Here is a 144,179-nt window from a genome sequence, read left to right as displayed (position 1 = left end):
TAATTAGTAACCCACTCTCGGGAACTGGTGAGAACCTGCTGGATCCCACCTCTGCTTTTACTTTTGCTCAAAGACCTTCTGTAATATTTCTGAGTCCACAGAAAGACTAATGGAATGATGAAATGGCTTTAAAAAACTTTTTAAATATAAACAGCGGCTAAAATACTTTCTACAACAGTCTAAGTATTTTTTTTCCTGGAACTAAGGTCATGTACTATTAGGGCAAGTCTAAACAGCATCAGTTCCCTAGCATGTCAAATATGAGGGAATGTCTCTAAATTGCATCACTGTACCTTCTGGATAAGTCTTTAATTCTGCCCAGAAGGCCAGGGGCAGCATCAGCTTCACATCTGGAGGGATGTCCACAGTCTGGGGAGCGGCATAAGTCCCAGTCAACTGAACCGTGTTGATTTTTAAGGTACTAAAAGAAGAAGAAGTTTGGATTTATATGCACCCTTTCTCTCCTGTAAGGAGACTCAAAGGGGCTTTCTATCTCCTTTTGCTTCCCCCCCCCCCCACAACAAACATCCTGTGAGGTGGGTGGGGCTGAGAGAGCTCCGAAGAACTGCAGCTGGCCCAAAGTCACCCAGCTGGCATGTGTTGGAGTGCCCAAGCTAATCTGGTTCACCAGATAAGCCTCCACAGCTCAAGTGGCAGAGCAGGAATCAAAACCCAGTTCTCCAGATTAGAGTGCACCTGCTCTTAACCACTACACCACACTGGCTCTCAAAAGGCTCACATTTTGTCTACCATGAAGGACTAATATGGCTATCCAAAGTTTGACCAACACTGAGTCATATAGGAAGGCACCATGCATGAACCTCAAAATCTAGAAAGAGTGATGTATGATTGGAGCAGTCCTTTAAATATTATGGACTTCAGCCATTGGAGGTTAACTTACAGCTAACCTATACATAAGCCAGTCATTCCAATTAGGTAGTCTGGCAACGTTTTAGGATGTGGTAAGTATTTTTATTAAATTAGTACCACAATTTTAAAGAAATGCTGCAGGCGTTGATTTTATTGTGCTCTTTAAATAAAAGAGGAAAAGAACTGAAACATTAAGACAAAATTCTGTTGGTGAAGTTTCCTCACATTTTAATTGCCACTTGTGAAGCATTTTGTGAATAGAAAAAGAATAGACGTTTTCTAAGGGTAAATGTGTTGATCTGCAGTAGAACAGCTATCAGATCAAATCCAGTACCCACCCTGAGACTATTGTAAAGGGCAGGAAATAAATCAAAAGAATAACATTTTAGAGAGCAACAAAATCATTAGGGTATACGTAGGCTTGCCAGGTTACCCCTGGCTATTGGTAGAGGATGCAAGGGGTGGGGGGTAGGGTTTCCATCTTCAAGTTGGGAAACTCCTACAGATTTGGGGAAGGATCCTAGGGAGGCCAGAGAACTCAATGGGGTACAATACCATAGAGTCCACCCTCCAAAGCATCCATTTGCTCCAGGGGAACTAATTTCTGTAGTCAGGAGATGATCTGCAATTCCATGAGATCCCCAGGCCCCACCTGGAGGCTAGCATCTCTAAATATAAGCTTTGACTCTCAAAAAGCTTATACTCTGAAAGTCTTGTTGGTCTCGAAGAAGAAGAAGAAGAAGAAGAAGAAGAAGAAGAAGAAGAAGAAGAAGAAGAAGAAGAAGAAGAAGAAGAAGAAGAAGAAGAAGAAGAAGAAGAAGAAGAAGAAGAAGAAGAGGAGGAAGAGGAGTTTGGATTTATATCCCCCCTTTCTCTCCTGCAAGAGACTCAAAGGGGTTTACAATCTCCTTGCCCTTCCCCCCTCACAACAAACACCCTGTGAGGTGGGTGGGGCTGAGAGAGCTCCGAAGAACTGTGACTAGCCCAAGGTCACCCAGCTGGCATGTGTGGGAGTGCACAGGCTAATCTGAATTCCCCAGATAAGCCTCCACAGGTCAAGAGGCAGAGCAGGGAATCAAACCCAGTTCCTCCAGATTAGATACACGAGCTCTTAACCTCCTATGCCACTGCGGCTCACTAAGGGGCTACTAAACTCAAATCTAGCTGTAGATATTTCCTGATTCCCTTCTATGGGTTGAGAAGTCCTCAGAATGCTTCCTTGACTCCCTGTTCTCCATTCCCAAAGCAAAGGAAAACACGTTCCTTAATTTTTAAATATGTTCCTTCACTCTTTCCTGCATATATGTAAATCATTTTTTTCCCTCCAAGCTTTAAACCAGCCCAAATGATTCAGACTGATGTCATCATTGTAAATCACACACCATATTAGGACTTGCAAGAAAGAATGACTTATGGTTTTGTGGTTGGCAGTGGGAAACTGTGAGTGACCCGGGCTGTTTAGCAGCATGTATTCTGCTTTCACGCAGCATCTCGGCTCTTGAATTATTAAGTGTTCTATCAGCGAAAGTGATACTGAGGCAAGAGACTGAAGTACCGGCCTTCTATTTCATAACAGATAAAGGGGAAAGTTCAACTTGCCTTCAAAATAGTCAAGTGTCTTTTTCCCCGCTTTATTTACTTGCTAGATAGTATGTAGACACAATGATTAAAATATTCCCTGAAGTTTTATACGTTGTCTTCCTGTGAAAAGCTCACAAGACTATATAAAATAGGAGCACAGGCTGAATACAGGACTCACATTTACCTGTACCTATGATTGATACACAAGTGACCATGAAGTCACAACATGCTCCCCAAAGTTTAAACATGGCAGTGGCGTAGGAGGTTAAGAGCTCATGTATCTAATCTGGAGGAACCGGGTTTGATTCCCAGCTCTGCCGCCTGAGCTGTGGAGGCTTATCTGGGGAATTCAGATTAGCCTGTACACTCCCACATACGCCAGCTGGGTGACCTTGGGCTAGTCACAGCTTCTCGGAGCTCTCTCAGTCCCACCTACCTCACAGGGTGTTTGTTGTGAGGGGAGAAGGGCAAGGAGATTGTAAGCCCCTTTGAGTCTCCTGCAGGAGAGAAAGGGGGGATATAAATCTAAACTTCTTCTTCTTCTTCTTCTTCTTCTTCTTCTTCTTCTTCTTCTTCTGGCCTCTTATTTCCCACAGTTGACACACAATGCCTGAAAATCCCCCTTTTGACTATCACACAGAAAGCCCTTCATGTTCTTAGTCCCTTGTATTTGCAGCACTGCCTGTCCGTCTGTGTTTGGCTATGACAGCTTTGCTCATCAGAGCAGGGTCTTCTGCAGGTGCCTCCTCGCAAAATGCCTGTACATGGCATGCTCTGTTGTGGCCCCTGCCTTATGAAATGGCCTGCCTGAGGAGGTCAAGAGGGCTCCCATTCTCCTAGCTTTCTAGAAACCATTCAACGCTGCATTATTCAGGAGGGCATTTTTGAACAAAGGTAATCAGGCCTGTGCTATAACAAAATGTTTCAGAAAGATACTTTGGTAAAAGGATAGGCACACTGATACTTCAGCAGTCCCTCCCATATTGTGGGGGTTAGGGGCATGGTGTCCCTCGGTGATGTGCAAAACTGCGTAAAACTTCTGCCGCTGCCATGCCACAGTCTTTTCCGGGAGCCTCGGGGCCACCTATGTCTTCCAGCTCTGGGCGGGCCCTGTCTTTGCCAACCGATCCCCAACCTGTCCATCCTCTCCTCTCCATTCTCCTCTGCTTTGAGTTGGGGGACTGCTCACAATCCCTCGCTGGGGCTGGTGCGGGACAGGTGACAACTTTCTACCCGCGATCGGAAAAACCACAATGTGGAAAGTCATGATGTGGGAGGAACGACTGTACAGCGTGTAGCAAGTACCAAGTGTTCTGCAAACCCTATTGCTTTGTTTATTAGATGTTCCTCCCTTTTGGTTGTAATTGCCTTAGATAATGTAATCCGCCATGAGTCTCAATGAGAAAGGTGGACTGTAAATAGCGTAAATAAAAATATTTCCCACAGCTCATACAAGGTCTGCCCTAAGGGCAAATACTTCTAGGCAGCTCCGACTTCAGTTTGAAACGAATGTGTGAGAAGTCTGCATGTACTCAGCGGCATTCTAGGGCCAGATATGGAATCTAAGATGACTGAAGGAATGCTAGTTGAAAGGGAATGAATGGAAGATAGGCTCTGACTATCTAATTTGATAAATTTGATGAGTGGGCTAAGAAATGGCAAATGCAGTTCAATGTAGCTAAATGTAAAGTGATGCACATAGGGGCAAAAAATCCAAACTTCACATACACGCTACAGGGGTCAGTGCTAACAGTCACAGACCAGGAAAGGGATTTGGGCGTCTTAGTTGATAGTTCCATGGGAATGTCAACTCAATGCATGGCAGCTGTGAAAAAGGCAAACTCTATGCTGGGGATCATTAGGAAAGGAGTTGTCGGCTTCACGGCCGGATCATTTGCGGCCTGAAGGCGGTTGCAGATTTCGATGCCGCTCGCATCTGTGGCTGGCATCTTCAGAGCACCTTCCTTATGATCCTGAAGATGCCAGCCACAGATGCAGGCGAAACGTCAGGAGAGAATGTTGCTAGAACACGGCCATACAGCCCGAAACCACAGCACCCAAGGAAAGGGAGTTGATAATAAAACTGTAAAAGCGATTGTCATGCCCTTATATAAAGCAGTGGTGCTAATCGCTATAATCTGAGTACTGTATTCGAAGTTCTGGTCACTACATCTCCTCAAAAGGATATCGAAGAGATAGAAAAAGTGCAGAGAAGGGCAACGAGGATGATTGAAGGATTGGAGCACCTTCCTTATGAGAGGAGAGGCTGCAGCGTTTGGGACTCCTTTTAGTTTGAGAGAGGAGATCGCTTGAGGGGGGGGCTATGATTGAAGTCTATAAAATTATGCATGGGTAGAAAATGTTGACAGAGAGAAATTTTTCTCTCTTTCTCACAATACTAGAACCAGGGGGCATTCATTGAAAATGCTGGGGGGAAGAATTAGGACTAATAAAAGGAAACACTTCTTCACGCAACGTGTGATTGGTGTTTAGAATATGCTGCCACAGGAGGTGGTGATGGCTACTAACCTGGATAGCTTTAAAAGGGGCTTGGACAGATTTATGGAGGAGAAGTCGATCTATGGCTACCAATCTTGATCCTCCTTGATCTCAGATTGCAAATGCCTTAGCAGACCAGGTGCTCAGGAGCAGCAGCAGCAGAAGGCCATTGCTTTCACATCCTGCATGTGAGCTCCCAAAGGCACCTGGTGGGCCACTGCGTGTAGCAGAGAGCTGGACTAGATGGACTCTGATCTGATCCAGCAGGCTAGTTCTTATGTTCTTATGACTAGGATCAGCTGAGAAGAAATGTTTGATAGAAGCTCCCGAGGAATATGATCTTCCACAGATCTCTCAGATTTATACTCTGAATTTTAAACGGACTAAAGTTTCACAATCTGGCTTCCAGCATAATCCAGGAATAACAAGTAAAATATCAGAACAATTCAGTAAACAAATCTAATGGACTACGCATTAAAATCAGAGTAAACCTGTCATAAAAATTCAATTGAAACAGCAGGTAACGACAAAGATTAAAAATCCTACCAACATTATTGTTAATCATAACAATTACTTCTAATGATATTGCTGTTTATTCATGCTGTAGTTATGTCAAAAGTTAACCAACGGTCTGGGCAAAAAGGAACATCCTTACCTGTACAGGCTATGTACTAGCAGATCCTGCTGGGGACTGAATAAATGGTGAACCATAACCTATCATTTTCTCTCCCTAGAGATCTCCCGCCATAACTCAGAACATTTATTTCAGAGAGAAGAGCTGTCCTGAAGTTTCTAACTCAGGCAAGCAAGGCATGTTGGTTCAGGCTCTTGCTAAGGCCCCTTCCGCACACACAAAATAATGCGTTTTCAAACCACTTTCACAATTGTTTGCAAGTGGATTTTGCCATTCCGCACAGCTTCAAAGAGCACTGAAAGCAGTTTGAAAGTACATTATTCTGCATGTGCGGAATGAGTCTCCTGAAATGTGGATTATAGGCTTCAATATCCCCAGGAACTGCTTCTCAGCCAAAGTTTTCATTCTGTTCTGTTCTTTTCTTCCTCCTGTTTCTCAGTATTATTTTCAGGAATGAGCACCTTCTCATGAAATGCTGAAAAAGAACAGTAGTTTTGAGGAATTTTTTAAACCAAAAAAATAATAAGGCAGGGCTCAAATTCCACAAGAGTTTTTAATCCCTGTGCATAGGGCTGATTCCACATGGGCCAAAAACAGTGGTGTGAAAATGGTGTGAAAACGGTATAAACCCTTTTACACCGTTTTAAACCCTTTTACACCATTTTCACACTGCTGTTTTTGACCCATGCGGAATCAGCCAAGGTGTCAAACTCGCGACCCTCCAGATGTTATGGACTACAGTTCCCATCATCCCTGCCAGCATGATGGGAACTGTAGTCCATAACATCTGGAGGGCCGTGAGTTTGACACCTAATAAAGTGTAGAATATTTTACTTCCTGGCCAAATACATCTTGAGCATATGAAACTGCCTTATGCTGTCTCAGACACTTGGTTGGTCAAGGTCAGAACTGTCTACTGGCAGCAGCCCTCCAGCGTCTTGGGTCTTTCCCATCATTGGCTACCTGATCCTTTTAGCTGGAGATATCTGGGGTGGAACTTGGGACTTTCTGCATGCAAAGCAGATGTTCCACCTTTGAGTCACCCTATGCCATCAAGGGAAGTGAACACATGAAACTGCCTTATGCTGAATCAGATCACTGGTTCACCAGGATCAGGATTGTTGACTAATACTGGCTGTCCAGGGTCTAAGGCAGAGCAAGGTCTTTCCCTGAGATCGTCTTCACCTGGAGATGTCAGTTATTGAACCTGGGGGGCCTTCTGCGCTCTCAACTGCTGAATCACAGCTTGCGTAGCACGAGCTAACCTCTAGCATGTACAACACATTTGATTATGGGCTTATGCAGCAGTAGGGTTGCCAACCTCCAGGTGGTACCTGGAGATCCCCACTATTACAGCTGATCTTCAGATGACCAAGGTCAGTCCCCTGGAGATTGTGGCTTCTTTAGAGGGTGGGCTCTGTGGCATCATATTCTGATGAGGTCTTGATTCCATGCAGCACATAACAGAACATTACAGTTGTCAAAACAAAATCACTATATGGGAGCAACACCAAGCTAATCTACATCTAGAAGTAAGTTCCATTTCATTCAAGGGGGTTTATTCCCTATACGCCAAGACGGCGGGCGAACGGCTAAGTCGGCGCTGGTCAATCGACGCTTGGACCGGGTCTCGCCACACGGGATCGCCCGGAAGAGGCGGCAGCCGGGCGCTCGCTGAAGGCTGGCGTCAAGATTTGTTTCGTTAGTTTTGAATAGGCAGGTCGCTGAGGTCGGGGACGCTCTCTGTTCTGCGCGTACTACCAAGGGCGCAGGGTATGGTTCAGGCCTCGCCATTACCGAGGCCCAGGAACAAGGTGAAAGTCGGAGTCGGGTACAGAGTCGCCACGTTGCACGGCAGCTGGCTTCACGGCGCGTAGATTCCAAAAAAGAACGCCAGAAAGCGTTTCGAATGCTGCGGCCAGCCCGGCGGGTTAAGGGGCGCTGGCATATGCTGCAGCTGCGCAGCCGTCTGGCGGCGAATGGCAGCCTGGAGACGGCGTTTTTACCGTCTCCAGGCCGTCATTTTCCGCCCGTGCGGAAACAGCCCAAGAAAGAGTTCTTGGAATTTCAGTCTAAGGCTCATTCCGCACATGCAGAATAATGCACTTTCAAACTGCGTTCAGTGCTCTTTGAAGCTGTGCGGAATAGCAAAATCCACTTGCAAACAGTTGTGAAAGTGGTTTGAAAACACATTATTTTGCCTGTGCGGAAGGGGCCTAAGTCTCAATGGAGGTAAGTCTTCTTCAGCAAAGTTATACTTCTCCATGCAATACTGTTGAGAACCCTCCAGGCAATACTAGTGAGAAGCCTCAGTAGGGCTCCTATGCAGAGGAAGGCAATGGCAAACCATCTCCATTATTCTCTTGCCTTGAAAACGCTACTGGCTCACCAGAAGTTTGCTGCAACTTGACAAGCACTTCACACTCACACTTGCATGAGACAGCATGGCATCCTAATTATATTTTAAGCATTGAAAATCAGGTCTGAAAAAAAACGGAGGGAAAACACAGCAGACACTGAAATGTAACAAGTTGCTATCTGTGTCCTGGATTGTCTGGTGTACAACTGAGTGAACAACTAATGGTAATTCCAGACTAGGTGGTTTGTTTGGGACCACCACTGTCTTCCCGCAAAGGCCAGGATTGTGTGATGTTTTAAATGGCTTTTAATGCTTTGAGTTCTTTTACCATTTTTGTTTCATTAATGCATGGCTCAGCCTTGTAATGTGCCAAATGTTGTAACAGTACATTGTAACATTCTTTACCTACCACCATTCAGCCTCTGGCAAACATTATTCCTTCAGTTCAGGAAATTTCTATATCACCTTGCAATGTTAGTTGTTCAATACTGCTGTTCAATACTCTTCTCCATCTCTAGTAGTTTCATAAAGTATATACAGATCATAGCATTCTTTGAATTGTTGCCATACTGAAATCCAAAACTTTGGTTGCTTGCCATCAACCCCTGAAGAAATTATTTGAACTATAAATTAATAGGCTCCGGTTCTCAATCCCTCACTACCTCTCAGTCCTAAAGAATAATTTTGCTGACATGTAGAATGCTGTTAGACAGCTAAAGCTTATTCCACAGCCTGTACTAGTTTGTTTGGACACGAGCTTTTCATTTTTCACATCGTTAAGAATATAAAACCAACATCAACAATAAAGTACATTTGATTCAGAGATGGACCTGTTTTGTTTTCCTTTCCCCATTCTACACAACTAAATAAAAATTTCCGTTTGCTTTCATGTCTTAACAAACTACAGTTAGTTTCTGTCCCAGAAACTAAACCATGGTTTGTGTGGGTCCGGGTCGTCAAATCACAGCTGACTTGTGACAACCCTGTAGGGTTTTCAAGGCAAGAGACATTTGGAGGTGGTTTGCCATTGCCTTCCTCCACACAGGCTGAGAGAGTTCTGAGAGAACTGTGACTGACCCAAGGCCACCCATCCGGCTTCATGTGATAGAGTGGAGAATTCTCCAGATTCTACAGATGTTAACCACTAAGCCATGCTGACTCTCAAAACCATGGTTTAATGCTGATGAATACTGAGCTGAAGTTAAAACAAGAATCGGGCTCAGTTGCACACAAAGGGTGTTTTAGATTCTGACACCTGGAACAATTCACCTTTAATTTCTTCTGTATATCCCCCCAACCAGTCCCTGGGATCAGAAGCTAGTTCTTCAAAATAAACTCCATGGAATACTGCAAAGTAGTCTAGTGGATCACCCTTCTTTTTAATGTTTTTTCCCCCTCACAGATTTTCTCACTAATGCAGGTGGAAGACTTCTCTGTCTGAGCTTGGAAAAAAAAAACACCCCAGTTTGGGTGTGATCTAGATAGAAGAGATTACAGAAAATCTAATCTGCATATAAATTTCCCTTACATTAAACTTCTTGGGAAGCTGCTGAACAGGTTTCATCAGCCTTGTTTATGTCCTTCTGTGACAGAAAGGATAAGAGACTGTTTTTACGTTTTATTAGAACTCCTCACCTGCTTCAAGAATACCAAAGGAGGTATGAACATTTATGTGGACAACAGTGATAGTAAAAAGTGAACTGGGGTGGTATGGAGTTGATCTAGTATGGGACTATGATTCTGAGCAAAGACTGATGCGTTTTTTTCTTCCTTCCAGTAGGAGATTAGCTTTACCCCAACCTTTCTTCAAACACTTGAAATCATACCTGTGCTTGTAGCAAATGCAAAGATTATTTCCTCTTCGCCTTTCCCTCTTCCTTCAGGTGGGCTGACCATCTTTTTAAAAAAATTGAATGCACCTTGGATGTCTGCTCATCAGATATTCATTCATAGTTTTTTCAATTATTTAATTGAAAAGTCCAGTCTGGGTCTTTTTAAATCTTGAAAAACAGTTCCACTGAGGGGCCTGTTGAAGCAGCGGTTTTACTCGGAGTAGACCACCTTGCAGGATGCAAAGTAGACAAGAACTGACAGACACACAGTCACTAGTGCAGTTCTATTTATTGCTATCTACTGACAAAGTGCTTCGCCAGACCACAGGTGTTTTCAGGCACACCTCACTCCGTTGTCTGTGCTATGTACATACAAATGTGGTACCAATCAGGTGCCCTTACCTTATCAGGTTTTGCACACGGTACATGTTGTGCACTCAGTCCTAATTATGCACACGACACCTGCTAGAAGGAGGATCCAGCTGTCATTTAGATTTTGCTCATCTAAACACATGTTCTGACATCCCCTTCCAAATTCTGTTCTGACACCCCTTCATGATTGCTATGAGTCTCACAAATAGAATAAATGTAAGTATTTGCAGTGCTTCTTATCCACTTGACCTGAACCTGGTGGAGGTTTCAAGAGAGGGTCTTCTCTGTGGTGGCACCTTGTAGAAGTAATACAAGGTGCCTCTCCCCAATAATTGTGGGCTCTTTGGTGGTCAGTGAATACATAACTATTTTGGAGAGATTTTGGGAAAGTAGGGTTAAGGTGGGTTAGTTCAGTGTCTTTCTGTGGTGTCTACTATTTGTTAATTGCTTGTGGTGTTTGTTATAGTTGTGTATGGATTGTTAGAGAGTTGGGGGTCTGTTTTGGCAGGAAAGGCAGCTAAATAAAAGGTGAATCTTCCTGAAATGAACTGAGTGACTGCTAAAATTATGTGTGGGGAAAAAAAGAATTCTTCTTCAAAATGAGAGGATATACAAGATGGGTCTGGTTTGATCCAGCAGGGCATCTCAAAAGCAGATTCCGCATGGGCCAAAAACAGCAATGTGAAAATGGTGTAAAATGGTGCAAAGGGGTTTACACCATTTTCACACCACTGTTTCTGGCCCATGCGGAATCCGCCTTCTGTTCTTATAGCAGGTACAGATGATTGATAGACCAGAGTGCCGGCATATTTCTATACTTTCCTAACCAGAGCTGGTTTTGTATTTTTCATTGCATTGCATCCCTCGGATCTGTTCTGATCATGGTAGTGCAGTGAACTTTTAGGGAAGGATCCTTGAACTGGTGAAAAATGGAACTTCTACCAAAAAAGATCCCTTGAGATCTAACTCATTTATCAATATTTATCAACTTGACCCGATATGTGGATACTTAAATCCAAAGATGGGAGCCATGAACAGTCAAGATCAGTCTTTCTATTCTTTCTCACCACTGGGGATCCAAAGTACCTTACATGGTTCTCCTCTCTTTCAGTGGATTCTGACGACTACCCTGGCTGAGAGTTTGTGACTGATCCAAGGTCACACTGTGAGGTTCCCTGACAAAGCAGGGATTTGATCAGGAGTTTCCCAGATCCTAGTCTAACTCTAACCATTATGCTGCACCATCTCTCAAGAGGGATATACATTTTAATTGATATGCCTTATCTGAACACACACACATACATCATATCTACATATGGGAGGGAGGAATTATGGGTTGTGTTTTATGTACTTGGTGCAAGCCCCTGTCAGCCTAAACCTGTGTTGTGTAGCACTCCAGTTCATCTGGTTTTCTCTTTAACATCACTGAGGCAAATCAGATTCAGCATAATGCAAATCCAACTTGTGAAATAAGGAAAAGTACAACTACATGTGTGTTTTCTCAAGAACAGGTTTTACCACAGGAATCAGTTACCCATTTTCTTCTTGAAGGAAGTTAATCGGCTATGTCCATAGCGGTGACAGAACCAGCTCCAATGATGTACCAAGTGTTGAACACAATGTGACATATTGTTTTGGCCTTTCCTAGAACCCTTCTGAGGGGAGAAGACTATAGGGTCAAACTTGTGTGTGTGTGTGTGGGGGGGGTATTGATCTCCTTTGTGGCCTACAAGCATGGTCAAGGTGCCACTGGTTACCGCTGCAACCAAGCCTTGCCTTTATGGATAGGAAAAGAAAGCACAGCCTTGAACATTCACTACCCTTGAGCTCAGCTTATTTCACAAGGCTATTGTGGTGATAAAATGTGGCGAGAAACATACACTGTCCCAGTAGTTTGGAAGAACTGGGGATATAATTGTAAGGACTGGAATAGTGGGGGAAATGTGTGATATACCTGTATAGAACCAAGACTTAGCCTATTCATGATGGAGGTTAAGTGATTTGGTTTCATTTGATGTTTCAGGTGGGTCCAGGTAATGGGGGTGGTTTAGAAGGAATCTTTTGGGGCATCTGGTAGAGTTGCCAACCTCCAGGTCGTTCTGGAGTTTTCGTGGAATTGCACCTGTCTAGAGAGATCAGTTCCCTTGGAGGAAAAGGCGGCATTGGAGGCGTAATTCTGGTGGCATCACATCTCTGCTGAGGTCCCTAGCCTCCTCTGGCACCATTCCCAAATCTCTGGGCATTTCAAAAGCTGGAATTGGCAACCCTAGTTTCGTGTCTCTTGAAAGCCCCGTGTAAGCTTTATTGCAGGAAGCTGTGCTTCGTAATCAGGAAGTGCTTTTAAAAAATGGGACGTAAACCCTTCATTGACCTTTTGTTTTCTTTTGCAGGTATAGATGGACACAGGTACCCATCTGGGATTATCAGCATAATAGGGTGGTATGGTGGAGGAGAGGGTGACTGCTGGCACGTGCCCCTGCCCTTTGCTCCTTGAAAATCTATCTGGCCACTCACAAATAATCCAGGCATAAGAGAAATGAGGAAAGACTGTGGTATTTTCAGCAAAAAATTAACTAAAACGTTTCTAAAACGTTTTCAATCACCCCCTTTACAACAATGTACGTTCGCACTCCCTGCGATTCTCTACTCCTCGTATACTTGGTGGTTTGAAGATCGGCTACCCAAAAATAAACAAACAAACAGAAATGCTGCAGATAAACAGGCAAGGGGGAACGGAGTGAGCTCAGAAAATAGTGCCAAGGAGGAAGTTCAGGGAAGCCAAGAAGCATGCGAAATATAAATAGATCGCACAACAACTGAAGATGTTTTCAAAACGTTTCAACTGGTGAATCGTTTTAAAAGGGGATTTATTTAAAAAGTTTTGAAGCTCCAAACGCAGCGTTTGGAGGTGTAAACAGTGTTTTGGAGAAAATGTTTTATTTGCTGTTTTTATTTCCTGTCTCAAAATGTTTTAAAAGGTTTGTGCAGAAAGGGCCTATTACTCTACAGTAACATTGTGAGAACTCGCCATTGTGTGAACTCTAGTTGCTTACAAGTATTTCACCACCGGTGCCTACAAAGCAACTTGAAGAATTTTTTTCCCCTCAGTGCCAAAATATTATTTATTTTATCTAAAACATTTTATATTGCCTTTCCATCCAATCAGGGTCCACAAAGTGGTGAACATAAAAAAAAAACACGTTGTAATTTTATGAATTTACTTAGTTAATATTCCACATATCTTTCCAATGTTAAGTGGCTTACCACATTCTCTATTTCATCTTCACACAACAACCCTGTGACGTGGGTTAGGCTGATAGTGTGTGATTAGCACAAAGTCATCCAGCAGGCTTCCATGGCAGAGGGGGTATTGATATCCCAGATCATAACCCAGTGCTTCAACCCCTACACGATACTGGCTCTATTCTAGTATCAACTTTCATAGACTAGAATACACCGTCAGATGATAATATAGCCTCTAGTCCAGTGGTTCTCAACCTGTGGGTCACGACCCCTTTGGGGGTCAAACGACCCTTTCACAGGGGTCGCCTAAGACCATCAGAAAATGGTCTTTTTATATTTTATATATACCAATTTTATGGTTAAGGGTCACCACATAATGAGATACTGTATTAAAGGGTCGCAGCATTAGGAAGGTTGAGAACCACTGGCATAATATGCTGGCATAAACTTATTAGCTTCTAAGTTCCACCGGGTTTCTGATTTTTTCCCCTAAAGTATGAACTGTGACTTTCCTGTGAAAAAATGACCAGTGTAGTTTCGAATTTCCGATGATTGATGCTTTTCACATAATTACACTTATCCCCATGGTGTGGATGAATGCCCTTCCGAGGCTACCTAATGATAAAATCCCTAAGGGTGTTAATTAAGCAGGACAATAACGATTTACCAGTGATTTATAGTTATAGAGTACCAGCCCACAGTGGTTGGTCTGATAGGCATTTATTGCCTACTTAACCATTTAATTTTTTTTCCTTACAAAAATATCATTGCTGTACAAAAGTTGATGAATGTTTCTGCTACAGCAGTCCATTAAGATGATTCATTAGCATTACAAAAAGGTCTGAAGCCTTCATCAGTGCCGGTAAAAGTCTGGGAAAGTGTGAGAAGCATTACTATAGGAAATTCTCCATGGCAAACATGCACTGATACAATCTAAAGCATTGCTTTCCACAGATAATATCCTCCCTTTTCCGACATGTTACCTAACCAGGTTGACATGGGACACTTTGTATAGTTTCGTGCCTTTGGCATAAGAAAGCTCTTATCGTCCCAACACCAGAGATATTGGAGGAGAGCAATAATAAAATCCAAGTGCTAAAACTTCGCATTTGTCTTTGAAGCGGCTAGGCAGGAATGTGGAAACACTGGTTGCGCCAGCTGAAAATGAGAGAGAGCGAGAGGGAGAGAGAGAGAGAGCAATGTAATGAGTTATAGAGAAGAAGGTCCACAGAGGTATTAAATGTAAGGGTTTTTTTTTAAATAAAAAGATGAAGCATATGTGGTCATTTTAAGTCATCTGCTTAAGTTGAGGGGGAGAGAATCACATTGTCAAACTAGATTTAAAGGAGCAACATTCAAATTCATTGAGCTCTCTAGTACGTGTTTGGCATGGAAAATTACAAGTGTTGCCCAACAGAAGGCAAGAGCCGACAATGTAATGTAAAGATGGCTCCTGGCATGGAGTTTTAGTAGCAGAGCTCTGGCAAAATTAGATTTTTTAGGCCTTGTTTAAAAACACACTGCTTCATCTGGCAGCAGATATATTGGGGATTTGGATCCAAACTCTATGATAATCAGCAGTGGCGTAGCGCCAAGGGGATGGGGGGACGTGACGCATTGGGCATGGGCCGGTGCGGGGGCATGGCAGGGGCGTTCGGGGGGGTGTGGCAGGGGCACAGGACACACACGTGCTCTGGGCACAGTTTCCGCTCGCTACGGCTCTGATAATCAGCGTAGTGGTGTGAATAGTGTATTGGATTTAGGGTTGCCATATCTGTCTTGAGATTCCTGGAGATTTGGGGACAGAATCGGTGGAGGGCAGAGTTTGGGGAGGGAGGTCAGAAGAGGATGTGAAGTTGTAGGATTTGTTTCCTCCATGGAAAATGATTGATTTAGTCTACAGATTGGCTTTAATTCCAGGAGAACCCCAGGCCTGATTAGAGGTAGGGTTTCAAACTCAGTTGCCCTGAGATCAAACCCTTTCTCAACACAAAATTCACCAGGTAGGCCTTGAGAAAGAAATGGCTGGATTCTTCCTATCAGTTGCTCCTCATAGAACCTTCATCTTCCCAGTCTTGGGATTTTGCAGTGATTGAACCAATTTTTGTGCAATAGCCTGGCAGAGGAGACCAGGAATATGTACAAGACTGCAATATTGCAAAAGGCTATTTGACATTCAGTATTTTGGGGGATTAGTCTAGAAATGTGAGGATATTTTCAATTGAGCTTTTTAATGATATGACTGATTCCACACCCCATCCACAGACACTGATTTTAATATAATTTGCCTGTTGGCCACTTTGGGTCTGTAGAGATAGTTCAGATACATTTTTTTTAAATTAGTGCAAAAACACAATAGTCTCTGAGCTTCTTTTACCTCAGAACGTGGTTGTGAACATGAAAACAGGATCCTCAGGTATGCTGTTGTGAGCCTCTGAGGAAGGGTGTGTATTCATCTTCCTCCTCATTGCTTGTTGAGTCCTCATAACGTTTTGGTGTTGAGTGGGGATTAATTGGACCCCCCACTATTTTAAGAGGAACCTTAAAGTTCTCTGTCTTTGATAGAGACTCTTAGCTTATTCCCACATGCTGAGAAATGTGGAAATAGATAGGTGATAACTGATATGTGTTAAATATAGAAGATGACATATTTGAACAAAGGTCTCTGTTTTGTAATACCTGACAGGCGAAGTGCCTTAATAGTCTCTCCTTATTTGTGCAGCTCACACATAAAAAGAAAAAAAAATTAAGGCAGACACAAAAAGAAGAGGAAACGATGACAGTCCAAAGGTTTACAAAATGTATTTGCTCATTTTTGTTCTGGATAAATTAAAAATTCCTGTGAGCTGCTCGGGGTGGGTCTCAGGGAATGTGAGGTGTTTTTTAGCAATTTATCTGTCTGGAATTTCCAAACCATGAAGTCTTTGAAGCCGCAGCCAGCCGATTGCAGTCAGTTGTAGTCAAGCGTTTATCAGAATGCTTCACAAGTAAATAGCTCCCTTTGGAGATTTTTTTAAAGTAACAGAGAGAGAACATGTGGCATAATTTAATGGTGCGAATCCAGATTACATGACATTCATTGGTACATTTTATCCAGAAAACAAGGCCCCAAATGCCTTATTAATAGATACATGCAAGCGTGCGTTCGCCTTCTAAACCTTTTAAAAGAGACATTAAGAGACAATCATAGAGCAAGAACTAACTGCAGTCTGGCCCACAAGAAGCTCACTTCCCCATTATTGTTCTTGTTCTCAAGAAGTCCCCCCCCCCCCATTCCATTCACTTTCTTTCAAGATAAGATGTAAGGAGAAGAGTTTTTCCCTCCTGTAAAGTCTGAAAGTTTCCTGTAGTCTCAAAGCAGCTTACAAACTCCTTCCCCCTCCCCACAACAAACACCTTGTGAGGTAGGTGGGGCTGAGAGAGTTCTGAGAGAACTGTGACTAGCCCAAGGTTACCCAGCAGGCTTCATGTGGAGAAGCGGGAAAACAAATCCAGCTCGCCAGATTAGAGTCTGCCACTCATGTGGAGGAGTGGGAAACCAAACGCGGTTCTTCAGATTAGAGTTTACCACTCTTAACTACTATACCAGTGGTGGTGGAGCTAACGGCACTCCAAGTGTTGCTTGGACACAGAATTTCTATACCAGTGGTGGTGGACTCTTGGCACTCAGATACAGTGGACTACAAGACAATTTCCAGCCCCTGCCAGCATGGCCAATTGGCCAAGCTGGCAGGGGCTGATGGGAATTGTAGTCCATAACATCTGGAGTGCCAAAGGTTCGCCACCACTGTACTATACTATGCTCGCTGCTTTCACACATTTGATTTGGGTGCATCAGTCAAACATATAATGGGAGTGTATTCTATTCTCACAATATGCTGATGACCTATTGATGCTCTATATACAGATCTCCTGGCAATGCGGTGGATGTCGAGCCACACTTGCCTGCTGTGGTTAAATGGCTAAGAGTGAACAAACAAACTGAATCCTGGAAAGATGGAGATAATAATGACTGGGAAGGCCAAGTTCTTTTCTTTTTTAAGACAAAAAGAACTTTATTATGTTCAGTAGTTACAACATCCGTAATTCAATGAAAATTGCTTAAAATGCATATCTATGTTATTACACACAAAGAGAGAAAAGAACAAAGAAAGAACAAAGCAATTAAAAGAAATATAATAGGAAAAAGAAAAGAAAAAGAAAGAAAACAAAATGGGAAGGCCAAGTTCTTGAAGGACACTGCACTTCCCATTTTCAGTGAGGTTCAGCTGACCCTTGCTGGCTCAATTAAGAGGCTGGGGGCTATACTAGATATAGCATTACTACTAGAGAAGAAAAAGAGTTGGTTTTTATACCCCACTGTTCTCTCCTGTAAAGAGTCTCAAAGCAGCACAAACTCCTTCCCTTCCTCTCCCCACAACAGACAGCGTGTGAAGTAGGTGGGGCTGAGAGAATTCTAAGAGAACTGAGACTGGCCCAAGGTCACCCAGCAGGCTTCATGTGGAGGAGAGGGGGAACAAACCTGCTTCAGCAGATTAGAATACACCGCTCATGTGGAGAAGTGGGGAATCAAACCTGACTCTCCAGATAGACTCTTAACCATTACACCACACTTTGCAGCCAGAACAAATAATATCTTCCAGCTTCGTTTAGCTTCGAAGGTAGCCTGCCACCTTGATTCAGCTAATCAAGTCACCCATCTAATTCCATTCCTTTTATACATAACCAATGTATAACAACCAACAAAAATATATCTTTTATGTTTACTAACTTTTCTCAACTTTTGTGTCTCCAGAAGTACCTGACAGTTCTCATCCGGTTGTTTTTCAGGAGGTCTTTTAAACCAATGGCCCTTTAGGTTAATTTGTGTGGGTGAAGTGCCATGAAGTTGCAGCCAACTTATGGGACCCAGTAGGCCAGGGGTCTGCAACCTGTGGCTCTCCAGATGTTCATGGACTACATGCTGGCAGTGGCTGATGGGAATTGTAGTCCATAAACATCTGGAGGCCACAGGTTGCAGATCTCTGCAGTAGGCTATTCAAGACGAGAAGAACAGATGCTTTGCCATCCTGTCTCTGATTAGTGACCCTGGACTTCCTTATTGGTCTCCTGTCCAAATGCTAACTGGAATCTACCTTGCTTAGCTTCTGAGATGAGGCTGGTGTGGGCCATACAGGTCAGGGCTTTCTTATTTTACAAGGTGTGTTTTTCTACCTACCTGAGGACTCCCCAGAACATGTAGAAACTTAATCCACTGGCTTAGAATGGCTCGGTTTTAGTGTTTTAATGACTGCATAACAAAACTGGAAGATGAGATAGGAGGGCGATCTGGTGTTTAACTACCATTTAACCACCAAAATGGCTTTCCATAGCTTGGGAAAGAGCTCATTCTCACCCCCTTCTCTTCCTCACACATCATTTACTCATACACATGCAAATGTACACATTTCCACAAAATTGCTCTGGTCCCCACCTACAGGATCTTATTTGAAACCTAAATGAGGTCCCAGAGCAAGATTCAGACATGGCTTGGTATTTCCAGGAAGGGAATTCAGACTTCCCTCTGATTTTGTTGCCTCATTTTCTCTGCTGTCTCTCCTTTGCCATCAGACCACCCAGCTGGGAGCGGAGAGCGAGGGTGATTTTCGGCTTCACGTTCTGCTCTGCTTGGCCTTTTGAAAGGAGTCTCAATGCAGGGCCTTGTTGCTACCTCTGCTGGTGCCACTGTTGATACAGGGGATCATTAGGAACAGTTTAGACTGAACAAAAGGCATTTTGTTCCCATTGTCCTGACAATTGGATGCCTTAACAGGGCAGGGTGGGGGAGGGAAATCATGTTAATTGTCTTGAAAATAAATAGAGGTTCCAGTTGGCTGCAGGAAAGGGGGATAATTTATAGCAGAGATCCTACAGTTTATCTCCTGCAAAAAAAACCCTGTCCAAGACAACAGGCAGTCTAGCTGTGCCTTTAGATGTTGGTGACACTCATGACTCGGCCAGCCCATAAAAATGTCCTAAATAAAAGTATGGTAGGGTAGAGCACAACATTCTCTTTCTGCCAGGTGAGCTAGCTTTCCACCTGAAGAGACAATTATTGGTGGAGGCTGGGAAAGGGATAAATATTCAACAGCCTTGTGCTCCAGGATACAGTCTGAAAGGCTAGTGAAACCTCTTGGGTAGCACAGATTTCAGCCAATGAACGTGCTTTGATGTTTTATTTTTAAAGAAAAGAATGTAGTGAAGAGATTGGAATCTCTCCCACCAATTTCTAATCAACGCTGGCCTTCTATCTATGCGTTTAGTTTCTTTACACCATTTTTTTTAAAAAAATATTACAATATGTATAATCTGCCATTCCTATAGCTCCAAATGTCTTGATAAAAGTCTTCGAATTTCTCCCCTCCCCCCCAAAAATTCTTCCCACAATCGGCAGGTATTCTTTCTTCTTAAAATTCTTGCATAACTAGTTTATTAGTGGGTGGTATGTAGAACCCGGCCTTGGATTCAAATCTACTTAATTCCACAAAGGTGACTAAACAGAATGAGGTAAAAGAGTTTTGATGGGAGAGAACAGCCTGCTGTTGAGAGATCACATTTTTAACATGCTTCTTGGTGAACAAATCTCCCTAAAAGCTGGTATACGAAGAACTGGGTTGGGATAAAACTTTACTCATTTGCTAGTTCCCCGCAGGAGAGAATGCAAAATGGTGATCTCTCACCCGCAGTCCAAAATGGTTCTGACTGCTCTTCAACCTCTGTATACAGGTAACCAATCAGCAGTATGTTGTGGTACAATAGAATGGCTTGCGTAAAGGCTTGAGTGGACTTAAAAAATTGTGCCTTCCTCTGTCTCCTCTTTCACTTTTTGAAGTAAAATCATAATTTTGCAATTCTAGAGTGTCCCATTTCGATTCCATCCCATGTGCGAACTGTAAAAGGTTTTTTTAAAATCTCACCATTCCAAACAAATTGGAAAAGGTAGTAACAAGCAGCGCTGGGTCCCGGGCATGCAAGGAACAGGCAGTAAACAATTTCCCTTGCTGTCACTCAAAACCCCAACCTACACCCCCCGCCCCCTGCCCTGAATACCAGAGCTGCATTTCAGATAGATGTGTCGATTGGCTTACTCTGGCTATGGCAGAATTCTGAACCACCTCAGATTGCAGGTGGAGTGGACCTATCTTTAAAAAGATGCTTCCCCCCCAATAAAAATCTTTGTGTGCCTTGCATTTAGTAAATTTGTACATCTAGGAGCTGGATGTCTCAGCCTCTTCCTCCTGGTGTGCTAGGCTGGCTGTTTTATATAAGGGAATTTTCAAAAACATGCTCTGAGGTATCGCAATCCAGAAAACGGTTTCTTTCTGTGAAAGCTACCTGAGGCGGATTCCGCATGGGCCAAAACCAGCGGTGTGAAAACAGTGTAAACCCTTTTACACCGTTTTAAACCATTTTACACAGTTTTATCACCACTGTTTTGGGCCCGTGCGGAATCTGCCTAAGTCTCAACCTTATCCACACATCTTCGAACAAGATGCCGCAGCTTCGGTTACCCAGTAGTGTGTTTACTTGTGATGGTGGCTGGGATATCCATCAGGGTGTGTGGGATGTTCCTCAGTGTCTTTCATGCTACTAAAGGAGTATGTTCCCATGCTTTCTATTGCACTGAGGTTTATCTTAGGACAAGCCTTATCTACAAAACCAAATAATGCCAGAGAGATGTAGTTTCACCGGTTGCCAATTACTACTTCTACCTTTCTTGTGGCCTCGCTCTTATACTTAGAATCAGCCTGACAGACATTTAGCTGTTGAAACTCTCCCCCTCGCCCACTTGTTAACTCCGTGCCAAGAAAAACTTCAAAAGTGTCTCAGGTTGCTATTTTAAAGGCACAGGAAATGTGCCAGTGGTTTTTCCCCCTCTTTTAAATGGCAATCCTATCTCTTGCCTTCCTAAGCAGTGTGACTCTTTAATAATGGTGGAGAGATAATTTTTTATCTCTGTACAATGGAAAACTCCACCTGCTGATTTCTGTCAAACAAGCTGTTGCAAAAAGCACAAGAGCGGATCCAGGTTGTTATTTTGGGTCCTTTGGTAACCTTTCCTCCTGTACTTTTCTTCTTCAGTAGTGCCTTCTTTGCTAATTAATGGGCTTGCTGTAGCCCTGTGAAAATAATTGCATGGCTACTAATGAGTCTTTTAGATTAAAAAATGGTAAATTCATATGATGGATGAGTCTCCAAAGCTACAGAAGTTTCCCACAGGGCAATATTTGGGGTTAGGACAAAATCATCAGATAACAGTAATCATCCCAAGGAGAAAAAATAGAGCTTTTCAGTTTTATTTGGAGAAGGGTTGTGTGTGAAACAGAATCACTGAGAGACTCTGAGAGATAGATGGGTACAGAGTCCTTAAAGATGTTCAGAAGAGCCCATAAAACTAGGCAGTCCACCTGCCTCGATTTGCTCTCTCCGGGCATAGCTTCAGCAACACCTACAAGCCCTCTAGGAATTCATAACAGCTTATTTTAACCCTTAATTCTGGATATCTAGAGTGGCCTCCCCACTGTCATCTGTTCCCTTATGGATTCCTCTGTTCCCTCTTTTATCCCCTCACACTGTCTGTCATGTATGGCCTATGTCAGTGGTTCTCAACCTTCCTAATGCCGTGACCCTTTAATACAGTTCCTTATGTTGTGGAGACCCCCAACCCTTACATTTATCCATTTTACAGATGGAGAACACTGATGCAGAGAGTCTTAGGCAACCCCCGTGAAAAAGTCGTCCGACCCCCAGGTTGAGAACCACTGGCCTATGTCATGGCAGGAGGTCGTCCAGAGGTTAGTTACATTTTTCAGTAGCCATGGGTGTTAATTCTGCTTGCCAGTGTTGTTTTCCCAGTGAAAAAGAGACTCTCTGAACTGCATTAAGCCTCAGTAGGGAAACAAGATTCATACCCATATATTTTGTTAGTCTTTTTTATCCTACTGAGGAGAGTATTCCAGGTGGAGAATTAGAACAGCAAGTGGGGTTGCCAGCTCTGGGTTCGGCAGTTCCTGGAGATTTGTTTATTTATATTCTGCCTTTCTCCCCAAAGTGGCTTATAGTGGCTCTTCCATTTTATCCTTAAAACCACCCAGTGAAGTAGGGTAGGCTGAGAGTATATGACTATCCCAAGGTCACCCAGTGGGTTTCCATGGCAGAGTAGGAATTTGAACCTGCATTTCCCAGTTCCAAATCCAAAATCATAACTGGTACACTTGGGGAGAGCAAAATTTGCAAAAGAGAGAGACTACAGTTGACAACCGCCAGGTAGGGCCTGGGGATCTCCCAGAATTGCATGTATCTTCATCTTACAGAGATCAGATCCCTTGGAGAAAATGTCTGCTTTGTGGGGTGACTACATGACAAAGGTGTCCAACTCTGGTGCTTCAGATGTTCATGGACTACAATTCCCATCAGCCCCTGCTGGCATGGCCAATTGGCCCAAGGGGCAGATGGGAATTGTAGTCCATGAACATCTGAAACACCAGAGTTGGACACCCCCTGCTATATGGCATTGTAGCCCACCAAGGTCCCTCCTCTCTCCAAACCTTGTTCTCCCCAGGCTCCACCCCAATCCTCCAGGAATTTCCCAACCCACGCAATCCTAGGACAACCCCCACAGGAGTATAATGCCATAGATGCCACCTTCCCAAGCAGCCACATTCTCTGGAGGAATTGATCCACATAGTTTGCAGACCAATTGCAATTATGGGAGCTCTTCAGGCCCTATCTGGAGGTTGGCAACCCTAACAACAACCCTAACAACCTCTTTCCTAGCACTCCACTGAAATTACCCTGTTGCTGCCTTTTAGGGTCAAATTGCAGGCTTGGAATTTCAGTCACAAACACAGCATCTCAAGCAGTTGTGGCCTGTAGTAATTCTCTCAAGACTAGGACCAGGGCAGTAGCCTTGGAGGTGATGAAATCCCACAATTCCCCTCTGCCTGCTTCCCAGTGATGTCCTCTGGGACTTCAGTAGGAATTTCTATTCAGCAGAGATTTCCGTTGTGGGAAGGCAAGGTTGAAAAGGCCTGTTCTTAGATACATTTGAGATTAAATTGCAAAATAATGTTGTGGTTTGAATTCCAGAGGAGTTGTCCTGTTAACTCTGCAACAGCCAGCATAATAATAAAAAAAGTCTTGCGGAACAAACTTTAATGAGTCAGAGCTCACTCAGTGTGGTAGTTTAAGACCATTCACTGTCATTACCTTTTAGTAGTTTCCGAGAGTAGCCCTGTCAGTCTGCAGTAGAAGAGTTAGAATTGAGTCCAAGACATGAGCCAGAATTTCAGGGTATAAGGTTTTGAGAGTTCCTTTCCTCAGATATGCCTGATGAAGGGAACTTTGACTGCATTCACTGAGAGCCAGGGTGGTACAATGGTTAGAGCAGAGGACTAGGCTGTGGGTGAACCAGGGTCAGATCCGTACACTGCCACGGAAATTCACTGAATGACTTTTGGTCAGTCATTTTCTCTCAGCCTAACTTACTTCACAGTGTGGTGATTGTGAGAATAAAATGGAAGAAAGCTATGTATATTGCCCAGAGCTCCCTGGAGATAGGATGGGATAAAATATACAATTAGAGGGCGGGGGGGAAATCAGATGTCCCTTCCCTGCCAATATTCAACTATGACCCCGCCTATGATCGGTTTTGGCACACTCAGCTTTCCTTAAAACAGATTTCTTATGTGGGAGTCAAAGAGCGTCCCTGAGGCAAATACTCCCCCTCATCCCCACAAGCTCTTTAAAACTCATCCCATTTGTGACCTCCTTTGAAACTCTGGCCTCATCCCATTTGCCTAATCCCTGAAGAACCCATTTGCTGCCTAGGGAGTTAATTTTGCATGCAGGTGACTCTAATGAGCCACTGGCATGTGCTTACTCAATTTGCATGGGAGATTACAGCAGCCACCGCATGCATGCATGCATGTAGGGCAAGTCACCACAGGGAGAGCATTACTTTGACAATATCAGCCTTTCCTTTTCTAAGAGATCTGCCTTCACTCACTCACAACTGCAGATGGGATGACTGGAAAGTGGATTTAAAAACATTGGAAGAGACCACAGAACGACATGTTCTTGAGCTGATCACGTGGCCAGGAGCAGAACTCCAGAGGAAAAAGGCATTGCTCTGCCCTGGTTGTTTGTAATCTCTCGAAAGGATCTCTAAAAACACCTGCCAGCAGGTAAGATATTGCTTCATCCTGGAGGAGACCAGGAGAGGGCCAAAAGGAAGGCAGGAAAAGGAGAAAAACTGGTTTCCTCTCTAGCTCCCTGGGATGAGATCATGGATCAGTGCTATTCCCAGCAAACTAGCTTTGTTACATGGCTGCTTGAGAACAGAGAAGCATTTCTCACGGTAGTGTTACCAAGGCAGGTATTCTCCCACAAACTGGAAAACACTGGAAAGAAGAATGAACACAGACATACACACTCTTTTATTTATGTAATTATGTTGTTTACTATCCTGACCTAGCTGTAGGGCTGCAAACAAATGTAGGCCTGGAGATCTCCCGGGATTACCACTGATCTCCAGACTAAAGAGATAAATTTTTCTGGAGAAAATGGCTGGCTTGGAGGGTGCAATTTAAGGCATTATGCCGTTTTGAGGTTCTTTCCCGCCCCAAACCCCACCCTTTCCAAGCTCCAGCTCAAACATCTCCAGGGAAGTAGGGTCAGATGGGATTGCTACACCAAGGCAGATGATAGCAAAACCATCTCTGTCCATCTGTTCCTTAAAAACCCTGCAGTGTTGACATCAATTGGCTGCAATCAGATAACAGTTTCCACCACCAGTTATGTACTTTAGAATCATAGAATTAGAAGAGACCACAACGGCCATTGTGTCCAACCCCCTGCCATGCAGGAACACACAATCAAAGCACTCCTGACCATCCAGCCTCTGCTTAAAAATCTCCAAAGGAGACTTCACCACACTCCGAGGCAGTTTACTCCACTGTGTAACAGCACTTACCATCAGGATGTTCTTCCTAATGTTTAGGTGGAATCTCTTTTCCTTCACCTTGAAGCCATTACTCCTGGTCCGAGTCTCTGGAGCAGCAGAAAACAAGGTTGCTCCCTCTTCGACATGGCATCCCTTCAACTCCATCTTTGAGTTGAGGCAGGTTTACACAGTATAAAACAACACAGTAGAAACAATAATCGTACACACATGCCTTTTTAGGACAAAAATCTGAAAACCATTTATAGATTACTGTTATCCCATACGCTATCAAGGTTATTGTACAGCTGCCACAAATGCTAGAAACTCATCAGCAAAAAAATCAGCATTCCAAAAATTATAACAAACTAGCGGGGCCCGGCCACGCATTGCTGTGGCTTATTGTGGTGAAATGAGAAAGGAACAGTAGCAGCAAATCAATTGCAAGGCCAGCAGTACATGCTCATGGAAACGCGCAAGCTGATACTGTGTGATGTCATTGATGTGTGTGACCGCATCCTCCTTCACTTCTGTTCCCTTGCATGACACCCCTCCCCCTACCTCCCTCCCCTTTCCCTTTGCTAGAATGGGTGGGTCATATCCAGATGCTGTGCCCCCTCCCCTCCCTTGCATGCCACCCCTCACTCTCTCCCCTCCCTAACTTCTGTTCCCTTGCATGCCTCCCCCTCCGCCCCTTCCCTCTCCCACCCTCTCTTCCCTTTCATGCCACCCCTCCCTCCCTCTCCCTCCCTTCCGTCTCCCTCTGCTAGGGTGGGTGGGGCATATCCAGATGCTGGGCCCGCTCCCTCCCCTCCCTTGCATGCCATCCCTTGCTCTCTTCCCTCCCTAACTTCTGTTCTCTTGCGTTCCTCCCCCTCCGTCCCTTCCCTCTCCCACCCTCTCTTCCCTTGCATGCCACCACTCCCCCTCCCCCAGCTAGGGTGGGTGAGTCATAGATGCTGGGCCCGTTCCCTCCCCTCCCTTGCATACCACCCCTCACTCTCTGTCCCCTCCCTCACTTCTCTTCCCTTGCATGCCTCCCCCTCCGTCCCTTCCCTCTCCCTTTGCTGAATTTGTATGAGAGTAGATGTGTTGTGTAGTAGTAGTGGGTGAGGCACAGAGAGTGAAAGGTACCTGCGAGTGAGGGGGGGGGGGAACCCCACCTGACGTCTCACGTGGCAATGTGTGTATGTGTTTCACTTCCACTCGAGTTATTGCCTATGTACTGTTTTCACTGTTCATATCTGGCCATCTGAGCGAACATTCTAAGGGTGACATGTACACACAGGCAGCTTCATGGCCTGGTGTGCCAGGAAAAAGATGTTTTACCTGGCTCAGGTGTGTTGTTTGACAGTGGGAAGTATGTAAGAACACAGTTGGGGGAATGAGTAAATTTCTGTGAAATTTTCAGAGCGTTTGGGCCAGCAGGTGCGGGGTTATTCTCGAAGCAACAAACGCATGGTTCCATTTTTATATATATAGATGCCTGGCCACATTGGTAACCTCCGGCAAATTATTAGGCCTTTTCCTTTGCATGCTGCCATGTCAGATTTGTTTTCTTGGCCATTGTTTGGCTGGCCAACATTCAATAAGGAATTTAGCCAAGCAAGTTAGGAATGAATTAGCAGCAACAGGTTGTCTTGTGACAAAAGTTTATTGGCCAGCTTTCCATTCTAGGTTTTATCCAAATGCTTGGCCAACACTCCTGCAACCTGGACTGCTGTGGATGGACTGGGGCCACGGGGGAGGTTAAAAATGGGCAGTATTATCGAACAGGAGATTTAGGTCCACCTGTGCTTCAAATAATCCACTTTCATAACATGGTTATTATGCTTATAAACTATTGGGCTTTTACAGCCAGTGACCTGATTCTGAGCCTTCAAATGTTGCATGAAGAAGCACTGAAAGGCAACCACACAAAAAAAGAAGAGGCAAAGTATACATTTTCTGGAGACAACATATCTCCAGCAATTCAGATGAGAAGCAGTAGAGACACATTCAAACATTTGGACTATGCCAAGAAAAATCCCCTTTTTATAATAAGCAGTAATCTTATTGCAACTGATCTTAGCCAAAAGGCCAAGAAATGATAAAGCTGTATCTTACTGTATGCATAGGCACAGTTGGAAACTCTAGGTAAAACTGGGCCTGTACCATTTTAGACATTAGTCTGAAGACAACACAATAAAGAGGAATCCTCTCCAGATATCAGCCTCTGAAGTAGAGATCACATACTGTAGGTTTTCATACACAGCCTTCAAGGATCGGTCTGGTTCTCTTAAGAGAAGGAGGCTTTTATTTCAGGTAGCTTGGTCCTCAATGGATTGTGATTCCTCAACAACAACAAGACCAATTTCTTCATGGGATGTGATATTTCATAGGCTAGCTCTATATGCCCCAACCTACAGGGAGAACATTCCCTTTTTAATGCAATAAAGTATGCAAAGAGGTGTAGTGAAAGATTTGGGTAGGAAAAGTTGATCTTTGATGCCGTGTCCCTTAGAATTGTTCAAGAAATAGATGTTGGTGTAATTCACAAAAACCACCAACTCATGGTTTGTGGCTATGAAAACAAAACCAGAGAATTCTCCAATTTATTATGCCCTTGAGTGTGGGTAGGAAAGTAAACAATTCTGCAACAATCTGGAATTGATCATTTTCTTTGAACTGCAAACTAAGGTTTCTCCTGTGCTCCCTGAATCAGGCATCTAAACTGTGGTTCAATCCTGATTCAGAAGGCAGAGGACACACTACAGCTTGCAATTTGTATGCAACAGCAAACTATGGTTCGCTCTGGAAGTCGGAGCATTTAATTTCCTACTTGTGTTTAAGGAGAGGAGTACTTAAACCCCAGAATTTCCCCAGGCTCCTTCCTGTCCCAACAAACTGTGGTTTGTCATTACATGTGACTCATACCAGGCTAAGGGCAGCACACTGGTATCCACCCTCAAATGGATAATTAACCATTTCTTCATGCAGCTAGTAGAATTACTGTGGAAGGGTTTGTGATCTATTGTCTGAACTGGATCTTCTCTGTGTGAGTCAAAGTTAAAGGGTGAATAGATCCTCAGGGTTTTCTCTATTCAAGGCAAGATGTAACAAACTTTGTGGGTGGGAAGGGTGGAAGCAAAAACCGATAAGATTATGCCATGACCTAAGCTAACAACGATGCTATCAAGGTGAATTTTTGGGGTTTGTAATTTTGTTGGAGATTGTCAGTCATGACAACAGTGAACTCATACGACAAATTTGCAATTCAATGAATCCTAGTATCTTGTACCCTAAAAATAACTGATGACATGTTCCGCTTCAGAAGCGACTGAACTTTCTGGAATAATTCAAAACACAAAGTTAGTTCTGTTTAAATTGTTTTCACATCACCTTTCTTTCATTTCCATGCAGTGATCTTTGTCTTGCTATTTACATCCAAAATGGAATCCTTGTTAAACTTATGTTTTTATACTTGCTTGTTAAGATCCGGTCTGAGATTGCAGCATCGTGCATAAGAGCAAGCATTCACAACTAGACTGTCCTACGCAGGTGAGATAATTCAAAAGGAGGCTGACTGCTACAGTGAAGCAGTGACATAAAAGCCAAAAACGGGTAGATCAGGGGTCTCCAATGGGGTGCCAACACCATACTGGTGCCTGACAAGTATTTTTAGAAAGTGGGTGGAGCCACTTCAGATTGCCTACTGGAGATCTGATTGGCTGTGCAGATTAAACATACTCAACAATTGAATTTGAGGTTTGCATGTGGAAGGCCCCAGGTTCTAATCCTTGATTTCTCTAGTGGTTGAAGGCCAGGTAAGTCCTGAACGGTTGTTGAACTATGACTGGTCTTTGTACTCAGAACAGTGTTTGACTCAGAACAAGGCAGTGTCCTGAGTTGATCTGAATTCTGAACACACTTCAGGATGCACTGAGCCATGATGACATGTTTGAGCCTGACACAAGATCACAGCTCATGCTTGTTTATGTGCCTCTGCCTGGTTGCCCCTCCCCTTTACTGGGGTCAAGTAGTTTCCCTACATGGACCAAAGAGCACATAGAAGAAGAAGAGTTTGCATTTATATCTCCTTTATCTCCTATAAGGAGACTCAAGGCAGCTTACAAACTCCCTTCCTCTCCCCACAACAGCTACCTTGTGAGATGGATGGGGCTGAGAGAGTCCTGAGCGAACCGTGACTGGCCCAAGGTCACCCAGAAGGAATGTGGAGGAGCAGGGAAACAAATCCAGTTCACCAGATATGACTCTGCCACTCATGGGGAGGAGTGGGGAATCAAACTCAGCACATTAGAGAATCAATGGGGAATCAAACTCAGTCTTCCTGCTCTTAACCACCACACCATGCTGGTCCATGTAAGGGAGCACATTCAATCTCTATTGAAAGGGCAGAAAAAAGATCTCTGGAGGAGGAGGTCTCCGAGAACCACTATTGAAGAAAATTGTCCAACATAGAATAAATTGAGGGGACGAAGGCTCAGGGGTAGAGCATCTGCTTGGAATGCAGAAGGTCCCAGTTTCCATTCCCAGCATCTCCAGTTAAAAGGATAATGTAGCAGGTGATGAGAAAGACCTCTGTTTGAGACCCTGGTGAGCCACTGAGTAGATAACACTGACTTGCATGGACCAACAGTCGCACACAGAATAAGGCAGCTTTCTGTGTTTAGTGCTAGCTCGTTATAGAATCATAGAGTTGGAAGAGACCACAAAGGTTATCGAGTCCAACCCCCTGCCATGCAGGAAGGCACAAAGCACTCCTGAGAGATGGTCATTCAGACTCTGTTTAAGAACCTCCCAACAAGGGGACTCCACCACAATCTGTGGCAGCGCATTCCACTGTCAAACAGCCTTTACCGTCAGGAAGTTCCCCCTAATGTTTAAGTGGACTCTCTTTTCCATTACTCCCGGTCCTGGTCTCTAGAGCAGCAAAAAACAAGCTTGCTCCCTCTCCAACATGACGTCCCTTCAAATATTTAAACATGGCTGTCATGTTACCCTTTAACCTTCCTCCAGACTCAACATACCCAGCTTCCTAGGCTGCTCCTCACAGGGTATGGAATCCAGACCTTTTACCATGTTAGCTTGATCAATAAAAATGCATCTCCTGCTTTAACATCTCAAGACTATACACAAGCTAAACGTATCGATTTAACAGGTAAAGAACCTTTATCCCACTCTCTGCCGCATTTTCACTCTTGTCCTACAAGGAACTGATCTGGGTCTGGTATTCACAGGTACATCATAATACCTGATAAAAGAAGTCTGGATTGTACCACTTCAAGCCAGCGGGTGGGACAAGAACATAAGATGTTCCATGTTGGGAGTGCTCCATTTAAAAAAAAAATCCTTGTGGGTGAAGAGGAGGCCGTCCCCAATCTAGTTTTCTATGTGCACATATTCCACCTGCAGTTTTACGTGTAGTTCACTTCTGTGCTACACTCCAGCTCCCCCGCCCCTCGTTTCTAGGCCTAGTTTAGGACTTTACCTGTCCCTCTCCGCACCTACCTCTTTTGCACAAGGCTGGAAGAGGAGGTATTTCACCAGCTGCGCTTGGAACTACTATAACTTATGAAGTTTCAAGGTTTTTTTAAAAACGGGCTTCTGTTTTGGCTGTTCTTAAGGAAAAGTTACTCCGTGTTTACATTCGTTGGGATTACCGCCGGAGAGTTGCAAAGCGCTTTGGCGAGGCGACGCGGCCGGCACTCTTGAGCCAAAAGCGGCCTCTCCTTCCTGCGGACGCGTGCAGAAATCGTGCAGCGCCGGGCGCACCACCACTCCCCGGGGGGGAAGCCCGAATAGGGACGGCGCGCGACTCCCGACTGAACGGGAACGGGCCGGGGAAAGCGGCAGAGCTCCCGCTCCCGCCGCGGCTTCCGAGGGGGAGGCAACCGGCCTGCTCGTCCGGGCGAGGAAGATACCAGCCAGCCGGGGGGCAGAGGTAGCCCGGGCTGCGCGGCGGGGTTTTGGGGAGAGAGGGCGGGCAGGGGCGGGCAGGCCGGAGCCGAGCTCCTCCCCCTGGGCTGTGCAGCCTCCCGCGGCTGGCTGCTGCTGGCGCCCGTGTTGCAAAGCCGCCGTTCAGAAAGCCCGGACGCGTGGAGAGGAGCGCACAGGTTGGAGCGGCCAGGCGAGGCGAGGCCGGGGGGTCGGGCTGCTGCTGCTGCTGCTTCTCCCGCTCCTCATGGCGAGCTTTGCAAGCTGAGCCGGCCGCTGCCCTCCCGCCCTCCTGCCAGCGCCCGGGCGAGCATGTGTGCGCCGCGCTCCTGGGCTCCCCAGCGCAGCTCGCCGGCGGCCGAGTGATCCCTGCGGGATCTCCGTTCATGGTCATCTGGCGCGCCCTCCTGTCGCCGCGGGATCCCGGGAGCGGCTGCTGCCCCCCGTGACGGAGATCATGCAGGCGGGCTGGGCGCCGCGGCTGGCGGCCGCCCTGGGCGTCCTGCTGTGGGCCGTGGAGGTGCTGCGCGGCGCCCGGGCGGATTTCACCCTGGAGAACGAGGTGCGCTCCAGCTTCATCCACAAGCGGCTGCGCAGCCAGGAGCGCCGGGAGATGCAGCGGGAGATCCTGTCCATCCTGGGCTTGCCCCACCGGCCGCGGCCCCACCTCACCGGCAAGCACAACTCGGCGCCCATGTTCATGCTGGACCTCTACAACGCCATGACCGGCGAGGAGGAGGGCGCCGCGGACGCCGCCGCCGGCGAGGGCTACTCCTACCCCTACAAGCCCCTCTTCAGCACCCAAGGGCCCCCCCTGGCCAGCCTGCAGGACAGCAACTTCCTCACCGAGGCCGACATGGTCATGAGCTTCGTCAACCTGGGTGAGTCTCTCTCCGGCGCGCCGCGACGACCCAACCCGACGGCACTGCCGGGGCCCGCGGGCTCTTTCCCGCCGGACCTGCCAGTGCCCGCGGGTGGGTGGGGCGGGTCATCGGGGATGATGGTGGAATCCGTAGGTGGCGAGCCCGGGGTCAGGGCACCGACAGGTGGCATCCCTGCCTAAAAAATTGCCCCCTGGGCACACGTGGGGGAGTGTGTGGGAGAGCAGTGGCGAGAAAGGAAGGGGTTAACGCGGCGTTTCTAGTACGCCTTAAGACACCCCCCCCCCCCTTTTGATGCTGTCGGACCTCCGGATAGTAGTTTTGGCTCTTGCTGGTGTGCAATCACCTGTGGATGAGGGCTTCTGTCTGCCTTTTTATCTCCCCCCCCCCCATCTCGAGGAGTTCTTGGTGCTCCCCCCCCCTCCTGCTTCCCCAACCCACTAAAATAGACCCCGACTCTTCTGACCTTTTTCTTGAAAGGGTGCTGGGGGAAATGCTAATAGGTCCTTCAGCCATTCTTTCCAAATCCTCTTAGAAGGATGGAGCAATGAGGGGAGGGGGGAGGTGAAGGAAGGAAAGCTACTGGGTATACTTCCCCCCCCCCCCTCAAAAGGGTATATCCTCACCATAGTTAAAACACCACTGTTTGCAATGGATAACCAATCTGTGTTCAACTTCAGCCTCCTTTGAGTATGCACCTTTCTTCAGAAGCAGGTGTTTCTAGGATAGACACCTGAGATGTGTTTCAAGATCCAAGCGCTTTTTAGCTCTGTTCACAAATTACAGTGAATGCATGTACAATCCATGTACAGCAGTGGTGGCGAAGTCCCCCCCCCCCATTCCATTCACTTTCTTTCAAGATAAGATGTAAGGAGAAGAGTTTTTCCCTCCTGTAAAGTCTGAAAGTTTCCTGTAGTCTCAAAGCAGCTTACAAACTCCTTCCCCCTCCCCACAACAAACACTTTGTGAGGTAGGTGGGGCTGAGAGAGTTCTGAGAGAACTGTGACTAGCCCAAGGTTACCCAGCAGGCTTCATGTGGAGAAGTGGGAAAACAAATCCAGCTCACCAGATTAGAGTCTGGCCAATTGGCCATGCTGGCAGGGGCTGATGGGAATTTTAGTCCATAACATCTGGAGTGCCAAAGGTTCGCCACCACTGATGTACAGTGTACACTTTGTTATCCTTTGTGTGCAGAGTAATTCTCCTGTGAAGTAGAGTGCGTGTATAGCTGAACATATGATACAAACCTTCCTTTTGTAGAGGCACTGTTCTCTGATTTCATTCATAAACAGAACTCAGGTTGGCTTGTTTCTTACAAACATATGCATATACAGGCGGGGTGTCTGGGCGGAAGAGCTTTTGTTCTCAATTTCTAAACTATCTATAGAACTCTGGAGAAAGATCTTTATGCAGATGAATCAAGTTTGCATTCCTGTGCACAAATGCTTAAGTTAGTTCCTAGGCACACTTGAGTTCACTTAGGACTTGCTTCTGAGGGTCAGGATACTTGACAAACTGTGGCCCATTCAAAACATTGAATGCTCAGTTAATTACTTGGCAATAACTAAGATCTGTTGGACTCCATGCTTTCTGTAGTGAACATGGGCTGCGCTCTTCATTTCTCTCATGGTTGTGTATTAAAAAAACCCAGGAGAATTCCATTCCTGCTGTGCTTATTGTATGCACAACTGGGGTTAGAGCTAAATAAATCTCCCGTGGGCCCCTTGAATTGCTCCATAAAGTATTTGAAGTGGGAATTTGTTCCCCAGTGTAAAGTTGAGGTAGGTAATGGTGAGATATATTTTTTAAAAAATTCTTCAAAGATTAAGGGAGACCACAGAATCTGTGTCACAGAAGGTTTTCCTAGATTGAATGAAACTCCAGTATGAAGACTCTGGTGACTAATGGAAGATTGTGACAATTCTCCCACTTGCATATGTGGAAAGTATGGAGAAATGCTGCGTATTGCTGCTTTGATGGGTGCAAAGTAAAAGATGGTCCAGGTGTACTGTCTGGTTTGTCTGGAGAATAAGCCGTAAAAAGGGAGATAGTTCTCTTCTGTAATTGCAATGGGCGACTTTGAGATGCTGTTTATGGGAAATTAATTTAGGCTTAATTAGTGTTTAAATGGCTCTTGGGAACTTGCTCGGATGTTTGTATTTGAAGGAGGTGTTTTAAATTACAAGGAGTTGCTTCCTGTGCTGGTCCGTCTCTCCGATGCTGCCACCTGGTCATGAATACTTCATGTGCATCTTTAGAACTTTTGTGTTTCTGTTTATTTTGATCTTTGCGCTTTGCTTTTCTTTCCAATGGAGGTCCAAAGTGGCGTGCCACGTAGTTCTTCACTCTTGTCGTTTTGTCTCTCCAACATCAACCCTGTGAGGCAGGTGAACAGAAAGAGACTGAGACTCAAGGTCAGCCAGCTAGATTGAACGTGGGCTTCCCAAATCATCATTCGACACACCAGCCATCACACCACACTATACAGTTGTGTTTTGTGCTGTGAAAAGAGCCAGTGTTGTATAGTGGTTAGAGCATCAGTCAAGGTAGGATCTTGAAGATCCTGGGTTTGAATCTCCATTCTGCCATGGAAGACTTCTGAGTGACCTTGGGCCAGTCACACATTCTCAGCCTAGCCTACCTCGCAAGGTTGTTGTGAGAAAAATGTAGAAATAGAGAACGTTGGAAGTGTTTGGGTTCCCATTTGGGGGAAAGTGAGGTATAAATGAAGTTAAACAAATAAAAATGAAGCTAGTTCATGCCTGGGTCTGAGTGTTGCAATAGGTCACACTATATCAGGGGTAGGGAACCTGCGGCTCTCCAGATGTTCAGGAACTACAATTCCCATCAGCCCCTGCCAGCATGGCCAATTGGCCATGCTGACAGGGGCTGCTGGGAATTGTAGTTCCTGAACATCTGGAGAGCCGCAGGTTCCCTACCCCTGCACTATATTATTGAACAAATAAAGGGGATTGGAAGGCCTGTGAAGAATTATAGTTTTGCCCCAGCTGCATGCAAAAGAACAGATCCCAGTAGAAAAGGGAAGATTATGGCAGGTAGATATTTCCTTTAAGCCTTGCTGATGGGTTTCTTGTTTGTCTGAAGCCAAAGTTTCCATTCCATTTACTCCAGAAGAGTCCTATTCCGATCACTTTTGAAGTCCTCCACATCTGCGGGCGAAACATTAAGAGCAAAAAGTACCAGACCACGGCCACGTAGTTTGGAAAAAGCACAACTGCTGTTTGATTCCGGCCATGCAAGCCTTCGACAATACACGTAGGGTTTTTAGCCAATCCTTATTTGTTCAGTCTAATGAACTGAGGCTAGGCTTGCTAGTCTGTGTTCCCTTGGTAATCCAATCGTGTGTGGATGAGTTTATGCAAATTAAAAAGAAAGTTGTCACTTCCTCCCTTGCGGTTGGCTGAGCCTTTTTAATGGGACACCCATCATCCAATGGCGGGTCCTTCTTTGTTTTTTGCTTGCGACGGATTTGAGTATAGCATTGTCCGAGGCAGGCATTCTATTTAAAATGTGTAATTATAGGTACCAGTTTTTCTGTGTCTGTTTTTAGCCTGCCTCACGTGGCGCCTAGGAAACAACCGCATGTACAGATTGGATGTCTGTGGATCCACCCCAAATCTGAACATGAGTTTAAAACAGAGGGATTCAAATTGTCACAATCCCATCGGCAAGCAGCTTTGTCTAAACAAGGCCGAAGCTTGGACAGGCAAGTCACTTTGAATATGAAGTGGTGCAAAACAATAGCCAGGGCTGGGGTTTGTTGTGGAATGGACCGTATCTCCTTAGGACGCCACAGTTGCCAAAATGTCCTGTTAAAATGGTAATCTGGAAGAGTTTCAGAGCAGGTAGGAAACACAGGTTGTGGGGGACATAATCGTAAAAAGAAGTCAGGTGTTGTTGAGTTGGACCAAGGCAGACTTTCATTCTGGGACCTGTTAATACAAACTTTGGTTCTCTCTAAACCCAGAATCCCAGAGTCAGCCCTGAGTCAGAACCAAGACTATTTCACCCATGTGACGCTGGGCTCCACCACTTTGGTCAAGAAGAATTTCCCATAGCATTTCATTGCACAGGTGACATAGTTTATTTCATATTTATTTATTTATTTGACCAACTTGTGCCCTGCCGTTCTCCCCAATGGGGACCTAAGGTGGCGTACGTCGTTCTCCTCTCCTCCATTTTATCCTCACAACAACTCTTGTCAGGTAGGGAAGGCAGAGAGAGTGTGGCTGGCCCAAGGTCACCTCAGCTAGCTTCCATGGCACGAGTGTGAACTCAAACCTGATTCTCTCAGATATTAGTCTGACACAACCACTGTAACCACACTGGATCTCCAGTGTGTACCTCTGTATACAAACCATTTGTCAATGCTTTGAAGTGGAAAGATCTCGGTAACTGGTTACAGGAATGTGGAAAGACCTGCAAAGTAAGCTAGATACCATGGTGTGGCCAGCAGTAATGGTTTTGGGGAATATGGGGTATCGTGGTTAAGAGCGGTGGACTCTAATCTGGAGAACTGGGTTTCATTTCCCTCTTCTCTGCATGGGCAGGGGACTCTCAGCTGGGAAGCTGGATTTGTTTCCCCACTCCTCCACATGCTGGGTGACCTTGGGCCAGTTCCAGTTCTCTCAGAACTCTCAGCTCCACCTACCTCACAAGTTATCTGTTATGGGCAGGGAAGAGAAGCCCTTTTGTAAGCTGCTTTGAGACTCCTTATGACAGAAAAAAGTGAAGTATAAATCCAAACGCTTCTATTTTTCTGCCTCTAGGATCCCAGAAAGTTTTTACTAATTAGGCGCAAACAATTAGGGACTTTTAATGAGTTGGGTCTGGGAAATTGTGTTTTTGCCAGGAGTAGAAGCCCCTCCTCCCGTGCAGTGGTCCTAGCAGAATCAGTTCCTCAAAGTTCCCACAGGGAATGTGGGTCAGGTCTATGTAACTCGAACCCAATTTGTTAGAAGTTTTAACATCTTCTTTGAGCTTTAGAGTTGACCATACTGTGCTAGACAACCCACTGTCTGATTTGTTGTAAGACAGTTCATCAGATGAATGTTTTCTGCTGGTGGAGGGAGACATCTGCAAAGGTATGGGGGGAGGCAGCAGGGAGAAAAGGTGGCGTGGGGCAAGGGAAGAGAAGGCCAGGCATCTCAGGGTGTTGCGCAGCACAGATGAAAACTAACAGGCGTCAGGAGGTGAGGTGAGCCATTCCGTACTAGTGGTAAATTGTCAAAATGGGGTGAATGTCTCTAGACAGAACTTTTGTATGAAGTGAAATGTGGTGCTTCTCTATTGGAGATACCCTGATGCACTGAGTGGTGAATAACCTCACAATGTCGCCTGTTTGATTGGTAAAATAGTTATTTAGGTATTTATGCTGTTTTTCTTCCTCAAGCGCAGTGGTTCTCAACCTTCCTAATGCCGTGACCCTTTAATACAGTTCCTCATGTTGTGGTGACCCCCAACCCTAACATTTATCCATTTTACAGATGGAGAACACTGATTCAGACAGTTTTAGGCGACCCCTGTGAAAGGGTCTTTCAAACCCCAAAGGGGTCCTGACCCCCAGGTTGAGAACCACTGCTCAAGCGGCTTTGTTCTCCCTTTTAGTCTTGCAAAAACAACCTTTTGAGGTAGGCTGTTTTGAGAGAGAGCGACTGAAGGTCCCCCAGTGATCTTCCATGGTAGAACCAGTGTGGTGTAGTGGTTAAAGTGTCAGACTAGGATCTTGGAAATTTGAGGTTTGAATTCCCTCACATGCCCTGGAATCTTGCTGGGTGATCTTGGATCTGTCTCAGCCTAACTCACCTCACAGGGTTGTTGTGAGGATATAGTAGAAAAGAGGAGACTGTTGTAAGCTGCTTTTGAGGTGCCTGGTGGGATGAAAGGCATGATATAAATTAAATAATCAATTAATTAATAGAGATATAGGGTAATTTGAACTTTACTCTCCCAGATCTTGCTGCAGAACTGTAACCACTATGTCATGCTGGTGCAAGTGGTTTTTGTTAAACATAAATTCGATTAGAACCCCAAAAAGAAAAAGAAAAAAACCTAAGAAATTTGAATGATCAATCGGTTGGATGCTTGCACTAATTACAGAACCAATTAGTACTCTGTTGTTGTGAAATAATGGAATTAACTTAGATAATTGTAACTAGTCATTGCAGCAGGGACCAGTAGAATTCGTTTTGCTGTTTCTAGGGTTGTCCCAAATTGCTGGCTAGCGAGCGGAAACACAGCTATCCATCCTAGCCTGGCTAATACATGAATTCATAATCATGTTTAAAAGGTAAGTTGCTACCCATTCTTTGGCATCATGGAATATTTGTAAGTAGACTACAACGGCTGTTGCACTCTGGCTCTGACTAATCTCTCAGATGCATATTTATATACATGAACTTATATCATTGTTCACCTTATATATTTCATTAATTATAATCACAATCACAGATTTTCAAATAACATCCAAGAGGTAAGTCCAGAATCATCACAGGTAAATCCAGGATCATCAATGTTGAACCAGGTAAGTATTTAGTTCATACTCTTCCATAAATTTATTGATGGATATATATGACTTCGCATTGATTGGACACTTACCTGTATGGAAGTTTGAATTTTTGGAAGAGTATGAACTAAATACTTACCTTGTTCAACATTGATGATCCTGGATTTACCTGTGATGATTCTGGACTTACCTCTTGGATGTTATTTGAAAATCTGTGATTGTGATTATAATTAATGAAATATATAAGGTGAACAATGATATAAGTTCGTGTGTGTGTGTGTGTGTGTATATGGAGCTGGATATATATAATCTCTCAGATGCATATAACTGGATATATATAATCTCTCAGATGCATATATATGTGTGTGTGTGTGTGTGTGTGTGTGTGTGTGTGTGTGTGCGTGCATCTGAGAGATTAGTCACAGCCAGAGTGCAACAGCCGTTGTAGTCTACTTACAAACATTTACTGCTGCACCCCTTTTGTTTGTAGATCATGGAATATTTGCCATCAGATAAACTGGTGGCCGGTTGATGGGTGTACGCAGAAGGGTGGCTGTATTAGTCTGTGTTAGTAAGGTGAAAATAAGCATCCAGGAGCACCTTAAAGACTAACTGCATTTATTTCAATATGATCTTTTGTGACTGTGGTTAACTGGTGTGCTGGCTGTACAATAGCACTTTCTGTTAACGTTTCATGACTTTGCCTTCTGTATCTCAAGTGCTCCAAATACTTTTGACTAAAAAGATAAATAGCAGAGGAAGCAATAATTGGAATTCTTATGCAGCGCCTGTTCTTTTTCTTTTTTAGAAAGAAAGTTCAAGAAATGTTTACAACGCTGTGTTTTCCCAGTGTGTGTAAATACAATCCATTGGCTTGAACTTGTCTGAGTTGTCATGCCACAAGTTAATTATCTTAGGTGGACTAAAATGTGGGTTCATGAGGCAGGGACAAATTCCTGAACTGATTTGGGCTTGTCCATGGTCCATTTGCTACCTTTTGCTAGCATTATTTAAATTCTGCATGAGTTTGCATTTATTTATGTCTCACTTTTCTCCCCCATTGAGAACCCACTCACTTTTTTTAACAATGATCCAGGCTGTGACGCAGGCCATGCTGAGGTTTGTGATCGGCCCGAGGTTGCTTGGTTCCATGGTAGAAGTGAGGATTCAAACCCAGGTCTTCCAGGATCCTAGTCTACCATCCTATCCAATATACCTCTCTGGCTCTTTTGGCTGACATTATTTAAATTTTTTATTTTATATTTTCTGGAAAATTTTCTGTTTCAGTTTCCCCCCAGAAAACACACATCACATAACTTTATTTGGCGGCCTTTCTTGGGGCCGCTGGCTGGGTTCATTGCTGCAGGAACTTGGATCGGACTCATTTAGCAGAGGTTGCTATCCAGGAGGCGATCGGTCCACCTCCACCAATGGCAAGAAGAGAGCCAACTCCGTGTGGTGTGTCGGCGCCCACCCCATTGTGAAAAGCCTTGCAGGTTCACTCTTGCATGTAATCTTTCTTTGTTAAAAAGCTAGCTGGGTTTCCATAAAATGTCTCAGATTCCACACCTGTGAGCTTGGTTATTTAACCAAAAGGGAGAAGTGTTCCTTGGTAAAACGTTGAGATGTCAAATTATAAACCATCTGTTACCTTAGTTGCTGTTTGTCCGCATGAGTAATATCTCCTAGTTCAAGGGATGACATGAAGTATTATAGATGAAATTCTTTAGTAGGTATTTTTATAGGATTTAAAGGGAAACAGTGTATGTTTCTAAAGTATGTCGGTTGAAGAGTTAAGATCATTATTTACCCCCCCCCCCTCCAGCTGGTTTGTACAGTGAATTGAATCATAAGGAAAAGCTTTTCCTGCGCTAAACTACTCCAGGGTGCAGAAATCGGGTTACTGATATGCTCCCCCTTGGAAATAAAATGATCATGACCATAGAAGATTAGCGTGTTTGGGCAAGCACTAGGCTGAATTTTTTCCCTGATGTACTACTTTTTGAGAAGCAGATACCTTTGGCTTGGATCCCCAATATATCTCTGCTAGTTAAAGAGATTTCTACAGTAAAACGGGACTTTCTCACCACCTGCAGTGGCCCCAAATGATCTCTGAAAGGCATCTGCTGGTGGATTGGGATTCTCCAGGAACAGCATTGAGGGTTGGCAGGAACTGATTAAAAACAATTGCTCCTGTTTCTGTTATCAGAAATGCCCCGCAGGATCCAACCCTTTGTTTCATGGGTGAGCATTGTCTCTGCCTCTTTCCACTATCCACGGGAAAAAACCTTTTCCCACGACATGGCTGGTCAAACAAACCGGGCCGACACTACACTGCAGGGTGGGAAAAGGAGGCCTCCTCACGAGATCATGGTCCTGTATTTGGTTTTGTCGCATTCACCTGCTGTCAGTGTAGGCAGTTGTTCGTAAGCGGATAGGCAAGATCTAGTCGTTTTAACGTAGACAGGCGGGGCTATCGGCAACAAGACACTTCTGAAGGGTTTGTCTGTATGGTTTTGTTCCCCTGTCAACAGTGCATGCCAGGACAAGTTTAAGGAAGGACATAGATCCGTAACGGCTTTGTTCATCCCTGTGCACACCTTTCATCCCATTATGGTTGCCCGCCTTTCATCTCCACGAGACAAAGGCCGGTTTGTTTAGAGACTCCTTAGTGAATTGGATTCCTTGCAGACCGGAGGATATAGCTCAGGCCAGCACCTGCGTTCGGACATACATTTCTATTGACAGTGGAAAATTAGAAGATCTATTGTTCCCCCCCTCCCCTCCCCTCCTCTCCCTTTTTAAACTGGAGGCTTTCTATGGCATTCTTTTTACAACGCAGCCCATACGAAAACGTTTGTGCCTTGGTTTTGTAAGAGATACCTTTGTGAGCATTGTGTTTCCCCAGCAAGGGTTTTGTTACATGCCCAGAGCAAATGCAGTAAAGGAAGTGTCATAAAGAGTATTACAGCTTTAAAAAAAAGGCATGCCAACAAAGCGCAGAAAATCAGAAATAAATGTGCCCTTCATGTGTCACATCGCATCGCTATTAATTAATTGTCTTTTAAGGAGTTTTCTAGAAGGTGTATTCCCTCTCCCCCATTTTAGGAGCAAAAAAATTAGTTATTAGTTTTTTTTGTTGATTTTTTCCCCCTAGAGGGATGTTTGGTAGGTGAGTTTTCCAACGATGGGGCGGTGGGGGGAGAGATTGAAAAGGATTTGCACTTGGAACAACTAATCCTTTTATTAAAAGACAGAGGGGCTTTGTAGCTTGCAAGGAAGAATGAGTGTGTGGTGCTCCAAACTATGGAAGAGATGTGCGAGGTCCCCCCCTTTGTATGTTTCTTCAGTGTAGCACGAAGAGGAAGCTCAATAGGTACGGACTTCAGTTTGAAGCAGGATGGTAGACCCCAGGTGAGTATCAATGAGGAAGGCTTTCCAAAGGGTAGGTGGTACCACTGAAAAAGGCTATTGTTGGCAGAGTCATAAACAGCAAGGGTTGAGGAGTTGGCTGTGGGATTGAAAGAGAGAGACCTTAGGGCTGAGGCGTAGCGCCAGTGGGGTGGGGTGGGGTGGGACGTGACGCCCCAGGCAGAGTCACAGCAGAGGTGTGGCCAGGCCATGGAGGGGGAGCGCGTGTGCCCTGGGCAGAGTTTCCCCTCGCTCCACCTCTGGCTTAGGATGACTGGTAGTGAAGGAGTCCGAGAGGGAACAAAATGAGGTCAGATTTTGCAGGGAGGAGATCTGGATGGGATATGATTTTTAGCAGGAATTGGATTGGATTTGAAACTGGGGGGACTAAGTTGGAAGGTAAATGATTAGTGGACATCAGAATGCACTTTGAGGTGTATCACAGATTGGTATTTGCGAAAACAGATGCTGAAAACAAGCAGTTTTTATATATTAAGTGAATGCATAAGCTTGTTTAACTTTGATTTGATTCTGCCTCCTTGGGGTAACGGTTTTGGTTTTGGCTGGTTTCTGGAGTTTTGTCTATATCTGTTGGTTACTCCCTTCATAGAATCATGGAATTGGAAGAGACCCCAAGGGCCATCAAGTCCAACCTCCTGTAGTGCAGGAAAAGAAGACACCATCAAAGCACTCCTGTAAGATGATGGCCATCCAGCTTCTAATTAAAAACCTCCAAAGAAGGAGAGTCCACCACACTCCGAGGTAGTGCATTCCACTGTCAAACAGCCCTTACTGTCAAGAAGTTTTTCCTGATGTTTAGGTGGAATCTCTTTTCCTTCACCTTGAATCCATTACTCCTAGTCTCTGGAGCAACAGAAAACAAGCTTGCTCCTTCACCAACATGATATCCCTTCAAACATCTAAACATGGCTATCATGTCACCTCTTAACCTGCTTTCACTAAACTTCTTTTCTTGTACGTTCAGAACAGTCTCCATGTGGTGAATTAGGGAATGCCATGGGATCCAGAAGATAGAAAAGATGGAACTGGATTGTGAAGCCTTGAATACAAGTCAGATCTGTACTAAGGATTTATGGCAAACAGTGTAAATAAGACTTAGGGAACACCTGAGCTTGGACTGTAAAATAGCTGATGACTGATAGAGTGAAGATGGAAATCGTGCTTCATTCAGTGTAGGACTGAACTGTAAAATTTACTGCCTGTGGATGTAGTGATGGTCATTAATGTAGGCTTGGGGTTCATGGAGGACAGGTCCATTAGTGTCTACTAGTCATGATGACTAATGTGAACCTTCTGCATCCAGATACAGTAAAGCTCTCTGTTCTAGTTTCAGGGCACAACATCAGGGGAAGGCCTTGGCTTCTATGCTTTTTTTGTTAGCTCTCCAAGGCACTGGTTGGCTGCTTTGTGAACCAGGATGCTAGATTAGTCGATGGACCTGCAAGGCTTATATTTCTTGGGATAAACAATACTTGTGCGTGGCAACTCCATAGGGTTTTCAAGGTAAGAGACAGTTGCAGGTGGGTTTATCATTGTCTGCCTCCAAGTCATGACTCTGGTGTTTTTTGGAGGTCGCCCATCCAAATATTAACCAGGGCTGACCCCTGCTTAACTTCTGAGGCTATTCAAGTAAGGCTATTCAAGTAAGCAAACTATTACTTGTCTATTCAAGTAAGCAAACAGTACTGAACCTGTGACAAAGCAATGTCTAACTCACGCTCTTGGGAGCTCTAGGATAGCCCATTAACCCTTGTGATCTGAGAGTACACTCAAGATCATGTCCTGGTTGGAGAGGAATAGCAGTGGGGGGAGGGTCAGGGAGATTTTCTGAGATGTTTCTTGCTAAAAATCTTTCAAGGAACCTTTGATAATTCTGAAATACAGTTTAGAAAGCCGGCTCTTTGTATCTTCATAACAACTGTAACATTCAGTAATAATAAGAAATGTATTTTTGCTCAAATATGACAATTCCTCAAGGCAGTCTTTAAAAAAATAAGATGAAATCAAAATGTTTACCAGCCTGAAGATCCTGCCTCTTCAAACAACTTCCTTTCATCATCTTCATCAAAGCACTTCTCATGATGTTGTTTCATTCAGGCCACTAGGCCTTGCATTTCTTTGGTGCCGTGCTTGCATTTATTTATTTTATTTTATTTATTGTTCAGATTTGTAGACAGCTCCACCCCCATTTGGCCCACATGCCTGCTTTACCCATAGCTAAATGAACATTTCAAAAATCTTCCCATACTGGGTCTCTTTTATGGCTGACTACCATAGGTTTTCTCCTCCAAGGAGAGAATAACATGATGAACCTCCAGCTATACACACAAAGATCCCAGAGGTGTGGAGTATTCTGCTCAAAAGATTTCACTTTCATTTTTGCTGCTTGTCCCTCCTTCCACACACATACCGTTTCTCTGAAAATAAGACATCCCCTGAGAATAAGACGTAGTAGAGGTTTTGCTGAAGTGCTAAATATAAAACATCCCCTGAAAGTAAGACGTAGCAAAGTTTTTGTTTGGAAGCATGCCCGTCGAACAGAACACCAGAGCATGCAGCTGTGGAGCGGAAAAATAAGACATCCCCTGAAAATAAGACATAGCGCATCTTTGTGAGCAAAAATTAATATAAGACACTGTTTTATTTTCGGAGAAACACGATAGCTCCTTGTGCAGATCTATAAACGTAGCACTTAAAGAGTTAAAGGGTTGATTCTGTGTACATAGATTTGCAAAGGAACAAGGTCTTTCCCCCCAACTCTGTATGTCTATTTTATAACGTTTTTGCTGTGAAGACGCATGTTATCTCTGCAGTCGCAAATTCACAGTTTTGAGAAATGCCAAACCAAACATTTGTGATAATATCTTCTAGATGGACAAATAGCCCTAAAACAATCTTACAGAAACCTCTAGAAGAATATGGCATTGTGAATGGATTAATGGGATTCATTTACCAAAAGTTTAAGCATTGCATGGATATACAGTCTCATGCTACATAATTTTAAAAACAATCCTTATTTCACGATGAATAACTACAGTGTATCTTAAATAAAACTATATGGAGATAGATTTTTCCTCAAAAAGTCAGATTTAAATTTTAAAAATCCAATTTTTAAAATATTTCTTTTGATCCACCTTGTGGTATAGCATGAGAATCTGGACACTCTCTCTTTCATTCTGAGTATTGCTGTAATACTTGTGTTTTGCACATGCATTTTGTATGGACAGCAACAGGGTTAAAATGGATACTTTCTCCCCCCCACCCCAAAGTAGCTCTGTAATCTACATGGATTTAAATTTAACCAAGTTTCCACAAGCAGCAGGGTCAGGAGACCCTCCCACCTGCTTGGAGATCTCTCTGCAATCATGTTCTGGGAAGACTCGGGCTGGTTTTTGCAGTTTCCCTCTCAGGTCCAGTCGGAGTGAAAAATGCTGTCAAGCCCAGTTGCCTCATTGACAGCTATAAAATTGTGGTTAAATGCTTCACAAACAATGAAGGGGAGGGGGGAAAATAGTAAAATTACTCATTCTTGGAAAGAGCACAGGAGTGGCTTTTGGTTCACGTAAACGAAAACATCGAGGAGCTCTTTGAGTTTCCAGTTTACTTCATACCATCTGGTTTCGCCTCCCCTCCCTCACAAACCTCCCCCCACCCCCTTATTTTTGACAAGTGTTTGGCATCAAAACCCGCCATCTCTTTGCCCTTTTTAATAACCGACTCTCAGCACCATGGGGTATTAGACTCTTCTTTCTTATAACAGTTTAAAAGCAGGGGGAGCCTCTCCTGTGGGGATTACTTTGTAAAGTGAAGGCAGGGGGCCGGCATTTGCAGCTGTAACCTGGCTTGTGTTAAAATTTGGAAGGGTCTGCATCGCATTCCATTTCGCTACAGGCCTTCCTTGGTGCACAGCCAAAGGTTAATATAGATGTCGCAAAGTTTTTCTCAGCGCCCCCCCCTCATTTTGGAGGGCTTCAGATATAAAGAGTATGTGTACAGCTGTGTTTGCAGTAACCCTTTCATAATCACTCTTCTAAAACTTCATTTTCCTGCTTGTATAAATCCAAATAATTTTTCAAGGAGATCTGACCTGGGTTTGAACTTATTTGATCTTTGCGTATTTCCCGCTTGAAACAAAGCAGATTAAATCTTGGCTCTGAGGAGGCCTGTCCAAGATCACGTGATGGGGGTCTATACATCAGGATAAACACATTTTCCCCCTCCTTCTCCCTTCCCCTTTTTAAGCTCCTTGGGTTGTTTTCAATAGCGTGTAAATCGAGTTGTTACATATCAAGATTTATAAGCAAGCCACCCAAAGACTTGAGGCAAAAGAAGATTGGTGTAAACATTCCTACCACATTAATGCATCTATAAAAAATATGCTGTTATATAGATAATGCCTTCCACATATCCATTACAAAACGTTTGCTCTTATAAAAAAAAGATAATAGGTTGCAATTGAGAAATGTTTGCTTTAACACTTCTACCGGTAGGAGGGAATGTCAGAGTTGAGTACCAGTCATTAGGATAGCCTTCCCTCCCTTCCCCGGTCAAATCCCTGTGGTTTGTGGCCCGAATATATAACTAACCCTGTGAAGAAATTTTGCTTCGGGCAGAGGGGCAGATCGGGTGGGAGGAGGGTTCAGTTTGTATGAATTATTTTTCAGCCTGTGCTGTCAGAACTAAGAAGGAACTCACACAGTAAAACTGTGCTTTATCAAATTTGACGCCAAGCAAACAGCTGGAGGGAGTGCCAAAGATAAGGGAGCCACAACTGAGAAGTTCCCGCCTTGTATTCTATCACTATCATTATTTCAGAAAGCAGGGATGCACATGCAAGATCTTAACAGCTGGGCAGCTTTATATCTTGGTCCCAGGTCGCTGAGGGCTTTAAGCTGTGCTTGGAAACGAATTGTTTTTTAAAGGCTAGACATAAGCATTCCTTACAATGTGTACCCACCGGTCCTCTTGCTTTTGGCACCAAGTCTGAATAGTCTTTGAAGGCAGCTGGACGTAGCAGGCTGCAGTAGCTGGATGTGATCAGTCCATGGATGGAATGGGTCTCACCTTTCAAGGGAAAGTCGCAGCTGGTGGCATCAAGCGAAAGCGGCTCAAAACTACAGGTGATATTTGAGCATCCACCTGCAGGCCCGGATCTTATATGGCCTCTAAGTTGTGAAACTGCTATTTCCTGGGGAGGATAAGCCCATTTAGAACACCTGATTCCTCACTCCCAGATTAGTTTCATTATCACCAATCATGCCTGGATCAAGCTTCCATTTATTGACCATTGTCCAGCCTGTTGCCAGCCCCAGTACCTTGTTCAGAATATCCACTGTCTCTCTACTGAGCATATCATGATATAGGCCACCGGTGGTGAACCTATGGCATGGGTGGCAGAGATGGCACTCAGAGCCCTTTTTGTGGGCACATATGCACAGAGTTCATCGTGTGGGGTGGGCAGAAAATCACTCCCCACACACACATCTACGCTAGCCTGGGCACGATCCTTTACCTGGGAGCAAGCTCTGTTGCTGGCAATGGGGCTTGCTTCTGAGTAAACCCTCCTAGGGTCATGATTCACCCATTTGAAGCATTGCACGGTTGCTTCACCAAGCTTACTCCCGAGTAACGTGCGCCTTGGAGCCAACGGTTTTTTTCTAAACTAAAACCTCAGTATTCAGGTTAAATTGCTGTGTTGGCACTTGACGATAAATAAGTGGGTTTTGGGTTGCAATTTGGGCACTCGGTCTCGAAAAGGTTTGCCATCACTGATACAGGCATTAGCTGCAGAGTTGCAAAGATTGTCTGAAAATGCAAAACCTAGGATCCAGATCTGCATGCCTATTGGAGCTCCTGATCATGCTGGAATCCATTTTTCCTCGCTCTTTAGCAGTTTGATATGGGGGTTAGAGCGTCAGTTCTCCCAAGACTGTTGTGAGGATAAAATGGGCAGTGTTGTGAACACCTTGGAGGCTTTTATAAACTTACCCACTTAAAAAGGCTGTTCAAGATGTGTCTATGTTAGGAAACGGTGTGTTCAGAAAGAAGGTAGAAAACTTCACATTGCTATGTATGTACCTTGGTGCTAGAGCAGGGGGTTATAATGTTCAGACTACAGTATGGATGTCTGAACTTTAAATGATTCTCATTGGATTTCTGCTTTGATTTCTTGTCTATCTTTAATATTGGCCACGAGTGGATGTCACGTCTGGGTAGTTCCAACAGGGAAGATGCAGGATCTATTCTCTATTCAGGGTAGGTTTGGGTATGCATTCTTGTTTTGGGGATTGGTTTTAGCCTGATTGGGGTGGGGAAGTTTAATAACCAGCAACAGCTTTCAGAATGAAGATTACAATAATCATTGGAGACTACAATTAGAGCATTCCATTGTTCCAAGAAGAATTCTGAGCGTTAGCATTTCACGAACTTTTGGTAAACTCCTTATCATTTAGAAATATTTGACATTCTAAACAGCATGCTGCTATTTGAAGATGTTTAGAAGTTAAAAGTTTTAGGAGATGTGCCTCCTGCAATCTTTCTAGTTCCCTCATAATCATTGGCTGAACTGCTGTGATGTCACAGAATGTAGCAGCTAAAGGGAGCAGCATTCCATATCTTAGCATTAGCCACATTATGGGTTCTGGCTTACATTCCCTTTTCTGTGTTCAGGGACCCATGTGAGTGAGCGCTGAAATATGCAGCATCATGGTTTTACATTTCTTTCCCCCTGAATTTCCCCTTCTCAGGTTAACAGTGCTAGTTACAGGGAAGAACTAATTCATTTCTTTTCTTGTTCTCTGGCTTGCATTTCTCAGTTAGGAAATGCTGATCCAGTGGTGGCAGACATTCCTAACTCCATTGTGTTTAAAAGCTTCTGTACTCCTTGAAGTCTTGTGAAAATTTGCTTTTATTCCTGAAATCTCATAGCAAAGATTTTTTTTAAAAAATCAGAATATATACACACATGCCCCCTTGAACCTAAAAATGCCCGTTGGTGTTGGCAGCCGGTTATAGAAGGAAGATCATCTTGTGGAGGGTGATGGAAGGGTCATAGTTAGAGTTGCCACTTTCCAGTTTTGGGTTGGGAAATTCCTAAAGATTTGGGTGATGGAGCCTGGGGGGGAGGGTGGGATTTGGGGAGGGGAGAGAACTCAGCAGGGTAAAATTACATGGGCCCCTTCCGCACACGCAAAATAATGCGTTTTCAAACCACTTTCACAACTGTTTGCAAGTGGATTTTGCTATTCCGCACAGCTTCAAAGAGCACTGAAAGCAGTTTGAAAGTGCATTATTCTGCATGTGCGGAATGAGCCATAGAGTTCACCTGCCAAAGCAGCTGTTTTCTGCAGGGGTATTGAGCTCTAGCATCTAGAGATCAGCAGTAATTCCTGGCTGTACCTGGAGGGAGGGTAGCAACTTTAGCTGTTGTCTTTCTGCTGAAATTTGTTAGGTGAGGCAGAAGCTTTATCACTTTGGTTGCTGTGAGATTTTTTTGCACTAGTTTTAAGTATAGAAGAGAGAAGAGTTTGAATTTATGTCCCCCTTTCTCTCCTCAAAGGGGCTGACAAACTCCTTTCCCTCCCCCCTCCACAACAAACACCCTGTGAGGTGGGTGGGGCTGAGAGAGCTCAGAAGAACTGTGACTAGCCCGAAGTCACCCAGCAGGCGTGTGTTGGAGTGCACAGGCTTATCTGAACCCCCAGATAAGCCTCCATAGCTCAAGCTGCAGAGCGGGGAATCAAACCCAGTTCCTCCAGATTAGAGTACACCTGCTGTTAACTACTACGCCACTGCTGTATAGTAATGGAGTATGCTGAGATCTGAACCCAGATCCTAGTCTGACACTATATATATACACTACAGTGCTTCTCTTTTTGGCTACTGATGACTTGCTTTTTTCACTAATCAGCCTATCAATTTAGTCCTTTCTTGTTTTGTTCTGCTCCACTTTGGGGGTTAAAATAGCACAAATGTTTGGATAGGCACTTCCTAAAATAATAAGAAGTCCTTTAAAAACACAAAGCAGAAAGCTGCCAATTTCCTCCAAGCCCACGGGACAAACCTTCCTCCCAAGTTATCTCCTCCTCTTTTTTATTTAACTAGACTTGGTCATTCTTTAGTTATTGCAGATTGTTCTTGATGCTGAGCAAAGGTTTGATTCTTATAGTTGGGTTAAGGGATGTGAAAGTAAGCAAGGGCTACTTGATTGGATTAGTTTATAGGATACCCAGGATGAAGGTGACAAGAGAGTCTGACTGAACATAATCTGTTCATTGGGCCATAATCTATTCATTAGGCCAGTGTTTTCTAACCTTTTCAACGTCACGGTACCCTTGACCTCACTCTTCATATCTCACGGTACCCCTGCCATCCTCCCACACCTTCCCCTTCCAGTTCCCCTGCTTGCCACCCCCCCACCTTCCCCTCCCAGGGTGAAAGGAAGTGGGGGGGGGGTAGGTGGGAAGTGGCTGCTGACCTTGTGGCAGGCCCTGCCCCCTGGGCCAGCTCCGTATCCTTGCTGATGCTGGCGGGAGACACCACAAAAGTGGGGGGGGGGGGGGCTGGTAGCATTGCCACGGTACCCCGAGACATGCTCACGGCACCCCAGGGTACCATGGAGCCCTGGTTGGGAATCGCTCCATTAGGCTTTTCACAGAGAGCCACATTCACAGAGAGCCACATTTTAGATGACAGTCATCTAAAACCCTCACATTTACTTCTATCTCTGACACAACCTCTGTATCTCAGGGAGGCATCTAAAAACCTCACATTTACTTCTATCTCTGACACAACCTCTGTAGCTCAGGGAGGCACACAGCTGACCAGTTTGTCTGGCAGCTGTTTCAGAGTGAGAGTCATCTGCCAGCCACAGGCCCCACCAGTCAGGGATCCTGCCCGCTTTTCAGAAATATGGTGCCACATTGGGGCATGGTACATAGAAGAACCACAGATGGTAAGCCAAAGAGGGAGGGGTCGTGGCTCCGAGGTAGAACATCTGCTTGGCATGCAGAAAGTCCCAAGTTCAATCCCCGGCATCTCCGGTAAAAAGAACCAGGCTGTAGGTGATGTGGAAAAAACTTGGCCCAAGACCCTGGGGAGCTGCTGCCAATCTGAGTAGCTGATACTTCCCTTAATGGACCGTGTGAAGCAGAGGCGTAGCTGGGCCAAACTGCACCCGATGCACAGTGTGTTTTTTCTGCCCCCCCGGTCCCCGCAGCACCCCCGCTCCCCATGGTCCCCCGTGGCGCCCCTCCGCGGCACCCCCCTTCCCCCTTCCCACACTTACCTTCATTCCTTTACTTTTTCAGGCTGAAAAAAGTGGCCTCTTCATAGTTCAGGCTAAAAACTGCCTGAGGAACTGTACTTCCCAGGAGACCTCGTGAGCCCCAAGGTCTCCTGGGAACTGTAGTTCCTCAGACCGTTTTTGAGCCTGAACTGTAAATAGGCCACTTTTTTCAGCCTGAAAAAGTACTAGAAAAAGAAAAGGAACTAAGGTAAATGTGGGAAGGGGGCACAGGGGTCGCAAAAAGGGGGAGGGCCCGGGGGGCGATTTTCCACCCCCAGGTGTGCACCCGGTGTGCGACGCACCTTCCCATCCCCTTGCTGCTCCGCCACTGGTGTGAGGCAGCTTCATGTGTTCATTTACTTGCACTGAAGTGGTGTTAACTTTGATTGGGGCTGTGGCTCAGTGGTTGAGCATATGCTTGGCACACAGGTTCAATCCTGAACATCTCGAGGTGATGTGAAAGACCTTTGAGACGCTGGAGAGCAGCTGCCTGTATGAGTAGATAATACTGACCTCAGTAGACCAAGGGTCTGATGCAGTATAATGCAGCTTCATGTGTTCATGTGTCCAACCACATGTGGCTCCTAAGCCACTGAGAGAATTAGGCTGTTTGTGAAGGTGAGATATGTACAGAAGTGCAATCAAGTCACCTTTCTCCCCTGTAAGGAGTTTCAAAGTGGCTGACAAACTCCTTTCCCTTCCTCTTCCTGCAATAGACACCTTGTGAAGTAGGTGTGGCTGAGAAAGTTCAGAGAGAAGTGTGACTAGCCCGAGATCACACCGCAGGCTTCATTTGGAGGAGCGGGGAAACAACTCTGGTTCACCAGATAACAGTCCACCACTTATGTGGAGGAGTGGGGAATTGAACTCGGTTCTTCAGATTAGAGTCCACCACTCCTAACCACTACACCACACTGGTTCAGCAAGGGACCTTCAAGACAAGTAAGAAGCAAAGGTGATTTTTGCCATTGCCTTTGGTGCAGAGTCTTCCTTGGGGGAAGTACTAGCTCTTCTTAGTTGCTGAGATCTGATGAGATTGGACCGTACCGTACCGTACCGTACCATACCATACCACACCACCTTCCTTCCTCCCTCAAGGGTGAGGTATAAGGGGCATAAAAAATTACCTGCAGTGAGCAGCGTTCTTTATATTGAGTGGTTCATCCTCACTGTTGTGGCACAATTTGTTTGCTCATCTAACCCAGCCCAAATGCACTTGGATTAGCTGTTATGCTAAGCACACTTCAGAGTAGGAGCTCGGTTAAAGAGATGTGCTCTGCCATGAGCCGCTTGCGTTTTATCTTAAGAGCTGTCAAGTCGCTTGACGATCCTGTGAATCAACATCCTCCAAAATTTCCTATCATCAACAGCCTTGCTCAGATCCTGCAAATTGAGGGCCGTAGCTTCCTTTATAGAGTCAATCCATTTCATGTCGCATTGTGATAATGAATAGGATGTCCTCTGTAGGACATTCTACAGAAAATTCCAAGTGCAGGTTGCAACTGCTGAGTTGGAAGGAGACCGTTGGCTAGAAGTGAGGCATAATCAGATAATTAAGTGCAGTGGAAACCTACATGGTGGATTCTATGAGGGTTTCAAGGCAAGAAACAAGTGGAGGAGGTTTGCTATTACCTTTCTCTGCATAACAACTCCAAGCCTTCCTTGGTGGTCACCCATTCAAGTACTAACCTTGGCCTAGTGCAGTGGTGGCGAACCTTTGGCACGCCAGATGTTATGGACTACAATTCCCATCAGCCCCTGCCAGCATGGCCAATTGGCCATGCTGGCAGGGGCTGATGGGAATTGTAGTCCATAACATCTGGTGTGCCAAAGGTTCGCCACCATGGGCCTAGTGGAAACTAAGCCGAGATGTTAAGACTGATACATTGCTTGCTTTAGAAAAGAGCAAGAGCCTAGTACAGTGGTGGCGAACCTATGGCACGGGTGCCAGAGGTGGCACTCAGAGCCCTCTCTGTGGGCACGTGCAAACAGAGTCCCCACCACCACCACTCCACATCTAGGCTGGCCTGGGCTGCTGGGCTCGATTATTAGCATTAAACTTAAGACGTACTTTTGGGGAAGCAGTGTAGGTAACTCTGTTAAGCGCTGTTAAACCCCACTGGTTTTTATGCAAAGAACTAAAACGCAATCCTCCACCTGGGAGTAAGCTCGCTTGCTGGCAATGGGGCTTGCTTCTGAGTAAACCCTCCTTGGGTCGTGATTTACCCGTTGGAAGAGATGCACGGTTTCTTCAAAGGAAAGCCACCGACTTACAAAGTAAGTCAAACAAAGCAAACCCACCAAACTTACTCCCAAGTAATGCATGCATCGGAGCCAACTGTTTTTTCTGAAACTAAAACCTCAGTATTCAGGTTAAATTGCTGTGTTGGCACTTTGTGATAAATAAGTGGGTTTTGGGTTGCAATTTGGGCACTCGGTCTCAACAAGGTTCGCCACCACTGGCCTAGTAGCACCTTAAAAATTAACAAAACGTTTGGCAGGGCATGAGCTTTTGTGAGTCACAGCTCACTTCTTCAGATACAGCTGGAATGTGAATCCATCTTCCTTAAGTAGAGAAGTGCATTACATGCAATATCAGATAAATGTCAATAGAGATAACGGACAGTGGCAGATGTGATTGGATGAGATGTGATATGCAGAGGATGTGGAGGTGTGGAGAAATCAGCACTAGTAATGAGACAGGAACCCCAGGTCTCCATTCAGTCCAGGATAATGGATTGTCTTAAGCTTCATTATTAGTTGTAATTCAGCAGTCTCTCTTTGCTTGCATGCTCGCCAGGGGTTTTGAGGGACTTTGAACAACAGACATCTTATTTGGGGGTGGGGGGAGGTTTGGGATTTGTTACTTTATTTTAGTTTTAACTGGAAATGATTTGCAATTATTGTCATAAACGGCTTTGAACCACGAGATAAGGCAGGATATAAATTTTTTAATAAATGACTGGCTACTATGGATTTTCCAGGTTGTGTGGCCATGGTTTGCTAGTTTTTGCTCCTGGAGATTTGCCTGCATCTATGGCTGGCATCTTCAGATGAACTCCACCCTGACACCTGCAAATGCGCGTCAACCTCCCCCCCCCCCCCATAAGGTGGATAAAACATATTTGTCCACAATCGCTTATTGCACAACCACTACCACACATTTACTTTCCACTGGGCCATGGAGAGAAACATCGTCCATTTCTTGTTGAACAACCGTATTGCTGAGATTACTGCTGTGGTGACCACGTTTCCTGCAGAAATAGCTAAAGTCAGAAAGTTTTTGACAGGAAACCTCTGTGAATTTTATTTAATGTATCAGAGGTGTACCGGCAGAAAATGGTGCACAGGTCCATTTTCCATGCCCCCCCCCCCACTTGGCCCCACTTAGAGCCCCCCTGCCCGGCCCCACTTATGACAGCCTGGCTCCCTACGGCTCCCACCGGCCTCCTCCAAACATTCCCTGTACAGTATTGGTCAACCAGCAGCGCTAGAGGCAGGATGAGGTGGGCACAGAGGCCACTAGTCCGGTCCTGGGAGCAGGGGAAGTTCTGCCCGGCCAGAGCAGGAAGCTGGTGGGTGTCAAGTGCCGTTTCCTGCCCAGGTCGGACTCTTGGGCCCCCGGCGGCATGTAGGGAGCTGGGGACTGGGGAGGCATCGGCGGAGTGGTGTGGGGGCAATTTTGCATCCCCCACTTGATCACATGAGTGGCACCTGGGGACATGTGACTATACATGTCCCTCTAGCAGATCTGCCACTGTAATGTATATAATACAATTCCCAATAAAAGATAGCCAACACTTTGCCATCAGTATGGCAGGTCTTTGAGTACTTTGAGTTTGTGTCGTGCCAGGGTTCCTGAATTTTATCTCATGTCTTTCTATGCTGTAGCTTTTGTACTTGGTTGAGCAATTCCATAATTAGTCCTCTCTTCCATAAAATATCACGGTTATCCAGATGAGTTGCTGGTTTAAAATCTTTCATTTGACTGGAATTTCTGTTTCACCCATCAAGTTGGCAGGTATCTTCTATGAGGATTTATGGATTGCTTGTGAATGATCATGAATAATTTTATCTTTATTCTGTTTATGATAATGTATTAGCATGCTTTCTGACGTATATAGTAATATTAACTGACTGTAGTATTTTATAATGTCTGTACCAAATGCCCAAGAAAGGTTCTGGAACTGGAGACAAACACATCTTACTGTGACATGCCACGGAGAGAAACACCTTGCCATGGTAGCCATAGATGTGCGCGAAATGTTAGGAGCAAAAACTACCAGACCACGACCACACAGCCTGGAAAACCCACAATAGCCAGTTGATTCCAGCCTGAAAGCCTTTGACAGTTCAAATAAGTATTTGTTTCACTATCTGTGGTTGGAGCATTCTATTCAGTTCAAACTGTGCTTCATGTAATCTTCATGGCTAGGTATATATATCACCCAGCATGGATATTAGATGAAGCTCGGTTTGAATTGTCTGTGTGGAATGCTCTTAAAGTAGAGCTGGTAAAGAACCCATGTAGCGAAGGAGAATTGAAGTACATGATTATTCATCCCTGATTAGGAAAACCTAGGAGGTTTTCAACTATGCTGTTTGGAGACTATTTTTAAACCCCTTTCTGTAGCCTCTCCATCCAAAGTCTTGGAGGAAAAGTTAAGGCTTTTGACATGTTAATGAGGTGTTAATAGCTATGGGAGAGGTGTGAATGGTTGTTGCAGTGGTCTTAATGGCAGCTGCGCAGAGGTTATATTGCAGAGGGGGAAGGAGAAGACCGAGGAAACAGTTCTTCTAACAAATGGGAGCATCCTAACATGTAGAGCTTCAGAAAGGAATCTGTCACAGCGTAAAGTTGGCCTTTTTGTTGTTTGATGGCATTCTTTTTGACTAGGGGTCCATCCTATTTGTCTATAGAAGGAGGATATTTTGTCCAAGAATGTACCAAGTAGTTTGGAATTTTTTTTTTTGCTTGTTCTAACAGTGTAGTGGAGATTCTCATGATATGGAATTGGGAGAACTTTCCTTTGAGCGTTCTGTTAGGTGGAGGATAATCCCTTATTCCTTACAAAATCCCACTACTTAGGATGGCCTGCACGGCATCGTCCCGTGCATGTGCCTTTTCCAGAATGACTCTGGGTCTGTGGATTGGGCTCCCCAAAGAGGTGAGGGGGCCCTCAGAGATCTTTATGAGCTGCTGCGAGACCTCCTTGGAGATCTTTATGAGGCGCTGGAAGACTTGCTTGTTTACCAGCATTTTCGAGGGAGTTTGAATGGCAGTTTTTAAGGAGGTGAGAGATTTGGGATCTGCATTTTTTGGTTTTTAGGTTGGGGATGTTTTTAATGATTATTGCAAGACATCTTGAACCACAACAGAAGATGAGATATAAATATTTTAATTAAAATAGGTAAAGTGGGAAAGGAATAGTCTAATAAAGATGGTATTGTATTGTCAAAGGCTTTCATGGCCGGATCCAACTGGTTGTTGTGGGGTTTCTGGGCTGTGTGGCCATTTAGTGGGTAAACATTCCTTTCTCACTGGACACAGCGTGTAACACATTTTTCTCCGTGATACACCTCTGAAGATGCCGGCCACAGATGCAGGCGAAATGTTAGGAACAAAATCTACCAGACCACGGCCACACAGCCTGGAAAACCCACCACAAAGATGGTATTAATTCTCAAATATACTGCTTTATATAGAGTGGGATATTGTGGTCCAAGATTGTTGGTCATCAGCTAAGACAGTGAGTTAAACGAGCAAATTGAATCTTGCCTCTTCCATGAACTCTCGAAGTGGCCTTAGGCATGCCGCACCTTCAGGATCAGCCCCATCCCCACCCTACACAACGTCCTGTACCTTGTAGTGATTCATCTACAAGAAAAAAAAATCTAGCTTACTTAAAAATGCTATGCAGATGTAAGCATTAAGGGACAAAGTCATAAGATTATTTATTTTTGTAGTCAATTGACTTTCGTTGGAGTGCAGGCGTGACGTTGTGAATGCCACTCTGTGTCACTTAAGTTTTTTGTTATTTGGAGAGAACCTGGTTGTGTCCAAAGAAAAAAAAATGAGTTCATTCTTAAGCTTCCTAGTGGACTTGATCTTGTAAGATAGCCAGGCAATCTGGAGTAGATATTCATCAGGACTTTTTAGAAGATGGGAATAAAAGTCTGTTTGGCTATATAAGCCTATTGGAAGCAGTCTCCTTAGGACTGGGTGGTGAACCTATGGCGCTCCAGATGTTCATGGGCTACAATTCCCATCAACCCCTGCCAGCATGACCACTTGGCCATGCTGGCAGGGGTTGATGGGAATTGTAGTCCATGAACATCTGGAGTGCCATAGGTTTGCCACCACGGCCCTAGGAGGAGAAGCTGCTACAGAGATGCTCATCAAGACGTGTGACTGAAAAAGCCCAAAAGAAAGACCTGTGAGGAGGAGGAGGAAGAAGAAGAAGAAGAAGAATTTGGATTTATATCCCCCCTTTCTCTCCTGTAGGAGACTCAAAGGGGCTTACAATCTCCTTGCCCTTCCCCACTCATAACAAACACCCTGTGAGGTAGGTGGGGCTGAGAGAGCTCCGAAGAACTGTGACTAGCCCAAGGTCACCCAGCAGGCGTGTGTGGGAGTGCCCAGGCTAATCTGAATTCCCCAGATAAGCCTCCACAGCTCAGGCAGCAGAGCTGGGAATCAAACCCAGTTCCTCCAGATTAGATACACGAGCTCTTAACCTCCTACGCCACTGCTAAGGAAGAAAAAGATTGCCCTGAAATCCATATCTTGGTCTTCTGGGCTGCCATCATGTTTATTTATATACAGTGGCCATTTTGAGAGCACAGGATAGTCATTCAACACAGTGGGCAGCGGGAAGAGATTGCCCAGGCAAATGGTGGGGAGCAGTTAACAGCACCAGTCAGGTTGCCTCATATCGATTTTGGGGACAGGTTTGACACTTGTGGATTCTTCACAGCCTACTATGGGCTTGCTTTGAGTCACACACATGCTCGCTGTTTGTTCAGCTGTTGCTAAAAGTCCTCTCCCCCAGTTTTTTTGCACCTTGCTTTGATTAATAAAACGCTTCATCCTCTTTGAGATATGTACAGGGGAGGCTGAGGCAGAAAGTGGCTGCAAAGATTGAAAAAAAAACATTGAAGGGAAAAAAAGAGATTCTAACTATTAAAGCCTAGTCAGGGCTGTTGACAGATTTCTTTTTAAACGAGGCACTGTTATGCTTTAGTTTAATACATTCTGGCAGTGTCACAGGGGTTAAGGCTAATGCAAAGATGTGTGGATCCTGTCATGTTATTGTCAGGAGGAATGCGAGGATTAGGTTTAAAACGGGCAGTGGGTGACCGGTGCAGCTGTGTACACTTATTATAAAAATGGCCTTCAAGTCCCACTGCTAGAATCAATATATTAAATTGCACGGAGCCCTTTGTTTTTAATTAGTCGGGATAGAAATATGCCGTTAAGAGCTGTGATGGTTTCTCCCCTCGAACCGCAGCAAGGAAATGTGAATATTTATCCAGAAACTGTTAATTTGTGGTTAAAACGATAACTTGTTTAGTTTTTTTTTGCACCGCTCAGCGGTTCTGACGTGACGAATGCCTGGGAATGGCGGAGATGATGGATTGAAATCTGCTGAAATAAGTGTTTTTCCCCCTTAACAGTGACCAGGTAGACTATTTTGTCCAGAATGTACAACGATAACGATATCCGTCAGATGGACTCCCGGCCTTCCTGTCACACAGTTGACTTCTTTCAATAATGTTCATTTTAGATTGATTTAATTGCATGCACTTCCCCCCCTTATAAGACACCGTTGAACTGCTTCGGAGGATGGATGAACCGCTTGATAGGGCTCCTTGTGTGTAGCCCTGCAAGGCTGGATCAGGTCACGAGGGCAAATTCTTGAATGGATCTTTGGCTTCTGCAGATGTGCAAAAAACTTGTGTTTGAGAGTAGGCCTCCCACCGTTTTTGCACCGGGGGTGGGGGGATGGAAATGTGACCTTGGATTTAGTTGCACAAGCATAAATACTACAGTAAGCCTGAAGAACTAGCATCCCATATAAACCCTTCACCATTAGAGTTAGGATCCTAGAAGGATTGATATACTAACTTGCTATGCAGTTGCATTGAGAATTTCCCCCCTCTCCTTAATGTTGTTAGAGGAAATGAAATTACCAGCTTATGCATGGACACCTGCAGAGACCACATCATTAAACTACAGTAGAGTAGAATCCACAGGTTGTTGTCTACTACTATACTATCATAGTTACTTGCAGGAGAATGTTGGAAACGAAAACATTATTACAGTCACCCATTCTCTAGTGAAGTTTCTTGCTGTGAGTCCTGATCAGGGACGAGAAGAAGAAGAAGAAGAAGAGTTTGGATTTATATCCCCCCTTTCTCTCCTGCAGGAGACTCAAAGGGGCTTACAATCTCCTTGCCCTTCCCCCCTCACAACAAACACCCTGTGAGGTAGGTGGGGCTGAGAAAGCTCAGAAGAACTGTGACTAGCCCAAGGTCACCCAGCTGGCGTGTGTGGGAGCGCACAGGCTAATCTGAATTCCCCAGATAAGCCTCCACAGCTCAGGCAGCAGAGCTGGGAATCAAACCCGGTTCCTCCAGATTAGATACACGAGCTCTTAACCTCCTATACCACTGCTGCTCCACGAGGTGGAGTTTACATATTAGACTTGTTCTGCAGTTGTTACTTTGCTTACCAATTAGTTTCCAGGTTCAGTTCATGGCCTCGGACTCACCAATCCAAAGGAAGGCCTTTCCCAGTATGCTCTATTAGGACAGATGGACTCTGAGCTAAGGCTGTTGGAGGTGCCACTGTGGAAATGGGTAAGATCGGCAGCTGCCTGTACCTGAGCATTCGCTGGAAAATGGGGAGAGGCCGTGGCTCAGTGGGCAGAGCATCTGCTTGGCATGTGGAAGATCATAGGTTCGATCCCTGGCATAGGATTCGTAAGTAGGTGATGTGAAAGAAAGCCTGAGACCCCGGAGAGCTATCGCTAGTCTAAGTGGACAGTACTGACCACGATCTGATTCTGTATAAGCCAGCTTCTTGTGTTCGTGTGGGTTCTGTTGTCGCTCCTACTTTATGCAGTGGCCTATTGGCAGAGTATGGCATAGTGGTTAAGAGCAGTGGACTCTAATCTGGAGAACTGAGTTTGATTACCCACTCCTCCACATAAGAAGCAGACTCTTATCTGGAGAACCAGGTTTGTTTCCCTGCTCGTCCTCATGAAGCCTGCTGGGTGATCTTGGGCAGGTCATAGTTCTCTCAGAGCTCTCTCAGGCCCACCTACCTCACAAGGTGCCTGTTGTGGGGAGGGGAAGGAAAAAAGTTTGTCAGGTGCTTTGAGACGCCTTACTGTTGAGCGAAACAGGGTATAAATCCAAGTTCTTCTTCTCATCTTCTTCAGCGGTCAGGAAAGATCCCATGCTTCTGCCCTTGCTTAGAATGTATTAAACAGAATTGTTCAGGAGATTTATATAAAGGGGATATGACTGTAGCAAAATGGGGTCACTCAGGGAGACATTTTACCAAACAGGCGCAGGCTGCAGATTATGGCTCTGTTCATTGTATGCATTAATGGGCACTTTCGCACTGGCAGAATAATGCACTTTCAATCCACTTCCAATGCACTTTGCAGCTGGATTTTACTGTGCGAAATAGCAGAATCCACTTGCAAACAAATGTGAAAGCGGATTGAAAGTGCATTATTCTGCATGTGCGAAAGTGTCCAATGTGTTCTTTAAAGCATTGTTTTCTAATTTCTGTAATCCAATTTTTGCATTTCTTATACAGTGGAACCTCGGATTTCGTTGGTAATCCGTCCAAAAAGAATCGATGAAAACCGAGGCAAACTTTTCCATAGGAATCAATGCAAATCCAATTAATCCGTTCTAGGCACTCCAAAAAACATACCAAAAATACATTTTTGTGTGTGAATAAACATATTGTATAATGCTGAAAACAGGAACAAACAATAACACTAGGACCAGCTTCAGAGCCAGTGGACCAATGCCGCACCAGAAAGCTGTCCAAAGAGGTCTGTTTCTAACGCCTCTTTAAGATTTGTCTGAAATGGGGCAAGACATTGTCATTCAACAAGTTGCAGACACGGCCTGCAACAGCTTTGTCCGGGTGATTTTTGTCCACAAACCCCTGCACCTTACTGCAAATTGATGAAAACCAAGGCAAATCGATGAAAACCAAGATAAATTTTCACTGAAAAAATTGCTGAAATTTTCACTGAAAAAATTGCCGATGAAAACTGAAGACAATGAAAACCGAGGTTCCACTGTATGTCGTGTTTTATACTTCTTTTATTGCACTGTTTTCTAACTTTGCAATCCGCTCTTGTAATCTGCCTTGCCTCTTGATGAAATCGTTGGGCCCTAATTAAAAAATGCTTTAAAATAGCACATGCAGAAAGCTGCAGAAGAACGTAAGCAAAGCCATGTTGCATCAGACCATTAAGTCTAGCAGTTTGGCCAACTAGTAAAAGTGTATATTGCAAATTGACTCTAACACATTTAACCCTTTAGGTAGGCGTGCATGGTATTTTTCCGTTTGTTTTTAAAACGTGGAACGACGGAACACTCCAGCCTGTGATTTTCTCCACACACTGCTTCGCACAGCGCTTTTAATGCACGATTCTTCTGAAAACGAGGCCCGGTTCTTGAGCGCCCTGAACACTGAAACTCGCAGCTTCAAGTGTAATTGCTGTATTGTTTTGGAACCAAGATGTTTCTAATCTAGTTCCTGTGCAAACATGTTGGATGTGTGTTAATGCGTTTCCCCTACCAGACCCGCTCGGCAAAGCCTCCTGCTTTTCATTAATTGGCATCAGTAGCACATGGTACAGTGTTTCAAAGGGGCCGGCCAAATCTGAACAGTGTTTCTAATTTCCTTACTTTCCTGTGTTTGGCATGCCAATGTTAATTTGTTCCCATGGAAGGGCGAGCGCCGGAGCCATCGCTTTGTGCAAATGGCTTTAACCTTGCGTAGCTGCCAGGCCCAAAGGAAACTAAAGAGCTGGTTTTCATACCCTGCTTTTCTCTGCCTTTTAGGAGTTTCAAAGAGGCTTACAATCCCTTCCCCACACCTTGTGAGGTAGAGAGAGAGAGTTCTGAGGGAATTGTGACTGGCCCAAGGTCACTTAGCGGGCTTCACGTGGAAGAGTGGGGAATCAAACCTGGCTCTCCAGATTGGAGTCTGCCACTCTTAACCAGGAGCAGCAGTGGCGTAGGAGGTTAAGAGCTCATGTATCTAATCTGGAGGAACCGGGTTTGATTCCCAGCTTTGCCGCCTGAGCTGTGGAGGTGTATCTGGGGAAGTCAGATTAGCCTGGGCACTCCCACACTCGCCAGCTGGGTGACCTTGGGCTAGTCACAGTTCTTCGGAGCTCTCTCAGCCCCACCTACCTCACAGGGTGTTTGTTGTGAGGGGGGAAGGGCAAGGAGATTGTAAGCCCCTTTGAGTCTCCTGCAGGAGAGAAAGGGGGGATATAAATCCAAACTCCTCCTCCTCCTCCTCCTTCTTCTTCTACATTAGTTGGGCTCTCAAACTGAATCCATGATATTTTTCCTCATGCTAAATTTCCCCCGCTATAATAATAATAATAATAATAATAATAATAATAATAATAATAATAATAATAATAATAATAATAATAATAATAATAATAATAATAATAATACTTCTTCTTCCTCTTCTTCCTCTTCTTCTTCTTCTTCTTCTTCTTCCTCTTCTTCCTCTTCTTCTTCTTCTTCTTCTTCTTCTTCTTCTTCTTCTTCTTCTTCTTCTTCATCATTAGTCGGGCTCTCAAACTGAACCCATGATATTTTCCCTCATGCTAAATTTCCCCCGCTATAATTAACACATTTCGGTTTTCTGTCAACTGAATAAAAATGGCATTTTACAAGACGCTCGAACAAATTGGGAACAGCAGCAATGAAAATGGGCAGGATGGAAGCTAACAAACAAATGGAAAAACGGGGAGGGGTTCCTTGGCCCTGACTCTCCAGATTTTGTACCTAATTTTGTGAGTGCAAAGGGCCAGGAGAGAAGATATTTATTGTAAGATATTGGTATGGTGCCATCAAATGGGAAAATGTCTACTTGTCAATAAATTATGCCACCCCGTCTCAATTTGTAATTATGTTTATGAATGAGCTCATACCGCAAAGTTATGACTGGAACTAGGTGCGTTCGAATACACCCTTTTTCCATTTGTTTGTTTGTTAGCTTTCGTCCTGCCCATTTTCAGTGCTGCTGTTCCCAATTTGTTTGAGTGTTCTTTAAAACACCATTTTTATGCAGTTGACAGAAAAACAAAATGTGCTAATTATAATGGGGGAAATTTGGCGTGAGGAAACAGGCTTCTTGGTTCAATTTGACACAAGGGAGAAGGGAATTCAAATGTGCTTTTCCCCCCCTAGCTGGATCAACAGGAATGAGAAATCAAATATAATCTCTGTATGATAGACATTTTGCCAGTGTGGCAAAGCAAGAGAGCCAACGTGGTGTAGTGGTTAAGAGCAGGTGGATTCTAATCTGGAGAATTGGGTTTGATTCCCCACTCCTCCACCTGAGTGGATGTGTTTCCACGCTCCTACATTCCTGCTGGATGGCCTTGGGCTAGTCACAGTTCTTGGGAACCCTCTCAGCCCCACCTAACTCACAAGGTGTCTTTTGTGGAAGGGAAAGGAGCTTGTAAGCCACCTTGAGTCTCCTTACAGGAGAGAAAGATGGGGTATAAATCCAAACTCTTCTTCTAAATCCTTAACTGTGTTTATATTTTGCATAGAGGAAATTGGGACCCTTACCTTCCCCCCTCTAGTTTCTGTCTGTCTTTTGTTATTTGTCTGTTTGACTTTTTAAAAGTTTTAATAAAAATTGTAGCTAGAGAGAAAATGGAGAGATAATAAGATGTACTCAATGTGAGATTAGAAAGTCGCGCTTCCAGCCTTGCGTGAACTGAAGAGCTGTCCTTGCTGGAAATTATACACTGTGTGTTATTATCGAGAATTTGTTTCTATTTTATTTTATTTGTTTCATTTATAACCTCCCTTTTGCCAGAACAGTATACATTTTTTCCTCTCCTCTGCTTTAGGATAGGATAATGAGTGATTGGCTTGAGATCATCCAGCAAGCTTCCATGGCGGACTAGGGATTCGAACTTGAGTCTCCCAGATCCCTTATTCTAATCAGTACATTACACTGGCTCTCGATTTATTGAGTGCCACTGCAGTCAGAAGGAAGTCCAAAATCTCCTGGTTCCATTTCGAAGCCAGTGTGGTGTAGTAGTTAAGAGCAGGTGCACTCTAATCTGGAGAACTGGATTTGATTCCCTGCTCGGCCACTTGAGCTGTGGCAGAGCGGGGGTGAGCCAGATTATCTGGTGAACCAGATTAGCTTGTGCACTCCGGCACATGCCAGCTGGGTGATTTTGGGCTAGTCACAGCTCTTCAGAGCTCTCTCAGCCCCACCCACTTCACAGGGTGTTTGTTGTGGGGGGGGGGAAGGAAAAGGAGATTGTAAGCTCCTTTGAGTCTCCTTAAAGGAGAGAAAGGGGAGATATAAGTCCAAACTCCTCCTCCTCCTCCACTACTTCTACTACTACTACTACTACTGATGCCAATCACCCCTGTATCAGTCTCATCCCACACCTATTTTGAGTGATTCCACACACTCTTTGCACCTCTACCTGACCAACCTTTGAAAGTCCCTTCTGTCTTTCAGATATGAACCGCAACAGGGAGGAGCAGGTTTTATTGGAGAGCGCTCCCGCTTTCTGTCACCTGCTCTTTTGTTGAGATGAGGAGAACTTCTTGCCCCTTTCAGAGGGGTTGTAAAAACATTTTCCTTTTTAAAAGCAAGCTTTTGATCTGTAGGGAGTGGCCATGGTGTTTTCAGGAATTGCTTTGAAACCTGGCTATACTGGTTCTTATGGAGAACTTGATAGGGATTGTTCAGTAGGTTTTTATTGATAGTTTCTAGCAGGTAGTATTTGCTCTGTTCTTTGATGTAGCGTATGGATTTGCAGGATACCAGCCTTAATAAATACTCATGTGAAAGGTCTTTGCAGAGAGTTCTGTATTCATGTAGCAGTGGAGCATTTGCAGACTAGGGGGTTTAACAACAAAGTTGCTTGGTTTCAAGATGAAGGCTGGCTTTGCAAAACCTACGCTGCTATATCGAAAAGTATTTATTTACTTTTAATGTCTTCTGAGCTCTCTCGGCCTCACCTACCTCACAAGGTGTCTGTTGTGGGGAGAGGAAGGGAAAGGAGATCGTAAGCCCCTTTGAGTCTCCTTACAGGAGAGAAAGGTAGGGTATAAATCCAAACTCTTCTTCTTCATCATCAATGCAGGGATGTATCTACAGGAAGTAGCATCTATGGAAATCCTGCACACGGAACTGTTGCACCTAACCTTGACTGCAGTGAAGGGCTTGGAGCAGCAGCAGCGGTAGCCCTCCATCCTCAGTGTCTGATTATAAATCCCCGGTACTTGCTTGGAAGGAAGAGAAGGGGGGGGGATTGCACAAAGCGGGCACTGACGGCTGGCGATTCTCAGAGGAAGGAAACTACTCCACCAAGCCAGCCACAGCTGTGAGCCTTGCCTTGCCTTCCCCCATGTTATTTGCCACCTGTGGCTCTGAAACATGGCAATGCCTGTGCAGCATGGGAAAGTCTCTCCCTGACCCCTTCTTCCCCAGCTGGACCCTAAAGCTCAGCCCCATAAATACGCTGGCAGGCATGGAAAGGGAGCGGAAACACTGGCAAGGCTGCAAGTAGATAAGGAGGGAGTGAAGGGTAGAGTGGTGGAAGGGCTGGCCCTTCTTCCTCCTCTCAGCTAACCTTTTCCAAGCCACCAGCCGGGCATCTACTGGGACCAGTTCAGTCAGTCGCTCGCTGTCTGGGCTCTAGCAAGCCAACTCTCCAGAGGTCTTTGGTTTGGTTTGGAGAGAAGAAGGGGGTGGCAATGGCGAAGCCACCAGGGGATGGGGGGCACGCAACGCACCAGGTGCACCGATTCTGCTCACGTGGGGGGTGGAAAAAACCCCTCCCCCCCTTCCACGGCACCCCCCTTCCCCCCACAGCATCCCCCCACGGCGCACCCCCCGCTTACTTTTAGGAATGGAACATCCCAGAGAAGAAGCCTGCCTGCGTTGCCTGGACCTGGTGGGAACTACATTTCCAAGGGGCTCCTGGGAAATGTAGTTCCCACCAGGCCCAGGCAACACAGGCAGGCTTTTTCGGCCTGCTCCTTTCCTAAAAATAAGTGGGGGGGGGGTATCGTGGGGTGTGTGTGTGTGTGCCGTGGGGTGCTGCGGGGCCCCCCCGAAAAAGCCAGAGTGTGCACCGGGCGCACTCTGGCCTAACTATGCCTCTGGGGGGTGGGGTTCCAGCCTTCCTATTCTGCAAGTGGGGAAGGGAAGAAAAGATCCTAATGCTTGAAATAAAGCACCATTGAATCATAGAGTTGGAAGAGACCACAAGGGCCATTACATCCAACCCCCTGCCATGCAGAAGCACACAATCAAAGCACTCCCGACATGTTCATATGTTCATCCAGCCGCTCTTTAAAAACCTCCAAGGAAGGAGGCTACCACTGTCCAAGGCAGTGAATTCCACTGTCGAACAGTCCTAACAGTCAGAAAATTCTTCCTAATGTTTAGATGGAATCTATTTTCCTGCACCTGAAATCCATTACTCCTTGTCCTAGTCCAGTGGTGGTGAACCTATGGCACGGGTGCCAGAGGTGGCACTCAGAGCCCTCTCTGTGGGCACGCGCAAACAGAGTCGCCCCCCCCCCCCACATATCTAGGCTGGCCTGGGCCCCTGGGCTCGATTATTAGCATTAAACCTAAGACCTAGTTTTGGGGAGGCAGCGTAGGTAACCTTGTTAAGCGCTATTAAACCCCACTGATTTTCATGGGAAGAACTAAAGCGCGATCCTTTACCTGGCAGTAAGCTCGGTTGCTGGCAATGGGGCTTGCTTCTGAGCAAACCCTCCTGGGGTTGTGATTCACCTGTTGGAAGAGTTGCACGGTTGCTTGAAAGCAAAGCCACCGGCTACCACCAAGCTTACTCCCGAGTAACGCACGCCTCAGAGCCAACCATTTTTTCTAAACCAGGGGTAGGGAACCTGCGGCTCTCCAGATGTTCAGGAACTACAATTCCCATCAGCCCCTACTAGCATGGCCAATTGGCCATGCTGACAGAGGCTGATGGGAATTGTAGTTCCTGAACATCTGGAGAGCCGCAGGTTCCCTACCCCTGTTCTAAACTAAAACCTCAGTACTCAGGTTAAATTGCCATGTTGGCACTTTGTGATAAATAAGTGGGTTTTGGGTTGCAATTTGGGCACTCGGTCTCGAAAAGGTTCACCATCACTGTCCTAGTCCAGGGGTAGGGAACCTTCGGCTCTCCAGATGTTCAGGAACTACAATTCCCATCAGCCTCTGTCAGCATGGCCAATTGGCAGACCTGTTTAAATTCACTGGAGGCAGGTTGGGATAAAAATGCACAGAAATGCCGCAGGTTCCCTACCCCTGTCCTAGTCTATGGAGCAGCAGAAAACAAGCTTGCTCCCTCTTCGACATGGCATCCCTTCAAATAATTAAACATAGCTATCATGTCCCCCCTTAACCTTCGCTTCTCCAGACTAAACATTCCCAGCTCCCCAAGTCTCTCTTTGTAGGGCACAGATGCCAGACCTTTTATCATTTTGGTTGCCCTCCTCTGGACCTGTTCCAGCTTGTCAATATCCTTGTGGTGCCCAGAACCCAGCACACATCAGTCCACCCTGTATCAAGGAGAGAAACACATCTTACTGTGACATGCTTCTGAAAATGCCAGCCATAGATGTGGGTGAAACGTTAGGAGCAAAAGCTACCAGATCATGACCACACAGCCCAGAAAACCCATAACAGCCAGTTGATTCCAGTTGTTAAAACCTTTGACAATGCAGCAATAAATATTGTCCTGCACTTTTTCCGATGTAGATACGACTTAGCTGAAAACAAACCTGGTTCTCAAGATTAGAGTTCTCCGCTCTTAACCACCGCACACTCTTAATGAGTACACCCAGGGGCATACCATTATCAAATGCCCCCCCCCAAGAGCCCCCTTATGCCCTCCCTAGGTACGCCACTGAGTACACCAAGGAGATCTATTAGTTTTCTAAACTACAATACTCAGGATTCTTTGGGAGGATTGGTGTCAAACTGCTATAAATTTGTAATACAGATCTACCATAAGAGAATGTTTTTTTTCCATCTGTGCTCTTAAATAAGCACCTCCAAGTGTAGTTTTGTAGTCTTTAAATGAGGTTGGCCTCTGACCCATCTTCAAACCCCCAGCCTCATTCTCAGCCTAACTTACCTCACAGAATTATTGCGAGGATTAAACAGGGGAGAAAACTGTAAACCAGATTTGGGTTCCCACTGGGGAGAAGAGTGGGGTATAAATGAAATAGAGTGTTAATGGGTTCACAGATGTTTACTTGTGCATCAGTCTGAGTGGAGTGGATTGAGATGCTGTGTGGCACAGTGGCTAGCTCAGGGGTAGGGAACCTGCGGCTCTCCAGATGTTCAGGAACTACAATTCCCATCAGCCCCTACCAGCATGGCCAATTGGCCATACTGACAGAGGCTGATGGGAATTGTAGTTCCTGAACATCTGGAGAGCCGCAGGTTCCCTACCCCTGGGCTAGCTAGAGGATTGGAGTAGTGCCTAGGAAGCTCAGACTCAACAATTCCCTAAGCCTGTCTGGATTAATTTAAGGGAGTTGCTCTCTTACACAGTCTAACCTACCTCACAAAGTTGGTGTGAAGGAGGTGAGAGCAAGAAAACCACGCACACCTGTTTAAATTCACTGGAGGCAGGTTGGGATAAAAATGCACAGAAAAGAACGCTTCTAATTCTTTAAGTGATGTTTGAAGCTGCTGCGCTACTCTGGTGGTGGTGGTGGTGGTGGTGGTGGTGTTTACTTTGCAACAAATCTTTGGGGACTCTAGAGCCGTGGTGGCGAACCTTTGGCACTCCAGATGTTATGGACTACAATTCTCATCAGCCCCTTCCAGCATGGCCAATTGGCTCTTGAGGCTTTTCAAGGCAAGAAACATTCAGAGGTAGTTTGCCATTGCCTGGCTCCATATCCTTGATGGTCCCCCATCCAGCTACTAACCAGGGCTGAGTCTGCTTAGCTTCCAATAACATCAGGGTAGTCTGGGTCATCCAGGTCAGGGTGCGCCAGTCTAGAGGGGATCAAATAACGAGGTTTCTTCTGTGCTCCTTGAGCGAATCACTGCCTTGAATTCTACTGCTCTGCTCAGACAAATTTTGAAGTCTTCCTCCACCTCTCCTCCAGGAGAATTCCTTTTGAAAAAGAGCCTCTTCCTCAGGAGAGGTCTTCAAAAATTTGGATAAGCAAAATCACAGATTCAAAACACTCCGTCATGAAATATGAAAAAAAACGCTTTCAGTTCCAAGGAGAGAAAATCACTAACATATTTCCAAGAAGAAACACAGGTTTACACGTAGTTTTAATGGTGTGATGTGTGATGTCTCTTTGTGAGACTGAACGCAAAGCGGTTTTCATTTATTCCATCTCTTTGTTGGAAGCACAACCAAAATGAGGGCTTTCTTTATCACATGTCCACCCCCCGCCCCCCACACAACTTCCTCCTCCCCCCGCCCCATGAAGGTATTCAAGTAAGGCTGCCTTCAGCTTCGTGCCGTGAAGTACACCCAGATGGTTTTGAATCACCCATTTTATTGGAACAGGTGTAAGCATCTGCTCTCTATGCCAATGAGTTCCTTTGCTGGCAAACAAAGGTGCCGTTTTGGTTCAGTGGCTTTAAACATCTCTGGAGAGGAACGCAACGAAAGAATGCAGAAAGCGTCTGGTGGAGAAGGAAAGGCACTTTACGTAATGAGGTTTGTCACTTAAGGCTTTTCCGGAATTGCTCTCAAATATTTCCTTACTATTTTGACAAAGAGATAAACAAAACACCACCATGGAAACACTGCCTCGAAAAGTATTTTTCAGCAACATCTTTATCTCCGCACAGTAGACTCCAAACAAAATGCAATAAATTTGATGCTGAAGAAAAAATCTTTTTGTTTTTGTTCCAAGTACTATCTCTAGTGGATTTCGCACATTGAACAAATCTTAAGATCCCCTGCTTCTCCACATGACCTTGTACTAGGCACAGTACTCTCAGAACTGTCAGCCCACACAAAAGTAGATACCAGCAAACCAGTTCCAAACATCTTTTGCTTAAAAACCCTTACAGGCAGTGGTGGGATCCAAAAATTTTAGTAACAGGTTCCCATGGTGGTGGGATTCAAACTGTGGCGTAGCGCCAATGGGGTTGGGCGGGGCATGACGGGGGCGTGGCCGGGCATGACGGGGGCGGGGCATTCCTGGGTGGGGCTGTGGCAAGGACGCAGCCGCTTCTCCGGTCCTTGGGTGGGAAACGAATGCACGCAGGCGCAGGCTGCCACGCACGCCGGTGCACCTCCTGCTAGACTGCTTCAAGTTCTGCGCGCTACTGCTGAGAGGAGGGGCGTAACTAAGGCAAAAATCAAGTGGTAAAATCACCAATTAGTAACCCCCTCTTGGCACACACAAATAATTAGTAACCTACTCTCGGGAACCCGTGAGAACCTGCTGGATCCCACCTCTTCTTACAGGGTCCCCATAAGTCAATTGAGACTTGCCAGCACTTTTCACCACTATACATGTCTGCCCAGATATTCACTTATACCACCCACTTCCATGATTTTGCTTGTTGTGATGATTTTTTATTCTACACTGCAACCTCCCTTTTTCTTCTGACCCCAGAAGCAGCTGCCGTAATGTTCAGTGAGCTCCGACTTCCCATGTTACACTGCTTTGCATGCGTAGATCTCCAGCGTGGACAAGTATTTACAAGGGTTAGCTGGCTTCAGTAAAATCTATCCCAGCTCTCCAGAGCCCTCTGGCACCTCACAGAATTACAGTTCCCAAGGTGCCCTGGACACGGAGGAGCACTCTTTAACCAAGTTCCCTACAGTGTGGATATAGCCTCCATCTTAGACCTACCCGCCCACACCAGAAGTTTGCACTGCTCTCTACTTAGGTTGCCAGCATTTCAGGTGGTAGCTGCTGATCTCCCGGAATTACAACTGATCTCCAGGTTACAGGGATTTGCTTGCTTGAAGAAAATACACCACACTGAGATCCCTTTCCTCTCCAAACCGTGCCTTCCCCAGACTCCACCCCACAAATATTTAATAATTTCCCAACCCAGAGCTGGCAGCCCTACTTACAGGATTGTTGTGAGTATAAAATGGGATAGTAGCCACAGATGCAGTCCTAAGGATTCTTTCCTAGGAGTAAGCCCTAGTGCATGACATGGAGCTTGTTTGTGTTGTAGAATTGGAAAGGGTGTTTATGGGACTGATGGCCCCCCGAGTGAGGTAATGGAGTTTCATGTTTCATGTCATGGCTTGGCATTACATCTGAACTGGATCTCTTCCCCCCCCCCCCCCCAATTTGTTGACATGAGAGACAAATGCCAGGGCCTTCATGAACATTTTAATCATTGCGCCTCAGGAATTGAGCTCAGACACACAAAAGCCCATGCCAGAATCAGTGTTTTCAGTCAATGTTTATTAAGTGCCACTGGACTCCTGTTTTGCTAGAATAGCTTAACATGGCTGAACCACTGGTGTTAGGATTGCAAGGCATGATGGGAAAAAAGAAGTCCTGCGTACACTACGGATTTGGCAAGCCCATATGGAGTTCTGATGAACACTGCCTCCGCCCTGTTTACTACTGACTGACCAGTGCCATTCCACCAAAACTTTGTTGCCACAAAGTCCTTAATGGGGATGTGGTTGCATTTTACACTTGTTGGGTTGTGCCCATAGTGCAGTGATGGCGAACCTTTTCGAGACCGAGTGCCCAAATTGCAACCCAAAACCCACTTATTTATTGCAAAGTGCCAACACGGCAATTTAACCTGAATAACCCCCTCGAGCAGGGGCCAGCCTGCTGTAGCCCCCAGCAAGTCCCACATCTGCCACTCTGTGCCTCTCTAGCATCTCTGCCGCCTCGCCCCCCCCCCCACCCCCCGGTAGCAGCCACCTGGAGCACAGGCACCAGGCCCACCAGCCGAGTCCTCTCTGCTCGCTGAGGTGCATGCACATCAAGTCCAGTGGCCCAGGCCAGCCTAGATGTGTGTGTGTGTGTTGTGTGTTGTGTGTGTGTGTGTGTGTACAATTTCAAGACAAACTCTGTGTGCATGTGCCCACAGAGAGGGCTCTGAGTGCCACCTCTGGCACCCGTGCCATAGGTTCGCCATCACTGCCATAGTGTCTTAGACTTTCTTTTTGGATAAACACAAATACAGCGACTGTTTTCTTGGTGGAAGGGGCAAAGCATTCTGAAGTAGCAGTTTCCCACTTGTGACCGGTTTTCTTACCATATGTATCCAAAAGGAAAACAAGGTGTTTTTTTCCTGTGTGTGCCATCAAGGAAAAAAAAAAAAGGGGGGGGGGGTTTGCCTTAAATTCACATGGAAGTTACAGGTATTTGCACTAGTGATAACATTGTGTATAATTTCTCTTTTTAAAAAAAAGAGCTGTCTTGTGTTCAGGGCTGTCTTGCTTTCGGGTAAATACAGTAGTTGGATGAGATGGTAGCTTATTAAAAACTGAGAGTTTGTGCCTGTTGTGGGGGTGCACGTTGCCTCACAATATGTTTAAAGTCTTACCATGGGCTGAAAAAGTACCATATTAGTAAGAGAGCAAGCGAGCCTTCAGAGAATTTTGTTTTTTGCACGCTTTCTCTCACTTTTTGTAACCATAAAATATTTATAAGTCCAGAGGAGCCTTCTGAGGGTTTAATAAAAAACAAGAACCCCTGCCCATTGCTTTCCCTGACCCCAGTGTGGCCCTATAAACATTCACGGAAGGGTTGAAGTTCCTCGTTTTGATAATGAGTAGAATTTTTTTTTTAAGAATATGTTACTGGGAAGTGTTTGGGGTTCTTTGAAAGGGGAGGGAGGGGGAATGTAACTCTAGTCCCATGATCTGTTAAGTACACGGGGCAATAAATGTTTATTTGAGACAGGGAAAACTTAGAACTAGTAGTGGTTGGTTGTTTCCTTCTGGAGGAAACTATAAACTCCCCCCACATGTATTTTAACTGCATGGCCACTGGGCCCCCTAATTACACTCCTCTGTATGTAAGAGACGCAGGAGTGGAAGGGAGCTTGAAATATTTTTGATGTTCAGCTTCGTGCGCTGCTGGAAGAGAATCTGTTTCACGTGTGATTTGTAAGATTTTCTCATTGGTATCCCTTTTCCAGCTTTACTTGGGAGCAGCAGTGGCGTGGGAGGTTAAGAGCTCGTGTATCTAATCTGGAGGAACCGGGTTTGATTCCCAGCTCTGCCGCCTGAGCTGTGGAGGCTTATCTGGGGAATTCAGATTAGCCTGTACACTCCCACACACGCCAGCTGGGTGACCTTGGGCTAGTCACAGCTTCTCGGAGCTCTCAGCCCCACCTACCTCACAGGGTGTTTGTTGTGAGGGGGGAAGGGCAAGGAGATTGTAAGCCCCTTTGAGTCTCCTACAGGAGAGAAAGGGGGGATATAAATCTAAACTCTTCTTCTTAGTGTACACACACTCAGCCTTATGTACGTGGTACATGCGCTGACTGTTTGCCCTGTTTACCTAACATGACCCATGTTGACTTTTCTGTGCACGGGGGGTGGGGGTGGGGACAAACATCTTGACCCCACATATGCACAGTTGCTAATCAGGAGCACACTTATGTGTATCCAAACACCTTCAGCATGGTGTAGTGGTCAGGAGCGGTGGATTGCAATCTGGCGAACCAAGTTTGATTCCCCACTCCTCTACATGAGCGGCAGACTCTACCCATGAAGCCAGCAGGGTGACTGTGGGCTAGTCGCAGTTCTCTCAGAACTCTCTCATATCCGCTCATCTCACAAGGTTGCGGGGAGAAGAAGGAAAGGCGTTTGTAAGCAACTTTGAGGCTGTATTGTCGAAGTGCACAGACACGTATCAAAGAACACGAAAGGCACTGCAGACTATTTCAGCCAGAAAAATCAGCAATAGCAGAACACATGATAAACCAACCTGGACATAGAATATTATTTGAAAAAACAGAAATTCTGGACCACTCTGAAAGCCACTACGTCAGACTACACAGAGAAGCAATTGAAATCCATAAGCACATGGACAATTTTAACAGGAAGGAAGAAACTCTGAAAATGAACAGAACTTGGCTGCCAGTGTTGAAAAATACTAGGGTCAAGACTGTGTCAAACCAGCTCCACACAAACACAGGATGACCATAGACAAAAGAAACAAAGGCCAGGATACTTCTATTCAGATGCTCCCACCAGTGACCTTGCTATCTACAGGGTTACTCCCAGGCTATAGTCTTCATTGTTACTCATACTTCTATTCAGATGCCCTCAACTATTGACCTGGTTGCTGCCTTTGTTACTCACAGACAAGGTTTCCCCACCCACCCTGGACACTCCCCACACACCCTGGACAGATATATACTCCACTTGCTTTTCCAACATCAGATCCTCTGAAGATGCCAGCCACAGATGCAGGCGAAACGTCAGGAGAGAATGCTGATAGAACACGGCCATACAGCCCGGAAACCACACAGCACCCAACTTTGAGGCTCATTAGGGTTGAGAAAAGCAGGGTATAAATCCAGACTTCTCTTTTTCTTGATCGGCAGTGGCATGCAAAAATGTAACTGGAGAGTTCTAGTGGCTTTGTCGTTGTGGCAGATGAATATACAACCCTACTACCGTCTTTCTGAATGAGTCCTCCCCATGTTGGTATGAACAGTTCTTAAAACAGTCAAACATATTCTGATGTGTACTTATTTCATTTACACACCACCTTTCTCTGCCTAAGGATCCAAAGCAGTTTACATTGTTTTCCTCTCCTCCACTTTATCCTCCCAACAGCCCGTGAGGTACATCTGCCTGAGACCATGTGACTGGTCCAAGATCTCCCCTGTCCTACTCAGACACTCTAATCCAGGGGTCTTCAAACTATGGTCTTCCAGATGTTCAGAGACTACAATTCCCATGAGCCCTACCACTTGGCCCTGCTGGCAGGGGCTGATGGGAATTGTAGTCCATGAACATCTGGAGGGCCATAGTTTGAAGACCCCTGCTCTAATCACTACAGTACCGGCCTTCATGCGGAAGATAAAAAGGCCAATCAGCCTATGAATCATTTCTGTCATTCTCTTCCCACTCCCAATTTCTAGCTGTATTGGCTAGCACTCAGATCCAGGGACTGGGATTCTCTATAGTTGCCATTCCATCTTTCCTCTTCCCACCTGGAATTTCAATTGGGTTTGCCTGAAGGAAATGTGGTAACCCAGCACCTGTGCAGGATGACTCACCAGGCTCCAGTTGGCCTGGGGTGCTGGCAGCTCATCTTGGAGAAGGAAGCAGGACAGCAGGTCAGACTGATCTCCTGACTTCATTTGACCTGGGAAGCCTCTTGAAGCTGTGCCAGGCATGGGCGGCTGGATCTTTTGAAACATGCCTCTGCAAAGGCCATTGGAACCTCTAAGCCTTCCTGGAACACTGTGTCAAATTCATCACCTGCAGATGCTTTGGTGTATGTGCTTTCTCATTCGGTGGTGGAAAGTGCCATCAAGTCACAACCAGCAAATGGCAACCATGATTGGGTTTTCGAGGCAAGAGACAAAGAAGAGGTGGTTTGCCATTGCCTCCCTCTGCAGAGCAATCTTGGCCTTACTTGGCCATCTCCCATCCAAGTACTAACCAGGGCAGACCCTGCTAAGCTTGGACCACCCAAGTCAGGATCATATTTATTTCGTTAGTGTTTTTGTATGTGTGTGAATCCTGCTTTTCTCCCAATGGGGACAGAAAGTAACTTGCCAAAAAATACATTTAAGATGAAGTTAATCATAGAATCATAGAGTTGGAAGAGACCACAAGGGCCATCAAGTCCAACCCTCTGCCATGCAGGAACACACAATCAAAGCACTCCTGACAGGTGGCCATCCAGCCTCTGTTTAAAAACCTCCAAAGAAGGAGACTCCACCACATCCGTGGTAGTGCATTCCACTGTCGAACGGCCCTGACAGGAAGTTCTTCGTAATGTTTAGGTGGAATCTCTTTTCCTTCATCTTGAACCCATTACTCCTGGTCGTAGTCTCTGGAGCAGCAGAAAACAAGCTCACTCCTTCACTAATTTAAGTAAACAAATACATGTATGAAGAATAATAGCTACACAGAATAACCTGGGTTGGTGTCCAGTGGGTTGGTCCCTCAAGGCCAAGGCTAAGAGCAGAAAGCCCTCAGGCTGTGACTTTGCCTTGTATACCCCTCCCTTCTCCGGTTAACTGGTTATGTCCAGTCTAGAAGTACCCACAACAGAAGCCAGACAGACACCTGGATCTTACAAGCTGTCAGCCATCTTCCCACAATCCCCCTCCTCATGCTTCCCACTTATTTGTTTAATGAAATATCTTTAATATATATTAATGCATATTAAGATTTGAACCCATACAGCATGAAAGAAAACTACCTAGATTGTTGCTTTTTAAAAAGGAACATTGTGCTGTGTTAGGCTGAGAATAATCCCAAAGTAAGGCTCTTAACATATACAGGTTTCCCTGATCCTAAAAATATTTTTCACACACCTTGCGCTTGGGTTTTTTTGGGAGTGAGGAGACTAGCAGGCCCTATATCAACCCTTTGCTGATATCAGCCATGTTAATCAGCTGTCCAGTGCTGTGACATTCAGTGGTTCTGGAAGTTGCATTTCTCAGGGTGGCAATAAGGCCGTCAAACCACCCATTGCTAATGCTGAGAGGAATAGGAATTTAGAAGAAAAACAAAAGTTTGGTTTATACCCTGCCTTTCTCTCCTGTAAGAAGACTCAAGAGGGTTTACAAATTCTTTCCCTTCCTCTCCCCATAATAGACACCTCATGAGGTAGGTGGGGCTGAGAGAGTTCTCCGAGAACTGTGACTGGCCTAAGGTCACCCAGCAGACTTCATGTGGAGGAGCGGGAAACAAACCAGGTTCACCAGATTAGAGTCTGCCCCTCGTGTGAAGGAGGGGAAATCTAACTCCGTACTCCAGATTAGAGTCCACCTACTCTTGACCACTATACCACGCTGGCTCTGGTCGTAAAAATGGACTGTGATCTATTTAAATGTAGTGCTGATCATAGTGGGTTGGGAGTTAGCTTTTAGAATTCAACCTCCCTGAACTTCCTTCTCTTTCTCGTCTGCTTTAAATATTTACTTCATTTATACTCCGGTTTCTTCCCCAATGGGAGTTCAAAGTGCCTTATATTGTTCTCCCTTCATCCATTTTGTCTTCAGAAGGTAGGCAAGGTTGAGTGTATCTGAGAAGCCCAGTGTTACTTCTGGCTCATTTTAACTTCTGTTAGCATTATGCTGCTAATCAGGTCGGCCATTTTAGGCCACTTCAGACCCTGACCTAAGACTCAGATTGATCACATGGAGCTACCTTATATGGAATCAGACCATCGGTCCATCAAGGTCAACACTGTCTACTCTGACTGGAATAATCTCTCCAGAGTCTCAGGTAGAGCAGTTTCACATCCCCTATCATCTGATCCTTTTAACTAGAGGTGGTGGGGATTGAACCTGAGTCTTCCTGCATGCCAAACAGATGCTCTACCACTGAGCCATAGCCCCACTCTGTTTTAAATTAGGATGACCATCTTGGTTAGCGTTAACCATGTTAGTACTGAAATAGCTATACCATAAATCCATGGCTAGACTAGAGTCACAGTTAAGAACAAGGTCTAGAGCACAGGTGTCAAACTTGTGGCCCTCCAGATGTTATGTTCCCAGGGATGATGGGAACTGTAGTCCATAACATCTGGAGTTTGACACCTGTGGTTTAGAGGACCTGTGTTCTAATCCTCATATGGAGCCATGAAGGTTTGGGCATGATGTTGGGCTAGTTATGTGCTCTCAGACTAGCCTATCTCACAGGGTTGTTGTGAGGATCAAGTGGTGGCAGAGAGAACCATGTATGCCATCCTGAGTACCTTAGAGGATGGGCAGGATAAAAATGTATGTACCATAGAAATATGAGGCAAGAAGGGAAGGGTGAAAGAACTTGCCCATGCCAGGAAGAATGCGCAAACTTCCATTTTGCAAGCCATCTTTAATTTATTCAGGGAGGCATTGTTTCATGTAAAATCAACACAAGACATCTTCATCTTTTCTTGACGGATCGGCTTTTAACTCAGCTTCTTACAGCAGTCCCAAATGCTTTTGGATTCTGATGTGAAACTTTGTGGCGTGGTCATTGCAAAGATGGCAAAACATTCTAGGAAACTGATTTTTGGTTCAACCCAGACAGGTGTTTAGCAGAGGACGGGGCACTGGAAATTAAATTAACAAAACTGTTTTTATCCCCCAGGCAAAAGAACCATCTTTGCCTGAGCCCAGTTTCTAGTCTAGCCAACAGTTTGAGAAAGAGCACATTCCACTGATATCGCCGAGCCATTAGAAGATTCCATCCCCTAAGCTCTTTCCTTTAAGTGTTGCCGGTTGATAGATGTCTGCTGGAGTCTGGTGCGTTTGAAGGACTCTTATTCTGAACTCAAGACGTGGATCTCAGGGTATTAAGGGAAACAGAACAATCCTTTATTTAGCTGCACCTGCACCTTAATGCCTAATGAGTTTAGTTTGATGGAATCCAGACCTCAGGAAGGATTATAAATTCTCATTTGATTTCATTTACTTCTGAAATACCTTAAACCAGCTGTACCAGTCTAGCATTCAGTTGCCTCTTCCAACGCTGCTTTATGCAAAGACCGGAGAGCCTGTTCCGTTTGTAACTGCAACTTTTGTAATATACTTGGAGTAATAAGGAGCAGAAGGTAGGGGATTTTTTGTGTGGAAGGAAACTCTCCTGGAAGAATAAATTAAACTTACATTAATGTGAAAATAATTGCCCCTCTTTGTCTGATTAATTATGCAAAGAGTTTTGAAAAAGCTCCCCCATAATCCACCTTCCCACTTGATCCAGCAGATGTTTGAAAGACCCCTTTTCCACACAGAAGGTTTAAATTGCCTTTTGAAATCCCTCCTACTCCCATGTCAACATTTTGATTATTGTTAATATGGATGGCTAAGCAGAAGAGGGAGAATGAATATTCCGACCGGCGGAGACTGCTGTTAATTTTGCAGCACAAACTTATTCAATCCAGAAGGGCTTTGAAAGGTACTGTTTCTCCAGAAAAGGGACTGTGAAACTCCAAAGGACCACGTTACCGCAGAGATGGTAGTGTGGTAGTTTGTTCAGACAAGGAGGAACATTTTTATCAGTAAAGATTAAAAGTGGGGAAGGGGCAAAAGAACACTTAATCCTTTCCCACCCCCTGATTCCCTTCCAAATTCCCTCCCCTCTCAGCTTTTCCTCTCACACAGTTTTAAAGCCCCCTCCCCCCAATCTTATTTTTTAAATCTTTCTCCACAAAGCACTTCTGTTTATGTCATGGAGGTTACAAAGATGAGACCAAGAGCAGGGCAGTTTGTTATACTGGAACCTTAATCTTGCTTTTATTAGCATTTTTTAACTTGTTAGGTGTGGGTTATTTATAATGCATCTGTGTCTGTCATGTGCATTAAATGAAAAAAAAATAGTAGCATTAAAATACGAAGTTGCAAATGTTTTAACATATGAAACTCCCTTCTGTTCTACCCTTTGAGCCACAGCTCTTCCCCATAACTCATTAACAAACTATTAAAATAACATCTTTAAGTTGATGATCGTGTTTGAAAAGTTCTGGAAAGTTTCCATGTTTACTCTAAGTTTGGTTGATTCTGTATGTATTGGGAGTGTATGTCCCATCACAGATAACGCCTTATAAGATCATCTGAAAGTGAGGCTTGGAGGAACTGGGAATTGGAAAATGCAGCAAAGCAAAAGATTTGTTTTGTTTTGGTGCTTGTGGAGGTTTTCTTTTTTTTTCTTTTTACAGGATTTTCACCCTTCCCTTTTCAGAGGCAAAAAAGGGAGAATTTTAACAGGCACCTCAACTGAGTAAAGCAGCTGTACCTGCAGGAATTCTTAGGCCCCTTCCGCACGGAGGCAGAAGGGGTTGGGTCGGCGTAATCCACGCCGACCCGATGACGCTGGGACCGTCCACATGGACGGTCCCAAAACCGGCTGGGACGACGGCGCCGCGGAGCGCCGTCGCCCGGCTGACCTGGCTTGTCCCTGACCCTCCGGCACGTCGCCGAGGCCTGGAGACATGCTCCCTGGCCCTGCACGCCTGCTTGAGCGTCGGAGGGCAGGGGTGTGTGTCCCCAGGCCTTGGCGACGTGCCGGAGGGCCAGGGACCAGGTAAGTGACGGGTGGGAGTGGGGGGGGGGCGAGGGCGCCTTGGAGCCGCTGCCGTTCGCACGGCAGCAGCTCCAAGCCGACATTTTCAAACAACCCGTTAACTCCCCGGTAGCTTAGGTTTGGAAAGGCTCTGGCTTCAGCGCCCGGTCGGCCTGCCGCCAGCCAGCGCAAATTTGTGTGAATGGCTCCCTGGGGACGGCATTTTTGCCGTCCCCAGGGCGCCATTAAACGCCCGTGTGGAAAGGGCCTTAGTGTTTTCGCTGCTAGCGCACACAAGCTGAAAAAGAAAAGAAAAAATAAAAAAAAAAAAAAAAAAAAAAAAAAAAAAAAAAAAAAAAAAATAAAAAAACAAAAAAAAAAAAAAACAAAAAAAAAAAAAAAAAAAAAAAAAAACAAAAAAAAAAAAAAAAAAAAAAAAAAAAAAAAAAAAAAAAAAAAAAAAAAAAAAAAAAAAAAAACAAAAAAAAAAAAAAAAAAAAAAAAAAAAAAAAAAAAAAAAAAAAAAAAAAAATAAAAAAAACCAAAAAAATAAAATTAAAAAAAAAAAACCCTTCACCTGAGACTTGTTAGCGAATCAGTAAATAGTGGCTTAGGATTTGCTTTCTAGCACCAGTGTCTGGGGGTGGGGTTAATTCATCACAGTCGGCAAATTACCCCGCTTGCTTCTGCAAGAACACATTTTTAGAGCGCTCGGACAGCCCAAGGAACGCCCAGTGCACAAAACCATCCAACAATACCGCATAACCACAACAATGGCTACATCACTTGGAAAACCCTTGCAAAACATGTGTGCGCACACATACACACACCCCACCCCTCATCCAAACTTGCCCCCATGAAACGGAATCCTGCAGACATGGCTAAACGTACCTATGAAGAAATGACTTCGCTGAGGGAAGGTGCAAAGAATGCCCTGGCAAAAAACAACAACTGCACAGTGAAACCAAGAAGATAGTTGTGCTTGCCAAGAATTGTCGTTTCTCCTGCCTCGAGATTCTTCAGACACTCCATGGCACGTACCCAACAAAATGTCGGTGGAGTTTATCTCCGGCTCGGAGGTGCTTCCTTAAGGGCAGGATACTTGCTCAAGCAGCGGCACCGAGACATGGGAAACGTGTTTTTTGATGGCATTTTAAATGTAAAACTTGTTATCATAAATGAGGGAAAGTACAGGCAGATGCTGCAGATGTGCCGATTCTGCAACTTCCAATGACCTTAGTTGCAATGCTTTTCCGTTCGCTTTCACTCGTGGCCAGGGGTCCCATTTGCCCGCTGATGGTAGGAGGCCTCTGGGTAGTTGCTGCCCTTGCTGGCCAGTGCTTAGGGGCAGGGAAACAAGGGCCAAAGGAAGGGTGTGATTGTCCTAGGGCCGTGGTGGCGAACCTTTGGCACTCCAGATGTTATGGACTACAATTCCCATCAGCCCCTGCCAGCATGGGCAATTGGGGCTGATGGGAATTGTAGTCCATAATATCTGGAGTGCCAAAGGTTCACCACCACGGTCCTAGGGAGACAAATTTAAAAGAAAAATAAAGTTTCAGATACCTACAGGAAGTTCTAACCATGAGAAGAAGAGCTTGGATTTATACCCCACTTTTCTCAACTTAAAGCAGTCTCGAAGTGGTTTACAATCGCCTTCTTCCCTTCCTATCTCCACAACAGGCACCTTGTGAGGTAGCTGGGGCCAAGAGAGTTCCGAGAGAACTGTGACTGGCCCAAAGTCACACATTAGGCTTCATGTGGAGGAGTGGGGGATCAAACCTGGTTCTCCAGATTAGGATCTGCCGCTTGTATGGAGGAGCTGCTGTGCCGGTCCTTGGGGCGGGAAACGAATGCACGCAGGCGCAGGCTGCCACGCACGCCGGTGCACCTGCTAGACTGCTTCAAGTTCTGCGCGCTACTGCTGAGAGGAGGGCGTAACTAAGGCAAAAATCACGTGGCAAAATCACCAATTAGTAACCCCCTCTTGGCACACACAAATAATTAGTAACCTACTCTCGGGAACCTACTCTGCTGGATCCCACCTCTGAATCTCCTGCAATACTGTGATTGCTGCAGGTACTGTTATACTGTCTTCAAATGCACTTAAGCTTCACCTACATGCGCAGTTTAATCTCTGCTATCCTTTAGAAACAATCTCTTTCAGTTAACGTTACTATTGCTGTAACTAGCATTAAAAACATAATTGTTTACTATTCTGTCTAATCTTGTTTTGCTAGACCGCTGATTCCATTGTTTCCTGCCTGCCCTGTGGCGTTCCTAAGTAAGCTGTTATGCCCCTTCTTAATAGCTGAACAAAACATAAGCAGTTTCGAACACTTTTCCTTATAACTCCTGAGCTCTTTCACATATTGTTCACCAGAATTCTCTTCAGTTGAGAGCTATTGTCAAAATGCAGCTACTTGAACCAGGACATATAACTCCAGTCAAAACCTAATCAGGGTAGATTGCAATCAGTTGGATATCTTATTCATGCTTTTCTATGTACTGCACAGTGCCATTTTCTTCCTCTTCTTTCCCGTACCCCAGACAGGTGACCCTATTTTGATTTGTAATAAGGAGAGTTTTTCACCTAGTGGATTGGGGCGAAGTTTTTTTGTTCAGATTGCAGGTGAAGAAGGAAAGGGATTGACCTACTAAAAATTCAAATTAACATGGCATCATTTAATGATACAGGTTATGATCCAATGGGCCATGAGAAGTAATAAAAAATTGGATACTTCCATATGCAAATGTACACACCCTCAAACCATCAATTAGCGCAATTATCTGTATGGAACATGCACATAGGGCAGTTTCTTTGGCTGGATCCTTGTTGTGTAACTCTGTGTTGTGTATTTCAACAAGTTGCTCTTCCTGTAGGCAGAGTTTTGTTTCTTTGTGGCTCCAGTTTAGGCCTTGGATCCAGTGGAGCATTTCTTTCCCACCTGCCACTGCAGTCTACAGTACTCCCCTCCCCCCAAAAATGTTCATCTCCAGGACATCAGGGGGTATTTGGGGCTGCAGAGGGAAGGGACCAGTTGACAAAGTCACATTGTGTTGTATCCAAGTCTATAACGAGTTATTTTGGGGCTGTGTTCCTCTTGTGTTTGCAGTTTCTCTTCACTTTGGGTCAATGCTTTTGATGCATTGGGAAAACAAATTCTCCATATTCATAATCCTCCTGAGCAACATACAGGATAAGTAGATGTGTGGTCACTTCCAGCATTATAACTTCTTTTTTTGTATCCTGTGGCTGCAGGGGATTCTGGTCATTGGGTGATTCAATGTGATTCTTCTCGCACAAGGTTTGAAAGACCTTTCTTATGAGTACTGTACTTTGAGGGGGTGTATTTGCGGGTGGCTACCCCTGGCTTGCACAGCCCAGCTTTCTGGAGTTTGATTCCATTTGGGAAGAACATGCAACACCCCCGGAGATAATTAAATCCATCTTCCTTCATCCTTCCCTTCTTGGTATGTTCACAATGATACCATTGTTCATGGCTGCATGGCACATATGTTGACATTAAAGTGTTTAATCTTGTACTGTAGCCTTCCATTCCCCCCCACCACCCCAACATCTGTATATGATAAGAAATGGTTTGTATTAAGAGGATTTGTTGACAAAGTAATAGCTAATGCTTATACATGTGCAGATGGAAACCGTCTCTCCCCATTCTGTTCAGCGGGAGGGAAGTTCCTTCTTTCCAGTCTGGTTGCAGATGTGATATGCACCATTGCTGTTAGAGCCGCATGATTCCCCCCCTCCCTTCCTAAGTGAGAAGTTGGTGTTGAGGGGAAGACTACAGAAAGCACTTTGCTTCGCTCTAGGAAACGTGGCTCGGTCTACACAGCACTATTCATGCAATGAAAACTGAAAAAGGCACTGAGAGAGCTGAGGGAGAAACATTAACTCTACATACAGGTGTGGAATATTCCTTACTCCACCAGTTGACATGTTAAGCATGGTTTTCTTTAGAGACTGTGCTTGAGCATAGTTGGGAATAGGAGGAAGCGTATCATAAGAACATAAGAACTAGCCTGCTGGATCAGACCAGAGTCCATCTAGTCCAGCATTCTGCTACTCGCAGTGGCCCACCAGGTGCCTTTGGGAGCTCACATGCAGGATGTGAAAGCAATGGCCTTCTGCTGCTGTTGCTCCTGAGCACCTGGTCTGCTAAGGCATTTGCAATCTGAGATCAAGGAGGATCAAGATTGGTAGCCATAGATTGACTTCTCCTCCATAAATCTGTCCAAGCCCTTTTTAAAGCTAAAGCTATCTGTTAATTCACGGTGTTGGTTATGACCATTAAAGCCCTTCACTGCCTTGGACCTCCATGTTTGAAGGACCGTGTACTCCTATGTGTCACTGTGCCCCAACTGTGGTCATCTTTTGGCTGTTCCACCACTTCTGATGGCTGCCTGTGTGGCGTAGACCAGAGCCCGGGTTTTTTTCATGACTTCAGCTCTGGGGAATGGGCTCCCAGAAGAGGTTCTCCCCCCGCCCCCCATCCTTGGAGACTGTCAGAAGGCTTTTGAGGAGCCTTGAATGGCTGACATCTTCTAAGGAAGCAGGAGAGAGCGGGATTTGAGGCTTGCTGTTTTATCTCTAGGAGCCACGTGGCGTGGTGGTTAAGTGCTTGCACTGCCACTCATACGGTCAGGAGTTTGAGCCCCCTGTGGGTCAGATATCCTGGCAGCTGGCTCATGATCAACTCAGCCAGCCATCCATCCATCCATCCATCCATTCTTGGTCAGTAAATGAGTACCTAGCTCATAGCGGGGGGGGGGGGGGAGGTAAAGAATAGCTGGGGAAAGCAATGGCAAACTACCCCACAAAAGCGGCTTGCCTAAAAAATCACTGCTCGCAGTGGTACCCCAGGGTTGGATACAACTGAAGGGGAAACTTTACCCTTTTATTTTATCTCTGGTTTTAGTTGGGGATGGCTCAGCTATGCCTTGAACCAAGAGGAAAACAGTATATAAATGTTGTGGTAAATAAATCAATAAAATTGTATTGTGATTTAGCGCTCCAATACACATTGCAACATCACTCTGTGTGTTGGTGGACAATGTGAGGACTTCATATCAGACCTACCTTAAAGATAAGAAGCTCAATCTTTGCAGTGATGGAGCCACAGGGGGAAAGCCCAAGTCACAGTTGTCCCGAAGGTAGCAGAACTGAATCCTCCTCTGGCATTTCTTGTCCCGTTCTATTTTTGCACATCGCGGCATTACCGGATTGCCAATAATAATACTCGGGGTAGCTGATGTTTTTAAAACAGGCACTCGGGCCGCAGCAGCTAACCAATTATCAGATTACTTTTCAAGCGAGCCGTGTGTTGTTTTCTTCCCCCTAGCAAAAGCCTCTTGCTTTTTAAAAAAATCAATTTGTTTTCCTTTCAGTTCATTCCAAAACAATCCAGTTGGGTGAGGGAGCCAATGCCATAAATTTTGATGGTGTCATGCAAATGATGTTTTAACAGCATTAAAGAAACACTGGTTATGCAATGCCATTTGCGGTGCTCTACTTCCAGAGCCTTTATTTATGTCTCCCCCCCCCCCCCCCCCCAAATAGCTGATTCAGCTTGAAGCATGTAAATCTTTCAGTCCAGGGGACTTGGATAAATTCAAACCCAATCCTTCAACCTCACGCTTCCCAAATTCTTGCCATCATACATTTCTTGCAAGAATCTTCCAAACTTTCACTTGTCAAAGAGCTAAATGGAGATCAAAATACCCTTTTTGTGTCAGCGCTGCCAATCTTTTCGGTAAGTCCTGTGCAAGCATTTGATTTGTATAGAAATTAATGTGCAGCGGTGGGGTACCATTGGAATGGATGGAGCCCATATCAGACCTCCACATGTGCCGGGGTCTACTTGAACATAAATCTGCACACGATCCACATCCAGTAAAAAAATAAATAAAGATATGCTGTAATAATCCTACTTGGCATTAATATAGTGTTTTCAGCATTCAAACAATATCGTCTTGTAACCCTTTGGTCACCCCAGTAGAATTATCCCCCTCTTGTAAATAGGGAGAGATGGATTAGTGGCTTGGATAAGACACACACACACACCCCCCCCAGTTTGTGCCAGGAGTGATATTTGAACTCTAGACCTTGTGGATCAGAGGATAGTCTCTTAGCTAGTTTCAATCCACTTTCAATGCCCTTTGCAGCTGGATTTTACTGTGCGGAATAGCAAAATCCACTTGCAAACAATTGTGATTGAAACTGCATTATTCTGCATGTGTGAAAAGGGGCTTAGGGATTTTTAAAGTGTGGTATCTGAAAATCTTGTTGTCATGTGACATCAACCCATGGGTCAGTAATGACCTGGTGTGGCACAGGGGGACTACCTTTACCTTTTTATCTGGAAGTATAAACTACTGTGAAAGCCTACTTTCCCTCGACTGTTCAATGAAGGGAACTTTGACTCTTGAGGGCTTACATTCTGAAACACATGTTGGTTTCTTGGGTACTACTAGTTTCAAATTAACTTTTCTATTTCAAGCCAACATGGCCGCTACCTCTCTGAGACTACCTCGCTGTCCGAGCCCTAATCCTTCCGCTCTTGAGGCAGCCTGTTCAGGGTCTAAAAGTACACTTTTTGGGGTGCAAGGCTGAAATGTGCCTCCCGGTTTGAATTTCAGAAGATGGGAAAAATGAGCCACTGGTATAAATGCTAAATGTTGCTCGTCATAAGCTGTATTTTGTACCTGTGAAAAGAACAACAACCAACAATGGTTCCCACTGCATACAATATGGATCACCTCACTGAATACTGTGAAGGTAGGCTATAAGCAGTGGTGGGATTCAAATAATTTACAAGTACCATTTTAACAACCGTTTCTGCCAAAGTGGTGTGAACCTGCTGAATCCCACCACTGGCTGTAAGTAATTAATTATTGCAGTTTGCAAAAACAGTAGCAAGACACATCCATAGATATATACACATTTAGAAACCAGAGCCAAAATCTTCTGTGCTCAGTTGATTCATTACAGTCATAAACATAGATAAATCTATATTTTATCTATCTTCATGGCGCAAAACTAACAAAACACACATCATTACTTCAGTCTGCGTGCGTGGAAAATAACTTCAAATTGGGGGCTGGGGGGTTGGACAACATTTTCAGTCCAAGTACCAGGAATTCTACTGGAGGGGGAGGACGTCTGGATGGGTGTTTCCCAGCTCGTTCTCAGGGAGACAGGATGTAGTTTTTCGTCACTTCCTGGGAACCAGCTGGGCGCCCATTTTGGCTCCAGTTTAAATCCTGTCTCTGCAGGGAGGAACCAGGAGTTTGGGAGGAAACCAGCCCTGTTCACTGAACAAAATTCTCTGGCCTGATCCTCGTTGGCACACGGCGAAATGGTTGCCTGCCCCTAAGCAACGCTCTTTTCTTTCTGCTGCCTCCATCGTTTCGTGCTACAAGCAGGTTGATGAAAACTAGGGAGGGGGGTGTCATTTTGTTTCAGGGAATCAACTTCCTCTTCACTTATCTTTCAGCCTCAGGAATTTGAGACTTTAAAAAAAAAACTCTCACGGAGATTAAAGCCCCTTACAAATCCCCCATGGCCTTTTTTCGGGGAGAAAAGCAGTTTTAGGTATTCAGGCAGGCATTCCAGTTGATGATCTCCTGCCCCCCCCCCCCTCCAATTTGGGCTTATGGTGGAAGTGGAAAGTGGGGGTGGTCGCATTTTATTTTCAAGCCAAAGTTGTCCTCTTTGGAGCTGGTCCCTGCTGATGGGTGGCACAAGGCAAATGCATTTTGAAATATAAGCAAGTTTCAGAGGGGACAGTTCCATCCTTTTGCAGTCTGAAATTTTGAGAATATTAGAATTGGTACAGTAAGATTGTTGTGCGGGTTTCTCTCTCTTCCTTTCTGCTTTGCAAAAGCGGTAACTGTTCCAGCTACAAGACAGAAGTATATGTATGTGTGTGTGTGTGTGTGTGTGTGTGTGTGTGTGTGTGTGTGTGTGTGTGTGTGTGTGTGTGTGTGTTTTAAAGCAAGTGTTGCTTGGAAAGTAAAATATTAGAATTTTGAAATCATTGTTCTGCAGGTACACATATACCCCGCCCCCAACTAATTATGTCCTTTTCTGTTGGCAGGTGGTTATAGGAGAGGAACAGTCTTATAAAGGCTGAGGGGAGAGTTGTACTCTGGTGAAAATAAATTGGGGAGGGGAACCTTATCGTGTTCCCTAGGGTCAGATTTTTGCTTTGGTTTTTCGTACACTGGTATCTCTATCCTTCTAGGTGCCTTTTTGAACAGCGACATAGCAAAACTGCCTGACACTGAACAGCGCTTTGGTTGGTTGAATCTGACCAGATAGTTCGCCATCTTTTTTTTTTTTTGCCTGAGGACAGACAAGAATCAGACCTACCGTACTTGATTCTTGTAATCCTGTATCCTCCTACAAGTAGTTATCTTGTGGAACTTACTGCCACAAGGTGTAGTGATGGCAACTGGCTTGGTGGTAGAGAGTGGTGTCAAGCCATAGCTGACTTCAGCCTTGGACTTCTTTGGTGGTCTGCTATCCAAGTACTAACAAAGGCAAAACTTGCTTAGCTTCTGAGATCTGATGAAACTGGACTAGCCTGGACCATCATGGTCAGAGTAGGCCACTGGCTTAGACGGACTTGAAGAGTGCATATTTCATCTTGCCAAACATCTTATGTGCACTTTCCATAGATATTTGTTTAACTAATTGTTTTGTAACCATTCCAGCAGTGGTAAAAAAACAAAAAGATAAGACCATCTGCATGCTCATGAGAACATCTTACTTGAAGCTTTCTTCATTAACAGCCACCAGTAGTAATAAGAAATGTGTAGTCACGTGTTTATTAATAAGTATCTGAACTGAACTGTGCCCATTCATAAATAAGAGGGGGCCCTGTACTGTACTCTTTCTCACCAAAAGATGGCATGAGATTTGTGAATTAATCTGCCATTTCCTGGGCCCTCTTGGTTCTAGAATGCTCCAGTTGGGTCCTAGTGCCTTGGAAATGGAACTAGGTAGGCACCAAGACCCAGGCAGAGATTCTAGAACAAAGCAGATCCAGAAAATGGCGGACTAATTCACAAATCTCCACTCATGCCTTAGAAGTTCACCAGATGACCCAGTCACACACTCTACCTCACCATGTTGTCAAGAGGATAAAATGGAGGAGAGGAGAATGATGTAAACAACTTTAGGTCCCCAATGGAGAAGAAGGTGGGGCATAAATGAAGTAAATACATGATTACCACCAAGCTCAGCCGGAATTTATGTATTCTCAGTGCTGGCTGTCTTTTTCTTTCCTGGAGCTAGATTTGTGTTGGCTGTCTTTAAAAAAGCAGTCAACTCCCACAATCCTCTTGGCCCACAGAGGTTGTACCCCACTTTACTGCTGATGGGGCATTTGTGGTTTTGGCACACTCCTGGGAATGGTACCGGCGCATAGTTCTCACACATTGTTTTGCTCATGCATAAGGAAAGAGTGTTTTTTATTTTATTTTTTTAATGTTGCGATTCCCTCTGCGGCGTTGGCATGAGAGATGGGAGAAATCGTCAGTGACTGAGGTTGCAGTCAGACTGGTTGAAGGACTTCTGCTTGGAAGAGCAAACTTGTTTCTTTAAAAAAAATAATGATTTGCATCCGAGCTTCTTTAATTGATAGCTGGCCCTGGGCTCTGGTAGAGAGATCTCCTTCTTGATCGCTGAGCTCTGGTCCCATGTCATTTTAACTGAAATCAAGCTCCACGTGCTTTAGGTATCAGTCACAAGCCTTTATTGGCATAAAATAAACATACAAAATCAGCATACAAAATTTGCCCATTATTGCTCACAATTATAGACACTGGTACTAAAATACTAAATACTAAAATATATACATGGTCCTTCTGTAACTATAGGACATTCCTTCAGCTAAGTTAACTCACTTAAACGTCATTGGATACTGACAGAAGCTAGAAAAATTACTGCTGGCTATATGTGGTCATAATACATAGACATTGGTTGGTATTCATCTAGACTTACGTCTATTATTGTTAGCAGAAATTTTGCTACATTCTCACACACTGTGGGATCCATGTTGTTCAAAAGCACAGTAAGTAAGAGCATCAGTTAGATTGTTATACAGAAATGGGATAAGTGCAGATTGTGACATTCTGATTTTTGCAAACCTTACGTGCTTTAGGTAGATCTAGGGCCAGATGTGAGTGCTTTCAGATGCAGGGGACACACCCTTGCAGAAACTTATTTTTATGAGCACTGGTGAAACCCCTCAGTGAAATAGCACCCCCACAGGAAAACAGAGAATGTTGACAAGCGCTGTGTGCAGTATCTGAAATTTAGCGTTGAATCTGGGCTCCTTTGCTGCTGAATTTTCTCTCTGCGATTGTCTTTTGGCATATATGTTAACTTTGTGAGCTCATGAAGCAGGTGGTGTGGGGAGGTGCATTTTAGTGGCAACTTAAACAACCACATCAGTGCTTTCTTCTGCTGTAAGCAGAGAGACTTTAAAAATGCATTCAGTGTTTTGGCTGTATCGAGTATCTTTCCTATGCATTCATACATACCAGTAGGATTGAAAGGAGGGAATTCAGCTGAAAATAACATTGATGAACCTAGGAAACATACCCTGCTGTGTGGCTAATGGAACATGGTCAAGTGGGGATTTGCCCAAAATCTGTACCTTCCCAGGTTTAGTGCAGGAAATGCACCAGGAATTGACAGATACATGTTAAACTAAACAAATACACACTGAGGCGTGGATTTCAGCTTTGGCTGGGTAATTAATTACTGGGTTATTTACAAAATTGAAATCTCCCCCCCCCCCCCCAATCCCTTCTGTGTTCAAATTAAAAGAGAAAACTGATGTGATGAAACCACAGTTAAAATTCAAGTGTTTCACATACCGCTGTATCAGGCTCAATTGTGATTGCTGATGTTCTAGCCTTACTACGTGTAGTTCAGGCGTGCAAGCGGTTGACATGGGTGCATAATGATGCTTGCATGCTAATATGTGAATGGGTTGACTTATATGGTAGCTGCATTGGATTGTGCCGGGGCTTGCATGGAGTATTTATACATGCAGATGCTTTACATGTGGTTCAAGTCTCCTATGCATTTGCCCTAAGTGCTGCTCACTGATGTAGCCATCTTCCCAATTAGTGAGAAGAGAAGAGAAGAGTTTGGATTTATATCCCCTCTTTCTCTCCTGTAGGAGACTCAAAGGGGCTTACAATCTCCTTGCCCTTCCCCCCCTCACAACAAACACCCTGTGAGGTGGGTGGGGCTGAGAGAGCTCCGTAGAGCTGTGACTAGCCCAAGGTCACCCAGCTGGCATGTGTGGGAGTGTACAGGCTAATCTGAATTCCCCAGATAAGCCTCCACAACTCAAGCGGCAGAGCTGGGAATCAAACCCGGTTCCTCCAGATCAGAGTGCACCTGCTCTTAGCCACTGCTCTTAGCCACTACGCCACTGCTGCTTGGTGGAAAGTGCCAAATCATAGCCCATCTATGGTGACCTTGTAGGGTTTTCAAGGCGAGAGACATTCAGAGGTACTTAGCTTAGCGTGGTTTATTAATACAGTCATTGACAAGACATACAATTAATAATTGCTTTTGAAACCACAACAGCTCTGATTAACAGCTCTATTCTCTCTATATAGATTGTCCATAATAAACATTTAACAAAAGAGGGGTGGGGGGAAATCTAAAAATAAAAGTAATTAATGTATTGTCGAAGGCTTTCATGGCTGGAATCACTGGGGTGCTGTGTGGTTTCCAGCTGTATGGCCGTGTTCTAGCATCCTCTGAAGATGCCAGCCACAGATGCAGGCGAAATGTCAGGAGAGAATGCTGCTAGAACACGGCCTACAGCCCGGAAACCACACAGCACCCCAAAAGTAATTAAGTTTGTAAAATATATAACTGTTTGATACAGGTGATGAACTTTCCCAAAATATGTGTACGATGTTGCAATTTGCATAGAGACCTGGAGCATTTCATCAGATATTTGAAGGTGGTTTGCCATTGCCTTCCTGTGCATAGCAACCCTGGAATTCCTTGGTGGTCTGTCATCCAAATACAAACCAGCCCTACTAAACTTCTGATGAGATTAGGCTGTGCTACCCACCAGCAGAGTCATGTGGCTACTGTTTCTTCCTGTATATCATCTCAAACACAAACAGTAAAATAAGATATAACTATTAAACATATAACTATAACCTTTTTCAAGATGGGAGTACATCTGGCATGTTGAATTGCTACCTCCCATCATGGATAAACCTTAGCCAGTTCCACATGAGAAGCCTGCTGGGTGACCGTGGATCAGTCACAGTTCTCTGAGAACTCTCTCAGCCCTACCTACCTCACAAGGTTTCTGTTGTGGAGAGAGGAAGGGGAGCCGATCGTAAGACCCGTTGAGATTCCTTAAAGGTAGAGAAAAGCAGGGGTTAAGAACCAACTCTTCTTTGTATCTTTGAGTGAAGGGAAAGGCTTTCCCCTTGGCATTTCTTCTCTCTTCTCAGCATGAGATCCATCAGTTCAGGTGAGATAATGAGATCAAAAAGGTTTCTGGAACAGGGCAAGCTGGCCACAGAAAAAGGGGAGGAAAAAAACCCAACCACCCCACTGTGACCAACTTATCCTTCTGCTGAGAGTCTGTCGTGGTGGTGGTGGGCTTCTGCTCTTCTCTGTATCAGCATGCTTTCTTCCAGACAGCTACTATTGGATGGTAGGGATAGGAGCTCGGGCAGTGGTGGGATCAAAAATTTTAGTAACAGGTTCCCATGGTGGTGGGATTCAAACAGTGGCGTAGCGCCAGTGGGGCTGGGCGGAGCCTGACGAGAACCTGACCAGGCATTCAGCGGGCGAGGCATTGCTGGTGAGGGCTGTGCTAGCAGGGCCTTGGCAGCTGCACCGGTCCTTGGGTGGGAAACGAATGCACGCAGGTGCAGGCTGCCACGCATGCTGGAGCACCTCCTGCTAGACTGCTTCAAGGTCTGCGCGCTACTGCTGAAGAGTGGAGGAGGGGCGTAACTAAGGCCAAAATCACGTGGCAAAATCACCAGTTAGTAACCCCCTCTCGGCACACACAAATAATTGGTAACCTACTCTCGGGAACCTGTGAGAACCTGCTGGATCCCACCTCTGAGCTTGGGCCCCCATTTCCTGCTGCTTCTTGATGGGGTGTCATGGAAATAATGCGGGAGATTCAGATCACACAAACAGGCAATGTTATTTACAGAAATTCTCTCCCTTTCCGCTGCAGCCCACTTGTCTCTAAAACATGATCTGAGGGGGATAGAGAACCCGAGAGAACAACACAAGGGGCAGTCTACAGTGGGAAGGTGGACTTGGTGGGAATTTGTGTGCCAGGAGAAAGAAACGTAATTAATTAATGAAAGACTTGCTTGCTGGAGCTCTTCATGAGTCTTCTGGCTTTGCCTTCTAATCAGACTCCACTGGAGTAGATAATTTTTGCACCTGTTTCTGTATGATGTGCATGGTTTAGAGCAAATAGATACAGCAGAAGAGCTGTCTGTTGCTTCTCTGTATGATTCCTGCTTTCAGTGTGCCTCCTTCAGGCTAGGAAGCGGGCCCAGAACAGTGAATCCTGCAGAAACAGAAACTATGACTCTTCAAAGGATGAAGAGTAAAAGTAATTCCGGTTTACGTTTATACTAGAAGCACCCATTGGCAGTCAGAAGTTTCGGCAACATTAGCTTTAAGAAATAATAGGGAGTTTCATTCTTGATTTTATAGATTAAATTGTATTTCAATTTGTTCAGCTTTACTCATTTCACTTTAATATACTCTAAACATGATGGTTTATCGTGATGCCTTTCCATCCTTTGTGAAACAAATTCAAGTGTTCAGTTTCTTAGGTGCTGATTTGTAGATGGCTACAGTGGGCCAGTTCCAGGTGGCGGATGGAGATCTCCCGGAAGTACAACTGGTCTCCAGCCAAAAAAGATCAGTTCCCGTGGAGAAAATGTCTGCTTTGGAAGGTGGAATTTGTGACATTTTTCATTCATTCATTCATTCATTCATTCATTCATTCATTCATTCATTCATTCATTCATTCATTCATTCATTCATTCATTCATTCATTCATTTATAGGTCGCCTCACCCCCGAAGGGCTCAAGGCGGCTCACAATATAGCTGTTGTCAGTGACAGCAAATAAGTACAAAAATATAGCTTAACCCATTAAAACCTGATAGCAGCAATTACTTTAAATAAATACAAATTAAAACAACGGAAGTTGTTAAAACAGGTGCCCGATCTAAAGGCCAGGGAGGGAGGGGGAAGGCAGGGCCCAAGATGGAATCAGGGCCCAGCCAGGATGGAAAAACAGGCAGCCTCAGTGCCTGCTGAGGTTGCTCTCTTGTTCAAATTGTTCCCTCCTCAGACTCTGCCTCCCAAATCTCCAACAATTCTCTAACCCAGACCTGTGCATAGCAACCCTACGCTGGGAACAATAAAGACTCATTTCAGCTTTGCTGGGGTGACCAAGCCAGAATGTGCTATAACGTCTATTCTTGTAAGGTTTGTCCAAATGCCGGAGCATAGTGGTATAAATGGAGCATGGAATTTAATTTTTATTTTATTTTCAAGCATATAGACTGGTATTCTTTATGGTACAGGTATACCATAAGATTTATTGCAGTCACTAAACAGTTGCTGATTAAAGTTTTTTTCTTTTTTTTAATAAATCAGCTCTGAAAGGATTTGTTACTTCTGGGTCAACAAATATGTCCAGGGGCAGGAAAAAAATGGGTATTGGAGGAACCAATATACACTGGCTAGCGTGGCCTCGGTGCTTTATGTATTTGCTTATCTATCCAAAGCAGCCTTCTCCCAAAGATGTTGGAAAATTGACTTTTGAATCTGATTTTTTTTTGGAAGGGGAGGGTCTTTTCTGCCTTTTGAAAATGGTGGAATTGCTCAGCAAATTTCTCCCTTTCAAATTTCTTCAGAGTCCGTTCCCTTTTTCTGTGTCTCCATCCCATATTTACTTAGACCCCCATTACTGAGGGATTAGTAGGAATACCCCCCGCCCCCACAAGGCATGTCTTTTTATTATGTCTGAGGGGACATAAAGATTCGTGGAAGGCTTCTGTTGGAAAACAGAGTGCCAGTAGTTATCCTCCACTAGACTCGCTTCACAGTTATACACCTTGTCACTCTAGGGATCTAATATATTTAATCCCTTGATTCATATAAAAACATCCAGTAAGCAATTATAGCACAAGTCGCAACATGCTTGGGAATGTGCTTGACAGGAATGGCAGTGTATTTTGTGGTCTTGTCCTAATTAGGCCTGTGAACGGCCACTGCCCTGGTCACCTGTAGCAAAAGAGCATCAACACAGGTGATCCTGTAAGGCACAGATGTCAAACTCATGGACCTCCAGATGTTATGGACTACAGTTCCCATCATCCCCTGCCAGCATCATGCTGGCAGTGGATGATGGGAACAGTAGTCCATAACATCTGGAGGGCCACGAGTTTGACACCTATGCTGTAAGGAGACTTTTGTGAATGGAAGAGAATCGATGCTCTCTTTTCTAGAGAGAGAGTGTGTGTTACTTCCAACTTATGGTGACCCTATGAATCAGTGTCTTCTAAAACATGTGCTGATAGACTGTTACTAACCATCGGTGTGACCAGTCATTTGGGTTACCAATAGGCCCCAAGCCCCCAGTTCCTGTTGCCTACTGCTACTCAGAGCAGCAGCAGGAGAAAGAATAAATTAAAAACCCTGTGATGCCGGCTGTGACATCACATTACTTCCAGTAGGAAAAAAAATGGAGATGACATAAAGTAGCTCTAGGACCTGCCAGAAACTCTATGGTTTTGCTAATGTTTATGAGCTGCCAACTTTGATGGGGTTGCTTACAAGGATCTTACACACATATTTGCAATTAGCTGTCTAGTCACTGACAGTCTAATCTATTTTATTTATTTTTCTTACTTTTACTCTGCCTGTTTCCTTGAGGGGAATCCAAAGTGACTTGCACAGTTCTGCTGTCCTCCATTTTATCCTCACAACATGAATAAGTTGAGCTGGCATACATTGTGCTTCCTTAGGGTCTTGTAAAATAACTTGTGCTTCAGAGAGGTGGGACTGTCTCTTTTGCTTTGGGAGAGGACCAAGTGAATACCTGGAAGCCCTTGATGGGGACTTTTTTGGGGATCACTGGCATAATGCATGAACCAGACTTCTGAAAAACACTACACCTGTAGTATCCATATATCTCATTCTAAAGTTGCTACTAGAGTATGGATGAAAAAAATATACACAATGGGGCCAGGTGCAAAAAGAGAATGTATTTTTAAAAAAACGGGGAAATCCCAGGTTTTCAGAAACAACCTAATATTTTTTAAAGAAGGGATAAGAACATAAGAACATAAGAACAAGCCAGCTGGATCAGACCAAAGTCCATCTAGTCCAGCTCTTTGCTACTCGCAGTGGCCCACCAGGTGCCTTTGGGAGCTCACATGTAGGATGTGAACGCAATGGCCTTCTGCGGCTGTTGCTCCCGATCACCTGGTCTGTTAAGGCATTTGCAATCTCAGATCAAAGAGGATCAAGATTGGTAGCCATAAATCGACTTCTCCTCCACAAATCTGTCCAAGCCCCTTTTAAAGCTATCCAGGTTAGTGGCCATCACCACCTCCTGTGGCAGCATATTCCAAACACCAATCACACGTTGCGTGAAGAAGTGTTTCCTTTTATTAGTCCTAATTCTTCCCCCCAGCATTTTCAATGAATTGCCCCTTGTGCTAGTATTGTGAGAAAGAGAGAAAAATGTCTCTCTGTCAACATTTTCTACCCCATGCATAATTTTGTAGACTTCAATCATATCCCCCCTCAGCTGCCTCCTCTCCAAACTAAAGAGTCCCAAACGCTGCAGCCTCTCCTCATAGGGAAGGTGCTCCAGTCCCTCAATCATCCTTGTTGCCCTTCTCTGCACTTTTTCTATCTCCTCAATATCCTTTTTTGAGATGCGGTGACCAGAACTGGACACAGTACTCCAAGTGCGGTCGCACCACTGCTTTATATAAGGGCATGACAATCTTTGCAGTTTTATTATCAATTCCTTTTCTAATGATCCCCAGCATAGAGTTTGCCTTTTTCACAGCTGCCATGCATTGAGTTGACATTCCCATGGAACTATCAACTAAGACGCCTAAATCCCTTTCCTGGTCTGTGACTGATAGCACTGACCCCTGTAGCGTGTATGTGAAGTTTGGATTTTTTGCCCCTATGTGCATCACTTTACATTTTGCTACATTGAACTGCATTTTGCCAATTCTGAGGCCACTCACCTCACTTATCATGGTCCGGTTGGAGCTCTTCCATGAGCAATCCTTTGTGGTTCTCACCACCCTACATAATTTGGTATCATCTGCAAACTTGGCCACCACGCTACGCACCCCTACTTCCAGGTCGTTTGTGAATAGGGTAAAAAGCACTGGTCCCAAAGCGGATCCTTAGTGGACACCACTCCCGACATCTCTCCATTGTGAGAACTTCCCATTTACACCCACTCTTTGTTTCCTGTTTTTCAACCAGTTTTTAATCCATAGGAGGACTTCCCCTCTTATTCCTTCATTGCTGAGTTTTTTCAACAGTCTCTGGTGAGGAACTTTGTCAAAAAGCCTTTGGAAATCCAAGTAGACAATGTCCACGGTTCACCCCTGTCCACATGCCTGTTTACACCCTCAAAGAACTCTAGTAAGTTTGTAAGACAGGATTTGCCTCTGCAAAAGCCATGCTGACTCTTTCTCAGCAGGTCTTGCTTTTCTACATGTTTTATAATTTTATCTTTAATGATAGATTCTACTAATTTACCAGGAACAGATGTCAAACTGACTGGCCTGTAATTTCCCGGGTCCCCCCTAGATCCTTTCTTAAAGATTGGTGTGACATTGGCCATCTTCCAGTCTTCAGGGATGGAGCCTGATTTCAGGGATAAGTTGCATATTAAAGTGGGAAGATCAGCAATTTCATGCTTGAGCTCTTTAAGAACTCTTGGGTGAATGCAATCTGGGCCAGGGGATTTGGTAACATTTAGTTTATCAATGGCTGCCAGAACTTCTTCCTTGTCTACCACTATCTTCGCTAGTTCCTCGGATTTGCCTCCTAAGAAGCTTGGTTCAGGTGCAGGAATGTTCCTCACCTCCTCTTGGGTGAAGACAGATGCAAAGAATTCATTCAGCTTCTCTGCAATCTCCTGCCATCTTTTAGCACACCCTTTGTTCCTTTGTCATCTAACTTGGGCCTACCGCTTCCCTTGCTGGCTTCCTGCTTTTGATGTACTTGAAGAACTGTTTGTTGCTGGTCTTGATGTTGCAGCCATCGTTCCTCATAATCCTTTTTTGCCTCCTTACAGCTAACTTGCTTCTCTTTTGCCACCATTTGTGTTCCCTCTCATATTCTTCATCAGCCAAACTGGACTTCCATTTTCTAAAAGACATTTTCTTTTTTCTGATAATTTCCTCAACCTCTCTTGTTAACCATGGTGGCTTTCTTTTGGACTGGGTGCTGCCTTTTCTAACCCGTGGAACACATTCCAGCTGAGCTTTTATTACTGTGTTTTTAAATAACCTCCAAGCATCCTGGACAGTTTTGACTCTCTTGATTTTCCCTTTCAGCTTCCTGCGCACTATCCCCCCTCATCTTTGAGAAATTTCCCTTTCTGAAGGCGAATGTAACTACATTAGTAGTTGCCACTTGTTCGCATGCTGAGATACTGAATCTGACAGCATTGTGGTCGCTGTTCCCTATCGGCTCAACAACACTGACTTCCTGCACCAGGTCCTGGGTCCCACATAGAATTAGATCTAGGATCACCTCTCCCCTGGTTGGTTCCACAACCATCTGCTCTAAGCCACAGTCATTTAGCATATCCAGGAATGCTCTCTCCTGACTATGACCTGAACATGCATTTTTCCAGTTTATATGGGGATAGTTAAAATCACCCATTACCACTACATTTTTGTTTTTGTTGCCTCTCTAATTTCTTTTTCCATCTCAGAATCCTCTTGTGCACTTTGGTCAGGGGCACGATAATATATTCCTAATATTAAACTGTCCTTCACTTGATATCCACAGTGATTCTGTAGGGGAACCAGCTCCCCTTGCATTGTCTATTTTATGTGATACTATGCTCTCTTTGATGTAAAGGGCAACTCCACACCCAATGCGCCCTGTCCTATCCTTCCTATAGAGCCTGTAGCCTGGTATAACAGCATCCCACTGGTTCTCCTCATTCCACCATGTCTCTGTAATGCCCACTATATCAAAGTCCTCCTTCAAAACTCTGTACTCTAGCTCCCCCATTTTAGGTCGAATGCTTCTACTATTAGCATAGAGACACCTGTATACCCTGTCTCTGTCCTTAACCTGGGATTTATGTGCTTTACCCTCAAGTCTTTTGTAGACACTATCCCTTGTCACATGCACATTGCTATGTTCCTCACTTGTATGTGGTTGATTTAGAAAAACCTCCCTCTGTCTGCATCCACATAGATACTGTATTCGAACCGAAGTCACCTCAGCTCCTGTCGGCTTTCCCCAGTGATCAGTTTAAAAGCTGTTCTGCCACCTTTTTTTAATGTTGGCGCCAGCAGCCTGGTTCCTCTTTGGTTAAGATGAAGCCCGTCCCGTTTGTACAGGCCTACCTTGTCCCAAAAGGTTCCCCAGTTCCTGACAAATCTGAAACCCTCTGCCTTACACCACCTTCTCATCCACGCATTGAGACCCTGTATCTCCGCTTGCCCTAGCTTTCGCCCTCTTGGCGTGGAACGGGTAGCATTTCTGAGAATGCCACCTTGGAGGTCCTGGACTTCAACCTGTTCCTAGCAGCCTAAATTTAGCTTCCAGAACCTCCCGGCTACATTTCCCAATGTCGTTGGTGCCAATGTGGACCACAACTGCTGACTCCACCCCAGCACTGTCTAAAAGCCTATCTAGACAAAGCGTGACATCCGCAACCTTCGCACCAGGCAGGCAAGTCACCATGCGGTCATCACGCCTCTCACAAACCCAACTCTCTACATTTCTAATGATCGAATCACCCACTACAAGGAGCCCCCCCACCTCCCCGAGGGGTATCCTCAGTGTGGAGGGATAGCGGATCACCAGCTAAGGAAGGGATCCCATCTAAGGGAGCCACTTCCCCCACCTCAGACTGGCACCCTCCATCCCCAAGGCCTTCATTCTCCATGACATCTGAAGAGATGTCACCTTGGGAAGTGGGACCCGGGTGTTAAGGTCCCTGAAAGCCTCGTCTGTCACCCTCTCTGCCTCTTTCAGCTTCTCCAGGTCTGCCACCTTGGCTTCAAGAGAATCCATTAACGTTCCTTGAGTGCCAGGAGCTCATTGCAGCGAGGGCACACCCACGACTTCTGTCCTAGTGGCAGATAGTCATACATGTGACACTCAGTGCAAAACACTGGAAAGCCCCCATCCCCCTGCTGGCTTTCTGCCTTCATATCTGATTTGTTTAGATATTTAAATATTACACTTTTAGTCACTGCCCCCCTGGAGCTATCTGCACGTACTATCTGTCAAATATGTCCTTATTAATTTAAAAAAACAAAAAAATTGAATTAAAATTGCTGGTTCCAGAGACTGAACTAAAGCCCCACCTCTCAGGACAAAAGCCCCACCTCTAGGACAAAGAGGAACAAGAGATGAACTCTGTTAACCCCTGTTAAGCCCCACCTTCCAGATTCAGCAGCCTTACAAGGAGAAAAAGAGATAACCCCTGTTAAAATACACTGTTTTAAAAGCTGTGGCTTTGAGAAAAGCCCTCCAAAATGAACACCAGCAGGTCACTCTGCTCTTCCTGGCCAAGTCTCTTCTGCTCAAATAAACTAAATTAAATATTTGAAATGATGATATCTAGCATGATCATCTTTCCAAAGCTATTGTGGAATGTCTAGGTAACATCAGACAGTTTGCAGTTGCCAGGATAATCCAAAATGGCTGCTGAAGTTTCATTTTGAAACTGGAGGGGAATTGAGGTGGGGGAGGAGAAGGCAGGCAAAAAAGACAAGAAGGAGGATGGAGGGGGAAGTGACCCTATAGCACAGTAAGAAATAGAGTAAAAGTGTGTGTGGGAGATAAAAGCTAGAGAGAGACAAGAAAGCAGGGAAACGAGAGAAGCTGTGGAGTTTGTGGGGGGCGGGGAGGAAAGTGGAAATAGCATGAGAGGACCAGCTGGAAGGGAGGTATAAGGACTTTTATAATGACGATGAGGAAAGCTGTTGGGTTTCCAAAATATTTTTTTTCTGATTGCAGGTAAAGGACTATACGCCCCATCCCTCATTTCCCCTTTTTGGTTTCTCCTAACCTCCCTCCTGTCTAATTTGGCACACGAACAAATTGCTTTGGGGCTACAATTGGGCTGAGTTAGCGATCTTTGCTTGCTTGTTTGTTTTTGTTTTTACTAGGAATAGTTGGGAGGAAACCGGTAGGGGCACTTTATTTTTAATAACAATAATAAAAAAACACGCCTGCATCTTACAGTTTAAGTTTAACCATCAAAGACTTTTATTAATGAATTCTTCCAGACTTGCCCATAAATTAGTTTTGCTGCTTTGGCGGATGAGAACATTGGCCCAAGATAGGATAAGGTGTTTCCTTGGGGCGCATGCAGTGTGAGCAGCATAGCTAGGCTTGGAATTTGAATTTTTTTTAAAAAAATGCAGTATACCCTGGACCAAGTAAGTTGCAGTTGTGGGTTTGTAGGGGAGCTAAGTGAACTATGTGGGTTTGTAGGGGAGCTAAGTGAACTATGCTCTTGCTCTCATTTGCATGGCTTGTGGTCATGATAATAGCTGAAATACACATTTAGTTTGCTTTTAATTGCTGTTCTGATGCCAGTACACAAAGTTACATCTTTATACTTCATGTTAATTAAATTGGAGTACCTATCAACTTTGGCTTTCGGCTTATGCCGGTTGAAATCTACATTTCCTCCATCTAAATGGTTGCAATCAATTCCAGCTCTGCTGGGATTTAACCCTGCTAATTGCTCATAGAAAACCACAGTGAACTGCTTTAAGTCGTGTTCAGCCTGCACAAACTTTTCCCTCTATTGCTTATATTGGCGGGGTTATTTAAATTGTATTATTTTAATGGAATCTGATCTCGTTTGCCGTCTGGGTTTCAATTTGTTGTTATTTATGGCTTTATGTTTCTGATTGTATTTTAAAACATTGGAAGCTGCCCTGAGCCCATACATAAATAAATAAATGCCATCCAGTGCCAACTTGGGTGCAGTGGAATTCCCACAAGGCCTAGGGATTTGCATTCCCCTCCCCCCCAAACCCCAGGTATTATGGGCAGTAGAGTAAAAGACCATTGTAGAGAACCTTTATTTTTAAAATTTTTATTAATTTATACTCTGCCCAATTCCTGCCTGAAGTTAGCCTCAGTGCGGCTTACAAATGCAAATTAAAATCTAATACAACTTCAAGAATCACAGATAAAAACTGCAATATAAATGCAAATCTAAAACAGTAATGTATTATTTCAAAACCAGATAAAAATTACTGCCTCTAATAAATCTTGAGCCTAGTATTGGTCCCTCGCCTCCCACCAGATCCATGTTCCAGGCCTACTTCTCTGCTCAGTGTAAATTGCTTCTGCTTTAAAGGGGGAAATTGGACTTTATTGAGTTTGGAAGGGTATTTTCCATTTCTCAGTTCAGTACCTGTATCTTGTGAGACTGGATTTGGCTTTGAGTTAAAGCAACAATCAACAAACCACAATGGCAGGATATTTTGAGCGACATAGATGAAGGATAGTGCCTCTTGTCTAGCAGTTCCACACATTCAAAGAAGATTATTTTCACAAATTTCTCCACCTCGTGTAACAGACCTCTGACTGTCCACCATGCTGATCCCAGGTTCCACAGCCCCCAAAAGGAACATTTCAGGAACTTTTGGGATGCTGCAGGAGGGTGAAGTTGTGCTTTTGGGGATGGAAATCTCTGGAAAGTTTAGATCGAAACCATACTTATTTTTCCATCTGAGTGTTCCAACAGCCAACTAGGGATCCAGTGAACTGAAAAAAGAAAGAATGATGAACTGAAAAAAAGAAAGAGTAGAGTTGGATCTTGCCATCTTTTCTGGCGCACAAGGGAATAGAAGCAGTCTCCTGATTTCCCTTAAACACGGACATCCTAAGCACGTCCTGCCATAGCTGGAGAGGTCTACACCTGTCCCTCTTCTCCCTCTGGTTCCATTGGAATATCCAGCAGCAATCAAGCTATAGTAATTTATTGAGTGCTGTGTTGGACCTTTTACAGCAGTGGTTCTCAACCTGGGGGTCGCAGCCCCTTTGGGGGTTGAACGACCCTTTCACAGGGGTCACCTAAGACTCTCTGCATCAGTGTTCTCCATCTGTAAAATGGATAAATGTTTGGGTTGGGGGTTACCACAACATGAGGAACTGTATTAAAGGGTCGCGGCATTAGGAAGGTTGAGAACCACTGTTTTACAGCAATTAACCACTGCCTTTTGTTTGCAGTTGCTGCGAGTGGCCAGGTCTGTTCATCCATTTACCCTCTCTCCACCAATGCGCGTGATCACACATCCCCATTTTTATATTTGCATTTTGTTTGCCCACTCTCTCCATTCTAAGACTTAGCCAGTCTGGTCACACTGATCCTTTCTTCTGTAACCCCATGCTTCTGCAACCTCATAGTTGGATAACTGTAATGCACTCTAACTGGAGCCACCATTGAAGACAGCCCAGCTGGTTCAGAATGGAGCAGCCTAGAGTTGCCAGCTCTGGGTTGAGAAATATTTGGAGAGTTAGGGGGGGTGGAGCCTGGAGAGGGCAGGTTTGTGGAGGGGAGGGACCTCAGCAGGGTATAATGCCATAGAGTCCACTCTCCAAAGCAGGCATTTTTTTCCCAGGGGGACTGATCTTAGTTGTGGGAGATCTCCAGGAGGTTGGGAACTTTGTGGTAGCCTGATAATTGGCAGGGGCTAGCTGGTGGGAATATCTTACCCATCTTAAAACAGGAAAAATAGGTTGCCAGTTTGTTTCCAAACTCAATTCAACATGCCCTTGATGACCTGTGCATCATACATAAAGAACCATATCATGGAACCATAGAGTTGGAGGAGACCACAAGGGCCATTGAGCCCAACCCCCTGTCATACAGGAAGACACAAGATTCCTGCTGAATGTCTCCATGTGCCAGCCATAGTCTTCAGTTTGCCACCCACTAGCTGTTGCCTCTACTTAAACCGGGCTGCTCGGCATCCCCAGAATCCATGCCTTTTTCACTGTAGCTTGCACATTTTTGTAGAATGAGCTCCTGTGCAGGTGAGGGGACTACCATCTTTAGAAATTTTCAAGGAGTGCTGTAAAGCTTTATGAGGAGCTGCAGGTATCTTGGCAGGGAGGGAGGGGCATGATCTGAGATTTAATTATGTTGGTTTTAAATTGTAATGTTTAATTGTGACCTGTGAGCCGCGTGGAAAGCTGAGATGTAAATATTTTAATAAAGTAACGGACAATTATGTTTTGGTGACTGCAGTGATGCCAGTTGGATGAATCATTCTAATGCAAAAGAGGTTGGATTAGACCTCTTTGGTTGCTGTTGGCTGAGTTGCTCTGATGTCAAAGGGTGGATAGCCAATTGGAATGAAGGAGAAAATGAGAAAAGCATGCAAAAACAAGGAAAAGGCCAATGAAAGAAATGTGGAAAGGGGGAGGGGATGGATAGAGGATCAACAGAGGAAGAAAGGGATATTAAACTAAAAGCTGGAGGTGAAGTTTCAAATAATGTGGCAAAATTCTGAGCCAGATACCAGATTCTATGGAGCATACAATGTTCTACACCAGGGTTCTGCAACCTGCGACTCTCCAGATGTTCATGGACTACAAATCCCATCAGCCCCTGCCAGCATGTCCAGTTGGCCATACTGGCAGGGGCTGATGGGAATTGTAATCCATGAACATCTGGAGAGCCGCTTGTTGCAGACCACAGTTCTACACACATAGAATGAATTGCTTAGAATGACAAGGCTGGTTTATACAGCCAAGGAAGAGGTTCTTTCTCTATGGTATAACAAGTGAACCAAGAGAGCTTTGACTCTCGAAAAGCTAATACCCTGAAAATCTTGTTGGTGTCTTGAGGTGCAACTGCACTCATTTCCAGGTATCTCTGTATAAATCTCAAAAGAAATTGGCTTGCCTAAGGCCACCAAGTAAATCATGGCATGAGCAAGATTTCAGCTGGGGATTTGGTTCATAGTTCAGTGTCTTTGATGCTGTGCTACATCAGCTTGCAATTCAGATTCTGTCAGGCTTGGCGCAGCACACTGTAGGATTCACTAAATACCTGTGGGAAAACTCAGATGCTCGGCATATCCTGGATTTCCAAAAAAGCTTGGATGCCTTTAGCACATTGTAATGTATTCAGCCTGGTGTCTGACATTTAGGGCTCCCTTGGCACTCATGTTTGGGAAATTCTGACAATCCCTGTCCAAAAAAGTGGTTATAAAGTGATTGAGTTACTGATGAGGCATTAGTAATGCACGCCTGCGTGGTGGACAAGAGTGACGCAAGGAAACTAGTGGTAAGTACAAAAGTGACGTTCTTATTATGATTTTCTGTTAGCAAAAATCCTGCAACCGGCTACATCACCTCTGTGACTCACATCCAAGTAGCCGTTTCTCCCAGTAGTCCCCACAGTACTCAAGTCACCAATTATTGGCTGTCATCTCTTGGTACCCATTGCACATCTACATCACAATCTGAAGAAGAGTTTCCCCTGTCTGAGCTCATTCATTCCAACAGGGAGTAACTCTGCGCAGGATTACACTGTTAGAAATGCTTCAGATTTATCTGAAAAGAGGTCCTTGATTGCCTGTTTCCATCTGTTGATGCAGAGAAATATGTTAGTACACTGGAATTCCATCAAGCATTAGATGACTCTTCCAACACTAGATTTACCTGCTACCGGTAAATGTGCTATAGGCATCCATAGCAATATATCAGTTCATCGAGGACACAATCAGAGGTGTAGCACCAAGGGGACGGGGGGGGGGGACGGGGGACGTGCGCCCCTGCAGAAGCGGTCTGGGGCGGGGCGGGGCATTCCGGGGGCTTGTAGGTGTGCAGGGTGTGCTCGCGTGCACCAGGTTCACTTCCCACTTGCTCCATCCCTGGACACGATCCATCCAACTCTGGAGAATTAATGAGCATCCAAAAAGCATCCTTGCAGGCAATATCAGTCAGCTTCTTCCTCCTATATTAACTGTCTTTTCTTCCCACAATGAGAAATGTTCACCTGCAGATATTCCACTTTGCTAGTGCTTACATGGAACAAGATGGCACCCATGAGCCTAGGGAGGGACAGTTTGGGAACCTCACCCTCAAACTCTCCTTCTCCAGAGCTTCCCATTCCCCCCCCCATTTCTTTCTTTCTTTCTTTCTTTCTTTCTTTCTTTCTTTCTTTCTTTCTTTCTTTCTTTCTTTCTTTCTTTCTTTCTTTCTTTCTTTCTTTCTTTCTTTCTTTCTTTCTTTCATTTCAGATTTATATACCGCCCTTCCCCCAAAGGGCTCTGGGCGGTGAACAACAGAGTAAACAGACAGATAGAGCACAAAATAGAATAAAATTACAAATAAATAATAGGCTCCATAAGTCATAAAATCATTAAACCCCAGTAAATACAACATTGCATACAAATTCCCAGCGTCTGACATGAGATTTTCAGTACAAAAAAAGCCCTCCCCAAAGGGGAGGAAACGGTGGTTTGCATAGATGGTAAATGTCCCAAGATGTAGGCAGGACAAAAGGGGGGGGGGGGCGCACCAATCAATGGCTGGCTCCCCCAAAAGCCCGGTGGAACAACTCAGTCTTACAGGCCCTGCGGAACTCATCAAGATCCCGCGGGGCCTGGACAGATGGAGGAAGAGTGTTCCACCAGGCAGGGGCCAGAGCTGTGAAGGCCCTGGCCCGGGTGGAAGCCAGCCGCATCATCAAGGGGCTGGGGACCACCAGCAAATTGGCCTCTGTCGAACGCAGAGGCCGTGTAGGGGCATATGGGGTAAGGCGGTCCCGAAGATCTGTACACTGTTTTTGGCGGCATCTGTACACTGTTGGGTATTTCATAACAATTAACCTGTCGGACTTTCTTGTCTGCACAGAAAAACCTCTAGGTGAATTATTTTGATAATTCACTATTCCTTGATATGTGGGTGCTATTTGATCTCAGCTGTTTTCAACATTTCATCCCTTCTGCAGCATCTTCAGTCCTGTTCCTAAGGTCCCCTCTCCCTTTTGGTTAACCTACAACATTTGCTTGGGATGCCTAGAGTGTCCTTCAAGTTGGTAGAAACTCTATTTTATTCATGTCTGGCCAGGTTTGCTGCATTTATTATTTTAATAACAGCCAGTTGATTTACTATTAAATTTAGCAATGATAATCCTAGCATAGAATGTTTTCTGGAGAAACTAAAAAGCATTGGTGCCAATTCGTTATTCTCTTTTGCAGTGGAGCATGACAGGGAGTTCTATCACCACCGCAGACATCATCGGGAGTTCCGCTTTGACCTCTCCAGGATCCCTGAGGGTGAAGCCGTAACAGCTGCTGAGTTTCGGATTTACAAGGACTACATCAGAGAACGCTTTGATAACGAAACATTCCAGATTAGTGTCTACCAGGTTCTCCAAGAACCCCCAGAAAGGTGAGTGCCTGAAAATTGGGGGGGGGGGGGGGGGGGGGGGATGAGCCAGGGATGAATAATACTTTAATAAGAATCCATAACAATTTGATGCAGGGATTGGGGGGGCCTGGATCTGTTTCCCAAACATGCATACTTAGCTCTCCATAGTTGCTTGGTGGGTTCATTCTGAGTGCGAGTGACAGAGCGGGCTTTGGGGTTAATTTTATGATGTTTTGATTGTCCTGCTTTATTGTTATTTTTTATTCTGATGTATTTATTGGTATGTCCTATTGTTCTGATTTTATTGTGAGCTGCCTAGAGACCATTCTTTAAGGCGAGGCAAAAAAAAATCCATAAAATAAATAAATAAAACACTGAGATTGAGGTCTGGTGAGAAGATAGGATGTGAAATAACGTGACAGCTCAGCTTGCCCTTCTTAATCTGTGACCGCCTGTTCACACGTGCAAGTGATCACTTAGTGTGTGGTTGTTAAGTGGTAAGCATGCATGTTTGAACCCAGTCTTGAGTCATGGGCCAACACCCTGACTCTTTACAGAGCAAGTACAGTTGGTTTCCTCAATGAGGTGCAAATTTATAAGCAACCCAGTATCTGAATAAAATCTTATTATGACACTCTTGGGTGGATCTAGTCATCCTCTGAGTAGCCCTCCTCCTGCCTAAGAAATCTTCCTCTAGCTGAAGCTGTTGTTCCTCCCACAGAAGAGCCAGCTAGGTTGGAAGAATGTTCCTTAGATTGGAGGAAGACTTCCAATGTTAGCCAGAAGCAAAGATGGGATATAAATATTTTCAAAAATAAACTTTTCTTAGTGGAGTGGTAGTATAGGGCTAGGATGGACCCATAGTTTTTTAAAAAATATTTCTTTCAAGAAAAGTTTTCCAAATATATAAAAATAAGTTCAGAGGCAATTCTTAGGACTGTCCTAAGCAGAGATAGACCCTTCTAAGCCCATTGAGAGAACCAGTGGTAGAGTGGTTAAAGTGTTGGACTAGGGCAGGGGTCTGCAACCTGTGGCTCTCCAGATGTTCATGCTCTACAATTCTCATCAGCCCCTGCCAATTGGCCATGCTGGCAGGGGCTGATGGGAATTGTAGTCCACAAACATCTGGAGAGCCACAGGTTGCAGACCCCTGGACTAGGGAAACCCAGACTGAATTCCCCACTTGCACCATGGAAACTTGCTGGGTGGTCTTGGGCCAGTCACATACTCTCAGCCTTGACCCTGGCAAGTGTTTGGATAGGAGACACAAGTCCATTGAAGTCTATAGGCACAAAAAGCCGTCACCGTGCTTAGGATCCCATTAGTGTGCCTTGTTTTTTAATCTGATGTACTCCTGGATGTTGGCTTGCGTCTTCTGGGCACATGGCACTGAATTAGTAATAACGAAGGCCATTTTCTAGTCAGAAACCAGATGGAACGAGTGATTTGTTTAACTTGGAAGGAGTTCTGTGACACAAAAATCGCAGATGCTCTTCTTCCTTCTCTGTTTGGCTCTGTGTCCTACTTGTTGGAGGCTAGAAGAAAGAGTGTGAATCCATTATTGCTGGAGAGTAAATTATTGGACACCAGGGCAGGAATGTTTCAAATGTGTGCGGGAAGGATGACTCCCTTTGATCTTTCTTGCAGAGGGTTTTCCCCTCCAGGCCTGCTGTTTGCACAGGACTGTAACTAACTGCAGGAAAACAAAACACATTATACAATTTCCCAGGCTGACTCATGACATGCAATTGAATGCATCATGGGTTCGTGTGGGCCTGGGAATTTTCTTTTAAAGGTTGGCTTCTTCCGAGTAAGGTTAATAATAAAAAGCAGTAAGGTTTAAGAAGTGGTTGCTTTCTTCCTCTGGCAGGGTGAGGTGGGATTGGGTGGTAAGAAAGCAAGTCAGACCGCCACCTCAATTAAAAAAAACTTTCATGGTTTGTGGGTGACAAAGATGGGTTGAGTCAAACCGTGAGGGAAGCATGAAAGTTTTTCACCTCTGGAAATTCCACATCAGACGTCGGTATGTGAGTCCAGGAGCAATCTACGCCCTGTCCTTGCTTCCTGTGGGAACGGCCTAGTCAGCTTTTGGTCAGGACTTTACAGCCCGAGGATGAGTTTCAGTTGACTCATCTGGCAAACTGTGTGGTCTCCTTTATACAAACCACTGCAAAGTTTTCGAATCACCGTTGTCAGGGGAAAGAATTATATCTAAGGTACCAGGGGCTTCCTGAGAATCTTACTGAAGGATACTCAAGGAGACGATCAGAAATCGCAGGCAACTTTTACATGAAAGGGAATTCGCCTGCTACAGCTGATCCTCCCCAGGTAAGGAGGAGTATTGAGGTGAATCCCATGACTCATTTCAAGCAAGGCCGCAGTATTACCTCCCCCCCCCCCCCGCTACCATGTGTATATTTATAGTGTAATTCTTTTCTGAATTATTATTCAGCATACAAACACGGCAGCAATGCTGGCAGGTCTACACAAAAGCTTCTAGAAAAGGTTTTCAAATGGCTAAAAGTAAAGTCCATACACAGTTGCCATCCGTATGCCATTGATTCTAATATTGTAAAGTTTACAAATATTGTAAAGTTAGGGTTGCCAGTTTCTAATCTAGAATTAGAACTGGTCTCTTGGGAAAGGAATCTGGTCTCCTGGAGAAAATGGCTGCTTTGGAGGGCGGACTGGGGTCCCTCCCTTCCCCGCATCCTCTGCTCCCCAGCCCTATTCTCCTTCTCCCAGGAAACTCTGCTCAATATGGCTTTTGACCCACCAGTCCCACAACACTTCCTAAAGCATTTTCAGAGATAACAAGGGGCCACTCCTCCATCTTACACCAAGCTAGCTTCCAGTCATCAGATTTTTTTCAGAAGGGGAAACATGACAGGAGAATGTTTGTGCTTATCTTTAAATGTTTTTCCTTTTTTAAGCTCCTGAATTTCTCAACAACGAATTTCTCTCTATTCTCCTGGGCCTTTGGGTTCTTGTCTTCTTTGTCCACATACTCTGTATCTCTTCTTCTTACACCTTCTCTTATTGCTTTTTATCTGTCATACTCTTTGTTTAATTGATTTTCCGTTTCCTCTCTCCCTTTCAGAAATGCCCTCATTTGTTTCAGCTATCCCAGGGGTAGGGAACCTGCGGCTCTCCAGATGTTCAGGAACTACAATTCCCATCAGCCTCTGTCAGCATGGCCAATTGGCCATGCTGGTAGGGGCTGATGGGAATTGTAGTTCCTGAACATCTGGAGAGCCGCAGGTTCCCTACCCCTGAGCTATCCTATATCCAACTCTGAGGTTTTCTGCCTTCTCCTCCTTACATTTTCATCCAGTCTGGTTCTTCCTTTTAAATTAGATTGTCAGCCCATTGAGCAGTGGACCATATTATCTTGTTTTTTTTAATTGTCTATTGGTTTTTTTTTTGAAAAGGTGTTTCACACCAATAATCAAATTCATTAATGTTTTTCATGCATGCACACGCACGCACCCCAAAAGCCTGATTTGGATTCAGGGTGATTTTTGGTAATTTTAAGAAGATAGAATCTATCTCAAGGGTCTGCAACCCATGGCTCCGGAGCCACATGCGGCTCTTTCAGCCTTATACTGCGGCTCCATGTGGCCTGGAGGTCGGAGGGTAGCATGGGCGTGTCCCTCCAGGAAAGGTGAGTGGAGGGGCCAAACTGGAGGCAGCTCCGGGCGGAGCCGCCTATCCAGCTCAGTAGATCTTTGGGGCCTTGGAAAATGGGTCCAAATGGCTCTTTGGGTGATTAAGGTTGCTGACCCCTGATCTATCTGAATCTGTGTGGTGGTTGTTCATGAGGAATGTATTTTTCTCCCTGCCCCGACTCCCATTACCAACATGGGAGGAAATTCTCAGGATTGTACCCCCTCACCCAAGGGATCTCCCCTTTGGTGTATCAGGCAGATACAACACAGATCTCCATTTTACAGACAGTTAATATTTTTTATTTGCAAAGTAAACAGACGGCATTGTGAACTGGATTTTCAGTGAGTTGTTTTTCCTAGGCTCCTCAGCCATGGGGGCTGAAAGGAGGAAGTAGCTGGAGGGAACATCAAATCCAAAGGCAGCGGGGGTGGGGGGAATTATCTGTTGGGAATGGTGGGGGGGAGGGTCGCTAGTAGATTTTCCCTCCCTGGGGAACTTGCCTTGGCAGAGGAGCGAATCCACCTGCAAGCAGCTGCAGCGGCCCTCCCCAGTGGTGGGACGTGGTGCTGAACATTGTGCCAGCGTCCCAACACCCCTGCCATAGCAGGAGCAATCCAGGAGCATAGTCAGGGGAGGAGCCAGTGCTAGTCAGCTTCCTTCCGGCCGTTGCCCATTGTGCTGGTGGCCAGGGCTTTGAACTTTAATTACCCTTTCAGTGGTGTAAATCCATTGAGCCTAATGGGGGCGTTCCATTGGTGGGGAGCCTTGTTTCTGTTTTGAATCTCTACATGCCACTGGAAAGACCACTTGGGAACGGTGGGCCAGCACAGTTGTGGTACCGCGTCCGAGCACCCTGCCGTTTGGATGGAGCTGCCCATTGTACCTTCCAACACTACCTCTGGCCGTACCCCATTATTCTTGCTCAGTTTCAGCCTTTTTCTGCCATTCTAGCTGACTTCTCATATTGGAGCCTCATGCATACATTGGAGGGGAGGAAGAAGACCCCCCACCCACTCACAAACACTCACATGCTTTCCTTGTGAATGAACACTTGTATTGGATTCCCCCAATGGCTGTTTTTGAATGTAATAAAAAAGTACAAGGCATCACAGAACCTTCATCAGTCATTGCCAGATGCTAATTATTTTTACTTTTTAAATTTATATCCCACTTTTCTTCCCAGTGGGGACCCAAAGCAACATCACATCATTACTTCCCTCTCCACTTTATCTTCACAGTAAGATCCCTGAGAGGTAGGTTAGGCTAAGAGAGTCGTTAGACCTTGAGGTTGTCCAGAAAATGTTCATGTCAGAGCGGGAACTCGGATCCAGATGTCCCAGGTCCTAATTTAGTGTTACCTGACCTGTGCCAGAAACTCCCAGTAGCTTGGGTGGCAGCGGTGCTTTGGGGAAGGGCAGTGCTGACACAGCTATATCACTTCCGGATGAAATAGCTGGAAGTTATATCAGTGATAAGCAAGGAATTTCCCAACCTCTACAATAAAGACCATAGAGATGTGGGAAATTCCTAGAGTGCTAGAAACATGGTGATCAGAAGTGACATTGCTCCATCTTGTGGCATCATCCCCCCCCCCTTTTTTCCCAACACTCAATTGCTTGAGAGTAAGCACGGGGCCAGAGGTTGCTGACTAATGGTTACTCTAATACAGACATCAGAAGGGCTGCAAGACCAAGAACAAGCCACATGAACAAAGATAAAGAGCCATCTAGAGGGAAAGTGTTCTTACCATACATCAAGGGAACCACTGACCGCATAGGAAAACTGATGAAGAAGCATAACCTACAAACAATCTACGGACCCACTAAGAAAATTCAACAGATTCTGCGTTCAGCAAAGGATAAGAGGGATCCTCTAGCTACTGCAGGAGTCTACCGCATACCATGCAGCTGTGGACAAGTCTACATAGGAACCACCAAACGCAGTGCTCAGACATGTATCAAAGAACACGAAAGGCACTGCAGACTATTTCAGCCAGAAAAATCAGCAATAGCAGAACACGTGATAAACCAACCTGGACATAGAATATTATTTGAAAACACAGAAATTCTGGACCACTCTGACAACCACTACGTCAGACTTCACTACACAGAGAAACCATTGAAATCCACAAGCACATGGACAATTTCAACAGAAAGGAAGAAACCATGAAAATGAACAGAACTTGGCTGCCAGTGTTGAAAAATACTAGAGTCAAGACAGTGACTAATCAGCTCCACACAAACATAGGATGACTATAGACAAAGGAAACAAAGGCCAGGATACTTCTATTCAGATGCCCTCATCTACTGACCTGGCTGTCTTCTTTGTTACTCACAGACAATGTTTCTTCACCCACCCTGGACAGGTATATATACAGGTATATATACTCCACTTGCTTCCAACATCAGATCCTCTGAAGATGCCAGCCACAGATGCAGGCGAAATGTCAGGAGAGAATGCTGCTAGAACACGGCCATACAGCTCGGAAACCACACAGCACCCAAACTTTTAATGCTGTCTGAAATTATGTAAATTATGTATTTATGGTTCCTTATTTTAGTGGGGATTGGTTGTTTTTAATGGATTTTAAATGTCTGTATTTGATTGTTGGACACCGCCCTGAGCCCTCAAGGGGAGGGGCGGTATCCAAATTCAAATAAATAAATAAATAAATAAATAAGCAAGCAAGCAAGCAAGCAAATAAATAAATAAATAAATAAATAAATAAATAAATAAATAAATAAATCACAGTAGCTCAGTTTCTCCCCTCCCTGCGAGTATTCGCAGGAGCAGCAGTGGCGGAGGAGGTTAAGATCTCATATATCTAATCTGGAGGAACCGGGTTTGATTCCCAGCTCTGCCACCTGAGCTGTGGAGGCTTATCTGGGGAATTCAGATTAGCCTGTGCACTCCCACACATGCCAGCTGGGTGACCTTGGGCTAGTCAGAGCTCTATGGAGCTCTCTCAGCCCCACCTACCTCACAGGGTGTTTGTTGTGAGGGGGGCAGGGCAAGGAGATTGTAAGCCCCTTTGAGTCTCCTGCAGGAGAGAAAGGGGGGATATAAATCTATCCTCCTCCTCCTCCTCCTCCTCCTCCTCCTCTTCTTCTTCTTCTTCTTCTTCTTCTTCTTCTTCTTCTTCTTCTTCTTCTTCTTCTTCTTCTTCTTCTTCTTCTTCTTCTTCTTCTTCTTCTTCTTCTTCTTCTTCTTCTTCTTCTTCTTCTTCTTCTTCTTCTTCTTCTTCTTCTTCTTCTTCTTCTTCTTCTTCTTCTTCTTCTTCTTCTTCTTCTTCTTCTTCTTCTTCTATTCACAGGACCCCCTCTTATTTAGCCTATTTATGAATGGGCATGGTTTGGTTCAGATATTTATCAATAAACCTCTGTTGGCCCATTTCTCAGTACTACCAATTGTTGTTGTTGTGAAGAATGCTTCAAGTAAGACGTTCTCATGAGCATGCAGAAGTTCTTATATTTTTGTTTTTACCACTGCTGGAATGGTTACAGAGCAATTAGTTATGCAAATATCTATGCAATGTGCACACGAGAAGTTTGGCAAGATGAAACATGCAAGTCAGCAAAACAAGCCTCTAAATGAAGCTGGGGGTATTTAAATATCCAATTAGTGAGCTGGCACACACAACTACAATGTCTCTGTTGGCAGATACTTGCGCGACATATATGAGCAGTATCATTTAAACAGAGCTTTTAATCCAGCTTTTACAGTTGGATAGATCAAACCTTGGAATGCAACTGTACCAGTGAAACAGGCTGTGTGGATGTTTGTTCACCGTTTATACGATTGCCTCTGCTCCCTTCTTCAGTTCCTGGGATCCTCAAATCAGTGTGGGTGGTATTTCCTCCCGTCCGCAGCTATTTTGTTTTAAATGCACTCCTGTGAATGGTAAAATCAAGGTTTAGCCATTGAAAACAACTTTCTTGTGGCTAGATTGCAATTTCAGAATGTGTGTGTGTGTGTGTGTGTGTGTGCCTTTGTAAGAACGAATAGCTACAGAAGAATCCATAAAAGAGGGCTGTATAAATATTTGCATAGATTGAGGGTGATATTATTTTGGTTATTTTGGCTGTATATTTGAAGGGATAAACCTTTTGCTTCACTATGATGGGCTCCACTGAAATGGGGAGGGGGCGTTCATTGCTAAACGTTTTTTTTTCATGAAAAGTGCCTTCTCTTTTGGTGAAAGCAACCCTTTTAGAGTGCGGTTGCCTTCTAAAAACCCTTGCCCTCATTCCCTGTTGGATTGTGACAACTTTCGTGGTTGATGTGTGACTGTGTAGCATCATGAGATTATCATATTGACTGTGTGATTTCTGATTATTATTATTATTTATTAAATTTGGTATACCGCTCACCCCTGAAGGGCTCTGATTGGCTAAGCCAGCATGGTGTAGTGGTTAACAGCAGTTGGATTCTAATCTGGAGAACCAGGTTTGAATCCCCACTCCTCCACCTGAGTGGCAGAGGCTTATCTGGTGAACCAGATGTGTTTCCGCACTCCTACATTCCTGCTGGGTGACCTTGGGCTAGTCACAGCTCTTCGGAAGTCTCTCAGCCCCACCTACCTCACAAAGTATCTGCTGTGTGGAGAGAAAGGGAAAGGAGCTTGCAAGCTCCCTTGAGGTGGAGTATAAATCCAAAGTATTCCTCTTTGTACTCTCCTCCTCCTCCTCCTCCTCCTCCTCCTCCTCCTCCTCCTCCTCCTCCTCCTCCTCCTCCTCCTCCTCCTCCTCCTCCATCTGTTCCCAGGTTGAAAACGTATTAAAAAATTCATGAAACAGCAGGTTAGGAAAACTTTGTGTGTGCATAAGTGATATCAGGTCACTTTTGATTATCATAGACCGAGAAGAATGTGGATTTGTACCCCGCTTTTCTCTCTTGTAAGGAATCTCAAAGTGGCTTACAAACTCCTTTCCCTCCTGCCCCCACAACAGACACCTTGTGAGGTAGGTAGGTAGGTAGGTAGGTAGGTAGGTAGGTAGGTAGGTAGGTAGGTAGGTAGGTAGGTGGTGTTGAGAGAGTTCTGAGAGAACTGTGATTGGGCCAAGGATTCATGTGGAGGAGTGGGGTATCAAAACCTGTTCTCCAGATAGAGTCTACCTGCTCTCTCTCTCTCTCTCTCTCTCTCTCTCTCAAAATTTCAAGGTATCTTCGGAAGACTCTCCTGATGATACCACCCATGTGTAGTGCAGTTTGGTTCAGGGGGTCCAATTTTATGGACCCCCAAAGAGGGTGCCCACATCCCCCATTGAGAGTCCATAAAATTGCACAGTGATGTCACAACACATGGGATGCTGGTGTTTCTTTAAACCCAATTCTTTAGATTAGATTCCGCCACTCTTAACCAGTACACCACACTGGATGTTCATTGCCTACCCACCCCCTGTTGGGTTTACCTCTTTTCCTGCTGCCTTCAACTTTTCCTAGCATTCTTGTCTTTTCCAGTGATTTTTGACTTTCCATAATGTGACCACCAATTACCTCAATTTCTTCAGTTAAACTTCTTAGGAGCTTGCAGGCCCGATCAGGGAAGAAATGACAGTGACTAATTAATATAAACTGGGTGGGTGTAGTGAGAATATTTCACATATATTCCAGAGTACTGTTTGCTCCCTGCCCCACCCCACCAGAAATAGGAAAACTGTGGCATAGCTCTAGCGAGGTATTTTCTATATTGTGGATTTTTCTTATATACAATTCTTGTTATCTACCGGGATGGCTAAACGAATATCAAAGCTCTGTGAGTTTGTCCATCTTTTTTGTGTGCATGTCTTTTGCTTCCTATTGCAAGCTTTCTGGATTTAAATACATTAATAATTAATTTCACAATGGCTTCCGTCGGGTACAACCTGCTTATTGCAACTGTATATTGCAAACTGTTAAGTGGTAGATCCAGTTTATATTTAATATCCCAGCTGTATTTCCAGATAAAATTCAGACACATTTGCAAACATTTCTTTCTTCTGTCTTCTGGCTTTGTCTCTTCAGGGATTCAGATTTGTTCCTGCTTGACACTCGAAAAATTTGGGCCGTGGAAGAAGGCTGGCTGGTGTTTGATATCACGGCAACTAGTAACCACTGGGTGGTAAACCCACAACACAACCTCGGCTTGCGACTATCAGTGGAGAGCATAGATGGTAAGCTTCACCAGAAAATCTCCATTCAGCCCCACCTTGCAGCTCAGACTAGCTGGTTATCAAGGGGCGGGACCGGCAGTATGCAAAACTTTGGGTTGGCTAGTCACCTTTGAGGCCCATGGTGCTGTTCAAGTCATGTGACTTTTGGGCTGTATCTGAATGAACTGAGGTGGGTGCACAGAGGGAATCTTTTTCCAAGTGCCCCAAGTTGCCAGCCCTGGTGCCTGTTCCTTTCTAGATATGGCATTTCCAGGTTTTCTTGCCTTTGTGTTCCTTTCCTTTGTTGAGGTAGGTTAATAGAGAGGGCATCTCTCCTGGGGGCTAATAATTTCACAGACTCTGACTTCCAACTTTCATCTTTAAAAAAGAAAATAAGACTCTAGCCTTCATGCTGACAAAGGAGAGATTTGGAAACCTCTAGTCTTAACCTGTCGACATCTCAGAAACAAAACCGTAGTCTTTGGTGCATTTGGGCACCTCACTCCTGTGATTACTATTTCCTTTTCTCCTGTCTCTGGGCCTACTTCCTGTTTTGCCTCTAATGACCACTTTGCTTCTATTACCACTATAACGATCTTTCTCTAGTCTCAGAGTTGTTGTTCTGACTAGACCAGTGATGGCGAACCTATGGCACAGGTACCAGAGGTGGCACTCAAAGCCCTCTCTGTGGGCACACACAAACAGAGTGCCCCCCCCCCCCCACATCTAGACTGGCCTGGGCCGTTGGGCATTATTAGCATTAAAGCTAAGACCAAGTTTTGAGGAAGCAGTGTAAGTAACCCTGTCAAGTGTTGTTAATCCCCACTGATTTTCATGTGAAGAACTAAAATGTGATCTTTTACCTGGGAGTAAGCTCAGTTGCTGGCAAAGGGGCTTGCTTCTGAGTAAACCCTCCTAGGGTCGTGATTCACCCGTTGGAAGAGTTGCACTGTTGCTTCAAAGCAAAGCCACCGACTACCACCAAGCTTACTCCTGAGTAATGCACGCCTCGGAGCCAACCGTTTTTTCTAAGCTAAAACCTCAGTATTCAGGGTAAATTGCCGTGTTGGCACTTCGCGATAAATAAATGGGTTTTGGGTTGCAATTTGGGCACTCGGTCTTGAAAAGGTTCGCCATCACTGGAATAGACTCTCTGTTGGTGAGCTTCTTGGAGTATTCTCAGAGAGTAACTCGGATTCAAGTCAAGAGGGACAGGCAGCTTAATAGCTTATGATACCCTCATCAAATGATTGACTACCTTATGCTGAGCTTCTACGGAAGAAGGTTGCTTTTTGGAAAACGTGGAATATACCGTGGAACCCATTTTAGACGCTCAGACGGAGAGAAGAGAGAAGCCTTCTATTGTGCCTAATTGGAATTTTGTTATGGATAATTGAGTTATTTTGGTTTCATGGTCCAAGAAGAGGAGGAAGCTATAATAATTGGACTACATCAACTGATGAGTTAAGGGCTAACACCCCCAAGCTCCACATTCTTAATGGCTTCTTGTATGTTTGTATATTTAATTGTATGTTATGAGTAAGAGTTGTATGTTTGGTAATAAGTATGTGTTATGTGTTAGAATTAGGCAATAGTTAATAGTTGTAGTCTGTTAGGTATAGTGATAAGTGAATGTCTTGGAATCACACTAGCACAATAAACGCACTGTGCACTTTATATTGTGTATTAGCGGGATATATCTTTGTGTTTTAGAACTTATCCGCTATACACTGTTGGATATTGGCTGCTATGGCAACCAGAACATTACCGCCCATGGAGAAAGACCAAAACTAAAAATGACCACACTTAAGTTGATCCACAAAACATTGTTTAGGGTCCCTAGACCCCTTTTGTGGATGAGGGACCCCCTACTTTGCACCCCCTCTGCCGGCATATTCGGCCAGCTGCCAAGAGTCTTACTAGCTCCCCTCTTCTACCAGTTGCCAGGGGTATCTGGCAACCCTAGCATTGGTAGTCATGGTAGCATGAACCTCACTGTTAAGGTGAACCTGGAAAGTGACCTTTGATGTGACCCTGACATGTTTTCTGAGGGTACTGAACTATAACAGATTGGCAGCAGAACTCTCTTCAGGCACAGGAGAATTGTTTAGTATCATCTCTTATGGTTAACTGGCAGTATAACGCTTCTTGATTGGCCAAGCCCTAGAATAAATGCTGGGAACCTGGCCTCCTACTTTCCTCTGGGTTGACAGGACATCTATGTGCCTGCAGCACTTGAGGCTTTTCCAAGGACTGTTCCTTTGTTGTGGCTTCTGAGATGGGTATCTTGCTCAACCATTTGTCCTCAGAGCATCTCAGGTTGGAGAATAAAATTAAGTCTGAATGAGATATGGCCCGGCCCTTTAAAGCATTGGCCAGGTCGAACCCAAATTCACATAGTGTGGTAGGTGGCATCAATCAGCCCACTCTCTCAAGCACAATGAAACTATTGCCTCCTCTCTAGTTCAATCTATCCAGAGCAATATCAACTTTTATTTAAGTTGAGGCATTTTTATTTTAGGCTCATAACCTTCCAATGAGAATTTAGTGTTCCTCTGGGTTTGGTTTTATGGTTCCTTTTTACAGGACTCCATCAAATTATAGGTTGGTGAACTCAAAGAAACCCCTCTCAAGAATGCAGGGAAATCTAATGTTATTAACGTGACATTCAGGGGAAGCATTTGCTTCGGCTGTTGCACAGTGAGGCGCAAAATGAAATCGGCTGCAATGGGCCATTCCTTGCAAGAAAAGTATCATTATTTTTAAAGCCCGGTTCCTCAGCTGTCCTCGGACATATGGAAAGCTGTGGGGACTTCACATATGAGTTGCTGGCCAGTCTGTGTGGCTCCTGCAATTCCTAGTATAATTGGCAAGCTGATAAAATTCCTCTTTTTTAAAACTAACGTTTCCCCCCCTCTTTAGGATACAGCATCAATCCCTCGATAGCTGGCCTGATTGGAAGGCATGGTCCACAAAACAAGCAGCCGTTCACTGTCGCCTTTTTCAAAGCTACTGAGGTACATTTTCGTAGTATTCGGTCTGCAGGAGGCAAGCCCCGAAACCAGAAATCTAAAGCACCAAAGAACCAAGAAGCCTTTCGGGGGTCAAATATTGGAGGTATGCAAATATTTTTGTAAAGGTGGCAGGGATGGGGGATATTTATATGTTTAGAGAATGTATACAACACCTTTTTAGAGATCTGCTTGAGGCAGCTTACAAAGGGAAAATAGCATAGCAAAATTATCAGCGTTAAAAAGAACCCCCCCCCCCCCGAAAAAACATGCGAGGGAGGGGGCATAAAACCATATAAAACAATATTCAGCTGCCTAAAATAATACCCATAAAATATTTCTTAGATTAGAAGCAGACCATAAAAACAGGGTTTAAAAAAAAATAATAATAAAGCCCCTCAGTCTGTGGAGATGTTTTAAGCGGAGGTGGTGGTAATTCTGCATTACCCCCTTCCAAAAAAGATATTGCACAGATACAAAAAAAACCCAAACCTCCTCCCCAAGATTTGTTTAATCCAGTGACAAACCTTCTTGGCGTGCGTAGCAAACAAGGCGATTTATAACTACAAGGACAGAAAACAATTTTACAATTATTTTTTTTTAAAAAAGCAATGAAAGTCAATAATATAATTGTTAGCAGCGGTGGATCCAAATGGAACCAAACTGGCCAGAATAGCAAAATGACTCAGCATCCCCAAAGCAGCCAGATGAATTTAAAACCATGCAGGCCAGGGGCCAAAGTACATGCTGTGTGGGAGATGCATGATCAGATCTCCAGTTCTGTTGGATTTTTCACATTACAAAGCAACTGCAGCCTCCCTCCCCCTTTGGGTCAGGGGCTTCAGGGGGGAGGCAGATGAGTTCACCTTATTCTCCTGCCATTTTCTCAATAGAAGTCTCTACCCCCTGCCCTTGGAGCTGCTATTAACCTCAGTAGGAGGGATAGACAATTATGATAAAAGTTATCTGTTGTTCCTCTCCATTAAAGCAACTTAAGGGAGAGATTTCTATAATGGAGGCAGAATGGGGGTGGGGGGGTTAGCACCCTCCCGAATGCCATGGTCCTAATTTATGGCACCACAATATATATAAATGGGTGCCATAAGGACTACACATGTTTTTTTTTAAAAAAAGTATCAAAGATAGCCCTTGCTTGCTGGTTTAAGAGTTTGAATCAGATGTTGGGGAAGGGCCCAGCATCTGCTTCAACATGGCTCCATAACAGAACATCTGCTTGGCAGGCAGACGGTCCCAGGTTCAATTCCTGACACCTACTTTTAAAAGAACCAGGCAATAGGTGATGTGAAAGACCTTTGGCTGAGACCCCGGAGAGCCATCGCTGAGCAGACTGAATGGACCAATAATCTGATTTCGCAGAAAGCAGCTTCTTGTGTTGTTGGACTGCTGTTGTTTTTATTGCATGTCTTGATGTCAGATTTGTTTATAGGTCCCCTTGGGGCTTTTTTTTTTGGAAACACAGCGTAGAAATATTTTAAATGACTACCAAATGAGATATCTGAATACAGAACCAAACACGCTTATGCAGCACAGGAGAATCACAAGGAAGATTGGATCATCTCTGTATGTGTACATTGTGCCCTTTGCCCAGCTACTAGACAAATTCTCTTTGACAGGAACATTTTGAAGAAACACAACCTGGGGTTGCATAAAGGCAGAAGCTCTGTTTCCTCTCCTGAGATTTCTTACCAGCTTGGCTCAGAAAACACACAGCCATAGAGAGGCCCATACCAATACGAAGAAGCCTCGGAGCAAAATTGATTTTCCTGGGGCTTCCTTGGCTTCGTGCAGAAAACAAGATAAACGTTTTATAGTTATTGAGTCCAGCCCTTTAATATTACTGAAATGTATGATAACCTGTAGCTAGTCTTATGAAGCTAGTCTTATGAAGCCAAACTGCCAAGAATGTCAGCGCTGCAGTTTCGTTCTCCCAAACAATCCAATCCAAGGAAGCCATGTCTTGCTTGCTTTATTTATTTATTTATTACATTTATAGGCCACCTCATCCCCGAAGGACTCAAGGCGGCTCACAACATGACTGTTTCCAGAACAGTAAATCAATATAACATAAAATCTAACTCATTAAAATTCAGCAGCAATTAAAACAATAATAACAAATCTACACTCCAAATTATTTGTTGTCTTTACTGTTTCTGCTCACAGTTTGCCTAATGCTGGGTCCGTTTCTCCTGGTTAACCACAAGATGTTTTGTTGAGGAAGACGGGTCTAAATCTTCAACGAGATAAAGCTGCAGCATGAGAATATTGCTGGATGTCTTAAACTAACGTGATGATTTTGTGCTCTTCCCTCCCCCTTTCTTCCTGCCAATCACCCTCGAAACTCAGAGAATAGCAGCAGTGATCAAAGACAGGCTTGCAAGAAACATGAGCTCTATGTCAGCTTCAGGGATCTTGGCTGGCAGGTAAGGTTGTTCTTGTGCTTGGAATTAGAGACCGGTGGCACATTTTAGTCCTCCGTTGTTATCATGCTGGTAATATAAACCCCGAGATTGAATTTTTTGGTTCTGACCTTTTGTTGTCTATTTTCAGAACAGCAAAAGGCATTGAATTTGGTCGGGGTAGGCTTGTTGTTATACATTAACTTCCTGTCTGTGTCTACAAAATGATAACTTTCATGTTTGGAAATGGAGGAGGGGTTTTTTGGTGGGAGAAGGGGTGCATTTTGATGAGGAGAGATGGTGGATCATATATTCCTGAAAGAAGACGTAAGGTTTTAGATGCCTTCTTCATCAGGGAAGGCTCCTTGAACAAGAGGAAGGTTTTTTAAACAACATCTTAATGTACTATTCTATTCCCGATGATTTACTGAATAATTCAAGCGGCGATAGTCCGCTCAGGGACTGGGTGTACAACTCAGGTAGTTTAATCAACAGAATGCCAAAGCTACACTCCAAATTTTTGCCATCGTTTAAGCTATTCAGAAACGACCACCTTAGATCCCCTTACTTAGCTAATCTCACTGGCCCATGGCCTTTACCGTTTTGTGCTTCCAAACCTTGCCAGCGGCAGTACTGTCTGGAAGATAAAATGAAATGGTCCAGGAACAGTGGCATTGTCTTTGTGAATAGCCTTTTGTGAAGAATCTTCTACGTTGCGTTTTATTTGTCCACTGTATGCAGAACGCAGGGCCAAATTTCTTGACAGATTACTGAGAGGTTTAAACTGGCAATTCGACCTTGAAAAGATGGTATTTTTGTTATCGGACACCGATTCTTACGTTGTGTACCGAACGTCTTTGTTTACTTATGCACAAAATCAATAAGGGCCAATAAGACCTCAAAAAAAAAAAAGAGCAAGTGTTTAGGATTTATGAGTGTGGATGTTTTAGTCAATTGGTTTTTTAACATTTAATGAACTGCTTATTTTATTATCATATTTAAATTTTAATGTTTTTATCATTCTTACTGTACTTTTTTGTAATGGCTTTTGGTTATACGCAATTAAAGTTTTACTCTTCCAGTGGAATAGGTCCACAGGATTCATTATTTAGAATAGGTCCAACTCCACGATTTCATTTTTGGAAGCACCAGTTCAAGACAGATGTGACCAGATGATTACTGAATGTGCTTGGAAGATACACAGCAGTTATTTGACTGACCCTAAGTACTTAATTGAGCCAGCATGGTGTAGTAAGAACATAAGAACAAGCCTGCTGTATCAGACCAGAGTCCATTTAGTCCAGCACTCTGCTACTCGCAGTGGCCCACAAGGTGCCTTTGGGAGCTCACATGCAGGAGGTGAAAGCAATGGCCTGCTGCTGCTGCTGCTGCTCCCAAGCACCTGGTCTGCTAAGGCATTTGCAATCTCAGATCAAAGAGGATCAAGATTGGTTGCCATAAGAAGAAGAAGAAGAAGAAGAGTTTGGATTTATATCCCCCCTTTCTCTCCTGCAGGAGACTCAAAGGGGCTCACAATCTCCTTGCCCTTCCCCCCTCACAACAAATACCCTGTGAGGTAGGTGGGGCTGAGAGAGCTCCGAAAAGCTGTGACTAGCCCAAGGTCACCCAGCTGGAGTGTGTGGGAGTGTACAGGCTAATCTGAATTCCCCAGATAAGCCTCCACAGCTCAGGCGGCAGAGCTGGGAATCAAACCCAGTTCCTCCAGATTAGATACACGAGCTCTTAACCTCCTACGCCACTGCTGCTTCTCCTCCATAAATCTGCCCAAGACCTTTTTAAAGCTATCCAGGTTAGTGGCCATCACCACCTCCTGTGGCAGCATGTTCCAAACTCCAATCACATGTTGCATGAAGAAATGGTTCCTTTTATTAGTCCTAATTCTTCCCCCCAGCATTTTCAATGAATGCCCCCTGGTAGTTTAGGTGTCAGGCTAGGGTCTGGGAAGCCCAGGTCCAAATCCCCATTCTGCCATGGAAACTTGCTGGGTAATCTTGGGCCAGTCCCATGCTCTCAGCCTTGACTCTGGCAAGTATTTGGGTGGGAGACTTCCAAGGAATACCAGGAGTGTGACACAGAGGCAGGCAATGGCAAACCATCTCCAAACGTTTATCAACTTGAAAACCCTACGGAGTCATAAAATCATAGAGTGGGAAGAGACCCCAAAGGGCCATCAAGTCCCACCCCCTGCAATACAAGAACACATAATTAAATCACTCCTGACAGATGGCCATCCAGCCTCTGTTTGAAAAGCAGTCATAAGTCAGTTGGGACTTGACTGTAAAATGCACTAGCAAGTGTTGAATCATGAAAAAAAAAGTGAGTCGGTTACTCAAATTGAACCAAGTTGCCTTGATATTATATTTCAAAGGTTAGTGCTTTTTTAAACGTTCCAAAACAGTTTTTTCAGGGTTAGGGATTAATTATAAACTTTGGGATAACTGAGGCCTTTCTTCTGCTTTTCTGAGCAGAGTTCGCTACTGCTACCTTCCTAACTAAGGGCGAAGGCAGATGAAGCAGTTAGCAGCCAGTCACGGACCTTGATTCATAATTTGCACAAACTCTTATCTTACAGCCTAGCTTTCCTTCTCATGCTTTGACCAGTCTACCAGGCTCTTAAAACAAATTACCCAACTACAGTGGCAGATAGGAAGGCGCTCCAAAGGGTGATCACTACTGCACAAAGGATTATCGGCTGCCCTCTCCCCTCCTTGGAAGAACTCTATAATTCCTGAAGCCTAAAGAAAGCCCAAAATATTCTGAGAGACCTGTCTCATCCAGCACACTCTTTTTTTGAGCTGTTACCATCTGGCAGACGATACAGGTCTATCAAAACTAGGACAAAGAGGCTTAGAGACAGCTTCTACTCTAGAGCTGTGGCTTCGTGTTGATGTGTTTGGGGCTGTGTAGGGATGGGTGGAGGAAGGGGAAAGTGAGGATGGGGTATGAGTCTGAAATTGTGTGCATCGAGGAATGCTGCTGTAAATTTCGTTGTGCGTGCACAATGACAATAAATGCTTATGCTTATGCTTTAAAGGAATGGAACACACATACGTTTGTTTTGTGCATCCTTCACCTTGTTTTTTAATCAGCAAGCATTTTTAACTTGCAAAACTACTCTGGGATGGAAGGAAAGAGATGTTCCGTGATGGTATGAACACCAGCCAATTAGCAATTTCCACTGCTAGCTTTTCTCTAGTTTGAACTGACTGATGTTGCAAACTTGGAGTTTTTCGTGCTCACCTCAGCAGGAGAAAAGACCCACTTATGCTACCTGCAATGAGGCTTCAGCATACCAGAACTTTTCATCTGCCTCACCCCCATATTACCATAACAGATTTCAGTTCCACTTGGTATTAGGTGTGGTGTTCTTGACTGTAATACTTCTTGGCAGTAGGGCAGTGGTCTAAAAGAAATTAGATGGAATAGTTTCCAGAATACAGTAAGATTTTCAGATATACATCACATTGTACAGGCTGTCTCAGTGTGTGTTCTAAAAAAAGTCTCTTAGGAATTCACCTGTTGATTGTATCTGCTGGCTAAAAATGTTGCCTCTCTGCTTTAATATACTGCAAGCAAGAGAGGCTCCTGTATGTATCTTGAGACTGCTCACAGTCAAGTTAGGGATCATGAAACCCACCACTTAGACCACTTAAAATCTGCATCTGAGACCCTAGTCCTTTTGCTTTTTCCCTTTCTAAAAATATGGTGGTACTGACCACAGGCAGGGCCTTTTCTGTGGTGGCCCCTAAAATGTGGAATACTGTCATCTTAATGGCTTGCTTAACACCTAGTCTTGTAGGTTTTCATTGCCAGATGTTTTGCTGCATTGTGTGCTAGTTTGTTCTGTGCCCTCAATATATTTGATTGCTGCTGAGTTTGTTTTAATGACTGCCTATTTTTAACATGCCAGATTGTTCCAATCCAGTTTATTTAGTTGATCTATGGTTGGCTTAATTAATCATAATGCAGCCTTATGTTTCAGTTGACTTTAGCATACTCCCTTTTATTAGGCTTTCTGGTTTTGTTTTAGTGGTTTTTAAAGCTTTATTTTCAATGTTTATATGTTCCGGCGTGCCACTTTCGACGTTCCCTCCACCCCCATAGAAGTGGCTAATAAATAGCTTTAAAATAAATAATGAATGATAGAGTTGGAAGAGATTAGAAGAACGCTAAGGCCGTCCTTCGCCTTCGACCTCAAACCAAGACCCTTCACACGTGTGGCTTCTTGCAGATCAACCCACATAATTCTGGCCACATGGAGAAGAGACTCATGCACAGCAAGGCAATTCTTGCAAATCTGTGAAACTTCCATTGTCTCCTAGATAGAATGGGTGTAGTGACGAGGGAGATCCGATCCAAATGACTTGTGACCAATTTAAATGTGTCCGTGTGATAACAGGCCAGTTTGTTACTCATCTGCCAAGAGGCAAGAACAAGGGCCGGGGCTCAGTGGGAGAGCGATCTCCGTCATTTGCAGAAGGTCACAGGTTGAATCTCTGGTATCTCCAGTTGAAGGGGTCAGATAGTTGGTGGTGCTGAAGACCTCATTTTGAGACCTTGGAGAACTGCTGCAATTAAACTGTACCGATCTTCATAGACCTTGATAGACCTTGATAGGCCTTCATAGCTTCCATGTGCTCATGAGTGCAGATACAAGCACCGCTTCCTGATAATGTGTGAAAAATGTGCTGATGTGTATATGCACATAGCTGGATGAAAGCACCCATTTTAGTGTCAAGGTGTATCAGGTCAGGTACTGCTGCTTCCACAAAGCTGCCTTTTGAGGGGAAGAGGGAGACTATGCATAGAACAGTGATGGCGAACCTTTGGCACTCCAGATGTTATGGACTACAATTCCCATCAGCCCCTACAATTGGCCATGCTGGCGGGGGCTGATGGGAATTGTAGTCCATAACATCTGGAGTGCCAAAGGTTCACCACCATGGGCATAAAACAATTTGTAAGTGCCTAGAATCAAGGATGGCCCAAGTAGCTTCGGTCTTTGAAGCAGAATGTCCAAATGGCGCATAGCAGATTCATTGGAAGTTCTGTGCTGGTTGCACTGAGCCCATCGATGTGTTCATCCATGTTCTTCCAAAGCTCCTATTTGGTATAAGAATGCTTGCCCGGAACGTCTGGTACCCTGGTGTCACGTTTGTCTTATCTCTTGTTTGGTCACTCCTATTGGCAACTGTTTTCTGGTAGGGTGTCTTCTGGTTTGCATTGGCCCTTAGACTGCATGGATAAATGGTATCAAGATTGCTTCACTACGCACCCGGTGTTAACCCATCCCCTCATTCATATCACTTAAATGGTCCAAAGGTGAAGTGGCAAGACTTAGATCCATACATGAGATCCACTTTCCCTGTGAATTAAAGTCTGGATAAATTGGTTCAACTTTGCTGTTGCAATCTATTTTTCAGTGTATTCGTTGGATGCCTAGGTGCGTTAAAAGAAGTCGGGTTAAATAATTTCCTGTACATGGATTCAGTGCTTTCTCTCTTGTGATCCAACCCAGGACTGGATCATTGCTCCAGAAGGCTACGCTGCATACTACTGCGAAGGAGAGTGTGCCTTTCCGTTGAACTCTTACATGAATGCAACAAACCATGCTATTGTGCAAACACTGGTAAGCTCCTTTTTAAACCCCACGCAACTTTACCAAATCTGATCATCACCGTACTAGATTATTTTTAATTACTTCAGTCAATCTGGTTCAACAATGGGAACTGTTGCAGAAGCTTTCCCTTGCTCATATGATTTCATTGTATCCTCTGCTGACCTCATGACTGGCAGTATTCATCCTGGATTGTGGACAAGGATCTAGACCAGGGTTGTCCAACTCTGGCCCTCCAGATGTTCATGGACTACAATTCCCATCAGCCCCCTGCCAGCATATTCTGGCAGAGACTGATGGGAATCGCAATCCATGAACATCTGGAGGGCCAGAGTTGAACACCTCTGATCTAGACTAAAAAGCCCCTCACAAGCAGACTAAAAAGAAGCCATGTTGAATAGACCAGTCATCCATTTGGTTCAGCACCCTGTTTTGCACATCAGTCAACATCAGGTGACCCTGTGATCATCAAACCTCATCCTCTGTTGTTACCCCTGATTCTTGGTGTAGCCAGGAGGCTACTGGTCTTTAACATGAAGTCATTGTGGCTAATAGCCATTGGTAGGTCTACTCTCCATGAATCTATCTAAATCGTCCTTTAAAGCCAACTGAAGTAGTATGGCACAGAGTAGTAAGCCATGGTACTGCAGTCAAAGCTCTGATCACAACCTGAGTTTGATCCCAGTGGAAGTTGGGTTTAGGTAGCTGGCTCAAGGTTGACTCAGCCATCTATCCTTCTGAGGTCAGTCAAATGAGTACCCACCTTGCTGGGGATAAAGTGCAGAGGACTGGGGAAGACAATGGCAAACCATCCCATTAACTAAGTCTGCTCAGTAAATGTCATGATGTGATGTGGTCACCCTATGGGTTAGTAATGTCCCAGTGCTTGCACAGGGGGACTACCTTTACCTTTAAATTAGTGGTCACCACAACATCCCATGGCACCAAATTCCACTGTTATTCTGAGGTCCCTTCCGCACATGCAGAATAATGCACTTTCAATCCACAGGGGGAAAGGAAGAAAGTTGAAGGAACAGAGAACAAATTGTTGTTATTCTCCTTGTGACAGTTTTGTGGTAAAGGCGATCCCCAAATGACTTAAGTTTAGATTAAAGTTTTTGCTGAACACTCAAGGATGGTTTTGTGTATAATGCCAAACGTACATGATAATACAACCCTTGCGTCTTACTTCCCTCCATTTATCTTATCGTTCCTTTGCTGTTCATTATCAGTAAAAACAGTCTGTAGTTTTTGTCATGGGACTTTCAATCCACTCACAATTGTTTGCAAGTGGATTTTGCTATTCCACACAGCTGCAAAATGCATTGAGAGTGGATTGAAAGTGCATTATTCTGCATGTGCGGAAGGGGCCTGAGATTGAAGAAGTACTTCCTTTTGTCTTTCCAGAATCTACTACCTTTTAATTTAATTGGATGATTGGGAGGGATCTTTGTGAATGTCCTCTCATATCTGCTACCTTGTATCTGCCTCACAGGTTCACTTTATAAACCCGGACACTGTCCCGAAGCCCTGCTGTGCCCCGACGCAACTCAACGCCATCTCTGTTCTTTATTTTGATGACAGCTCCAACGTCATCTTGAAGAAATACAGGAACATGGTGGTGCGGGCCTGTGGCTGCCATTAAGCATACTGGACTGGAGAGCTCCACGGGGCTCACAAGATGCGCAGGGTTGTTGTTGTGTTAAGGAAAACATGGATCATTTTAAGCACATCTCCTTTAAGACATGCCACAGTTCTTAGGAATAGCGTTTCTTAAGCAGCCAAAATGGATGAGCTCCAGACTCAGGTGGCATTTTGAGCAGATTTTTGCTTTTAGCTTTCAAGCAGGGATCGTTCTGCAAACTCACGCAGAGTGCAAATCAGGAGCAAGGATCAGTTTGCAAAAAGGTCTGTAATTCTGTAGGCAAACAGGAGTATTTTTAAAGGTGGTTTTTCCAAGGGGAATGAACCTTTTAACAAAAAAAAAAAGCCATCTGTGCTGAGCAGCGTGTTTGCGTGTTCATTTGAGTGTGTGTATGTGTGTTTGTGCACAGGTTTATAAAAGTTATTCTTAGAGACACGAATAGCTTCAGTTAAAACAAATGAACGAATGAGTGAACAAATGAATGAATGCCCGTGACTGGATAAACCAGACACTGTGTCGAGATTACTAGGGATCTCTGAAAACTGTCCTTTTTTTGTGTGTAGGCATCTCCATCTCCCCACTTGTATTATGTATTTGGGGTGCTTGCCCACCAAAGCAGCTATGCAATTTCCCAGCCACTGTGCATTACGTTCATATTATTCACAGCTGTGCATCTTCTTCTTTATTCCAGAGTGCAGACAGATCAGAAACATTGTTGTACATAACTTGCACACTTGGCTCAACTGTGCCTTTTGTTCCCCATTCACTCTTCTACGGTTGACTTAATTACACAACAGATTGCATAGTTGAACCATCAGTTTCTCTCTCTCTCTCCTCTTAGCAGTAAAATTTGTCACATATCAGCAGTGAAGTTGACAAACCTGCTTCCTGTTGAGGAGTTTTAGGCACAATTGCAGTATTTGGTTTTCACTTTGAGAATCAATCATCTCTATATATAAAAAGCTAACAGTGACTTTGTTACTCATGCCCTAACGCGGAAGCGGCTGGACGGATCGCCCCCAAATTTTCACATGACGTCCCTCCCTGTTGCGGGCAGGTAATCGGACCTTCAAATTGCCAAAAGTCCAAACCTGAGCCAGGTAAAATGTCCTTTTCCTGGCGCACCAGGCCATGAACCTGGCTATGTTTAACTGTCACCCTTAGAATGTTCGTGCAGCATGTCTGTGGCCTGAGGGGTTGGTATGCCCTTACAATGTTCGCAGATGATAAGGCGGGATGAGCCGAAAACAGTAAATAGGTATCACGAAACACTTTGCGTGTGAGGCGTCAGGTGGGGTTCCCCTCGCAGGTAACTTTCATGTACCACACAATACACATCCAGCTCATCCTCACACACCTCACTCTGCCCTCCCTCACATCCAACCACCCACTTCCTCACCCATATTCGCCACAGCTCTCTTTTACTAAAAGCGAGCTGGAGTTTGCCTTTTTCTTCTAAGAAAATCCGCGGTGTTGGGGTGAACCAGCATTACCGGCTCCGCTTCTTTTGCACGTGGCCCTTTAAGAACCCAGGGAGCTGGCCTCGATCTGAGCGCCTCACCACCCTGTCTTGTGCCTGACTGGGATAGCCCAGTTCTGCCTTACCCAAGCCAGGACTGTGCGTGTCAGCCAGCCTCATGGACAGCGGGATTTGCACTTTGGACAGTTCCGTTGTGGAATGGAAAGGATTATCTTATACTAAAAAACCAAGATACCACCATATAACAATGTGAATTGAAAAAGGAAAGAGGGATTCCATTTGACCACCCCAAAAGGCTATGCTGCGGATCATTGGACCTGCATGGACATCTGTGTGGGTTGCACACTGTGATGAGAAGGACAGTTGCCACAGCAACACGTGGCCGGGCCCCACTAGTATTAATAATAGAATCATAGAGTTTGTGTGCATCCTGCTTTTCTCCCAATGGGGACAGAAAGTAACTTGCCAAAAAATACATTTAAGATGAAGTTAATCATAAAATCATAGAGTTGGAAGAGACCACAAGGGCCATCTAGTCCAGTCCTCTGCCATGCAGGAACACAGGATCAAAGCACTTCCGACATATGTTCATCCAGCCTCTGTTTAAAAACCTCCAAAGAAGGAGACTCCACCACTCTCTGAATCTGAGCAAACTCTAAATGTACCTTCTTTCCTGCAGTCCAGGAACTTCAGAGGCAAGAGTAAAATCTAAGGCTTCAGGGGATTTCTGTATATGTATGGGATATGCTCAGAACAAAGATTTACCTGTATTTTTGAACACCTTTCCCCCATCCTCTGGATCCACGTTTCTGTTTCAATTTCTCCCCAAGTCTAGTAATGGGGGTAAGTAACGACTGTAAGATAAGAGGCTAAGCAAAAGAATGCAGTGGATGATATCCAGGAATATCCCATAGATATCCAAATTGGATCCAGAGCTCTTTATCATAGCAATAAGGACTACGGCACAGGCAGAAGCCTTATCTGAAGTTCAGGTGATACCTTTACTCTCAGTTTTGGTTGTAGCACTGTAAAGAATAGATCACACTTTCAGAATTATGAAAGAATTGCCTTCTGCGAGTCTATTGTGGTAGGCAAAGAAATTTGGAGGGGCATCAACAGGTCTAAAACGTTGAGCCTTAGTTAATAACAGAGTGGACAGAAATCAACAAGACGATGATGATGATGGGAGGTATCCTAAGCAGATCTACTCAGATGTGAGTCCTGTTTTACTTCCAAGAAATTGTTCATGGGGTTACAGCCAATGTGTCGCTCAAGGCCAAGAGTATTCAAAGTTGGTTGGCCAATTGTTTGTGAAAGTTCCAGCTTCCAAGGCTGCTGTGTCTAGCATGGATCTAACTACCACTGAACATACGAAGCTGCCAAACAGTCTGGTGCAGCTTGTCAGTTCGCTGTTAAGCTTGCCAGAAGATCAGTTGCACACTCTCAGCCTAGCCTTATACAGGAGCCGGCATGGTGTAGTGGTTAAGAGCAAGTGGATTCTAATCTGGAGAACCGGGTTTGATTCCCCACTCCTCCACCTGAGTGACGGAGGCTTATCTGGTGAACCAGATGTGTTTCCGCACTCCTTGGGCTAGTCACAGATCTTTGGGACTCTCTTAATCCCACCCACCTCACAAGGGGTCTGTTGTGGGGAGAGGAAGGGAAAGGAACTCTTAAGCCACCCTGAGTCTCCTTACAGGAGAGAAAGGTGGGGTATAAATCCAAACTCTTCTTCTTATCTCTCACGACTGTGCATCTTGGGAGGAATGGCTAGATTTTAAAATACTGTAGATAGGTAGTTTTCTCGGAATGGAGTAGAAGAGTGGCAAGGATGATATGCCATTATAGAAATAGGAAAAAAAATAAACCCTCTTGTAGAGCTGTAGAATCTGCATCGCTATGTTTGTTTTGGTCCTAAGTCTTCCAGGATCAGATGAGTCAAGTGTGTTCATTCCCCCCTGTCTCTAGAAAGATTTTGTATGCAACAAAAATTATTGGGGGATTGGGACACTTTCTGTATAAGGAAAGGCTGAAGTGTTTGGAGATTTTTAGTTGTGGGGGGCAAACTAGTGAGAAGCCACGTTTTATAGATAAAGACCTTCTCCGCGTCTCAGGATACTTGAGCCAAATCACCTTTTGTTGATGTTGTGGCCATCTGTGGACAGCAAAAAACAAGTAATTCTCACTCAAAATTTGTGGGACTCACTGCCAGTTGGAGGGTCACTTGGGTCCAACAGTATAAGACAGCTTCATATGTTCATGGAAGGATCAACATACCCGCTGATTAAATTAGCCTTTCTACAGTGCTGGCTGAAGTAGCACCAGTGGCCCATATAAGGCAGCTATCTTTTCTGCATAAGTTGCTTAAAACATCTCCAGAACACTTTTGAAACCTCCCTTTACTATGATATTTGTCTTCACTCGCCTCCTCCAAACGTTTCATGGCCACATAATATATATTTTAAAATTCGGGGGGTTGTTCATTGAAACGATGCTCTGATGATTCAGCGATTTGCCGCTTTGTTCATTCCTTGCTTTATTGCTTCATAGATAGATCTGTAAAAACAGCTGGGGAAAAAATGCAGGAAAAATCAAGAGGCGAGGGGGAAAGGAACGAGGCAAGGGATGCTAACAAATGGCAGACCAGGTGCTGAGGGACGGCTGAGTGATGGCACAGGGGTGTGGAAATCAGCCAGACTTTTCAGGAGGAAATTTAAAACAATGTAATTTTAACCGCACTGTAAGGAAGCTGGCTCAGAAACGTCTCACAGGAAAGAATTGTCATGGAAGAGTCTTCAGAAAATGCTGATTAAAAGGAAAACATTTCTGGCACGAATGGGGGCAAATGAAGCGCAGGACTCCTCAGAGGAAATGATTGATTAATGTGCCAGGAACGTTTTAAATGACTTGTGCGGAAAACGCCAGAGCGTCCACCATCCTTGTCTTCCAAACTAGTGTGCAAATGTATTGTCGAAGGCTTTCACGGCCGGAATCACTTGGGTGCTGTGTGGTTTCCGGGCTGTATGGCCGTGTTCTAGCAGCATTCTCTCCTGACGTTTCGCCTGCATCTGTGGCCTACATCCTCTGAAGATGCCAGCCACAGATGCAGGCGAAACGTCAGGAGAGAATGCTGCTAGAACACGGCCATACAGCCCGGAAACCACACAGCACCCAAGTGTGCAAATGTTTGTATGTGTAACTTCACAGACGAAACATTTAAGTTTCTGCCACTACACATTTGTTTGCCAACCGATTGTGTAAAGGGCCGCACTAACCCTTATTCGGGGATCTTGGACGGTTCTCCTAGAGCTAACATGATGCGTTAAATACCACCCTGTGAGTGTGTATGTATGTATATAGTATGGCTGTGGGTAAGCTTTTGAAGTGCCTTGCCTTTCAGTCCACGCTGGTGGCTATCCTCCTATGTGGCCGGGCCACCCTCGATAAACTCTTTTACTGTATACACTCCAAAATTCTTTTATCTGTTTTATGGGGATATTCATTTCCTGGGGTTTTTTCTTTTCCTGTTTTTTCCTAAATAAATGGCAGGCTTTCTGCTGAAGTTTAATGTAAGCTCCACTGTTTGTACATGTTTGTGTAAATAGTTTTCACAAAAGCAGAATAAAATTATTTATTTCAGTCTCTGAATTTCCTCTTCTCCCCCCAATCGCATTCAGGAAGAAATGATTCATCTCCCCTTTGAACACATTTGTTTCCTTATTTAATAAAGTATTTATTAACAACTGTTGGCTAAAAATATACATTTTGGGTCTTCCCCCCCCCCCTTAGAGCAGTTGTTTTAGATGGTTGTTTGTGCAAATTAGTCAAATAAATCCTTGCCGTTTTACACATTTTAAAAAGCTAGTTTTGTGTCTTGATGTGGTCATTTTTTCCTTTTTGTATTATTGTTGTTATTGTTATTATTATCTTCATTTATAGTTCACGTTTCTGATGAAGGCTTACTGCCAGTGAGTGGGAGCTCACCACCTCTCTAGGTAGCCAATTCCACTGTTGAACAACAACTCTTACTGTGATTTTCCCCCCAATTTCCAGCCAGAATCTTTCCATTATTGCGAATCCTATCCTTTACAACCAACAGGAACAGCTCCCTGCCTTCCTATAATTGACAGCCCTTCACGAGAGCAATTATGTCCCCCCTCAACCTTCTCTTTTCCAGATTAAACGTTCCCAAGTTTCTTGGCCTTTCCTCATAGGCTGGGCTTGAACTCCAGGTCATGGATCCTCTTTGTTGCTCTCATCTGCACCCACTTCTTATGAGCATTGGTTCATGGCCAGGTTGACGGTGGGATGGAAGGTGTTGAAGGTGTGGTGAAGTTTCTCCAGTGCTTCTTTTCCATGTGTCCAAGTAATGAAATGTCATCCATAAATTTAAGGAGACTTCCAGCTGGCAATGGCCAGTGCCTGCCACCACTCGAGAGGAAAATTCATGTAAAAATTTGCCATTGGCTTGATGGCATAAAGTCACATCTGGGAAAACCTGGAAGTGATATCATGCCACCCTAGGAATTGCTGGAAACTCTATGGTACACTGGGTTTCACTGGAAGTGACATAGCTCTATCACACTGATGGCTCCCCACCCCATTTCTCTGCCCCTTCAGATATTTAATTATTTTTTCCATGTCCTCCTCCAAGGAGCCCCAGACAGTTATGCTCACAACATCCTTGCGAAGTTCCCAATCAGGTGGATCCTACAGGCTCCTTTGTCTATTTGAAAGAAGGTAATTGAAGCCATAGAGGTAAAAACTAATTAACAAAACATAAGGAGGTTCCAGAAAATATGAGGAGGAGCAATACTCGGAATTCAAAGTAAAATAAATCCTAATCAGCCTTTGCCCTGTCCTGGTTAACCCAGGCTAGCCTGATCTCATCAGGTCTTCAGAAGTGAAGTAGGTCAGACTTTGAATATTACTTGGGATGGGAGACCACCAAGAAACACCAGGGTTGCTTCACAGAAGCAGGGAATGGCAAACCACGTCTGAACGTCTTTTGCCTTGAAAACCCTACAGCACAGGTGTCAAACTCGCGGCCCTCCAGATGTTATGGACTACAGTTCCCATCATCCCCTGCCAGCATGTACTGGCGGGGATGATAAGAACTATGAATCCATAATGACATACAAAGTCACCATAAGTCAGCTGCAACTTTGGGGGGGGGGGGGAATGAAAAATAAAAAATCAGCCTGTTGGATTTTTGTGTCAGCGGAAAATCCTTCTAGCACTTCTGAAAGATGACCACATGGGTTTGGAATTCTGTGTCTAAGGATGCCCTAAAGAGCTTAATTTCAGGAATGGGGGGAGGTTGGCTCGTGGAATGACTGGAAATGCCCCTCCTTCAGATGTGGAAATATTCAGCTCTGATCACTGTGGGAAGCGTGGGGAGGCGGGCTGTCTCCATTATCATGCAGTGGTGAAGGAAATGTACTGTGCACTGGTTTAAGAGTACCTTAATCCATTCCTTAATCCATTCTCACAATACTAGAACCAGGGGGCATTCATTGAAAATGCTGGGGGGGGGGGGGGAATTAGGACTAATAAAAGGAAACACTTCTTCACACAACGTGTGATTGGTGTTTGGAATATGCTGCCACAGGAAGTGGTGATGGCCACTAACCTGGATAGCTTTAAAAAGGGCTTGGACAGATTGATGGAGGAGAAGTCAATCTATGGCTACCAATCTTGATGCTCCTTGATCTCAGATTGCAAATGCCTTAGCAGACCAGGTGCTCAGGAGCAGCAGCAGCAGAAGGCCATTGCTTTCACATCCTGCACGTGAGCTCCCAAAGGCACCTGGTGGGCCACTGCGAGTAGCAGAGAGCTGGACTAGATGGACTCTGGTCTGATCCAGCAGGCTCTTTCTTATGTTCTTATGTTCCTGTGTCACACATTCCAGGGTATTTGAGCCATGGTATTTGCAAAACAATATTGGCTCTAATCCTAGCACAGTTTACATTGTGAACACCTCTAGCCTACCTGTCAATAATTCTAAAATTTGTATTTTTTTAAAAAACCATCTCCTGTAGTATTCTTGAAAAGACCCTGCCTATCTGGAAGCTGGGGAAGAAGATGTCTTTATTGTGGAGGTCACAATACTTTATACTGAGCCAAGACTCCCAGGCAATAAAAGTCAGTGTTGTATTCTGTGACTGCCAGCAGCTGTCCAGGGTTGCAGGTTTTTCACATCACCCAACACCTGAGGAGTTTTTAGCTAGAGATGCAGGGGACTGAAGCTGGGACCCCTGCCAAGCCATCGCCCCACCTCAAATTGAGCTATGGGTCCAAAACATTTGCAGCTGGGGGAAGCTCACTGGCATGGCCACGTTGCCATGCAAAACAGACCATCTTCAATGTATTGTCGAAGGCTTTCACGGCTGGATTCAACTGGTTGTGGTGGGTTTTCCGGGCTGTGTGGCCGTGGTCTGGTAGATCTTGTTCCTAATGTTTCGCCTGCATCTGTGGCTGGCGTCTTCAGAGGTGTATCACAGCGGGAAATCTGTTACACACTGTGTCCAGTGATGTGTAGGAAGTGTGTAACAGACTTCCCTCTGTGATGCACCTCTAAAGATGCCAGCCACAGATGCAGGGGAAACGTTAGGAACAAGATCCACCAGACCACGGCCACACAACCCGGAAAACCCACAACAACCAGTCCATCTTCAGTCATTCGACAGCCCTGACGGATCAGTGGTCCTTCTATTCCACTGTCCTGTTTTGCGCAGTAGCCAACCAGTTATGCTGGAGGGCCGACAAACAGCATGGAAGCCCAGACCTCCCCCAGATGTTGCCTCTTAACACTGATAATCAGAGGTTTACTTCTCCAGGAGGTGGAGGGAAATGGGAGGGAGGCAGCCACAGCGAGAAACGCGAGTCCAACACAGTCCATCCTGCAAAGATGCCCGGTCGGCGATTCCAACACAGCTGTCAGCAGCTGTTTCAAAGAAGCAGGAGGTAAATGAAATCTGTTTACTGCTGACATAGTTCAGGGATTTAGTCATCCCAGTAAAGTTATAGAGGCACAAGAAAGGGAGGGAGAAGAAAGGAACAGCTGGCTAAGAAGTTGATCCGTTTTCCAACTTAGGTGGATATAAGGCATATTTTTGGAGATGCTGCCAGAATTTTGATTTTTTCATCTTAGGGCATGTAGAGTATGATACTACTATAGAAGCAAAAGAACAGTCATGGTACATTTCTTGATAAAGGCATATTCTGCCTGTAGGAGGCACGGTTTGTATCAACAGCACCAGTGTAAATTTGCAGTGCCTTCCATTATTAAATTATTGTTGGAAGACAAAGGGCCCACCATTTCTTATGCTGTAGAGAAATTCTGTTTTATAGTCTCAAAGAAAAAGTGCTTTGTTGAATAAGGGTCATATTAATAGCTACATATATGATGACGTCTAAGGTTATGTAGCATAACAATTGGGGTGTTTTTCTTGTGTTGAACATTAGGATGATGTATGTATATTCCTTTTTATACTGTGTACAGCTATATTTGCATTTCTCTTTAAAATGCTGGTCAAAGGCCATAACAAATAAAACAAGCAAGCCGTGCATTCGACAGCAATGCTACTAATAATTAATGAAATTCTGGATTCTCCCCTTCCTATTTTTATAGTTAAACTAGCGGGCCCGGCCACGCGTTGCTGTGGCTGAGTCTGGTGAAGTGGAAAAGAAAGAAAAGGGGAAGCGAATGGTTCGAACATGTGACATTGCACGACGATTGCAAGGGAGGGGTGGGGCAAGGGGCCCCTCACTCCCCTCCCTCTCTCCCATTCCCTTGTATAGCAACTCGTCACGTCCCTCCTCGACGTTCCCCTTCCTTTGCTAGGGTGGGTGAGCCATGTGCAGGTGGTTGTCCCTGTCCCTTCCACTCCCTTCCCTTGCAGGCGAATTATCTAGCTCAAAACACGCTGGGAGGCATGAGCTACGTTGTGTTCAAATTTCAGAGCATTTGGTCCAGCAAACCCCTGAACCCTCCCTCACCTTCCCCCTCCTTTAGGGTGGGTGGGTCATGTCCAGATGGCCCGCCCCATCCCTTTCACTCCAGATGGCAGTGGTTTTCAAGGAAGGCATGGTTGTTTCCCTTGTATCAGAGGGTGTTGCTTTTGGTGACCAGCAGATGGCGCTGTTGCGGAACAGAACAGTGGTTCCAACTGTCACAGGTGTGGCATGTACACAATAATGGGCATAGTTGTGACATGTACACAACAGGAGGTGTGGAAATAGTATGGAAACCTGGCCGCACGCGAATGCAACATTGTGTGAAAATTTCAAAGCAATTGGTCCAGTAGTTTGGGAGATTACCTGTCAGCAGAAAAAAACACACTGATAGATTTTTATATATAGAGATATGCTAGAGCCAGCATGAACCCAGATACAAATCCCTACTGGTGCCATGAAAGCTGGCTGGGTGTGACCCTGGGCCAGTCAAACGCTCTCAGCCCTGACCCTGGCAAGTATTTGGATAGGAGACCTCCAAGGAACACCAGGGTTGTGATGCGGAGGCAGGCAATGGCAAACCACCTCTGATCGTCTTTTGCCTTGAAAACCCCACCAGGGGTCGCCATAAGTCAGACGTGACTTGACAGCAAAAAACAATGCCAGAGCCACATGGATTGGCTGTGATGCTCGTGTGCTTGCCACAGTTTGCACTATGGTTGGAGTGAAAGAAGGAAGTCATCAGCCTCTAGGGATAGATGTACACTGGGTTAAATTGGCTGCACTGTGTGTATGTTTGTGTGTATACAGGGGGAGGAGAACAGCTGATGCTTCGGCTTTTCTTTGAGCCATCTCCCTTTCAAGTTCTCCTCCTTTCAACCATTCCCCAAAGTCATTGTTCTGTTCCTGCGATTGGCTGCAGCAGCAGATCCACAGAAAGGTTTACACCTGCACACTGAACCAGTGACATGAGCATCTGCGATTTGTTTTCATTGTTCCAGAAAGGCAGAAGTAGGCTACATCAGTGGGAGACATTGAATACTGTCATGTCATGTATTATAACCTTCAAACCATGGACTGGATCCTATACTTCACACTTGCAAGGATCATGGATTTTCCTGGCTTTCCTTTCCCTCCAGTGGTTGCTTCCAACCCTAGAAAATTTGATCCTCAGGGACACAAGACCTGCAGTTATAGCCGTGCAGGTTGTTGGACTGGAATGAGAAGGCCAAAGTTGTTCCCTTGTTAACCAAACACACTGCCATGTTTGTTCTGTTTCTGTCCAAATGTTATATTTCCTTTGTTTACTACAAGAAGCACATTCTCTGTTTTCAAGTTGTTTTTTCCTACCGTTGAAATGACAAGAACTAAAATATACATGCCACGGTAGCACAGGGCGTGGTCTTCTGCTATTGGCTGCATTTGCAGTCATTTTATGATTTAAATTTTCATAAATATGCCAAATAGTACGATTTTATATCTTCTAAATTATGCCTTTTATGTTGCTAAAGTAATTAAATATGAGGTACTTAGTATTGCATATATCTCAATTTCCCTCAAGAAGATTTTGGAGCAGAGCCAGCATGGTTAAGAGTGGTGGATTTTACTCTGGAGAACCAGGTTTGATTCCCCTCCCCTCCACCTGAGTGGCAGACTCTGGAGAATCAGATTTCTTCCTTGGCTTCACCTGCCTCTCAAGCTAACTGTTGTGATCTATTTATTTGCAACACTTGTTAGCCACTCTTCCTCTGACAGAGTTCAAGGTGGCTTACAATATTAATGAAATACATTAAAATTTTTAAAAACATAAAACCAAAAATTTGGAATTGCCATTTAGAACTGCTTTAAATAAATGCAGTCTAAATAAAACAGTATTATGTTTACATTCAATAAAAACCACAATTCTATGGAACAACCAACCACATGGGTGAATCATGACCTATAGCAGTGGTGGCGAACCTTTGGCACTCCAGATGTTATGGACTACAATTCCCATCAGCCCTTGCCAGCATGACCAATTGGCCATGCTGGCAGGGGCTGATGGGAATTGTAGTCCATAACATCTGGAGTGCCAAAGGTTCGCCACCACGGACCTATAGCATCGCCTCAACATGGTGATATCACTTTGGGATTCATGTCAGAAGTGATGTTCCAATGTTGGTGTGATGTTCCTTTGTCTCTGCATTGTCTCCCACCAATTGCCAGTGCTCCAGAGATGGAGCGAGGGGAAGCTCTGCCCGGGGCATGCATGTGCCCTGCATCCCTGCTGCAGCGCCGCCTGCTCCTGGAACCACAACCTGGCCACGCCTTCACTGCAACTCTGCCCGGGGCGTCGCGCCCCACCCTGTCCCGTTGGTGCTACGCCACTGCAGTGCTCTGCTGGTAACTTTAAACTGGGTGTTGAGGTATCCCCCATGAGGAGGCTGTTCATGATTTCAAATCCACAGCTGAAGGAGTGTACGCAGTATGTTTGGTGTTATGCACTAGTTAGCAAGTCCGTACATGCTCAGATATTACTACAGTTCCAAAGCAGATGTGCAAAAACATGCAAAGTATTTGCAATCCAGATTAAAATGCTGGCTTAGTCCAAAATCAGCAGGGAAACTTAGCAAGGGTGGAAGTTGACTGAAAAAGCATACCAACCTCACGAAATCAGTGGACTCAAAGACTATGAAAAAGTTTCAGTGCTCGATAGCGTTCCCAGGTTCCCCACTAGCCACTGGCAGAAGATGGCTGTCAGATACAGATTGGATAACCTCTGGAAATTTGGAGACAGAGTCTGGAGAGGACAGGTACCTCAAAGGGTGATAATGCCATAGAGTCCACCCTCCAAAGCATCCATTTTCTCCAAGGGGGTTGATCTCTGTAATCTGAAGATGAGTTGTAATTCCAGGGGATCCCCAGATTCCATCTGGAGGCTGGCATCCCTAGTGTTTAATGGAAGGGGGGGAGGTGGGGGAACCTGGTTGATCTCTTTAATTATTTGAAAGGCTATCATTTAGAGGAGGGTGGGGAGCTGTTTCTGTTTTCCCCAGAGGACAGGACTCAAATAATGGATTTAAATTACAGGAAGATAGGCACAGGCTGGATTTTTGTTTTGTTTTTTTACAGGAAGAGTAGTTTGGCAGCAAAATCAGCTGCCTAGGGAGGTGGTGATCTCCCCCACTCTGGCAGTCTTTAAGCAGTGGCTGGATGAACATTTGGCAGGGATGCTCTAATCCAGTGGTTCTCAACCTTCCTAATGCCGCGACCCTTTAATACAGTTCCTCATGTTGTGGTGACCCCCAGCCCTGACATTTATCCATTATACAGATGGAGAACACTGATGCAGAGTCTTAGGCGACCCCTGTGAAAGGGTCATTCGACCCCCAAAAGGGATCATGACCCCCAGGTTGAGAACCACTGCTCTAGGCTGATTCTGCATTGAGCAGGGGGTTTGGACTAGATGGCCTCCATGGCCCCGTCCAACTCTATGACTTTATTATTCTGATTTGATGTAAATTGTTTTGTGTGCATGCTGGTTGCTCTTTTCCTGTTGTCCCAGAGGCAGTGTTTTGTGTAGATTCATGGGCTGCAGTGGTAAGCTGAGCGGTGCAATGTATTTAAAATTGGAAGCAATAAACTTTAAAGGAACCCTGGAAGAGA

The 144,179-nt window shown here is 44.7% G+C and overlaps 1 protein-coding gene across 1 annotated transcript; it reads left to right on the top strand.

The window, feature by feature from the left end:
* The first annotated feature begins 31,451 nt into the window (after positions 1-31,451).
* On the top strand, positions 31,452-132,163 carry BMP7 (bone morphogenetic protein 7). Its single transcript, XM_048498801.1, has 7 exons — positions 31,452-32,188; positions 108,416-108,608; positions 118,260-118,408; positions 121,310-121,504; positions 123,763-123,839; positions 129,355-129,465; positions 130,949-132,163. Exons 1-7 carry the CDS (start codon positions 31,765-31,767, stop codon positions 131,096-131,098), a joined length of 1,299 nt encoding a protein of 432 aa, XP_048354758.1. The 5' UTR covers positions 31,452-31,764; the 3' UTR covers positions 131,099-132,163.
* Positions 132,164-144,179: the final 12,016 nt, after the last annotated feature.

This window comes from Sphaerodactylus townsendi, linkage group LG05, assembly GCF_021028975.2.
Source record: "Sphaerodactylus townsendi isolate TG3544 linkage group LG05, MPM_Stown_v2.3, whole genome shotgun sequence".
Taxonomy (NCBI): Eukaryota; Metazoa; Chordata; class Lepidosauria; order Squamata; family Sphaerodactylidae; genus Sphaerodactylus; species Sphaerodactylus townsendi.
Note: the sequence above shows the minus strand (reverse complement) of the source record. Positions and strands in the feature narration are given on the sequence as shown.

Bases quoted from the DNA above. Each gene is read 5' to 3' on its own strand.
- BMP7 (XM_048498801.1), top strand. From the start codon at position 31,765: ATGCAGGCGGGCTGGGCGCCGCGGCTGGCGGCCGCCCTGGGCGTCCTG. The intron at 32,189-108,415 runs GTGAGTCTCTCT...TCTCTTTTGCAG, and splicing joins CATGAGCTTCGTCAACCTGG to TGGAGCATGACAGGGAGTTC. The intron at 123,840-129,354 runs GTAAGGTTGTTC...GATCCAACCCAG, and splicing joins TCAGGGATCTTGGCTGGCAG to GACTGGATCATTGCTCCAGA.